The sequence below is a fragment of the Macrobrachium rosenbergii genome, chromosome 1, assembly GCF_040412425.1.
Source record: "Macrobrachium rosenbergii isolate ZJJX-2024 chromosome 1, ASM4041242v1, whole genome shotgun sequence".
NCBI classification, from domain to species: Eukaryota; Metazoa; Arthropoda; class Malacostraca; order Decapoda; family Palaemonidae; genus Macrobrachium; species Macrobrachium rosenbergii.
The window spans coordinates 34782255-34926433 of NC_089741.1; the positions used below are offsets into that span (position 1 = coordinate 34782255).

Genomic DNA, 144179 nt, shown 5'->3' on the forward strand with positions numbered 1-144179 from the left:
TAGAGTGGTTTGTGGTGGTAGGTAAGTTGTGTTTTAACAGATCTTTCACATTACAATTGACCCTGATCCCCTTATCCACTTGCAGCTTTAATATCAAGTAAATGTGCACTCAGTGTCAAACTTCTTAGTTCAAGTCATTACTCCTCCACCGTTAATAACTGATGCTTTCTTCTGTGTTCCATTACAACCTATATTTTATTGCTTTGCACCAGACACCACATATTCTTTAGAGCTTGAACTTCAAATTAAATGGCCTCTATGAGCGTGTTTCTCCATATAGATGTTTATCTTCTGAATAATAAACAGAAGTAAAGTGTGTAACAATGGTAAAATAAATGAAAATATACAAGTATTTTATATGGATATTTAGCTGATAAATAAGACACAATGTAGCGTATTGGTTAAATACCAATTATAAAAAAAAAAAATCCTGTTTAATGTCTCCTGTTTAGGATGCTTACGATCACAAGCTCTGCTGTATTACTGATTATTTCTATGCAATCATGAGACAATGGAAAAACAATAATTTACAGCAACTCTGAATTAAAGCATTAATGAAGGAATAATGAACAGCACTCTAAAACATCTTGTCAGCAAAGCTTTATGCTAAGTGAAGAAAAAACCTAGTCAAAAGGCAGCAGGAGGTCTCATCATGTGTAATCAACCTTGGCTGCTTATGAGTAGGCAGTCAACACTCAATTTTCTGCACATACCAGGCTACACTCCAAAGTAAAATAAGTTTGCATATGTTTTGTGGAAAAAACAGATAATTAAATGATAATAGTTACATTTTTATATCAAACATTAGCATAAACTAAACTGGGCTTATCAGAATATACATACATCCTCATTCTGATAGAAGTGTGACTGGTCATGCTTGCGTAGTCTGTGTTCCCTCAACATGTTTTCAAGGTATTCTTGGGTGAATTCTGAATCATCATTGTCATCATCACTGTCCGAATCAATGAGTACTTCCTTTAACCAGTATCTTTTCTTACGAAGCCCTTCAAAGTTGAAGAGATGGCTTTTGTCATTCTCCCTCTCTGTAAAAGAGAAAAAAACATAAAACTTCAAAGAGAGATTCTAAATTTTGATCATATATGGTTCAAGATAGCCACTCAGAGTAAACCAGCCAAACTCAGAGCCAGCCTTAAGCCCAGATAAATTTGGAGAGTTGGAGACAGGAAGAGTATCCATCTGTAAAATTTTGACCAAAACCAACACTGAAACATTGAATACAGAATCAGCTGGAAAGACTACTAATGTCCACTTGCTGAAATTGTCAGATAAACTTATAAACCACAGCTCACAAGTCTACTTGAGGTACATTCTGAGTGATTTATACCTCAAACATAAACACACACATTTTTGGCCTTGGGTTTTCAGAACCATTAGACACAAATAAAAATCTCAACACTGGCACCTTTACTAACTGCTCTTTATCAATGATACTGATATGCCAAGGGTCTTACATAAACCTCAGTTAAAATCATTTATTTGCATTTCCAAAATTTCACCGATAATTTACCCCCAAAAACAAAAATATCATAATTCAACTTTTAAAGATAACAAATGAATGAGATAACTTTGCCATTCATACAAGTCTAGCCATGTTATAGACAAAATATAATTAAAAATGGATAATAAATAGCATATATCGAAACAGGTTTAGATATAAGAAATACTGCAAAACACCTTTTATTTTTTAGTTTTGATACCATTAATAAAAATTATATTTTCATAATAAAATTAGTTTTCATATAGTACTTTTAAGTAATTACATAACTATAAAGTACTTTTCCATTTAGTATTGGCAGCGTTAATTTTAAAATTGGTAGTGCTCGATTGTTTAGTGTAGTGATGTTCCGTAGCCCGCGGGGAATGTTAGGAAGCGACTTAACAGGCGACCTCATTCTGTTTCTGCCCTTATGTCCATCTGGTGACTCTGTTCTGTAATTACTTGTGCTAAGTATATATGAAACTAGGTACGTATGAAATATCATTTTCATATAAGTAACATAAAGTAACTCTGTAGCTGAATTTACACATTGCAGGAAGTGGGTGCATGGACATCTGTATTCCATTCCAAAACATTGGCTATGTAATGAATCTGGAAATGAACAGATTTTCTTGTTGAAATAATGCGCCCAGACTCCTTATCAGCTAAGAGAGCTATTGCAGGAGAACACTGCCTCTGGTTGGTGCCCATCTTAACTTGTAGTGCGTAGCAGTATAGCTGAAATTGCCTCTGCCAAGTGTGTCGTGCACAGGTTTGTTTCTTCTTGTGTGACATATTATTCATTCCTTCTTCTTACCTGCGTCTTTCTTCTCGTGAGCGTTATGATTCACGTCCACAGCGTCTCTTCCATGATTCAGCAATAGGTTTATTATTTAGAAGGATTTATATGAAATGTAATATATTTATCAGAAGGTGTAATGGAGACAGAAATGGTGTTCTTTACTTTAATGATGAAATTTAATTACATGCACAAGTACAATTACAGTTTACAGTTTACTATCTTGAAAACCACTCTTGCTAGTCGAAGTTCAGTTTGTGTCTGGTTAAGTAGCCCTTCGGTCAGTGGTTAGTAGCTATGCAGAATCTGGTTAAGTAGCCGAGGTCAGAAGTCTGGTTGGGACCACTGAAGCTAGAGAGGAAATGTCATCTTGTAGTGGTGATTAGTGACTCTAGCGTTCTTCTCTGGCTTCATTCTGCTCTGGAACCCTGGTTCTTCTTTCTATCTTCCATCTATCACTTGAAGATACACTCATTGGAAGATTTTATCTGTAGGCCTCCCCCTCGAACAGCTTGATTGGGAAGGACAGTTGTGGGTGTTTTAAAATCTTTCCTTAGAGGATTTGATTGGAAATGACCTCAAGAGGAGAAGTTAGTAACTCCTCCCTTTAATGTCTAATTGGAGAAATGGTGAACTACTTCACTTTGTCCAGCCCTTTTTTCCTGGAATTTCATGTAAACACCTCCTACTGAAGGCGGGGTTATAGATATGGCTGGAACGTTAACTCCTGACAAGGTACTCAGTAATGCTTGGTCAGCTGAATCGCGAGGGCACAGGTTCCAGATTTTATGATCAGTTTTATGGCCCTGGGCGCGATATACTCACTCACTCTTTTGAGTTCGTACGAAGATGGTTTCCTGCGGTTAGCTTACTTGATATTTCTAGCCTCGTAATGCATAACAACCTAGGCTTAATTGTTGTTCTCTCTCTCTCTCCTGTCTTTATTCTTTCTCTCTCTCTCTCTTTATTCTTTTTTTCTCTGTATTTATTCCCCCCCTCTCTCTCTCTCTCTCTATTTAATCTTTTGCTATATCCCTACTCAGTGGCGCTGCAGAAGAAGGAGTACTCATGGCCTGGCAGCATCGTTAAATGCCCTTGCCCTGGGCGTGCCAATAAAAAACAGCCAAACAATTTCACCTACACTGAAAATAAACAACTACCCATCCACTGAAAGTGGTGGATGCTCCAGGTACATTGTAATCCCCCAGGCTCCCCAAAAAATTCAACACTTTACTATAAGGTGAAGAGACAGGAGAAAATTCTCCGCTTCCTCCTTCAGTGCCATGCAAGTGAAGAACTATTACACTTCCAGTGGGCCAATTGCCAAAAGGAAGTGAGTGATATAATGTGCCTGAAAGCTAATGAGGGAGAGGCTATTCTGGCGTCTTAGCTTTCCCTTAACAGGTAGGCAAATTGTTTTCCTGAATCTGTGACTGCATTCCAAAAATAGTGTTCATTGGAGATGAAAGACAATGCGTTCACAGGCAGGGCAAGACAGGATCTTGTCAGGATACCATAGGTATGGATGGCCCTATGATTATAGGGCTTGCTCAGGTAAAACCTGACAGCTCAAACTAAACATTTCACTCACTTTCCCAGAGCCAGGGGTGTCCATCAATTACTTAAGGGAGAGAGCACAGATCCTGTTTCTTTCTTGGCCAGGAAAACGTAGCGTTAAAGCACAGACTGTCTCCATGAGCAGAATCTGCTCACTCATCTATAGTCTGAAGTTCACTAACTCGTTTGGCATTTGCTAGGGCTACAAGGAACAGAGTTTTCTAGTTAAGTTGAGAGACATGGAACGGAGAGGCTTGAAAGATATGGAGTCTACTCTTCTCTACCTTGGAAGTCTCGAAAGACTTAATAGGTCGCTAAGATCTTGGTTAGAAGATAAAAGTAGACCTTTGTGTTTAAATACTAAGCCTAGTATTGCTTTATGCCCCTTGAAGGTGGAAGTTCTGCTTTCTGAGCTAAAGAGGAATTCACAGATGAGATGTTATAACTGTTACACCACCGTCGGAAGACTACCCACTAAGATTGGAATACTTGACAAGAAGACCGACATCTGCATCTTGCAACAGTCTCCGTAGTTGGTCTTGAAAAATTCACTTCTTTCAAGCAAGATCCCAAACAGTCTGTAAATCTGTCCAAGAAAAGAGTGGCCCCCCGCCTTAGTGGTATCTTTGAAGTGAGGTTGTCTGAGTAGATATAGATTGTGTGGAAGGAGTCATGGAGGTGCACAACAACATAGCTGGTGAACCATCATTCATGGTTCAGAACAAGGGCTAGCGTCGTCCGCGTTGATGAGCTGAAAATTCGTTCAGCTTTTCCTTGGCCCAGAGGCTGAATCTGGAAGGCATAAGGTCAGGCTGGACCTAACTTGCAACGGCATAAGTTGCCTTGTAAGAGGGTCTGGAATTAAGAGAAGCAGAAAAGAGGAGAGAGCCCAAAGGTTCCATGAGACAGCAAACCAGGCCAAAATCAGCCTGTCCCATAGATTCTAAAGATTCTGCCAGACCAGGGGATCTAAGGTCCACTTGGCAGGAAGGACATGCTTCTGATGGTTCAGTGCATTGGCCAGAACTAATTAGCTTGCCCTGAAAAAGTTGAGTGACTGGAAAACTCGATCTGATATGCCCATTGTAGGAGCTCTCTGCTGAGAGAGAGTTAGACTCATGCTTCATCTCTTCTCTATGGCTAAGGACTGTGGTCCTTGAAACAAGATTACCACTGTCTAGGTGTGAAATAGGGTTGAGAAGCAATGAAACTGTGAGCAAAAAGCTTTCAGCTATCTGACAGAGATGAGAATACACTTAGGACTGTGGTCTTGTAACAAGATTACCATAGTCTAAGTGTGAAATAGGGTCGGTAAGTGCTGAAGCCGAAAGTGAAAAGCTATCAGCTTTCTGACAGAGATGAGAATATTCTGTTCTTTGAAGGGTCACATCCCCGAAAACTACCCAGTTCCCCAAGCAGGCTCCTGAACCCAGATCCTAGGCATATGAATGAAAAACTAGGTCTGGGCTTGTGGCTGAAGGCCTTCCAAGGTTCGCGTTCGGACAGCCATTATTTAGGTCTGACCTAATTCGGGGCTAAAGGGATAAACAAAAGTGTCCATAAGTCAGTCATCCATGTAAAGACTGATGTTCCCAAACATGAAGTCAAATGCTAGAGGAGTGAGGACTCGAGAGAAGGGTTGCTGTAGGGAAGGTGAAAAGCAGATCCTCGCACTAGAGTACCCTGTCCTGACAAACGGACTTGAGGTGCTCCCAGAGTCCAGCGGGGACATGGAAGGATACTTCCTGCATAACCCACATCTTCATCCAAACACCCTTGGAGAATGGGTGATAGGATTTTTGGTTCATCTCTACTGCATTCTGAACCGTTTTCTATTCTTAGAGAAAAAAGGGGCGTTGTGGGCCATGCAGATTCACTGACAACTATAAGGACTCGCAGACAACCGAGCTGAGGGAACTTGCAGATCCTCGTCCCAACTCGCAGACAACTATGCAGACTAGCTGCCGACACTGCTGACTGGTCAGCGGACACTCCAGACAATCAAAGCAGGCTCGACCATAATGGACTCAGTCACACCACATGCATGCCGATGACATATGTAGAAAACACAGAGTCTGAGGCACGGCCTGCTGGGTCTGTCAAAGTGAGACAATCACTATGGAAACATTCACAATCCTCTCAAGCTGTCTGAGGGAAGAGGTGCTGTAGGCCCAGAGGTAGAAAATATCAGGGCTGAATCGACTGTCACGACTCCCTCAGTAGTAAAAAAGCACCAGAGTTTTCTCTTTTTGCGATTTCAAAGTAAAGAGCAGAAATCTCTAAAAAACATTTCAATCATCCTTACCCACACAGGACAGGACTCAGAGACAAACTGAGGCAATGTCTCTTGACAAAAAACTAGAAGTCCTCTATCTTCTTAGCCAGTGCTCCTGCTGCCTGAGGAGGGAGCTTTCTTCATGAAGCTCAAAAACACTGGACATAAATGTCCTCGTCTGCAAAGGGTATGACTCCTAGACACTAACTGTCATGGATGCTTAGCACCCGTGCGCTCGATGCAAGAATGCTACTGAAGGGTGGTGCAGGTTATCCAGGGACTGGCGCGATCGGCAGAAAAAACTGGAGCAAGGCACTCAATTGGGAACTGGCACTCAGATAAAACCAATTGCATTCTAAAAAAGGTAGTCATCGAGCACTAACAAGCCAAGCACTCGGAATCCAGTGTCCAAGTGCTTGAGGGTGGTAATTGGGCGTGCGAGGACTGGCTCAGGGCACTGGAAGGTTGGTGCAGGCCCTTGGCAGCTAGTGCTGAACTCTCTTGGCAACTGGTGCGGCGTGCATAGCCAGTCCGCGGGCGCTCAGGAGTCGGTGCTGGGCGCTTGGAGACTGTGACTGACGTATGTTGCTCAGGCGAACTACACTGGGCACGTGGCAGCTGGCATCGAAATCTTGGCAACTGGTGCCGAGCGTGCATAGCCAGTCCATGAGCAGTGCAACCTGGTTGAGGATTGAGAGAGGGATCTCTCGTCTGTTTCGACGGAATAGGAGACGGCTTGTTGCCGCTACATCTTTTCAGGGGACAGGACACGCCAAGAAGTGGCCTAGAATGCCTAATGTCAGGGCTCTCCATGTCCAAAGACAACTGGTGGACACTAACTAACAGAGACGCCCTTCCAACAGGAGTCTGAGGGTCTTCCACTTTGTGAACTGTGAGCAACAGGTTCTACTAAGGAGGTGACTGCCATGGACAAGGCCCACCAACCTCCTTTGGACCCTCATTAAATCTTCTCCCTTTCAACTTAGGAGTGTTGAGGGCACTGGGAGTCATGATGCTTGGAAATTGCTGGGCACTTACGAGTGCTGGAAGAGTGTTTTGGCACCAAATACTGGCGCTCTACAACTGGAAGTTCAGGAGACAAGCTCCGTGGACTTCCAAACCAGAATCCGCATCACTAGAGGAGAACTACAGTACATCCTTTTGGACGCCTTTTCAATAGTTGTCCACCGAGGCCTGGGACCAGACAACAGACTCAACTGAGGGGGGAAACTACCTGGGAGCAAACCCCCTTGGACTACCTTGGACCACCAGTATGTCTCCTCCCAGGTTCAGGGGAGCATGACAGGGACTTTAGGTCTAAGAAATCCGGCAGGCGATGGCCACCTCCTCTCCTACACCTCCAGATGCTATTTTCAGTTGCTGTCTGTGGCAACCTGGGAATATAAAATAAGTTGCGTGAGGCAACTACCCGGGGACTTCCCATCAGCCTCCATTGGACTTTCAGTATGTCTCCTCCCAAGTGCAGGGGAGTATGACAGTGACTTAGGTCTAGGAGAACCTACGGGCCGGATAATCACCTCCTCCACTGCACAAAACTTCACTATCACAAGGTTAACTTCTGTTAACCCAGACACAAGACTGGCAAAGGCACAGGAAGGAAGCAAGGGAGCCAGGCGGGGGAGAAGATAAGAGGGCTAGTAGCAGGAAAGTAAAATTATTTTTGGGAGAGTGGGCGCCAATGATCAGGAGCTGGCCCGGGAGCTGAGTACTCCCAGATTGTAGCTGGTGCCAAGCATGCTGGGCACCAGGTGAGCTAGTAGCTCGGGTAGCTAGTGAGCACTCCTGGGCACTGGGGGAGGAAAACATCACTTTGGTTGTAGTAAAAGCCGTTCTACGTGCTGAATCTACTAGGCCAGAGAAGTCCCCTTGGGAGGAGGCAGAAAATCCCAAAGGAGCTTCCCTGGTGGCGTAGAAAGAGTATCTCATCTTCACAAGTTTGTTCGCGGAAAAGCTAATGTTGCTTTGCCTTGTTCTCTCTTGAGCCGGCCAATCATGCACTTCATGGAGAGTCTTCTCGAAGAGGATAACCTCTTATGCAGTGCCTTGGAAGACTTCTTCCTCATAAGAAGTAAACTTGAGAAAGATGGAGCAGGCAGAAATCTGGGAAACTATCCAGGAGAAATCTCAAAAGGGACAAGTAAGCTGAAGAGGGAACCAAATCCTGAACAACTTCCTCTTCCTCTGAAGAAATAGGGGATAAAGACTTGTCTTTAGTCTCAGGAACTGCTGAGGTTTTCTTCAAGAAACCCATAAGTTCCATCAACTGTCACTTGAGCAGAGCTAACGAATGATCCTCCTGAGCTGATGACAACAGCTGTGGAGTAGTGGAAGACATCGGGAGCTCGAAAGAGGGAGCCTGGCATAAGAAGGTTGGCGCCAGGCGCTCAGAGGAAGTTGGGCACTTTGGGCACTTGTGAGTCAAAACATGGCCCTCAGGACTGTTCCCAAAACCAAAGAATGACGAGGGTGAGCTGAAGAAGTGGTCTGATCCACAAAGCTGCAGGAAGGCTGCAGGCTAACCTCCCTGTACCTCTTAACTGCTGGAGGAGTATTCTTCAAGATTTGCATGCCTCTTAAGCAGGCACGACAAAGCAGGACAGCAGTAGGGACGCTTCTTGTCAGGGCTGGAAGCTTCTGACTCTGAAGAAAGCTGATGCACTGAAATGCCTTTCCAATGGTGTTGAGTCGAAGCCTGGGAACGAACAACAGGCTCAACAGAGGGGGGCTGACTGCCTGTGGGCAAATCCCACCAGCCTCCCTTGGACCTCCAGTATGTCTTCTCCCCGGTGTGGGGAAGCAGGACAGTGACCTTTGTCTAGGAGCACTGGTGGGACAGACAGCCACCTCCTCAATATTCACAACACTGTCACTTCTCAATGCAGTATCACTTTGCACATTTTTCTCCAACAGAGTTCTAACTGTGGACCCCATTTCCATAATAGTGATGACTAATGGTGTTCTGATCAGACTTGATTGAGGCTGGTGATACCTAAGAGAGTGGAATCATGGGAACCTGAATCAGGAGTAACTGGTAGAGTAGGAGGGCTAAGGATGGGAGACACAGGAGGAATTGGAGGAGTAATAGCTCTATCATCCACTAGACTAGGAAAAGGAGTAGATTCTGTACTAGCCCTATTCTCAGCCCTAAGGGCTGCCTTCCTCTTTCTATCCCTCTCAAGTTTCTCTAAATGGGATTTTAAAATCTTCCATTTCTTATCCTCCCAATCCTGACACTTTAAGCAAGTATTATCTTTGTTATATTCTTGCCCGCTACATTCTGTACATTTAGTGTGAGAATCGTATGAAAACTTGGTCAACCTAGTTTTACAACCCTCTGAACAGAAGCGAATGCTAGATGAACTGGAATCTGACATGTTAACTAAAGAAAATCCTATAGTTAACCACAAATAAAAAATCAACTAACGATTGAAGGCCAAAGTAGCAGCGGAAAACTCCTGATATTGCTCGGAAGCCGGCCGGAAGCGAATTGAGCTCTCTGCTAAGTTGTTCCTCTCAGTCCCAGATAGTGGGTGGGGCTTGTCACCTACACACAAACAATAGAAGCGCTGCCGCTCGAATTTTGAATTTTTAGGCTGCAGTGGTTAGGAACCCAATAGCTATGTAATTACTTGGTAAGTTATTTATATAAAACAATAAAAATTGATCCTGAAAGCTATAGGCTTGAAGGCTACTCAAAATCAGCGATAATATTTCACCGAAATCCGGTTATCCAACTGGCGAATAATAAACAAAGTTGCTGCAAACACTCGATGTTTCTGAAACACGGCAGAAGAATCAGGTTGTCTGTTAAGTCGTTCACCGTATTTGCGTTATTAAGGTGGACTGGATCACCTACACTAAACAATCGGAGTGCTACCGAAAATTTTAAATTTATGCTACTGCACGAGTAGAAAGTATAGCTATGTAATTACTTGGTAAGTTACTCGTATGAAAATTATATTTGTAACTAAAGATAAACTTTTATCCACACACACACAGATATCTTCTGTTTCCAGTCTCCTATTCCCTGTATACCCATACATGAAGAAGAACCTCATCTCCTTGAGGAGGATATAATAGTTGGCCGGCTTCTCTTCATCACGGCATCATATGAGCGTCCAATAATCGAACAACCATCTTCAAGGAAAAAGTCGCTGTGTAATCATTGTAGCTCGTGTTAGTTTTGTGCTTTTCCAAATTAAATTTCATTTCATGGATACAATGCATTGTATTACCATTACATTTTCTAAAACATCTGCAGCCAAGTTCTTGAGTTTGAGGAGTTCTTGCAATTGTTTTTGGATAATAAGAATAATTATATTTTGTATAACTTCTTTACCTTCACCTTCACTAACAAAATCATTAAGCTTCAAAACCTTTATCTGACTATTTTCATCCTAAAATCATGCAACACACAGAATAATGTAAAACATCATAGAATAGAATAGGCTATAGACTTTTATGCCAAGGCCATTCACTGAGACCTATGAGGTCATTTAGTGCTACCGAAAGGAAATTGGCAGTAAGATGATTTGGAAGAAAGGTGTAACAGGAGGAAAAACTTCTGAGTCGCACTTGGAAAGAATTTTTAGAAAGGGTGGCATGTCAGATGGAAGTAAGAGAATATGAACGGAGTTACAGTAAAAGAAATGAGAGATGTTGCAGCTAGGAGCTGAAGGGATGCTGCAACGACCCTTAAGCAATGCCTACAGTGCACCATGTGAGATCTTTTAGTGGCTACTGCTGTGAGGAGCTTAAAACAATGACCACAGTATATGAAATATGCCAGAAGGTGGGAAGAGATTGGAAATATGAGAGGTCAATGGCTGGGAGTTAGTCAGGTGTGGCAGGAGTAGAAATATGGGAATTAGTTTAAACAGCTATTAGCATCTTCTACACCTGTTCTGCTATTTTTCCTTCCTACGTATAGAATTTTTTATCTGTCAGTATGATATTTGCTCTGTTCCCTACATTGTGGCTTGTTGAAAATCCTCAGTAAATGTGGAAATGCTATATGAAATAGACAAGTACCACAAGGGTGACACAGTTATGAAAAATGAAATATGATGTAAAATTTTGTAAGACAATGACTACTTTTGAAGGGTATGGTCTTGCTAAGTGGACAGAAGGTAGAAGTTACTTAATAGTGATATTTTGGAAGGGACTTTTCACTACAGAGTTATTGTAATTTATTGCCTAACACATAAATCAGAGACCATATTCAGGGGATTGGCATTGAATAATCTCCATAATGACAGAGCAATGATGAATGTTAAGGACACTTACTCATACATTAGAATTTTTTATTTCATCAATCTCAGTCTCTCAGGTTTAATTGATATAGCGTCAACTAAGAACGAAAGCTAGAACTATGGAGAAGGTCTGGAAGAGAAGAGGTGGTTTTGAGGTGGTGCGGTCATGTGGAGAAACTGGAGTACAATAAGAAATTTGATCTTAAACCTTGTCTTTTTCAGGGATCCTCTCTGACACAGTGGTGACCGTCATCTCTTTCGATGTGGCGACAGGAGACGGACTTATGATAGAGAACGGGGTTTTCGACGCCAATGATGTAAGCGATTGTCTTATAGTCACTTGTGGCCATCTGATTAATATCTTCAATATTTATGAACATAAAATACATGAATGTTTGTGTGGAGTCATTCCTCATCATCTTTCTCTTTTATCTGACTTTAGGTTATCAGGATACATCTCTCCAGGGACACAATTCAGGATCCCGGGCTCCACCATCAAGACCACATTCCAAACTGACAGCTCTGTCACCAGAGCTGACAGGTCCACTACTAAAAAGGGGTTCAGGCTGCGCTTTGGCAAAGCCGGTAGCGGCTGTTCTAAGGTGAGTTGCCATTCAAAATATTATATTTAGGCTCCCAATCCTCTTGACTTCCCATCTCTTATACCATGAGATCTAATAGCCTCTGTTTGCAGAGTCCATAAAGTTCTTACTTTGCAGATTGCAAACAGCGGACGCGGCCTTGTGTTCATCCAGTGTATGGGCCTAACTTTTAAATATGTTGCACCTCTTGGAGAGAGTTAGTCATTCTAATCCTTCGAGCAACCAGACTGTTTCTTGAAGTGCTTCTGGACGTATGGGTTTTCTCTTCGCAACTCGAAGAGTTGTTTGGCCATATACTTTCCTCTGTCTTCCTCCTGTTTGGCAATCACTTTCTCCATCACACTTCTTTCCGGTGCATAAGACCAGTTTAAACTGAACCAACCACCGCCATTTACAGTGTGCCGTGGATGGTACACTGTACCATAATATTTACCTCCCAACTAATTTAACTTCACATTGCCCCAGCCCCAGTTTTCTCAATGTATTTAAAGACATGTCCTCAGGGGGCCCATGTTAATTCAAAATGAAACACTGTGGTCTCACTGGCATAATGATAAAGACATGCCTAAAGACACTGAATTTCTCAGTTTTTTTTCACATTAGCAAATTTTTTGCATGTAAAATGAGAGAGAAATTTTGAGCTTGTTCTCTAAGCGTCTCTTCAATTATGTCTCTTTGAGTTGAGTTTCCACCCTCAGTAATGTTTCCTGACGCGTGGCTCTAGTTCAGACTTCTTTTATGTAGCATCAACATTTCAAGAGAGTTGCGAGCATTTCATACTAATGCAACTTACCCGTTGATTCTGAGTGAAACAACTCAAAAAACGTGTTTTTTTTGAGTTATTGATACCATCAGATAGCCCGTTCTTTATTCCATATTGTGGTAAAAACGTCTTACTTGTATTTGTAATACTATTACTAACCGCTAGAGGGCATGAAGTCTCAGTATTAGGCTACACTGGAGGAGTATAGATAGTTTTAAACTTGAAATTGCTTCTGCTGAAAAACAGCAATTTTTGAGTAATGTCACTCTTCTGGTAAATCAGCCGTATGTTTCCGTAACTTTTCCAGTTTGTGTACGTCACTTCGAAGGTGAAAATCAAGAGTCCTCGTTTTTCCAAACCACATCCGGCAAACAAGCAGTGTGAATACAGACTGAAGGTAAGCAATGAGCCTCTTTTCTTGTGCCTTTCGTCTTTCCCTCAGCGTGAGCTTCCAGCGTGGTTTATCCACCTACCTGTTTATCTGTCAGCTACTTCTCTCATTTATTTAGTTGCGACATTTTGCAGACCTACGATTGCCGGCGAGATTATCTGAGATAATTCTAGATGAGCCTCTGAAGTATTTAGAGACGTGGTTGGGTTCCGGACGCAATGATCAGAGCGCAGTTTCGCATTCAGGCGTCAACTAAACGTGCATCTCAGGTGTTCATAAAAAGGGAGAAAGTTAAGAATGTTTCACCATTCAAAGCGGCTTTATGCGTTTACTGTAGTTTTGAAATTTGCTTGGGTATTATTTTTCATTCTTAATTTTAAACTGACAGTAAGCTACGTATCTGAAGCTTTCATTGTAGGCCTTAGCTTAATCTAATTGCAGTAAGTAAAGCATAGGCTATCAAATCCTACTCAGAGATCCAGTTATGTTCTGCTGAGCTGATGCCTCTTATGCTGCAACTTTCAAAGCAGGCCTGCCAGACTTTCCAACATGCCCAGCTTACAGTCTTTTATGCTAAATTTGGCACTGGGCAGAGTGCATCAATTTAACCTCTTTTAGGTGAAGATTCTTTCTAAAATACACGTGATTTCACTTGCATGCCTCCGTATCTCATTCTCACACGCATTCTTCAGCAATTGGTTTTGGGTGAGTTCCCCCACACCCGTGGTCTTAAATGCATTCATCAGCACCTGTAGTTTCAAATGCATTCATCAGTACCTTAGTTTTAGATGCATTCCCCATACCTGCAGTTTCAAATGCATTCCTCAGCACCTGTTGTGTCGAATGCATTCCCCAAATGCATTCAGCAACTTTGGTTTGAAATGCATTCCTCAGTGTCTTAGCTTTAAATGCATTTCCCAGCACCTGTGGTCTCAGATGCATTCCTCAGCACCTGCTCTGTCGAGTGCATTCCTAGCACCTATGGTTTCAAATGCATTCCCAGCCCATTTAGTTTCAAATGCATTCCCCAGTACATTTGGTTTCAAATGCATTCCCAGTACATTTGGTTTCAGATGCATTCCCCAGTACCTATTTGGTTTCAAATGCATCCTCAGCACCTATGGTTTTCAAATGCATCCCTCAGCACCTATGGTTTTCAAATGCATCCTCAGCACCTATGGTTTTCAAATGCATCCCTCAGCACCTATGGTTTCAAATGCATCCCTCAGCATCTGTGGTTTCAAATGCATCCCTCAGCACCTATGGTTTCAAATGCATCCCTCAGCACCTGTGGTTTCAAATGCATCGCTCAGCACCTATGGTTTCAAATGCATCTCTCAGCACTTATGGTTTCAAATGCATCCCTCAGCACCTATGGTTTCAAATGCATCCCTCAGCACCTGTGATTTCAAATGCATCCCTCAGCACCTATGGTTTCAAATGCATCCCTCAGCACCTATGGTTTCAAATGCATCCCTCAGCACCTGTGGTTTCAAATGCATCGCTCAGCACCTATGGTTTCGTAAGCATTCCTCAGCACATTTGGTTTCGAATGCATTCCCGAGCACCAGAGGCTTGTTTATGTGTAGTCACTTTAGTTCACAGTCACTACCATCAGGCCTGCGTGTTTCCTCACCAAGCTATGGGGGTAAAACTAGCACCTAAGTTAAACCCTACCTTTCTTCTATCCTGGTCTTATTCCAGGGTGACCTGATCAAGACATTACAATGACCTCCACTTGGCCTTTGAACTTAATAAAAAAAAAAAAAGTACAGAGGAATTCTGAGAAGCCTTTTGGTGGGCAAATCCCTCAACTACAAACCTCTGTGTTCAGGCACCAGCTGGAAAGCGAATCCACATCCATTTCCGGACATTGAAAACTCCATGCTCCTCGAATTACGTCGCCTTCAATTTAGATCCCTCACGGTTCACGACTCTATACAGAAGGCACAAGCAAAATCTACTGTGGTTGGGGTTACCAGCCGCCCGTATTCTCATCCATCTCCAACAGAATGAATGTGTATTTTCAGGGCAGAGTCCCTCGCATAGGCTTCAAGTTCATTGCCGTTGTAGGGGCATAAAGGTTCAGTTTCTTATGAAGAGGTGCTCTCTAGACATCAGAAAATGTGTTAAACATTCTTATGGTGAGAGAAGAAACTCATTGACGTAAATATCAGGAGTCACAACGGCAGACTGAATTGATAATGCATAATTTTTGTGTGTGCTTTCAATTTTACCTATTTCCAGGACTTGCGGGATGCATGCAATTTATATAAACCCCTAAAAAAGATGTCATTTTAAATCAATAATTTGCAACAAACAATGTTTTTTGCATTATGCTCCTCTAGAACTCCAAAACTAGTGCATTGAAAAAATATACAAGTCCAAGACACTTTTATCTGAAATTTTAAAAACTGAGTTTTTAAAGCATACCCTCAAAGTCAGAGATTGCTTGCACCAGTATAAAGAGGTGTTTATTTTATATCTCTAAGCCACATTGATATATTTGAATGAAACAAAAGGAGAAATGTCGTTTTGAGCAGTTTCCATATCCTTCCAAGGTTTCAGTTTACTTGATAGATGGAGGCTTTGTTTTTTCAACTGCACCTCCTTCGCAAGAAATATTAAATATAATTATTACAAGTGCACTTAGCAGCTTTGGACTGCTACCTGCAGGTAATGTCACTAGACACAATGTTGGCTGGTACAAGAATTTTGTATATGTGTACATGCACATTCTGTATGATTTTATTGTCGTGCACTGTCTTGTACTTTTCTTCATTCTGTATCTCTTATCATTTCTGTAAAACTCATAAGCTGCATGTGTATCAGCGATGGTTTTACACAAAAATATATTTTAAACTAGACAGACAGTCCAGCTCATATTCGTCTGCATTCAGATGATTTTCAAAATGCTTGAGTATCTCGTAAACTTCACGTTTTTCTCCATCTTTCCACACCCACTTTGCTATCCTCATTGTAGATACAGTTAGTAATAAATTGTACTCTTATTACACAATCATTCAATGGAAGGTCTGGCAGTGTTAAAATTTTTCATTCTTTTGAAGAGATTTTTAAGAGAGGGGGGTAATGAAAAATATACAAGTTAGGTAGGGTTAGTACAGTATAATACAAAAATAGTTTTTGTTTAGTAATTGCTTACAAAGGGTATACAGTTCATGCAAAGTTTGTGATCACATTAAAGAAGAATTCTGAATCGAGTATGATACAAAAGGGATTCTAACCTGTCAATACTAAAGGATGTATTTACCAACATACTTGTACGTTTACAAACACACAAAATAAATACATACCAGCTACAACAGTTTGAGGACAACTACATCCACCCACACTGACACCGACCAGAAAATATTTATAAAAGGTGACTATAATTTTGGTTTTGACACCACAACTTGACTAGTTTCACTTTCGAGCTACACACAGTAAAAATGAACGGTCATTCTCTAACTTCACCTTCACAATCGTGGGATTGTATAAAACTTGATTTTCAGGTGAAATCCAGTGAGCCCATAACACACTTTCGTCTACTATACTGATATATAAAGAGGACACTGCTCACAATACCATAAAAAAATGAAAAGGTAAAGAGGATTAACAATTAGAGGCAAAAAAATAATAACGCAGCAGCAGAAGCACAAAAAGCATCACTCGCTAAGTTGACTGACTATAATTTTTCTGATATGATAATGACAATTTCAGAGAAAATACTTTTGGTTTATTTGAAGCCATAAAACATCATTCATGGAACGTAGCACCAAGATAAAACGTCTGTTTAGAAAACAGGGTGACGTAAGAGTGAAACATATCATGATTTGGGAAAATGGCAGTATAAAGTCTTACGCATATCTTACCTGCATGAAGAACACAAATAACAATAATGCAGATATAATGGAAATACAAAATACTTTAGATCTTGGATGAGGTACCAAGCACAATGCTTTCCCTTTGGATGTGCAAAATAATACCCATATGCATAATAGAAAATAGTTGACACTTAATCCTATTTGTGTTTTCACTGTTAATATATAATATGCTGGGACATTTAACAACTACAAAACTCAGCCTACATGCCTCTTTTGCAAGTACAATATACAATGAAGGCATCAATGCTTGAACATTCCCCAACCTGGGAAGTAAGAAATATATAATGAATAACATACAATAGGGACATAATACCATCTTTGATTTCCTGACAAGGTGCACCTGAAACAGTTTCCCTACAACATATGGCACTGACATACTGTGCTGTCTTTACAAATGCTAAATTTCTAGATAACAGCCCCCAACTTACCTAACCCTTTATGTCCAGTCAAAGGCAGTAGACAATAATGAAATACTGTTAAAAATTACCACAGTAATACAAAGAGACAGCAAGAATGAAACCCCCAGTCTCTTCTGTCACTATCATTATAATTTTACAATCTGTCAATGTGTGCCAACTGAAGGGAATGGGATGTGGGCACTGAGTACAAAATAATACTTTGTATCTGGGACACCAGAATTGTACACATTGTTCGATAAGAAGTACAGGTCTATTATTCTTACAACTAGCTAATACCTGATAGGAAGGGTTCTCCAGTTGCAGTTGTCTGACTGCAGATCAAGAAATAAAAGTTGGAATTTGATGCCTTAACTTGGTTTAGATATTTGAATTTCATTTGGACTACAGTAAAAATTTCATTTACCAGGCCAAAAAAAAAAAAAAAAAACTACAGCAATCATGCTCCAAGGTGTCAAGCCTGCCAAAAACTGCGTAAACCTTATCCATTTTAGCTCAAGTCAAGGCACCTGGCTTGGTTACAAGTAGTTTGCAGGAATTTAGTTGTAAGGAAGCAAAGGAAAAGAGCAAGTAAAGAAGTCAACCATGAGCTACCAATTGTGCCAGGTCGTACCACTTAATCCAAGCACGGAGCACTGCTTGATCATCCAACAATATGCAAAACCTTAAGCAACATAAAAGAATTAAAGTTGGAAAGCATCAAGGTCTTAACTCCAAACCACTGATCCAGCAAGACTGTAGTCCTGCTGTTGAGATGTGCTATATACCAAGGGCAAAACTTCTTTTTGAGGTGAAATAATCTGCCTGGGAATTGTCCGGTGTTGTCAATTTGAAATGAAAATTAGATACATCATATATCATGGTCTGATGATAGCAATTAGGAGGTCTGAAGATTTGTGGCTGATGAAAATGGAGTCATCCTTGTCTTTACCAACTTCACTGAAAAGGTAGACAGAAGATTCACAATAGACTGAACAGAATGACAGTACATTAACAAGAGATTCACAACAGGCTGAACAGGATGACAGTAAATTAACAAACTCCAGACGCCAAAAGATATTACAAACATTAGCTTGAAGCCATTTACGTTGTAATTTTGCTTACTTACTCCACAGTTTGAATGACAGGCACGTCAGTTATCTTCAAATTACATGATCCTATGCAACTTTGTAAGTTTAAAGGTTAGTATTTCTATCTTTCCCCCTTTTTTTTTCTATCTTGCTGTTTGCCTTTAAATTTTCTGCTTTACTTTATTATGAACTTCATATTCGTCAAGGCTTTCAGTCTGATTTATCAAAATACAAGCTCATTTATTTTTACAATTTTGTTTCTACTTAAGGATTTCAATGTTCTCTCATTTTTATATTTTTATATTATTTTTATTAATTCATATATATTCCTTCCAAATGTTTACCCTGCTGATAAACTTTTCACCTCCAGAGCTTTCAATGAACTGACATTCGCTTCAGCCTTGGTATTACCAGCACCAAGGTACAGTAACACTGGAAGTACAAATTACTAAAGCAAATATCAGTAACTGGAAAAGAATCATTAAAAATACCATTGCTCTTAGAATATTGAAAATACAGCCAGGTACGAAAAAGAAGTGAGTGAAAATATCCTCAGAATACCAGTAACATTTGCACACCTGTTACTTACACTATACAGAGACCGCAAATAAAAAAATAAAGAAAGGGACCCAGTTTGGTCATAACTAAGAGTACCAAATGCCCAGTGTGTATTGTACCTAAAAGACTTCATATATATTTACAGAGCTTGTTTCAACATAAAGTTGCGTAGACGTTCAATCAAACAGGCTTGTATGAATGTAATATAAAATAATTTTGAGAATCATTACAGCCTCGATTAATTACAGAGTGATGGAAAACTTACATTAGGAAAAATATGTAGAAATAAAAAAATTTACAAATATACACCATAAACATGACATCTAAATCTAATGTTATGTTTGCAAAATTCTCAATACAATTACCAGAAAAAAAACCTTTATGGGAGTCCCATTCACTTTTCCTCACTGTGACCCAACCAAAATTGCAATGACACTCGTTCAGCCTTGAAACACCGATTATTGTAAGGTCTAGTGGTTCCTTAGAGGGAAATGAATTTTCTTGAACTGGACATTACGCTGCAACTCTTGAGTTTTCCAAGATATGTACAGTACATCAAAGTTCCTCCATCTTGTCTGGTGTGAAAGGCATAAAAATTGAATATGTAAAATAAATATTAACCTTTTGTGATTCTGATGATGCTTATACAGTATTCGTCATGCATGTCATCGAAAGATATTTTATCAATAAATTTACCAAAAATTGTAAAAAGGCATCATAACAAAATTTGAATACATTGCATATGAATGCTTATTGTTCCCATGGAGGCTGATATAGATAAATATACATAATTATGATTAATGGCAAATTTAAAAAAAAAAATTACAAAAACCATTATTTCGTTCGCTGCTCAAGTAAAACCATTATTTCCCTGGGTGCTCAAGTATTTTTTATAATTTAATGTGCTTTGAGGTATCACGCTTACCTTATATAGTAATGAATTTCATATAAATAGAAAGGCAATTTATCATACTTGTACAATGTGCAAAGAGAAATTGGAGTATCTCATTTTGCCAATTTATCATTAAAAAATAAAAATAATTTTTTTTTCATTATGTCTAACTTGTACTCATTGAGGTTTGCCTTTTTATTTTCTGGTATTTTTTAACACATCATGATAAAGATCAAATCTTTAGCATTAAAATGGCACCAAATTCAGTAACATACCATGAAGTACGTTACACAGAGTGAGCTGAAGAAAATTATTGTTGGGCATTTTTGCTCAGTCAGTAAAGGATGAGCGTTTTGGTGTAGGCAGATTTTGATCCCCTACCCCACAAACCTCAAAGGGTTAGGAAAGAATTACAGAAACTTACAACATGGAAACGACAGTAAACGAACATAGAATCATGAAAGTAAAATACTTAACTAAACCATAGACCAAATCTGGTATCACACAATTTCAGATTTAAACTTTCACTACATTAAAAACTGTATTTCACATACTCGATACACTTCATACCCAAACTTGACAAATAATGTCTTCTAATGTAACTCAACTTTTGCCTTACTCTCTTATACAGGCAGTCCCCGGTTTACGACGGGTCCGCCTTACGACGTTCCGAGGTTATGACTCTTCAAATATTTTCATCAGAAATTATTTCCCGGTTTACGGCGCATGTTCCGGGGTTACAACGCGTCGTAACGCCAATCCAACGGAAGAAATATGGCTCCAAAACGGCAGAATAATAAAAATTTGGAGGCTTTTTTATTAAAACTCAATAAAAATGCAGTTTACATCATTTTCAATGCACCCAACGCATTAAAAGTAAGGTTTTCTTAGGATTTTTGACGATTTTTCGGTTTACAATGATTTTCGGTTTAAGACGCGGCAAAAAACAGAATCCCCCGTCGTAAACTGGGGACTGCCTGTACTTTCTTTCATTTTAGTAAAGGAGAGTCATCCTGGCTATTTATCCTAACCAAGCAAAATGCTGGCGTGTCAATTCTGAAGCTAACTTTCAAAATTATTTGACTTAAGCCTGTATACATGCAAGCAGTTTCAAGTAAACAAACTTTTTCATATTTGAAAAAAAAAATTTTTTTTATCCATTTCAGCTAACATAAATGACAACAGTGGTCCGGTTCAGTATTAATCAGCATAAAAAAACCCTTCACCCACATACCTGAGTACAGGTTACTTATTTTTCTGCTTCTGATTTTATTTTTCCTAAGAAACTTATATGAATAAGCAAGGTTAACTGGCATTACCATAACCTTTTAGCCCAGATCCAACAACTGTTTTACCTCAAGTTTTTTGCCTTTACAAATTCTGTATTTCTATACCAAACAAGAACAAGAGTCATACTTAAGTGTGTTTAGAAAACACAAGGGACAAAAATATAGAATTGTATGTTCCATTTTAAGTAAATACCTTTAGTTGGGACCACTTACTCAATTAAAATGCTAAAAACTAATCTGAGGCATGCTGACATCAATCAAAAAACAATAACTTCCTTAAATAAGGCCCTCATTTGATAATACAGTATAGGCAAAACAGTTCAAACTACTATTGTACCCTTTCAGACTTTCAAATTATCAGTGAAAGTGCATGTGCTCTCAAGTCCCAAAACAGCAAGTCGTACAGTATTTCTAATTAGTCCGGTTGTAGGAATCTCTATTACAGAAGGCACAAACAGCAATGAACTGAATTACGGACCTGTGTTTACTTTTCATATCTGACAATCAAAAGTAATAAATACCGAAAACTGGGTGAAATATACTCGCACAAATTTTTGATTGGTACAAAATCACATTCAATCTCACCAAATAACCAGAAAGTTTTTCTTAACCCTAAATTATAGAGACAAGTCTTCATACCACTGTCTACAAGTTCATCAAAAACAGTCATCCTGAATCCTTTGGGCTTTATATTCCCCAGACCAAAACTGGTATTACGAGACAACAGTGTTTCCTCCATAGAATGAATCTAAGCCTTGACCAATGTATTAAAAACTGAGTATGTCAAAATTAGTAAAGTCTACCCACATCTAATATATTGTAAAGAAAAGTGCACAGACAGATATACCTGTACTGGAAAGGAATAAATATCCAAAGGGTCAATCAACAAACTTAACTCTTCAACAGGCACAATATAGAAATATACACCAAATGTTGGATATGAACGAAAATACTTACAACTCAAAACGTGAAAAGCACTTTCCACACTTGAAAAAAAAAATGGAAGACACTCTACACTAAATTTCCATTACATTAAATCAATAACAAAAACAAAATCTCAGTAAAAGAAAATATACAGCACCATGTCTGTACAAAATAAATATTAGAAATGGAAGTTATTGTAAATGTCTTAAGCAGAAAAACAAGGAAACAATAAAAAATACAGCTGATCCAAATGTGCTGACTGACCTCATAGGTCCCAGTGCTTGGCCTTTGGCCTAAACTCCATATTCCATTCCAAGTACTGAATGGTGCTGAATACCTAAACACAGTAATTTGATCCGCTGTAATTGCAAACCTTTCTTCAGGGTTCTGGCAAACATTTTAAATGCTCGTCAGTAATATTATTCACAGTTTATCTGTTTTCAACTGTGTTCATTTATGGGTGTGGTGTCCATTTGCATATTAAGCCATGCTTTCTTGTCACATATACAATTAGCAGTGCTGTACTAAATTCTCTGGACATCGTAACCAAGAGATAAAGATAATAAGCACCAGATTTAGATTATCAAGTCTTGTACTTGCATTAACCTGCTCTTCTGCAATAAAACAATATTACGAAATCTAGAGCAGAGAGACCTCCTACGGACGTCAGTTTCTCTTTGTCAGTAATTAAATCTTAGAAGAAGAGCACACAGGGTAAAGGGGAAAACAACTTCCTCGATTTCCTTAGCCAATACTGATCAAACATCACAACTATCGTCAATACTGGTCTTTCCATAAAAAAAAATTAGGAGCAAAAATTTGGCATGAGACTGATTTATATGAGAATACGAAGAAAAATATGAAAAACTTCACTACAGCAATTAACTCATCACTCTAGAGACAACACATCCTACCTTTCACATAATAATAAGGAAACAAAGCACATCCACTTCATGAAAATCACCTTGGGTAAAAATCTCTTTGAGGTTAATTAGACTATATCTTAAAACTCTTTACCGGTATCACAATAGTTCAATGGTAAAGCGATAATGACGAGCACCAAAATAAAAGACGGAAACCATGATCATATCAAATGTTTGTGACACAGCGCATCCTCAGAATGAGGACGGGTGCATAGTAAAATAACGACAGACTCAATAAAAGACAAAAATGGTACCTGTATTCGTGACCTTCTACTTAATCATACCCATTTCCCTCATGTTATCAGTTAAGATCTTTATATTATCATTCTGATGGTTGTCAAGCTTCAAAGTCCTCGATGGATTTTTGGCTGTGCGGGTGTGCCATACCAGGATGTTTGTACAGCCGTCTGCTTTCACCTCGATGTCTTTAACACTTAAGTTTAACGATTTCAGAAAGCCATCTTCTTCATGCCCTGCTATGTAGGGCATTGTTACCTTCTTCTGTAAATATAATAAGAAAAAATGGGTAAATACATTTCCTTTCATATACCCCATCTTCTGGGAATACCACTGCAAAAATTTTATAACATTTTGATGAATAAGTAAGTAAGTTGCAATTAGGGCAAGGATTCTGACTGGATGAGAGGACAGTCAGTGAGTGTTCCATGGCTCAAGTCCTACAAATGGAATTTTGACAAGCAAAATGAACTTACTGACTATACAAACATAATGTTTATAAGGTAATTGTGTTTTTAAGTACCAGTTTCATGTTGTTAAACTTACTTTCGTTTTGATGCTACTTGTGATAGTAATTGGCAGTTTTTGATATTTGAAGTTAATCAGTGTAAGTTTGGCCAAATTTTAAGATTATCAGTGAGTAATCCAAAATATTGGTTGCCTTTTTGTTTAACACACTAATTCTTGATGAGACTTCCTTACCAGGCAATATCACTACTGGAGGCTGTCCATTAAATGTCAGTACAGGCAGTTCCCGGTTATCAGCAGCCTTGGTTACCAGCGATCCGGTTTTACGGCGCTTGTCTAGCGACGACGATAACCAGATTTTCATTGCTGATAACCGGTTATCAGCGCTGATAACCAGTTATCGGCACTGATCGCCTCTTATCAGCGGTGCCGCTAACCGGTTATCCGCGCCACTAACCGGGGATCAGTGCTATTATTGCCGATTTTCGGTTAGCGGCGATTTTCGGTTGTCATCACGCCATCGGGAATGGATCCCCGCCGATAACTGGGGACTGCCTCTATCTGGTTTCTTCTTTGTACTGTACACTGCAAGTGTTTAGATTTAAATATAAGTTCTATAACCATACGGGCATAGTAGGAGCAAGATTTTCTGTTTTATGTGCCTCAGAACTGTTCCTTTTTGTTTATCGTTACATGACGCATTTCAAAGTTACAGACGCTTTACAATTATACCTGTTTTACAAGCGCAAATAAATTGTCACACTGAATTCTTGTAATGCTTAACAAATTTTACTTTTCTATTATTTGAATTTGATAGTACAGTACCATTTGTAACATTTGTCATTAACATATTACTGCAGTAAACTGCTAATAGCATTTTACTAAAAATTATGACTTCATACATTCTTGGGTCTGGTCGTTTCTGAAATTAGTCGATATGATATGAACACTCAGCTACTGCTGAGACAGGGACTTATTTTTATGCCACCAAGTCAATCAAGCATGTATAAAACCTGCTAGACAATAGTTGATGGCCCACCTGATATGTCTGGTATTCACACAAATGGTATGAAAATTTGTCCCTTATCTTCATTTCTATGGCCATGTCTATTCTGGGTACAGTTACAAACGACCTCATGAGAACTGGTTTCTGAACACTTAAGTGTCTACAACCTTCAACTGTATTGTGAGGTACTTGAAATGACATCGAAAAACAACGTACCAAGTTCTAAAGTCACTTAATATGACACGCTGAACTAATCCCTTCGTAAAACCTTTGCAAATTATGCAGATGCTGTAACAATACAATTCCATATCATGTTTACTGTATTGCCCCTTCTTTCTGTGAAACAGTGTAGCACCAAAATAAAATTCTCCTAGGTATTCATTCCTTCATGTGAAATGCAAAAATAATCTCTAAAAAATGACAAATTAAACAGAAATTTGTATTTTTTCTGACATACGAACCCACAACATCATGTGAGTAGGAGTATCCTGAGGCACGCATGCGCAGACGGCTATGACAGACTTGCTTTGAAAAGTAGCACTAGCTACTTAAGGTGTACACAGGACCTGTAACCTCAACTGTGAACGGCCAGAGTGGCACAGTGCCGTACGTTCGCCGAAGGAGGATGTGAGAAAGATCGGGCAAGAGGGGAGGCACAAGGAGGGAAATTAATGTAACATGATGTTGTGGGTTTGTATGTTAGGAAAAACACAAATTTCTGTTTTAATTTGTCATTTGTTCCGATACTAACATCCTGTGACTGGGAGACACATAGAGAGGAATCTTCCCATTGCAATCCTGTTAATGCCACTTCATCCTCAAAGGAAATGAAAGAAATAGAGAGACAATAATGGCACAGTAATACAGAAATAATAATCTTGGTTAAGCACTCACATAGTGTACAGTAAACCCCCGAGTTCGCGTTCTCACAATTCGCGAACTCAGGTATTCACGGATTTCTCTTTGGAACGTACCTCCCCATTATTTGCGGACAATTCTCCCATTCGCAGTATTTTTCACTGAGAACTATTCACTAAATACTATATTTCATCTCTTTCATGACTAAATGCACTTTTTGGATAAAACTATTAAAATATTCAGGTAATGCTCGAGTTATGATAATTCACCTTATGATAATTCAATTTTGCAATGGGGTAAGCAATTAATACCAATACAACAATATTATTTATAAAATATTTTTAAATTTCGCGTGGGTACAGGCAGCAGCGTAATCAGGCAGTGAGAGAGACCAAATTACAATAGGCAACTTTTCCTCCATCTCTTTATCCCATTTTCTAGTTAAAAAAGTAAAAGAAAATTATAAAAAGTATTGTTAGTAACATTATACTCTTGCGTAAATGTGTACAGCCATATACAACCGACCAAGAAATTGTCGTTTTGCTTATATCCGAACTGGATAACAACAGCCATTTACCTGTATTTCAACCATCGTACGGTAATAAATTACCATAGGTTATGGCACAAATGACGTTAAGTAGAATAGGACTGCTATATTTTTACATTATACCCTTATTCGGTATGGATAAAAGATCGTCAAGGAAATATACTGCTAAATTTAAGCTGCAAGTTGTAGCTGAAGCTGAGAAATAACAATGTTCAAGCTGCTAATGACTATACTGTAAATTATCGTGCAACGGCAACATGGGTGAAACTCGATCGTAATTAAAATGGGAGAGAAAGTATTTTAATCAAAACTACTGGCCATGAAAGAACACATTACTGTTATTTTTACGCCGATAGACGATAAATACGTAAAGCTCGTATTATGATGAAACCAAGTGAAAATAGCGAACGGAATCTTGAATTTTTTGTACACAAAACAAACGCCCCCAAATGGCCATCGTCAATCGTCATCTATTAACGAAAATAATAGATAGGTTAATTTCACAACGAGACGTATTTTAGTTATATTTCGACTTGACACTTCATATAACGAAAAATAACCTTGCCCCTTATAAATAAATTATCTAGACCCTAGAGATTCATTTACGCTAACTAGAAGCAAGAAATGCACTCTGAACTGAGTTAAATGCAGCGAAATAAACACCATGTAAACATTTCCACACCAAAACACTGATCGCTAAGAACACATTTTTTAATACAAAAGCAATATAAGAATATATAAAATATTATTGGATACAGTGAATTATGGCATAACATTTTAAAAGATCCATGGAAAAGATGCATATTTGTTTTGTTGATGTTTGTATAATATGATATGAGAATATAGAGAACAGTATAATGTAGGCTACGCTACCGTGTATGTATACAATATACCATAGTGTAGGCTAAGCTAATTCTTGTTTGTTACTCAATTTCTCTTTGTATTGAATTACCGTAAGTCACTTTGCATGAACCTCCAGAATTAGCTGATATTAGTAATTACTATACCATACAGTGCAGGCTAGGCTCCCATATATGTATGCAGTACATGGTACCGAATACCCTAGTGTAAGCTAGGCTATTTTGAGATACGTTTTGGTATTTCTTATGTTTTTCCCAACAAACAATGGTTTTTTGTGGAACCTAACCCAATTGTAAGTACAATAATACCTGTACAAGCATTTTTAGTTTGTTTTGTGTGCGTCTGAACTATCAAAATAGGCATGGGGGGGCCACGCATCCCCTGCAGATACGGGGGGTTTACTGTACACTTACTTTTTTCTCAAGGTAACCAACACTTACTTGTTTCTTAAGGTAACCAACGCCAACTGCAAATCCAGCCATGTCAACCTGGAACTTTCTCCCGGCTGGCCACCCATCATAAAAGCCTACAACTTTCCCCTGAAACAAGCAAAATTTCAAGCTATGTTTTTATCAATGTACATACATCCAAAAGATTCTACAAGATTACAAATACTTCCAGGAATACAAGATATACTAGTACAAATCCTTCATAGACATTATTATTATTATATTATTATTATTACAAAAGGGGAAAATTTGTTACTTGCATTTTTAAAAATGCAAATGCTTCCCTGAGAGCACTTCAGAAAGTTTGTACCTACCTCATTGACAACAGGTGAACTAACTGTGTAATCACCAATCAACCCCACAGGCCACATAGAAACTTTATCTGTTGATCTCATTTCATCAAACAGACGGATATCGACAGCATTGTCATCGTCCAGAAAGAAGAGGACCCCATTATCCTCCCCATGCTCTTTAACCCACTGCAAAGCAGCTCTGCGATTCGACACTCCCCGGGGAACATAGCGCTCTCTGCGATACACATCAGGCATGGGACTCGCTAGGTGAGTGTATGGAAGACCTGCAAAAATCATACCAGATCACAGATCATATAAATGCTTATTGAAAAAATATGACAAGAATAGTTGAGGGCAATGTGCTGCACTTAAAACAAAATTACTTTTAGCAATGACTGAACCAAGAATGATCTTATCAAATTCTTACTCAAAAGATCCAGTTGCTGAACTTCTTACTTCTATTATCTGCTTCTTTTATCTCTCAGTTCAGTGCATTATTTATTACTGACAAAATAAATCCCATTCAACAAATATTTTTAAGTAGACAAGAGAGTTATGATAATTCCAACCAGCTACTATTTCCTTATTTAACGTCATATTCTGGGCAATCGTAGCTGGCTGGAATTATCATAACTCTCTTGTCTGCTTAAAAATACTTGTTCAATGGAATTTTTTTGTCAGTAATAAATAATGCATTGCATTGAGAGATAAAAGATTAATACGCACTTTTCAAAACATCTATAAGAATCAAGTATATACTTGTACTATTCATTTTAAAATAAAGCAGAAAAATGACCTGCTCAAAACATACAAGACGGCAAAACTAACTTTTCTTAAGCGTAACAGAGAAAGTGCCAACCATACCTATCTTTCACATAAAAAGTGACTTAGACTTTGACAAACATAACACACAAGTGCAAGCAAGTTTTACTGTACGTCATTTTAAAATTTTTATGTATATCAGCATATCTCATACGTCCAACACAAAACTCATTTATAAACAAATAAGCAAGGCAAAATAATAATTTGGCCAATAATTTCATGAATGCTACAAGAGTTCATAAGGTCACTGAAATTCTTGGCACAAAAGGGTCAACCCACTGGTTACTGTTAACTAAATATGGCGAATATTTACAGGAGATATGGCATATTCAATTCCTTTTGTATTACAGAATGTATGTTTTACCCTTGGATTACAAGATACAGTAATGCTGTCTCAACAGTTTTACTCTTGCACTGCGGTTATTCTTACTGGAATACAACATTTCATAAGGTATATGATGGGGGTAAAAAAAATTATAACTACAGACACCACCTTACTTACAAACAAGTAACGTTCTGGACGGCCATTTGTATGTTGAATTAAGTTGGTTACTGTACTCTTCATGCCAGTTTAAGTACAGCACGATATAAAATCAATACAATACTGTACGCTTTTTCATCCTAAAACACAATACATGTACTGCATGCGCAAAATAGGCGAGCACTCTGAATACAATTTTAATTTGCGATCCCATTTATTTGTGTCTCTGAATATTTGTAAGTTGAATATTCATAATATGTCCAAACCACCTCACTCTTTTATATTCTAATAACTTCTATATATTCAAAGTCCATGCCTTCTACTCCACAGGTTGCACCACTATCATCACTGGTAGCAAGATGTGGGTTCTGGACTCCTAATAGTGAGCAGCCTTGGATTCAAAAGAACCAGGTGAGTGATACAAGAATTATCAATAATTCAACTCCTTATTTGTTGTTTTGGAATCAGTTGTGTAACGTTTGATAATTTTAACTGCTAAATTTTTACCAATGCATTGTCGTCATTACTACTGGAATAGAACTGGACCTCATATTTATAGTGGAAAGTACAAATTGCAAGTCAGATCTTCCATTTTATACACCTTGCTTGTCATTGGTCATACATAGCAGTACAAGAATATAATGTTACAGCATCATTCCTGTGTGTAAATACTGTACCATAAGCTGCTGATACCAGTGTACAATAAAGCTTTTGTAAACTCATAAAACAATAATGGCATCACCAAATCCTATTCCAGGGGCATTATTAATGCGAAAAGTTAGTGTTTTGAATTTTACAGAACTTTACATCTGTGAATGTTTTTTTTATTTGTGGCAACAGCCATTTCTAACAAAGAACACTTCATGTTTTACAAATTAATAACTTAAATTCCTTACAGCTGCTTTAAATATACTGTACTGCAAATAGTACGCCTTAACAAATCATTACCTAATCTCTGCATGAGAATCGTGATAGCTGCAGTGCAAGTACCACTGTCTTCAGCCACAATCCAGTGTATGCGTTGGACCATCGTCAGCGTCTGACCGAGCCTGGTCAGTTCTGCTATCATTTCAGGTCTTCGATATGTGGGAGTGACAACGTATATTATCGGCATGCCCTCCTCTTCCTACAAAAAAAAAAGAAAAAAAAGAGAAAATTACTGCTAGAACATAATTAAATAAGTTATGGCAACAAAAATCTTAAATTTTGTTCATTATAATGATACTGCATTGCTAAATCCTCAAAAACTGCAGCACAATTATATACATCTAGAGCAGTATGTCCAATAAATCTTAGCAACAATTTTCTGAGTTCAACCATAAATATGTTTTCTTCTTGCATTTCTGCACTCAACAAGGATTTTTGTACCTCACAGTCAATGAACAGTATTGAAGATTAACCTGAATGACACTTGCAAATGGTGTTATGAGCTCTGTTCCCTAGGCCAAGAGAGCAAAATAAAAAAAATTATAAAAAAAGGACCCACTAGAAGCAATTAAACAGAAACTAGCTTCCTCAATGAAAAACTACCATATAGCAGGTGTATGACAGGTGATTTACAATTTACATAAAATAATTTCCCGTACAGTAACTGCTTTCAAAGATTCATTTCCATAAAGCAAATTATCCTGTCTTTCATTTAACAGCTACACGATGTTAAAAATTAGAGTACAACAAACAGTTGAAAATGATGAAGACATACCACAACAGGTCAAACACAAAAAGGATATAAAAAAGCCACAACCCATATCAAGTACAAAATACTTAGTTTTCCAGGGAGAACAGGAATCTGCAAAATCATGATTCCTAAATGTTGCTAAGCCAAAAGAGTTGCTACGTAATACTCAAATGATCAGCAGATTTTAAGAACACCCGGTAAAAAGGAAGACTGTGGAGAAACAACCCTCGTTTCAGCACGGCAGAGGGAAGAAAGACAATCTGGAACAGCAAAGTGGATGGAGAACGGCAGAAAAGATTTGAAAGAAGCAATGGTGCACAAGGTGAATATGGATAAGCTGAAAATATAAAAAAATGCTGCAACAAGATGATTAAGGCAATGTAGTAATTTGAGACTCTGTTAAATGGAGATAAAATGGAAGGTACTGGCATGACCAAGGGACCACTAAAGAATGTGATGTCTGAATAGGTTGGGAGAGTCTTCAAGCTGAAAAAGAGGATGAGGCACCAGGACTATCAAGAAATAATACACAATTTCTTGAAATCATTAGAGAGCTGACAAGAGAACGTGAAGGCAGCCAGAAGATTTTACAAAGGAAAAGATGACACACACACCACAAGACTAAAAGCAAGAGTTATACCATTGGAAAACGTTACAAATATGTGGAAGAGGAGGTGAGTATAAGTTAAAGAAAGTTACCACAGCTGAGTTTTATGTTAAGGTACATATGGAAGTACTTTAGTGCGAAACAAAGAGGATCAGGCTATATGGTGTATTTGTAGCTATTTAAGATGTTTGTACAAAAATCAAGACAAGCAGACAAAAGGAAGAAGCACATATAGATGAAACTGTATCTTCCACTTCCTTACTATTTAGAAATTAGTGAAGTGTATAAAACATGATGCAGTAGCTCATAATAATTACGTATAACCTGCAATAACTTTTTAAAGTACTTCTATAATACCAAAACGTTCCAAAATCAACAACTTTGACAGGAAATCAATGACATTACTTCTAAGATGCAAAAATCATCATTGCATGCATTGCATCCCCACAATACTATATAAGAGTATTTTCATTAAAAAAAAAGGTACTTACAGCAATGCTGACATTTTTCTTTATCGCAGCTGAACAGAACTTCCGAACCTCTGGATGTAAGGGCTCTCCGGGTGCACCAGCAAATACTAGGAAGACCTAAAGAAAACACAACACAATGTCAAGTATTTACAATACCTATAAAGCTGCATGAAGTCATTTAATCTCAAAGAAAAGTAAAGGCTTAAAAAGAAGATAATCCCAGTTGCATAAAAGGCCATCACATTAACAATTACAGCCTCAGGTTAAAGTTGAATGCTACAAACATTCCACTAACCTGTGTGAGGATGATGTATACAAGAGACCTCCTCCTATGACGACTGCCATAACGATCCTTTGTCTCCGAGTCATCCCATCAGACCTTATGCACCGCCAGTGCGTTTTTATGTGCCAACGCCACTGAGGAAGATTGAAAGCAAATGAATACCTTGAATATTACAAGATACATGCTCCTCTCGCCTTTGCTCCCTTGATGGTTCGGGCTTTGAGAAAAGAGCACTTTCTATTCAATTTTTAAAGAGCAGGTATAAAGGGGAAAAAAACTAAAACTTCCAGCACCACCCTTAATACCAATACCCAACATAAAGCAGTGTGCTAAAAAATCACAAAACTGTGCATGTAATTTGTTTATCAGCTGAAGCCACAGGGAAAAACTTGAAAAGAAAAACAGAGTTCCAAGTAGTATTGGGCAATTAAGATATCTTCGAGGCACAAAGATGTGTTAATTGCACGAAAGTACTTGGCACTCTGTCATTTCTCTTCAAGCTTTTCCTGTGGCTTCAGCCAATAATACAGCGTGTACTGTAGTATGAAAACAGGACTGTACTGGCACTCATACTGTGTACCATTAATCAATATTGAACAGAACACAAAGAAATGCACATAATGTGACAAAGACACATCTGTTTTGAAATGAATTTTTAACACCAAAAAGAACTGAGACTGAAGTGGGAATTATCATTAAAACACAACACTAATAAAGGAACCAAGATTAAATCTTATTAAATCTGATACAGTGATACAACGGTTACTTATGTGTCAAGGATTGTATTAAGCACATGTAAACTGCATACAGGTTAGAATGAAAAGGGTTCACAAAAACAATGGAGATTTACTATGGTTGACAGAAAATGCAATATTGTACCATGAAATTAGTATAAGGTTCCTGGGAGGTCCCAGAGACTTGAAATCTAGGGTATCTGTTCCATTTCCCAGGTGTGCAAAAACAGGTCTGCCTCATCTACTCATGCTCTGGTCATTAGCCACCTGGAGAAGATACATACTCTCAAACCAAACCAAAGAGTGGAGTAACAACACCTTTACAATAAAATAATCTTCATTTCCCTTTTGCATTATTAGAGTACACAACATTCAAGATCATTTTTACGTGCCAAAAATAATTCTTAACTGTCCTCTTTGCTATGACAATGATTACGCAAACATAGTTTGCTTGGTACACTTCTGTATCCTGTGGAATCCTTACACTGAGCACACTGCCGCCTTCCCCTCTTATTGCTAGCCTTAATAGGGATTTAAAACGAATCAGCAAGTGGTGTAGGGTGAGTGGGGATAACGCTGGAATCTAGCAAGAGTGAAGCCTTACTGAATAGCTAATCTCATACTGTGCTCACACACCATGATTCATTGTATCCATTGATTCTGAATATTGGACTATAATTGGTGTTACCTTCAACTCTAAGCTAATGCTGCCAAAAAACTTAGTATAGTGTAATGTTGCAAAGCTTCCCACATGCACACATATGTTAGTATTACTTTGACATGCTTTAGATCATTTGTTTTGCCAGCGTTACGGGGAATTAGAAAGACAGAAGTGCCTTAGGACTTAGAAACTAGTTCACCTCAGATGCACCCCAATATACTGCTCTCCCATTGGGGTGCCTGCTGTCCCCATATCTGTCTTCTAGACGTAATTTCTTGGAGATGGTGGTTTCCTTTTATTTTAACAATAGTATTCATGACTCTGACCATTGTTTGACACAAGAGGATGTGATGATACTTTACTTTGAAGTGCCCTGTGTCTTGGCCTTGACATTTTGAACTCTTCTCAACTTCTTACGCATGTAAACTAACTTATCTTTATGTTTATTTTCGTGGTGCTCTTTCTTGTCTTTTCCTTTTTTCTCTTACCAAGGGGCATTCTATTCTTGGAAGCTTGCTCGGCAAGTTAATGCTCTTTTGGCTCGCAACAAAAGAATGCAAGCTTGTGTTGAATACCACAAAATAATAATAATTTATCATACAGGGTTGTTCCAAAGTCAGGATAATAAAATGCAAGCATAAGACTGTCAAAAAACTAGAACAAGACACAGAAAGGAAACAAAAATTTAAGCGCAGTAGCGGTAATAACTAAGTGGATGAATGCCCGAGCAATACATTATGCAATAATAGGCTACATCTCAAAACTATAGAAGGGCAAAGCAGGCGAAGACATTTTAAAGATGGCAGGTGTCCACAATAAATATAAACACCATGCCAGTCCAACCATCTCCTGTTGTTTGGCTACATCAAAGACTGCCAACAGTACTATGATACGTGAAGATATAACCACCAAATTAAAAACAGAAAGTTTTATAAAACTGTAGAAATATACTCATTTGCCTACCTTTTACAAAGTAGTGCGTACACCTTCTTAATACATCAAAGGTTAGCCAGTCCACACAGTTAAAATCTTTGAAGCACATTCATAACAGACATAATTATCAGGAATACTGGAAACCCTAGTAATGTAATCTTGTTAAAGTTATTAATGCAGTAAAAAGAAATAAAACTACCAACATTATAACAATCAGGCCTGAAATAATAAATTTACCTGAACTGAACTGCATCATAGCATATAGATAAAATGTGAGGACTAAGAATTATTGTGATTAACGAAATTGTCAAGTGCGCTGGCATAATCTCTTCATACATGCCATACCTGGCAGAAATTGAACCTCTTGTCTAATTCCCAGCTTATCTTTTAAATTAGCCTCTTATTAACCAAAACCAAAATTGATGCAAAAATAAATTTCTCACCATGAAAAAACTAAATGATATTGCTCATGGACCAATAAGCATAATAAGCATAACCGTACAATTTTTTTTAATGATATACATATGATAACTTGATGATGAAAGATCCAATCTTATTGATAGCTCCCCAACTTCCTAGTCCACTTGCTCAAACACTTCAGACATGCAAGGGATTTTGTACACTGCTGTTCCACCCAAAAAGACGAGGCAATTTTAGCCAATTAGGAGACAGCCAATGAAAATGTCAAATTTTAAGCTGATTTTTCAAAGCATGGCTACTTAAAAACTTCGGTCATAATATTATGCTGTCCCACTTATACCATCTGATAAACAAGTAACTTGCAATTAATTTAATGCACTATCATTAAAAACTGACAAAATTTTATTTTAAAGCTGCCAACAAGGAAGCTTAAATCTGTTCCGCCTCATATTACAGCATTTTGTGAATGTGAGGAAACTCTTCAAAGTTATGAACAATGTGAACCAATTGCTACTTGAGAACAAATTCATTTGGGTATTTAATAATAATCATCAACCATAAAGCACTGTAACTGTTAGTTTGTTTGAACATGACCACGTTACACTTGATGAGAGCTGCGCAGCCATTTCAAGGTTCACGGATGTTAAATACAAGGAAGAGGCTCTGGAGGCCAGCCTACCCCTGACTAGGGCAATGGCACCCGAGATCAAATCAGGTAGGACAGTTCCCTGAGACAGGCTCACCCGAATAAGATCAATCAAAGTGAAACTGAAGACTACCACCGCGCCCCTCTCGTTCGGTAACTACCGGTTCAAATGCAAAATGGGCGCCGTGATTAGCACGAGCCATTTGGGGATGAATGTAAAAACATAAATAAAAGACTGTAAATATCATATACACAAACAAAAGGCATAAACATGAACAAAAACACGAGTTAGATATTACGATCGTCGACTGTCGGGAACCAAGCCGCGGTAGTAGCCTTCACTTTTACCAATTTGCTCAATAGTTATGTTTTCTGTAACCAAATGTTAGAATCCACTAAATAGCTAATTGTAGCTTAGCATTGCCCAGCCTAAATACTTCGCCAAGCTAACTATGGATACTCTTGGGGTTAACCTACGACAGGTAGCACTGCCTGCAGCATCACAGCCAAAGCCAATCCCTGGGCGACAAGACTGGGTTATCGTGAAGGCCTTGCCACAGCACTAATGTATTTTAAGTTATAATTATATGCGAACATGCGGCGAATTAAATATGAGAGTAAATGATAAAGTCACTCAGGGGGTTAGTAGTGTCAGTTGATCCCATCTACACCTACAACAACACAGGCTTTTTGGGTGTCGACAACTCACACTCCGTATACAAATTTACAATTGCATTATTACCAAATTTTATGAAATCATCAACTGTATCTTACGCGGCGCGGTAACCAACGAAAAGCCACGGAGAATTAATTTGTCAGAGACAGTATTCAACGAGCAAAATTTCGTCTGCTGTTGCTGGTGCTGCTGCTGTGGTCGTCGCTTGTCCTTGTGTGTGAACCCACAAACAAACCTCTGAGGGGATGCTGGGATCCTTGCGCTTCTTAATGGATATTTTAGCCTCAAAAAGCTAAATTAACCTATACATAATTATTATAACATTAAATTAACCTTCAGTTCCTATTGTGGATCAAAATTAACCTATATTCGCCTGAAACAACTTTGAAATTGACAAATTGTGGGCGAATGCGGTAGAGTCTGATACCGCCATCTATATTGTTTAAAGTAAAGCATATGGCTTTCGTAGCATAGGGTGCGCCTTGAATTTCATAGAGATGTAAAAACTACGAATAGAAAACAATAAATTGAAGCAGGAAAGAATTTACAAAATTAACAAAAAAGATCAGTTATCACTACAACTAAGTATTAAGGACACCGGCGAAAAATTGAACACGAAAGGCAGACTGAAAATATTAGCTAAGGAATATCTGGGCATTCATAGAGAAATTGGACGAGAAAATGTGAATTAGATTTACCAGTGCGTTATACAACATGACGAGGGGATTGATGAGATGGCCAAATCGTGAGGTCATGAAAGACCGTCGAAATTAATGACATAATTCATGCTTAGACATGGTGTCAATGTTATTAGGGTTAGCTGTATAATTAAAGTAATGAAAAACCCCAAAAATAAAACTGGAAATGCAGACTTATACTGCTTTTGAGATCGAAAAAAATAGCATAGGAAATCCTATCTTTATCGTTACGTAAAAAGAGTAGAAATTAAAGAGTTTAGAACAGAAAAAGGGATTTTCTTATGATAACTCCAGACGGTCCGAGGAGCCAATTTGAAGAAAACAAATAAAGATTGATATATTGACACGTTTAACTGCACGCAATATTGCTGTTATTGAAGTAAAGTCTGTGATCAGGATTTTGAGTATGATTAGACATTGCTGTGCTTGTGTTTGACTGATTGAGTGGAAATAAAGTTACCTGACGTGACAGCTACCAGGGTTACTTACTTGTGCAGTTCACCAACAATATACATACACGTATATACATATGTATACGAACACTATATATATATATATATATATATATATATATATATATATATATATATATATATATATATATATATATATATATATATATATATATATGGTGTATATACAGTATGTGCTGTTTTATCAGTATCAACAAACAGCGATGCATAACACATTAGCATTAACATGGGCAAAGCTGTGAACCAAAATTACGAAACTCGTACACTCAGCAGAACCACAAAAAAGAGTAAAAACATGAATGCAGGAGTTGTCAAGAGAAGATGACTGAAGCCACTCTGTTGTTATACGTTAGGACACGGAAGGAATCTCTTTCTTTTTTTTCCCTCCCTCACGCTCAGTCAAAAGTTATCGTCGCGTTCCTAATAAAATTGATCGCGAATCTGAGCGTATGTTTTGGCAAGTGCACGGTGATCAATGCAACGCTTTCCTATCTACCAATGGCTTGTGTCACGGACCATCGATATTTTTTGTCATTTCGGAAAGAACTCTACAGAGGTTGTGTGTGTGAATGTTTTATCACATCACCGTGACATGTCTATATTCGCAAACTTTAAGCCACCATTGACGTTTAATATCCACTTCGTTCTACCTTGGAAATTATACCGAAAGGGTATTATAAATAAGTGGTTTTTCACCTGGTGGATCGAATTCGCCAATTGACGAGCTCCTCATCAATAATGATTCCCCTTCGGTAATATTTCCGAGGTCGAGCGAATTGGATGTTAAACGATATTGGTAGCTTAAAGTGTGTGTGTGTGTGTGTGTGTGTGTGTGTGTGTGTGTGTGTGTGTGTGTGTGTGTGTGTGTGTGTGTGTGTGTATAGCCTTACTTACGAAGATATTCCTTCAGTGTGCTTCTTAGCGACAGCGAACTTAATGCGTGTGTTCTTCCATTGAATATTCATAACCGACAGCTGTCTCTCTGCCCCGTGCTATATTCACTCACTGCGGACGTTTTACCAAAAAATACTAAATGGAAGAAACAAGGGCTGTGTTTTACAGTTTCTCAAACAGAATATTAAGGGGAAAATAGGATTATAGTCAAATGCAGAATATGAATAATGAGACAAGTCTCATGAAACAATGCCATTGATTTAACTTCCTTTCAAAATTCCTAATCAACCAGCTTTGGAAACAGGCTGAGAAGCTAAAGCGCTTTATTGTAATACAGAAAAACTCCGTGTTATGAATGAACGTTCGTGAGAGAGAGAGAGAGAGAGATCTTGTATAATATGTATGTGTTGGCACGCCTTCTTCTATTCTCGTAACGGAACTAGGGATTGAGATTGATCATTCTGTTACCGAGACTTTATTGTTGTTATTCGGAATGCGATGTTGACACTGATGAAACTGGAGGCGTGACGTCATCGGAAGCCCTTAACCGCTTTTTTTTTTTCTTGGAAACAGTTTTTACTTCACCGATTTGATAAGTTCAGACGATGAACCAGGAAACTGTAGCTCGGTAAAGGTATCGCTAGGCTAATGCAGTGATTTATAATGATAATTGTTCTTCATTTTGCAGAGGCAAGAGGAGAATTCGAGAGATGAGTAATGGACGGACAGAAACTTCCCGTGAACAGAGCAATGCAGTGACTCCTGGCTTTCAGAAATTTTGGAGGTGGTGTCATTATGTAGCCTGAAGGTTAAGAACTAACTGGAACATCGGCAGAAAGATTTGAGCCTAAACGAATCCGAATGATTTTATTTGTCCAGTCAAAAACAGTATCAAAACCAATGTCTTTGTGACGTCAGCTCACTGAGTAAAATCAAATGGTCTAATCGAACGGAACGGCTGATAATTCTTATCTTTCGTTATGCCGTAATGCGCCTTCATTGTGTATTATCCATAGATAATATTTCACAGATAATGTATCACACCTGTCAGGTCACCATATTACTAACTTCTCGTCTCCTTAGCTACTGTTTTGCCTACACAGGCGAGCTGTAGAATTTCAATGGTTATATATGTAGGCCTACCGTTTGTGTCCGGCTTTGTAGGCCCACTTCTGTTTAAAGTACCCATGTAATATTCCTTTTTCCACCAGGAATCAATAATAATAATAATAAAATAATCATCATCATCTTCATCATTGTGACTCATTCGAGAATGACGGGTCGCCATTGATCTAAACGTGTTTGTACTAGTTTGGACAACTCTTACGTCGATGTATTTATGGTTATGGTATTTATATTGTATTTCTGCAGTGGTCGGACTACCAGAATTTCCAGTATATACTGGAGCCAGTCGATTCGAATTTATTTTCGGACTTGGGGCTCTCGTAACACTTCAGCCATTAGATATAACTCAAGTGTTCAGAAAAACTCGAAACTGGTTTTGTAGAAATCACTGACTGGCGATGTAAGTGTTCTCTGCCATGTGTTAATATTAATGGTAAAGATAATGTGGTTGTATAATGTACATGTTGCATAAAATTCCGGCGGAGCTACGAGTGGGCATTAGCATACACTTCTGCAGCAATAATAATAATAATAATAATAATAATAATAATAATAATAATAATAATAAATTTAACTCTTATTATTGAAAGTAGCAGTATTCGTAGGCGCTGACGTCAGCAATAAAACTAAAAGCAAATGATGATTTACATATTCTAGTGATGATTTTTGTAAATAAAGTACTTTAAAGATAGTTTAATAAAATAAGACATGGTTCTATCTAGGCACTTACCTCTCCTTCACGTCGACTTAATATGAAAGAGACATTTGCTCCCAAATTCTTGTACCTTCGTGTGTGTGTGTGTGTGGTTCAAACCAATTACAAGCACAGAAAGGCGGGAACTATACCAAGATCGATGAATCACTTTGGTGTATCCACGTATTTTGAAGCACGAGCAGGACAATTAAAGCTACTCAAAACATGATTGCGACCCTTACTTATGGAACCTTTACACGAAGAGGTAAAAAGATTGGAGGTGGCTCACGCTCATTTTACCCGGACACTAATAGGCCTATAAATATCCCGCTAAAAACGAAGGCAGTTTTTCAAGTTACTCTCCGATGTTGCTCCGCATACTGTAGCTCTTTTACTTTTTTTCAAGATTTTCTGAATGTTTTGTTTTCGATAATGAGTGAGAATGGTACGTAATGGGTCGATAGGAGGGCATCCAAAAATAACCCCCGGAGATGATGATGGCGTCGTAGCTTTCAGGGCAACGTTGAATGGAAATCGATCAGAGCTCTAAGTACATAATCGTAACAACTCCACACGAGGATCCACAGCGAAAGAAATCTATTGGTTATCGAAAAATGGTTGTAGAGTCACACTAACCTTCCCCGCACCCTAAAACCACCCCTCCCCCTCGTCAAATCCGAATTTGCATTGCATTTTATGTCTTGTAAATTTATTAAGAATCTCTTAAATCCGATGGATAGGTTTGGTGCCTTAGTGACTGAAAATCAACGAACGCGCGTGAGAGAGAGAGAGAGAGAGAGAGAGAGCAATAATAACTGTATAAGACAGACCACCAATTGAGAACCCTTGATTTAGCCGTGAATAACCGTACGTAAACGAGAAAGTGCTAGTAGGTCTGCCCCAGTATATCTAACTCCCAGATACTGTATGCCCCTCTTTATTCTCTGCCTACCTTCTAATCTGATCACTGCCCCACCTTATTTTCTTGCCTCGCCCAGGAGGTATCCGGATACCGAATAAAACCAGGAGAAAGTCAAAATAAATTACTGAAATTCAAGACAAATAAAGCGTAAAGTGAAGTCTAAGCAAGGATAAACGTCAGAACGGAAACCACGTGAAACAAAATAAATGATAACGAACAAAAAATGCTTTAAGATAACCGTATAAAAAAACTTCGTAGAAAACAGACATCGAAGAGCAGCCTAACGCCCTAACCTACGGTAGAGTCAAACGAAGACAGTAACGACTTGTGTCCACCACCTACTTCAGTGGGGCCCCAGAGCCACCGATAGATAATAATTGAACGCGCTGGCGTCAGACCGGCTGGGACAAATGGAAAACGAATCCGTATGTATAAGGTGGTCACTGTTTTACTCCGAATGGGGTTAAATGACGCGCCTGGTTAAGCGCCTAATAGCCTGTAATTTTCGTCATCGGCGATCTGGGAGCCTCAGAAAAGTGGCCCCGAGATTATATATCTGTCTTGACGGGTGAGACGTGAGCAGCAGCGCCGCTGATAATGTCATTGTAAACAGCGGATGGCTGACGTTTCCGGGGTATCACGCCTTTAGACTTCGTTCTGCTTGAAATGTCGTGGTATAGAGAGAGAGAGAGAGAGCAAATAAGAACAAATCTCTCGCGAATTATTCTTAATTATATATAGTGTTTCTTTGTAAAGGATGTTACAATTTCTTTAGAGAATCTACTGTAGATAGTTCAATGGTATCATAGTGTTCCATAGCCATCTTATATAAACAATAATATTGTGAGGGTCGAGAGCTTCTTTGTCTGTGAATGAGTCTGTATTTTTTTGAGTTTAGTTTATATATATATATATATATATATATATATATATATATATATATATATTTATATACTGAATATGAAGATTTTTCATCCGGTCTTCACTGGAAAATAATAGCAAATGAAGACGGCTAAAGATCAATCTGACATTTGCAATACATGTGTAACTCTTATATCATATGATTATGGCACAGGGACTTCAGACAATAAATACTTAAAGCTGTACGCCAGTTTGAGTTGACTTACCATCCTCATTCATTACTCTCGCGAGTCTCGGCGAACTTAGAAAACTTTGATTGAGACTATTGGTCTGTGAAACGAAAACGAAGGTCCCAAACTACCGCACGTGTTACCACGACAGTAGACAGAAATCATCTTTACATTCGTATTCAGTAAAAACTACTGAAGAAATGTGTGGAAATTTTGTCAGTTACTCGAGTAGGGTGTTCGCGTACCCAGTACTGAGAGAGTCTTTTGACGAATAATTTTAGTATATTATATATTTATTTTATTATATTATGTATTTTACTAGATTTCCCTGTAGAGTTTTCCTTCCTCTTAAGATGTTATTATCGAGGGAACACGATGTTACGATCTAGATTAATGTCTGACTAGGGTTCCTAGTTCTCGTAAGTTGGTTTTATTAGACTGATATTATTATTTTTAAAAATGTTGAAATCTCTTTGCTGTCATGAAGAGATGAAATGAAAATAAATATTCAGTCTTCTCAGTACCATAAACAACTCTTTCTGCTTAGGTCTAATTTTATTTTGGTTCCAGCTTTCAGGTGAGTGATTTCACTTCTTTTTGAACTATATAATCTACATTGTTATTGAACTTTGTTATTTATCGCAACTGGACAATCAAAATAGTTAATATCTTTTTTGTTTTGCTTCTTTTTATAAATAATTACACACTTCCAATAACAGCAAAGCCTTGGTAACACACATACATACAAATGTTTTATAAGGTTAACCACCTGTCTTAATTTGCTTAGCAAGAGTCGGTGCTGGTATGAGTAGCCTAATCTGACAAAAAGGAAAAATTATGCTTTATCATGTTGTTTGGAAAAGCAAAGTCAGCCAGCACTTTCACAAGGCCTGCTTTATTTAGTAACATTTGCGACAACCAAGTTTCCAAATGAGGATTTTAAATTTCCTCTTGCAATCAGCTTTCGTCGTGTTGTACCGCGTGAGTTTGAAGTAGATTTTGTATTCTTTAACTCAAACTCTATGCTTCAAGTTTAATGTGAAAATAGATCTACATGTGTTTATTTAATTTTGGCGTAATGAAATTTGCAATATAGCAACAAAAATATCCAAAATTACTCCGTGATACCAACGATTGACATAATTAAATGAAGCTATTTTTGTTGAAAGAGAATCACAATCTTTACTGTCAGAGTTCTTACCAAAAGAATGTAGAGCATTTGTGTTTTGTTTACAATGAACACATTATATATAATATATATATATATATATATATATATATATATATATATATATATATATATATATATATATATATATATATATATATATATATATATATATATATATATATATATATATATATAAATTACTCTAGGCATGGAACACATCCTCAGGTAAATAATATTCCCCTGCAGACGCCATCAACGTCCAAAAACTTTACGAAAATCTACGCAAGAAAATCGTCCATTTCCTTCCATTCACGAACCGAACGAAAGAACAATCTCCTTTCCACAATAACACCCCTTATCCAGAAACCCAAATTCAAAATTGGCGGGTGGGTGGGCTTATTTAGACCCCCGGGGAGGAACCCATATGTGACTCAGGGGGAAGGGGGGACCTCGAAAGGTGACAGGGCATTATGGGTAAGTTGGTTATTCGGCCATATTTATGTGCAGAGTCTGCGAGACGATGGCTTATCATTTACTATTTTTCAAGGCAATAAAACCCCGCTGATGCCCCTGAAATCGTGCCCCGTCAGACCCGTGCGTGGATAATGTGACGTGAGATGAGACGGGTGAGTCCCCACGAGTGTCCTTCGCCGAAATATTCGGGTGTAAAGAAGGGGGGGGAGGGCAGCTGCTGTAGCTGCAGCAGCAGCCACGGGAGGAACCAGGAGGACCTCGTCCTCGGCGGACTCGCCCAAAACACAAACAGTTTCTCTCCCCCTGGGCTGCTACTTCTTCTTCTCCTCCTTCCCGAGGGATATTCGCCCCCCCGGAGGATGTGTTTCGGGCGTGGTGGCCTGTGAAGGGCGGGCGAGGCGTGCCGTGGTGTGTGTGTGTGTGTGTGTGGGCGCGGTTGTTCCCCAGGGGCATTGCAATGTGACTTCGAAGTTGGAGGAGGTGGTGTCTTCTGCGGGAGAGGTTTTGACAGGTGTGAGGCTGGCCCTCCGCCCTTCGTGATAAGAGGAGGAGGAGGCGCCCTCTGACAGACTGACTCACTGATTGGCTTACCTGTGACTGTCCGCTCTTGCTTGATAAGGCCTGGGCATTGATTGGGTAGTTTACGTCAGGGTATCGGCCGATGCCCGCGACTTTGAGATTAGCCTAGACAGACATGCCATCTTTTTTGTGGTTTGTTATTTTATCGTATTTATTTTCTAGCGTAGCCCAGGGTATCGTGGTTAGTTTTTGCTCTTTTAGGTCTGGGTATCTATTGGTACCCTGATGGTATGATTTGCTTAGGTCAAACGAGGTCTAATTTCCTCTCCCTCATGGGAGTCAAGTACCCTATATAGGCTAGGCTAGGTTAGTCAGGCTAGCCTATGTTTCCAACTAGCCTAGTTACATCTTACACACAGGATAGTCAAGAGTGAATGCAGAGTAAGGGGTCAGGGGCATTAGGGGCATTTCAGGGGGAATATGACCTAACCAGATTTGACTTTACCTAACCTAACTTTGGACACCATGTCCTGACCTGACCTGATGTGACCTAACCAGACTTGAATTTACCTAACCTAACTTTGGACACCATGTCCTGACCTGACCTGATGTGACCTAACCAGGCTTGAATGTACCAGTCTCGAATTTACCTAACCTAACTTTGGACACTGTGTCCCGACCTGACCTGATGTGACCTAACCAGACTTGAATTTACCTAACCTAACTTTGGACACCATGTCCTGACCTGACTCGATGTGACCTAACCAGACTTGAATTTACCTAACCTAACTTTGGACACCATTTCCTAACCTGACCCGATGTGACCTAACCAGGCTTGAATGTACCAGTCTTGAATTTACCTAACCTAACTTTGGACACCGTGTCCTGACCTGACCTGATGTGACCTAACCAGACTAGAATTTACCTAGACTAACTTTGGACACCATGTCCTAACCTGACCCGATGTGACCTAACCAGGCTTGAATGTACCAGTCTTGAATTTACCTATCCTAACTTTGGACACCATGTCCTGACCTGACCTGATGTGACCTAACCAGACTTGAATTTACCTAACCTAACTTTGGACACCATGTTCTGACCTGACTTGACTTTTTCTATAGTTTTTTGGTTGCTAATTATGAATTTACCTTTAATTTTTGGCGCTCGAGTGTAATTAACCTGTAATTAACCCCTGAGGTCCATCCAACAAGGGATTTCCATACGCGATCTTCACAAGACAGAGCACGGCTACGTCTGTTTCAAACGGTTCATATCCCGTCCAGCAAGTGCAATAACTTGTTAACGTATGGGTACCCCCCTCCCCCCCGGGCCAGTACTAAACACGGCAAAGGGACATTCCATTTGGCCGACAACAAACAGATGCACCGCCAGTATCAGAACCCCTATAAGTGTAGAAAAAACCAGTTTCCAGGGACCCCACTAGGACACCCTATCCTAACCTTGGAATGAGTGGTCTTGATACCTGTGAGGATGCATCCTAACTTAACCTAGGATTGAGTACTAACTGACCAGGCTACCACTGTACCTCTATCAGCCTTTGCTAAAGCTTGCGGCGGATAGTTTGCAGAACGACGAGATCAGGCCTTTCTGATGTCTAGTGTCTCCCCTGGCCTGGTCCGGCCCTGGTCGTTTCGGCTGTAAGTCATTTAGGCCGTAACATCCAAAACAACATAAGACATCATGTTTGTGGGATTAACCATTATGTTTATGGTATGGTATTTACTGTCATTGTACGTTTTGCATACATCCCCAAGGGGCTGGTACTAAACACGGCGCCCATTTTGCATGTAAACGTGCTTACAGCCTAAATGGCTTGCAGCCGCAACGACCCGAACTCACCAGGTCAGGGCATGGTACCCAAATTTTGGTTAGGAGGTAAGGTCTGGTTAGGTCAGGACATGTTAGTATTCTAGGAAAGGTTAGGTTTGTCTTTGTCTGCGGAACCTGTTCCTGTGAGCCGACACTCGCCTTTATTTACCGTAATTTGACCTAACCTCTGTGTCTTACCTGGTTGGGTGGTCTATTTAAGAACCATGTAATGTCCTTTTTACATCATGCTTATGTGAATGTTCATTTTAGGATTTTGTGGGCAGAAAGATTTGAATAAATATGTTGTTCTTTGTATACTACTACCAAGTTTTTCCTGTTGTTTGGTTATATTAGAAATGGCAGCTAAGCAACTCAAAATTCTAGTTCAAAGATAGGTGCAATTTTCTTGAAATATATCATGATTAATTAGGAAGCAATAAAGCCGAGGTTTTTGCATCCAGTTAAGGTAATACGTCAAGCAAAAGAACTGTTAATACAAACATGCATATTAATGAATGTGAGCTAATGGAACTAAAATAATGAACATACAAAACTTCTCCATTGTAACCATTGATGCAGCACGTTCAATGTCTGTTGCAGCAGTCGTATTGAGGACATTTGTGAAGAAAATAGGGAAGTATGTTAAGTATATGGAACTTCTTTGATAAAGCTTCAAACTTTAGGTGGGTGAATTATATGTGCCCGAGAGTTTGGGAAGAGTGTCCTAAAAAGATTCTGGGAGGTGTTGCTTTTGTATGTTCATTGGTTCCTAAATGTTACTGTTGAGTGGCTTGTCATACTCTCTTTATCAGTTGACCTTTGGTGTTTGCAATAAATTAGAATGTCATTATGCCCAGTATTTGTATCAAAAATACTTATCCTATAGGCTTTAATAGGCTAGGGTGCTGTAATATTCTTTTACAGAAAAGCTTTCAAGGCAAGGAGGTATAGAAAATAGTTTTGGTAATTAACCTAGGCTAGACTTATGATTATGGTATATATTTTATGTACGTATTAGCCCAATTTCTAGCCTAAAGTATTTTCTGATAAAAGTTTTCAAGGCTCCTGCACACCACTGATATTAGAATGCAGATGTTTCTCTAGTGCTAATTGTCCTGTTCAGCTCAACTTGATTATCACACTTCTTATCATCCAAGCTTAATTTGGAGGCACTTCTTTGGTCTGTCAGACAGGTTTCATATATATGTTACAGTTTTATTTTGAAAGCACTCCACATGGAAGTATTTTGACTGAACAGTATAGAAAATGGTGAAGTGTGTATGATAATGTGCAGATGAGAAAACATAAAATTTACCTGAATAATGTGAGAAATTTCCATTGTTTTATTTATGTTTTTACATGGAAAAGATCCGCTGGATGCCTTGTTTATTACAAGCCCCTCAGGGATTTATGTAAAAACATAAACAAAAGACTGAATTTCTCACATTATTTCGGTATATTTCTCAAGTTATCTCAACAGTACAACATCGTACACACACTTTTATTTATTGTTCAGTCAGAAAACTTCATTATGAACAATATCTCCGTGAGGGGCTCTTCCCTAGAATTACCGAAGTCCATTCCCCAATATCTGTGTTGCATGTTGGCTTCAGTACTCCCTAATTGCCTAAGCTGTTACATATAGTCGTGCATTCAGTGATGCAGTATGTTGCTGTAGGTCTCCTGGGAAGTAAAATATCCAAGTAAGAATTAGAATAAAAATATAACATGCATGTATGAGAGTTTTATGGGTTCATGCAGTGGGCACCTGGTCATTGACAAAGCAGATGGAGATTTTAAAAAGATGCGACCACAGAATCCTAGGATTTATGTCTTGAGTGCTGTGAGAGATCTAATTATCAGTGGGGAAGCTGTGGGTAGGTGTGATTTACAGCAGCTGAAAGATTGGGTAGAGTGATGGGCTTTGGACATGTGATGAGAAGAGTTGTAAGTAAAAGATAATGTGTCAGAAAGGAGCTGGCCATCTTACTGTGTTGTCCTGTGGCCTAATATACATTCTCCTACACCATTTGGTGGTACAGGACTGACTTTGAATCTGAGTCAGTTGAGGCCCCCACACTGCCGTAGTGTTGGGATTGCCCACAGTGAACCTTGTACAGTCTGTTGTAGACAGCATGAGTATTTCTTTGCAGTAACTGTTTGGCTTCCAGCACCATTACTGCTGGTCACCGAATTTTCATGTTTCTTTTTGCGGCATACCATCAGCCTGTCTAATTTTTCTCCTGGTGACATATTCTAGGTTTCATCTCTCCACTCCCTCAGTTTTCTTGTTTTCTTTGGACTGGGATGATACTGCTATTTGTTGCGTGTCCATAAGCTTTTAGATTGTTATAAAGAAAACATGTTACGTTTACCCCAACTCTGAATCCATTGGAGTTACTGTACATAGTGTAGGCTATATGCTTTCCAGACAGCAGGTTTTCTGTGCTTCCTCTGTTGTTTTATGTATGCTGATTTTCAGTCATGTCTTCCCCATTCAGCTCTCAAAGTCACCCCAAGGGTCAACCTTTTCTGTACTCCAGTGTACCAGCCCTCATTACTTTGATAGATTGTAAAGCATTCGGCCCTGACCCATGAAGAATCAGTAGACCTTTTATTAAGCCATTTCTTGCTAAGTCTTTCTAATAACCTGTGTTCCCTGTAATGTAGAGAAGAAAATCGAGAGTTACCAAACAGCAAATTGAGAATCTACCAATAAAATTAATGCTTTAACAATTGGCATTATAGGTATGTGAGAAAATATTGAGGGACACTTCTATGGAATTTTATTCCTGCCCATGGAGTTCGGATTGTTGGAAATGGGAGAGTGGGCAGGAAGAAAAGGAAATCTTGTATTATCATGAAAAACTCAGTATTATCAATATTCTCCAATGTGTGATTAGGTGACGTAGGCAGATAGCTATTTCCAACAACTCTGTGTTGACCACACATACTTGACTTAATTTCACAATTTTTTTCTTTTAAATTAAAATGGTGCTTGTCAGTGTACTTGAGATAATAGATTGCTAATGGTGAAACACTGTCTGGTGCAGCCCCCCCCCCACTATTTTAAGTTAAAAGTAGAGGTACTGTAGGATAAATGTAAGAGTGATAATTTAGGTTTAGGAAGTGAGTGTACATTTAATATCATTTTGTCAGTTTTTAAGAAGGGACAAGAAACCCAATGGTTCAGCTCTGAATTTTTTTCTGACTCATACTTACATTTGTATTTGCTCCTTAAAATTCTTTCTAGAATTTTGTGATCTACAGTACTAGATTTCCTACCACACATTTTGCTCAGTTATTTCACACTGGTTTGGCACTGAATGGCTTCTCTTGTGTCCTTGCTGTCCACCCATGTAAGCTTTTTCTAAATGAAATTATTCTTAATGGATGTTTCGTAATTCATGTTTTGGACAAGTGCAAAATATGTCAGAGACCAAATTAGATTGACCTTCATAGATAGTGAAAGCAACAGGGACAGCTTGACATAGCCTACTTTGTCAAGATGCAGATATTATACACCTGGGTGAATGTACAGTTGTAATGTTTCTTGTGAACAAAAGTGTTATTCAAGTTTATTGAAGAGGAGATTCTTGGCAGTGGATGTTTGTGAGGAGTAAATCATCCGACCCTTATCAGAGTGGCGTACAATTACATTCTGTTGGGTGTACACTATGCTTAAATATGAATCTAGCTGAAAGGGACCTTTTGTTTATGAAGCCCCTTATAGAAAGGTGAGAATATCTCCCAGTGTTTTATTTATTTATTATTTAATTTTCTTTTGTAGTGATGGAGCAGTTCTTGTATTTATTTATAATTTGTTTATTTTCTTTTGTAGTGATGGAGCCAATCTCGGACAGTGACCGACTGCGGCGCCTCCATGAACTGGAGGCGCAGCTACGGGATCCAAGAGGTGTTCTCAATGTTGACTCGTTATTGGTAAGTTTAGGCAGAATAGGCTATAAACCACTTTATCTGGGACATGATCAGAAATGAAAGTTTGCTTGATTACCAATCGTAGTTCTAGGTATTATTCAAACAGCAGATTTGTTCATGAGACTTACCTGCCAGATATATATATAGCTGTATTCTCCGAAGGTCCGACAGAATTTCAAATTTCGCGGCACACGCAGTGGCCGGTCAGGTGGTTAGTACCCATTCCCGCCGCTGGGAGGCGGGTATCAGAACCATTCCCATTTTCTATTCAGATTTTCTCTGTCGCGGACTGTCAACACCTGTTGTCAGTTCCTCCGCCTTTGGATTTGGAAATTTGTTGTCACTTAAGTATTTTGGTTGTTTTTGGTATTCGACTGGATCTGTGACTTGGCATACGCTCTTTGTGGACCGTTTTTGATTTTGCTTTTGACTTTTCTTATAATTAAGATGTCTTACCTCTAGCTATCGAGTCTGTAGCTTGGGTGAATGTAAGGTGAGGCTATCGAAGACTTTGATAGTTCCTCACCCTTTATGTATGATATGTAAGGGTGTTCAATGCTCTATGATAATCGGTAATGAATGTGTGGAATTGTCTGAGGGTGAGTGGAAGAAATATGAAGCCTATATGCTTAAATTGGAGCGTGATAGGCTGAGGAAATCTTCCTCTAGAGTGCATCCTTAGTTGGACAGTCAGGGTTTTCTCCTACTAGTAACCCTGTAGTAATTTATTACTAACCCTGTAGTTTGTTGCTGCAGAAGGTAATTCCCTGGCTCGTGTGGAGTCAAGGCGTGCTCTTGAAACTAAAGTGAATGCAATTCAAACGCATAGTGTTAGTGCTAGTGCCCCTAGTGTTGTGGAGGGGCGTCAGATCGGCCCTATAATGCCTCTAGGCCTGGACCTCTGTCGAACTCCCAGGACCAGGGAGGGGCATGTCGAAGCCGCATGAGGGTTACGGGGCTTCCCACCGATCTGGCGTCCCTTCGGCAGGTCCTGATGACGCTACCCAGGCTGCCAGGGATCGTGCTCAGGCACGCATCCTGAAGGATTGCTTCTCGTCCTCCGACACGTCCTCCCCGCCACGGGGTTGGAGCTCGGTTGGACTCTCGCCCTCTTAAGAGAAGCTTAGAGGAGAGGACGCCACGTCCTCTTCCTCTAGACGTTTGTACTCTTCCCGAAAGTTGCGTGGATATTCCTCTGCAGAAGAGAATAAAGTGTTTTTCGAATGATCACTCTACTCGACCCCCTGTCGCGCTAAGGCAAGGGCTAGAGCTTCTTCCCCTGTGGAAGGAAGTATATCTCTCGCCCCTTTCCTTCTCTCAGGTTCAGCCCTTCTCCCGAGAGAGTGGCTTCTCCAACGCGTAAGATTTTGTTGGGTTTGCAACAACAGCTGGATGCTCTCATGAACCTTTCAAGATTCGAATCTGCCTGTTAAGAGGTACAGACTTTCACCTTCGTCTCCGCTCGGGAACGATACAGAGCGTCTGTCTTCTAGAGAGAGTGTTTAGTGGCTTCCTATTCGTCTTCCCGAGTTGAGGTGTTGGCCTTTTCTCTTGTCTCGCGCCAGGAGCGCGTCTTGCTCTTCGTGCGCTTCTCACGCTTCACGCGCTCCTCACCTTGACGCCGCGGCGCGCTACAGCCATGACGCGCGCGCCACGCTGTGACTCTCTTCTAGTACTTGCCACGGAGCCTCGCGTCACGCCATGACGCCCGGCGCTCGCCGCCGTATAGCTTCAAGTCTTGTGTTGACACCGCTCCAGTTGTTCATCATGTCGCACAACTACCGCTTCAACTTTTGATGTCCTTCTTAATTTAGCCAGTACTTGCTTCGCAGTACATATACTAATTGGAACGATACAGAGAAGATTAGCATGGCTCTTGCGCAAGGATGACACGCTAATCGTGAAGCGTTCCACATTTTTTATGTTTACTATCGTACTCTAGTTGACGACTTCTTCGTTCGCTGGAGTTCCCGCTTACGTGATCGCGAATCGGAACTACTTTCACCACTCACTCAAGACCCACCAGCTGCGGAAGAACATCCTCTTTCGTCACAGCCTTTGTATGAAGAGAAACTTCTTTCGTCTTCTTCTTCCTCTGATTATCACTCTGGCTTTTTCTTGGGATCTGTTTCCTGAGACTTTTCAACCGTCGGCTCCTCTCTCTCTCCACCCTCGCAGTTGTCTTTGTCTTAAGGGGAGCGTTTGTGAAAAAATCGGAAATAAAATTTTCTGGGATATTTTATATATGGCATCATACATATCCTGACTATCTTCTCAGAAAGTTTTATTTAAAAGTTCGCCACAGTTAGAAGTTATAAACAAAACAGTAACCTATCATAGTCAAATTACATTTTTCATATAATGTAATGATATTGTCAGTATATCGTGGTAATTTCCTTTTAGCTATGAAATAATATCTAATGCGATCTATGGCAACCCTGTGGACATAGTAATGCATCAGCTAAAGACAGGAATGCCGCAGGGCAGTCAGTGGCAGTCAGTCAGTAGCAGCTCAGAGCTTGACTAAGTAAAACGTCGCGCTGGCCAACCTCAGCCGTGTTTTGCCACTCGCTTCATTTAGCTTCATTTAGCGAAGTTATATTACTTTGCAGGTCTATTTTTTGGCTTTTCATTATGTCATAAAACATCAAACTGTGTAACAGCAAGCAAATAAATACACAGAGAAGCAAAAAATATCGTTTTTCTCAAAACTAAAGTTATCGACATTCAAACTGCATCTCCTTCATAACGCTTGCACCGATCTCAGATACAAAAAGTAAACGAAAGCTAAATGTTTGCATAACAAAGGGGCTTCCATGGGAAGCAACACGAGACCCGCACCACGAGAAAGAGTTTTTTCCGAAGGAATGTCACTTCCAAGAGAGGTAGCAAGTGACTCCCTTCATCTCCAGACTCCCTTTGCAACCAGGCTTCATTTTGCACAAGCCTGGAAAGAGTGAGGGGCAGACGTTTGGTCCCTCCTACTGTTAGAGAGAGGTTACTTGATTCCCTTCCTGTCTCCTCTTTTGTTTTTGTTTCCCAACTGCCTTCCTGTCAAACAGAAAATTGTTTGACCTGCTCAACAGATGTTCGAGCGGAGAGCAGTGGAACAGATATTGACTCGGTGTTCCCGGGATTTTACTACAGATTGTTTCTAGTCCCGAAACTTTCAGTAGGCTGGAGACCCGTCTTGGACCTCAACAGGTCGAACAACTTGGTCCGGAAGGAAAAGTTCAAGATGGAGACCTCGCAGTCAATACTAGGAGCCCTTCATCCCGGGGATTGGATGGTATCTTTGGATCTCCAAGATACTTCTCTTCACGCCCCAATTCATCCACGTTCGGTGAAGTATCTCAGGTTGTCTTGGGGGACTAGATGTACCAGTTCAGGGCTCTCTGCTTTGGACTCTGCACAACGGCCATACCACGTTGAAAACACCGCTTCGTCCGATCAGCGAAGTTAAGCAACGTTGGGTCTGGTCAGTACTTGGATGGTTGACCGCCTGGGAACACCAGATGCTGTTGGCGTCACATTTTGCTCCGAGGGTGTTTACCGTCTCATGAAAAACGTTGCGATGCAGTTGCATCTGTCGCACGTCAGGATCTCACTCTACTTGGACGACTGGTTGATTCGGCGTCGTCGGCGAAGGTATCTGGAGGACCTTCAGTTGACTCTGCAACTCGTGAAGTCCCTGGGACTTCTGGTCTGTGGAGAAGTCGCAGCTGATCCCCTCACTGTCCATTGTGTCTGGGAATTCAGATCTATTCAGCGGCTTTTATAGCGTCTCCGCTGCAAGAACGGCAACTTCTATGTACGAAAAGTTTCGGCCTTCTTGGAAAAGGAAACATGCTAGGTGAAGGAAGGAATGAGTCTGCTGGGGACCATTTCCTCGCTGGAGAAGTTTGTTTTCTGGGAGTCTGCATCTCAGGCCTCTTCAGTTCTTTTTGTTGGAGAACTGACAAAGCAAGGAAGACTTGAAAGAGGAATTGAGAATTCTTCCTTATATAAAGAGGATCTGTGGTGGTGGCTCGATCCAACGGAATTGCAGAAAGGGATCTCCCTCAAGCTTCTGAACCCCAACCTAGTGTTGTTTTTCCGACGGGTCTTCAACAGGTTGGGGGGCAACACTAGAGGGAGAGAAAGTGTTAGGAACCTGGAGAGAGGAACAGGTGTCCTGGCACATCGACTTCAAAGATTTGGCGGCTATCTTTTAGCTCGCCAATTCTTGAGGTCCAAGTTTGCAATCGTGTAGTTCTAGCAAACTCGGACAATACTTGTTCCCTGTTCAGCCTTGCAAGAGAGATTATTCTTTGAGCCTATGCTCGCAACATTTCGATTCTCACAAGTTTTGTGGCAGAGGTCGAAAATGTTCGAGCAGACCTGCTCTGTTGGCGCCATCAACTCCTGCCGAAGGAATGGACCCTTCATCAGGAGGTTTGCCAAGATTTTTGGAAATTTTGGGGTCGCCATCTTGTGGATATTTTCACGACCTCAAGAACAGCGAGGCTCCCTCTGTAAAGCTCATCTGTACTCGACCCTGGGGCAGTTGCGATAGTTACTCTTCCCTGGGATTGGACGGGAATAGATGTTTACGCCTTTTTCCCCGTTCTAAATTCTGGGAGAAGTCATACGCAAGTTCGCGGCCTCACAAGGGACGAGGATGACTCTCATCCCCATGTTTTGGCCTTGAACCACTGGTTCTCGGAGTTTTCTCTTCTGGTTGGTAGACGTTCGAGGACCCTTCCTATGAGAGCAGACCTGCTCATACAAACCCACTTCACGAGATATCTTTGATTCTCCCCGCTCTGAACCTGACTGCTTTCAGACTATCGAAACTTGGTCAGAGCGAAGGGGTTTTTCTGGCCAGGTGGCACGGGCCATCGCTAGAGCCAGAAGTTCTTCATCTAAAGGATATATCTAGCGAAGTGAGCAACCTTCAAAGGTTGGTGTAGAAAGAAGGGCTTTTCCTCTTCCTCTATCACTGTGAGCCAGGTTGCGGATTTTCTCCTTTACTTAAGAGAAAAACTCGATATAGCAGTTCCGACTATCAAGTGTTATCGGAGCATGCTTTCGATTGTATTCAGACACAGAGGATTAGCTTTGTCTGACAATAAGGACCTCCACGATCTTCGAGCTCTTTCAAGACGTCCAAGGTTCCTCAGCTGATTTCCCCTGCTTGGAACTTGGGCGTAATGCTCAAGTTTTTGATGTTTAGTCCTTTTGAGCCTCTCCACTCTGCATCTCTTAAGGATGTTACTCGGCATTCCTCGGCGAAGAGAGTGAGAGAAGTTCGAGGTCGTCATGTGGGCTTCAAGGAACACAATGCTGTCTATTCTTTAAGCCCTAAGTTCTTGGCTAAGAATGATAGGTCTTCTAACCCTTGGCCTAGACCCTTTGAAATTAAAGGTTTAGCAGACCTTATTGGACAGGAACCTGAGGGAGTTCTATGTCCAGTTAGAGCTCTCAAGTACTACCTTAAAAGAACACAGGACACTCGTGGTCCATTGGATGTTTTATGGTGTTCTGTGAGGCAACCAGTTAAACCTATGTCGAAGAATGCACTGGCATTCTTCATTAGGGACGTCATTGGGACGCACACTCTAGTTGTGACGACTCCAACTTCAAGTTGTTGAGAGTTAACGCTCACGAGGTGAGGGCAGTTGCTACCTCCATGGCGTTCAAGAAAAATATGGTACTCAGTGACATTTTTAGTGCCACATTTTGGCGAAGTCAATTCGGTGTTTGCCTCACACTCTTGGCAAGATGTTTAGGTAGCATACGAAATTGCTTTTCGCTGGGACCATACATTGCTGCTTCAGCAACCTTGGGGACAAGGGGTAACTCTGATCCTATCCCTTTTTAATTGTGTTTTTGTGGTTGTTGGGTCGACTACTGGAGGCAGTCTTCCCAATCCTTTGCAAACTAACGCTTTAGGTGTTGGTTAGGTGGTTAGTAATGCTCTTTTGTCCTCTTTGTATGGGCTATGATCTAGTCACATTGTGGTCACGCCCCGTTGACAGATCATCTAGAAGTCGCCAGCTATATAGGTCACTACCTCGCTGGGGTCTCTAGTAAAGCAGAAGCAGACTAGAGTGACAGTAACCACTCAGTCAGCTACGCTATCAGATAAGGAACCAAAATAATTTTACCAATAATTGGTTTTTTCCTATTTCTTGGCTGTCTCTACCCCCTCCAAAGGTGGTATTCAGCTATATATATATCTGGCAGGTAAGTCTCATGAACAAAATGATATTTTAATGATAAAATAAAGTTTGTTCATACTTACCTGGCAGATATATATATTTATATTGCCCCCTCCCCTCCCCTCAGGAGACAGTGGCGTTAGAAAATCTGAATAGAAAATGGGAATGGTTCCTGATACCCGCCTCCCAGCGGCGGGAATGGGTACTAACCACCTGACCGGCCACTGCGTGTGCCGCGAAATTTGAAATTCTGTCGGACCTTCGGAGAATACAGCTATATATATATCTGCCAGGTAAGTATGAACAAACTTTATTTTATCATTAAAATATCATTTTTAGTTTTACTAAAAAAACACTGCCTTTCCTTGTTACAGTACTAATAATTTTTTTGTTTTTAGGACTCTGTACAGGCAATGGTCTCTGATTGTGATCATCAGGCCATTAGAAGGAACAAAAATGTTGAGGCATTTGTCAACAGATGTAAGTGATTTTCCCATTCATTTCCTTACCATTGCAAACATTTTTAGTCAAGTGATGTAGAATTACACTGTACAACTTTTCAACTGTTTGAATTTTGATGCTGTCAGGCTACATTGTACAGTTCTCAGATATTTGAATTCTGATGTAAAATTGCCATCTAATTCCGAACAGTTTAGATACCAGTGATGTATAATTACTTCTTACAGTCTTTAACCATCCAGATTCTGCTAATGTAAGGTCACAATACAGCATCTGATTCTCAGTTATTGAAATGAATCGTACATCTCTATTATGATAGCTCTGAAGTCCCACGTGACTGGGAGAACAACAGATTATGAACTCAAAAGATATTTACTTAGATTGTTTAGTTACATTGTCCATTGACCCCTCCAATTAGGGGTGAACCATGGTTCATGCGTGTGTTGTTCTCGGTTTTGTTTCTATCATTGTGGGAAAAGGACTGGTGGACAGTGTTGTCGAATTTGCATTTTGGATCATTTTGGTTTGATGTTGAATGGCTTTGTTTACAATTTAGGATGTCTGCTAAGAGACATTGATAAATCCTACTGAGTTTGGAAGGTAGGTGGGCATAGCACCCGACTTAAATTGCTGAGGTATGATGGCCATGAAGTTTGCAGTATGTGTTGGAGCAAGGATTGTTTATTTGCTGGCTACTGTAGTGTGTTAATTGGGCAGTTAGTTTCATGAACAGTTGCGTGGAACATAGAAGAGGTGAGAAGCTGATAGGGATAGGAAATGTCAGCAAAGGAACTCATCCTAGATAATAAGCGATAGGCGTAAGGGCCTTTTTCATCCCCATGATGTTCTTTCTCATGTCATTCGGGATATGAGGGTTAGAAAGTTGGAATCAGATGTAGCTAGTCTTGAGACTACATTAGAAAAATTTAGGGAATTTACATTAGCCTTGTTAGCTTCATTGCCCTCCCATATTAATCTTGATTTGGGTCTCACCCATGTGGCAGAGATAAAGCCAATGCCGTGGGACTTTTCCCCCATACAGGAGGTACAAGGGAGGAGGGTGTGTTGGGGAGGAAGTAGTTTGTGTGCCTTGGCTTCCTCCTTGGACCAACTTGGCTTGAGGTGTTGGGGTTGCCAGAAGATCCATGGTAGAGTCGAGTGAAGTGCAGGTAGATAGGTTGCAGGTGTAGGCAGATAGCAGCAAGCTTTTTCAAGGTCTGAGTCTTTTCTCGAGGTCTTCCAGGAGGCTACAAACCCCTAGTGATCCATATCCTGGATCTCCGTTCTCTCTGGCTTACTAGCCAGAGAGATGGCGTCGCTGGCGGTGTCGTTTTCCTCTTGGCGCTGATTGCCCTGGCCATTCATGTCAGTCTCCCAGTCATGCTACTTATGCCAACACGTCTTTGTGTCACTTGTCTGACATTTGATAGGTCTTTTGATTGCAGTCACTCTCCTCGGTAGTAGTCTTTCTTCCTGTTCTCCCAGACATTATAGGCACATTCTGTCGCCGCCTACTCTCCTTAGGAGAAGAGATATCAGGTTTCCCGTTTTAGGGCATGGTTGCCTGTGGCACCCCACCAGGTTTCTTGTTCTAGAATGCAGTCACCTTGGGCATTGTGCGATGGTTTGCCACACACTTTGCACCACATTCATTGATCCTGGCCTTTTATCCCAAAATTTTCTGCCATATGGACTAAGTCTAGTTGCACCTTTATTCTTTACTCCACTGACACAACACCCCATCACTAACCCCATAGACCAGCTATTGCCATTTTAATCCCTTTTCCATCCTTATACAGGCAGTCCCCGGTCAACAGCGGGCTCGGTTACCAGCGATTCGGTTTTACAACGCTTGTCTAGCGACGAAAATCGGCAATTTTCGGTGCAGAAAATCGCCGATTTCCGCTTATCGGCGCCAATGATTAGGTATTGGTTCCGATACATACCTAACAGAGGCGCCGATAACTGAAAATCAGCGCTTTTTGGCGCTGATAACCCCCAAAAATCGCAGAAAAAGCGCCAAAATCGCTGATTTTCGGTTAGCCTCGATTTTCGGTTATCATCACACCCTCAGAAACTTCCGGAACCCTGCCAATAACCGGGGACTGCCTGTATACTGTATTATCTTACCTTCTAAATGAAAATGATTTTTTCGCGATTTTTTTTTACATGAATTTTATCTAATTGACAATACATTTTAGAATTGGTAGTGTACTGTATTTTTGAAACCTGTTTTATTTTCCATGAGAAAGTTGAAACACTGCCTTTTTCGTTTCAGATCGTGAGTCCATTATGGACATCGAAATGTTACGCATGCGTGCTGACGATTTCATCAATATAAAAGTCATTGGAAGAGGCGCCTTTGGAGAAGTTCAGCTTGTTCGACATAAATTCACCAAACAGGTAGTGTCTTTGGAGTGTCTGATGCTATGCTTTCTCACACACTGCCTTGCTTGGTGCACTATTGGCAAAGTAGGTACTTTGCACTACCAGTTCATCCTCAGCTGCCTGATGAAGATCTTACTGGGGATTCTTTTCATTTGCTTATAATTCATAAGATAGTTGTGGTATGGTTGAAAGAATAAACTTTTGGAGTGCTCCAAAAATTTTAGGCTGTGACAGTGTAAGACACAGTTATGTGGAATTCTGATTTTTTCTCCTGATAATCATCACCTGAAATGTTTTCGTGTCAGGTTTTCGCTTCATGAGGTTAGACATAAAATAAAATCTTGTCACTCTTCTTTGTCTTTTGCTTTGCCTGCCTATGTCCAGGTCTTCATCTTCTCCCACCCCCCTTTTTTTATTTGATTTGAATGTTTTGGATATGAATTTTAATGCTGATATGTATAGCATATCCCAGATAGTATGGATATCTGGATTTGAAACAATGCAGCTCATTTGGTTTGCTTGTAGTGATATGCCCTGAGTCTGATAACTCATTTATCTTTTCAGGTCTATGCAATGAAACTCTTGAGTAAGGTGGAGATGATAAAACGTTCAGATTCAGCCTTCTTCTGGGAAGAACGAGACATCATGGCCCATGCGAATTCTGAGTGGATAGTGCAGTTACATTTTGCATTTCAAGATCAGAAATTTCTCTACATGGTTATGGATTACATGCCAGGTAGAAATTGAGCGAATGTGTTAATTCAGATGCAGTAGGGATACGGGTCTTTGCAACTAGCAAGTCATAATTTATGAATATGTTTTGCATCTGAATGTAGCCATGGTAGCTTTGATATTGGCTGCTAAGGGTATTACTTAAATGTTGGTTTGAGGCTCCTTATAGGTGATTAATATCTTTATATTAATCTTACCCTTGGTGGATATTGGTATAATTCCTGATTGGAAATTACTCATGTTTTGTGGCATTTACTTTGGACTTACTATTTCAGGAGGGGACTTGGTGAACTTGATGTCCAACTATGATGTACCAGAGAAGTGGGCCAAATTTTACTGTGCTGAGGTAGTTTTGGCATTAGATGCAATTCATTCCATGGGATTTGTTCACAGGTGAGTTGTAGTTTCTTGCTGGTCTTTGGAGTCTTTAGTGTAATTTGCATGACGACTGATCATTGTTAAGTACTTCATTGATAAAGTACTTGGTTGTAATAATTTTCTACCTCATGTCAGGATTGAATCCCAGACCCCTCTAGTGAAAGACAAGGGCAAAACCAATAAGGCCACAGATGTGTAAAGAAAGTGGGGCCCGAGGGGTTACCTGGGGAGGCTGATTTCCAATTTCCTAAATGGCCTCTATGGTATGGTTGGTGGCTGCCTTTTGTCTCACTTGAGTGGGCCTGGATTAGATCTGAAAGTGAGGTATTAACATACATTTATATTTCGCTCGTTAGTGTGTGTTGGTTTCCAGAATTTGGTAGTATTGCTTCTTGCAGTACACAGTAGGCTTGTGATTTATCTTACTCTGAGGTTTTGTAGGTTGATGCACCTTTTTAACTAAGTAAAATCCTACTTAAAGCATGAAATTCTTGCTGCTCTGTATGTGGACCTACTGTCGTTTATTTTGTAAATGTCACCTTGTCCAGGTGTTGAGGTTGTGGACAGATATAAAGAAAGGGGACACATTGCAATGAAAATACTTTTAGAATTCAGGAAAACAGTCTGTCGGTTGCATAACTAGGTTTGCTATTATGAAAAACCTTTTCAACATTGTGCTGAGGAAAATATGCCTCAAGTGATGTAATTCAGAATACAGCATCAAACCAGAGGAGTGCATATGTCTTTTTGTCCATAAATACTAAGGAATAAAATTCTAATTGCAGTAAGAGTTGCAAGTGTTGTCACTTTGCAAGTTGTTTTTAGGTTTTTACTTGAAGCATATTAGAGTAATACTTGCCCTTATATTCATATTAGATGGAAATCTTTGACAGTTAAGAGATAATGCAATTTGTATTTCCAAGGAAGAGTTGAGAAATTATCTGTTGTAATTTGACTTGAAACATTATTCCTTGACAGAGATTTCAAGCCTCAAATGAGAACGGTTTTTAAATTTAACCAAAGGGAAAAACGTATTGTGTCTTTGATTTTCAGTGTAAAACATGTTGGTCAGGTAGTTTTAAAATTCCGTTGTTGTCATTTTGGGTTTTATTCTAGTGGATCATGTTAAGGCCCATGTTGGGTGTAAATTTTACTTGTTGGGGACGTAAGAATGATCCTGTTTAATAATTGTATTATACTTGACAATGGTAATTGTTTTGCTTAGTGTTTGGATGATCATGAATGTGTTTTGTTTATAGAGATAGGAATAAGGATAAGAAATATCACTGTCCTTTCACTTTCTTGTTGCAGTTGGAACTTTTAATGAGACATTTAAGAAACCAGTAATTTTGGCAATTCACCTGTGTCCAGTTTTTATTTTTTCACTTTCCTTTTATATTAGAACTTCATTCAAGCTAGCCCTGTTGTGGTGGGCACCAATATCTTAAATTTCATGTGGATGTTATGCCTTTTAATTTAAAACATCTCAAGTAGTTTCATAGATGATTATTATAATTAAAAGGGTAATGCAATGAGATCAAGTTGCATTGGTAGGCTTCTATAGGTAGGATTTTTTTTTTTTTTTTTTGAAGTACAGCAAATTTTGTATCCCATTAAAACTGAAAAACACCTTGGATAGATGACCATTGGCTTGAAAACTAACAGTCTGTGTCCTTCATTGTTTTCTGTTAACAGACATTCAAAAGCTCCTAGTTTGTGATCATGATTGGCTTCACAAGGTTAACCAAAGCTGATCATCTTTCCTTCTTAATTGTAACAGCATCTTGAAAGCAAAAAGTTGTGCTGCTGTATGAAAGAATAGTATATAAAAGCTTGTTTCAGTAATTGTGTATGAATTATTTCATAAAAGTGCATCACATATATATTTCACATTCATGAGCTTCAAAGGCCCCGTCACAAGTCTTGCATGACAGACAGTAGAGTGGACGAAGTCGTGTGTATGCTTCGTATGGAGACAAGTCGTCCAACAGTTAACTGCCTTATTTTTTTATGTATGTGCAGCATTTTGAGGTGGAGGCATCTCTAAAGGCATCTGAGCCTCCTAACAGGACATTTTTTTGGGCGTTGAAGTCTTCACAATCCTCTTAACTGCTTACTGTCTTTCCTCTGGCATTTGCCTCTTTGAGATGGATCAGCGACCCTCATGTTCTTTAGCTTGGCCACTCTTATTATAGGTTGGAGTTCATGAGGCTCGCATTTTATAGCTTTCTTGCTAGAGAAGACTGATTGTAGGCAGCTCAAAGCAATCTGCTGAACCCTTCATCATTTCCTCATGTTTCTTCTCACATTGAAAACAGAGCACCTACTTTACCAATATAGAGCTTTTCTCCTTTTATCTTCAAAGGATGTAAGACTGGCAAAGGTGCAGCCAGACTATTCCTCTCCGAAGGATGTTCCAGGAAGCACGTATTGAGAAATAAAATTTTACTGGCGCGGATTAGGTATGCTAATTCCTTGTAGCGTTGTGATGCAAGCAAGACATCTTTGGTTCAGTTCCTCAGCCAGGAATTCAGTTTTTTCCACATCTCTATTTTCCACATACAACCTGAATGTCTATACATAAGGTGCCAAACATACTTCACTGTTTTTTACCCTTGGGATGTATTGCAAAAAAGTTTGGACTCATTTGTTATGACCACAAGGCAGGTATTATCTGCATCATGTGGGGCATGAGAATTCTTCTTCCTCTTCTTATCTCATCTCTTTTCTGGTGTCACGAAGGGACAGTTGTGTCTTAATGGCTTTCTTAATGTTTTATTTATGCATTACCTAATACTTGCAGTGCTGGGTCGTTTGGCCTAAAAATTCACAAATCAGATATATGGCATCCGTAGAAAGATGGACCTTTGAAGGTACTTACTGATTGGTCTGGTACATAACAGTAAGTGCCCTATTCTTAATAATAATTAAAATAATCTTTTTTGAAACATTAGAAGGATTAATCATCTACAGACACCTTGTTTTAGTGCTTTGAGTATGGGTGGGTTCTCTACATGTAAATTCCCAGTCCCTCTTTGAGCCTTTGGTTACTTTATAATCCGAACCCATTTTCATCCTATAGTTCACTGTCAGACACTTCTTGAAATCCAGCTGCTCATTCTTTTCCACCCAAATTGAAATTAGTGTTGTATATGATTAGTGGATTTTGTGTTGAGACAAATCCAATGTAAAAAAAAAAAACTTTTTCATAGTAACCGATTGCTCATATAACAAGTTCCCTTCTTTGTAGGCTTGCTGATTTCTCGTGGCTTATGGTCCAAACTAGATGAACAGTGAGGCAATTGTCTGCTTGGAATCTGTGTGTCCAAGAGGCTCATGTGCGGGGCTACTACTGCTCTTTTGTTAGAGACAAAGGACCGCAGTGTTTTGACATATGAAGACTGTGAATGTGGGGCATATATGGGTTGTAGTTTTGTATGAAAAAATTCAGTTAATTGTGGAAAAATTGGATTTTCTGTGACAGATAACAAATTTAGGGATTTCCCCACTACCATCCTAATTGGTTGCTGCAACCTTGTTACATTCTATAAGCAAGGGAGTGAATGAGTTTGTCTCAGTGTGAGCTCACACTGCTGTCAAGGAGCATGCAAGGCATTCTATACTGAAACTGGTCTAGTTGCTGAAACTGATGACCAAAACGAGCGCAAAGTAGGGTGTTTTTTCCGTGTGATTATGTAAAGGTAATTTGTGTAAACTACATATCTTTTTCTTTACTTCTAAACTTATAGCTGGAAATAACTTAGTAAGTACAAATATAGTGTTAATCTTGGAAGTGACAGGGCATGAAGCATAATTTTATTGTTCCATTAAATACCTAACTTGAGTTTGGTTCATTTTGGACCTTAGTAGGGGATTTTTCAAGATCTTAGAGTATTCAACTTGTAACTAGCATGGACTGATGATAGAATGTTTTGGAAACATTTTGTATTGTGAGGCACTTTAGAACTTTAGCAATGTTTTTCAATTTTATCTTTGCAAATAATTTTGTGATTTTGTTTTTTTTTTTCACTATTGATTCCTAGTTTGTTTGTTGTTTTACTCTAGGGATGTTAAACCAGACAACATGTTGCTCGATATTAGTGGTCATCTTAAATTAGCAGATTTTGGTACCTGTATGAAGATGGATAAGGTAAGATTTTTTTCATTATTTTGACAAGGCACTGATCACATTTTTTAATTGAAATGATAACTGCAACATTGGAAATTTCAGTTGTATTTTATGTTGCTCTGAAAGTCACAGTATCATTTGTGTTAAATTAGCCATATGTTTTATATTTTTTAACCTTGTTATTATGTATTTTTAATGAATTTAGATTAATTGAATATGTTATTACATATTTTTAATTAGTTCAAAAAGATCAGATTCATTAGATTTGTTTTAAATTATTTTCTTTTTTCAAGTGTGCTGTGTGCCTGATGACTATTTGTGTCATACAAGTGATAGGTCTTTTATTTTTACTTATGCCTTGATGCCCTTTTAAGAGCATAATGATGTTGAAATGCTTCCTAAACTAGTAAAGCAATAGGTAGTGCAATGATAGAAAAACTAGATCTGCCAGTGTCAAATGTATTCCTCTGAATATCTGTTAGAGATAGAATTGTGCTGTTTTTCTTAATTTTTTAAGAGTAAAATTGTGAGGTTTATATGGAAAAACGTACAGTATTCATATTAGCAGTATAAACAGACGTCTGTATTGTATACATCTCTGGTTTAGAGACTGAATCAAGGAATGGTGGTGTTTTGGCAGGTGAGATGTTCTCTCTCCGCCAAGTTATCAGTGGACAAGACCATTGATAACTTGCTTCCTTAGTGTATGCTGCTGCTTGATACTTGGTTTATCTTTTGTAACTTGATATCAAAGCTTAAGTAAAAATGAAATGTTTGTTTTTGTAGAACTTAGTAAATTACTGTAATTACTGAAAAATTGACAGTTGTACTTGTTTCACTGCATATTTGTAATTTATTTCATTACAGGATGGGCTCGTAAGGTCAGATACTGCGGTTGGAACGCCAGACTACATTTCCCCAGAAGTCCTCAAGTCTCAGGGTGGTGAAGGAGTGTATGGCCGTGAGTGCGATTGGTGGTCTGTTGGAGTTTTCTTATATGAAATGCTGGTCGGAGACACACCGTTCTATGCAGACTCTCTTGTTGGTACATATGGAAAGATCATGGACCATAAGAATTCTCTCAAGTTTCCAGAGGATATAGAGATAACATCAGAGGCTAAAAGTCTCATCTGTGGTTTTCTAACTGACAGGTTGGTAATGCTTGGTATTTAGAGGTGATTCTGTGTACTGTATATATGCTGGCATGTCACCTTTTTGTGTTTTGTGTGTTTTAAGAGGTGGGATCATAAAGAGCTGTTGAACACTCACGGATTAAGACTTAAATTCTACTCTGCAGTGCCATCCTCATTGGTTTTCATGTTGTTGATGATCCTCAATTTCTGTGCATATATATGTCTTTTTATTCTTTTTTTTTTTTTTTCCTTCTGTTTCACCACAATTGTTTACCCTATGTATGGACATTTTTTTTCTTTTGGAAGTTTGCTAAGTAAGCTCTACACTTCATATGGTTTTCTGCATTACTTTGAATATATAATGCTAATAATACTCGTCTTCAAATCTTGTCACAAATGAGTTTTTCATCTTTTGTAGATAAGCATTTTTCTATCCATATACAATTATCCAATGAAATGTTCTTTTACCGAAATAAATTTAGTTTCATAACTTTTCAATGATGTCTCTATTTTTTTTATTTTCAACAGGTTAACAAGATTGGGTGGCAATGGAGTGAATGAAATTAAAAGGCACAAGTTTTTCCTCAATGACCAATGGACATTTGATACCATACGAGATTGTAAGTAGCAGAGAGTCGTTTGTTTATGTTTATTGTTGTGAATGTAGTTATTTGATGTTTATATCGTAGGTCTCGCAAACAGTGGTCAAGTTGAAAGGAATTCATAGCTGGTGAAATTATTGTAAGTACAATAACATAATTTGGAATGTGAATGCATTTTTTGGAAAGTGGTAAGAAGGGACTTGTGAGTTGTTTAGCAAACTTCCACTGAAGAAAATGCCCACTAATGGAAAGTAAGGTGCCTGTATGCAGATGATTTTTTTCCTCCTTATGCAAATGTGAAACAAAGTTGCTGCAAGCCTTAACAGATTAGAACAGATCAGGAAATGTAGTTGTGGTAGACAGCTGAACTCGAGCAAAATGGAGACCTTGTTAATTCTCTGGTCTCTCACTTTTGTCTTAGGAGGATATTTAAGGAAGGATGTGCAGGTAATTCTTTTCTTTGTTGCCCAGAATTCGTGAATAAATCGATCTGTTAAAATAAATAGTTTGACTATATTCACTGTTTTAAGATTTTATTTGATAGACGGGAATAGCATTGTAAACAGAGGTACTAGCAGTTTTATCTGTTGTCATGTAATGCTAATTTCTGTATATGACTGATTATGATGAAAATAGAGCTGAAAGTTATTGTTTTGGCTCTAAAGGTGACAGGTTTCTTTAGGGTCATTGCGTGGGTTGTGATCAAAGGGACAATCTTTTTCTTGCAATTATCTCCTAAGTATTCCCAATCATTTTTCCTACAGATTTATATTTGCTTTTGTATGGTCAGTGATTTGGAAGCCATCCAGATGTTTTGGCATAGGGTTGCAAGCTGGGTGGAATGCAGTCCCTTGAAATGTTTCACCTATTACTATAGGTGAATAATTTTCCCATGAAGATTGGTCATGTTGAATAATTCCAATCATGTACGCAGGGACTGTACAGCATTTTACTGTAAATAAATGGTAAAAATGGGCAAGGTAAAATGTAAGAAGTTGGACAGGTAGGAGGGAAGAAACCAAAAGCAAAAGGAAGACATGAAAATACATCATTTTTTTTTATGGTACAGGTGTACCGCCAGTTGTTCCTGATCTAGATGGTGATGCAGATACAAGCAATTTTGATGAAGTTGAAAATGAAGATTCACCTGAAGAGAGCTTTCCAGTACCAAAGGCCTTTGTGGGAAATCATTTGCCATTTGTTGGTTTCACATACTCTAAAGATTATAGGTAAGAAAACATTTATCATACTGTGCTTGCTGAACTGCCGTTGCAAAAATAAAAAGTAGTGAAAGGGGGGGATGTGACACACTTTGTTAGAAGGAGAAACAGAGATGTAAATTTGAAAACTATTAGAACTCCTTTATCATTAAATGTTTAAACCCTCTTCGTTTTTGTATGCTACTCTTGTATAAACCCTAAATTTCTTGCATTCATTCATAAGGTTAAATAAAAGTACAAGCCTCATTATGAAGTGTAAGACGTTATGTCTTGCTATTTTTTCATACAGAATACTGACTAACTAGTCCGTTGTTTAGTGAAAAGTTGATCTCAGAATACTGCAGATGCAAAAACTCTTCATTATGAAAACAAATAGTCATGAAGCTTCAAACACTTTCCTGCTTTGATCATTACAAGTAGATGTAACTTACAAATTGTGGGCACAAAGTATTGATGGTTTTAAAGAAACACTACCAAAGAACACTTAAGTACTTGAGGAACAAGAAACTATAAGAAAGTAATGTTTTAACTTGAAGGAAAATTGATAATTTACAAATTTTGAGGGTTCTGGTTTTAACTCATTTTTTAAGTCAAATAAGTTTTGGGTGCTGTATTTAGAAAAATTGCAGTGTAAAATTTAAACTAATTACTGGGCTTCAGTGTAAAATTTAAACTTATTACTGGGCTTCAAAATTTTTCTGGTTTTGTAGTAGCTGTACTTTGTATGAAGTCTTAAAATGAGACTTTCCACACACAAGTGATTGTATATGACATGAATCAAAATACAGATGTCAAGGTTCTGTTGCTTTGGAGGGATAAAAATCAAGAGGAATTAATGGTTTAAAGGACTTGATTATGTATTTGTGAATGGGGACGCTTAGTTAGGGGCATTGTACAGGACTAGAGAATAGTAGTGTTCCATGAGTTTGAAGTTAGTTAAAATCATTATTTAATTTGTGTGATGAGCAGACGTCATAAGTGTGTTAATGCTAGGATCTTGGGATGGTGCTAAGCATGGATTGGGAATGCTTTTGGTAAAGAGCTTTTGTTCTTTACAGATTGCTAACCTCTCCAGACAAGCCTGATGGGAAGCGAAATCTGGTAAGCGCATTTTATTTTATTTTATGAATAGATCTTGAATATTTAATTTTCAGTGTTTTTCTCTAGTATGTCATATACCTTTGTAGATTTAAAGGACTTTTAGAAACTCCTCATTACCTTGTATTAAGTGTTCAGTTACTGTAGACTATGCAAGTATACCCTTCACTTGTATTTTTCCATGATATGTTCTGTCTTCCCCTCATATTTTCTCTCTGGTAATTTAGTCAGGTCAGGTTGTTTGGTGAAACATGTAAGGGAAAGCAATTCAGGAACTAAGCTTATGATGTTTTCCTCCTCTTTCTATAAGGAAAACACATAGGATTGTGTAGCAAAGAGAAAAATATCTAAAAGAAGGAAAAGGTATTACATGTATTACATATTGCCTTTTATGAACATTCACCCTATCCTGTCCTACATTCAGCCACAATGTTTAGTTTAGTTAATTTGCTTTAGCACTGTTGAATGGGAAGATTATTGGTACAGCTTTTCAGTGCATTGTGAAAATGGAAATTACCATCTTATCAGAGCCAGTTACTTTGGTACAGTTTTTGGAAGGGTAGACCTATTGTGTATTAAGGGTTTATTCCGGAAAAACAAACTTAAGATTTTAAACAATTGTGTGGTTCTCACTCTGTACCACTTAGTTCTTCTTTTTTACAAGGACCTAATGTAAGGCTACAGAGTGAGAAATTTTTTAGAATGTAATTTTGGGAGCAGGTCAGTGGATATGCACATTCAGGACTCCTGAAATAAGGTCCTTTTGAGAAGTAAATGAAATATATTACTTTAGAATAAAATAATTACTCACAGTTGCTACTCATCATGAGTGCTTATTCTAATACAGATCCTTGAGAGTTCTGGAAATGTGAGATTGAAGGCACACGAGAACCGTAATTTGTCATGTGTGCAATTACTGCTGTTCAGATGGATTGGAGCATTGGCAGGAGGGCTGCCCATGATTTCACCCATCCCTGGATTATAGTTTTTGTCTAATAGTCCCACCTTCTCTTCATCTCCCTTCCCCGTGTGGCCTGTGGATTCATCGTTCCTCTTGTTTTAAATGAGAAGAGAATTATAAATATCTAGCTCTTTAATAATTTTCTGACTTTTTATTGCCTCTCCTCTTGTCATTACCTGTACACACCATCTGTGTATTTAAGATCTCCTGCTTTTGAACGCTACATCTCTCAGAAGCTACATATGTAATGCTATCTTCCCAGTGGTGTGCAGCCCAGATTTGAGGGATTTTGCTCTCACTCCGCCTTAAAGTTTCCACTGGTTAGAAAAATTAGAGGGCTTGTGGTTAGAAGCTTTTGAAACGTAAATTGAAAACAAAAACTTGTAATTGAATCCTTAAGTCTACCCTTTGAAATACTGAGGTAATAGGCCTAGCAAGGCTGTAGAATTTAGATTCAGTCTCCTTTTCAAGCGTGCTTTTTGTACACGAACATAAAGAGACAATTGTTTATGATAATACCCTCTACCTTTGACCATTGGTAAACCATTCAAAGATAGGATGGCAAGGAAAAATGAAGACAACGGATGTTACAGTTTATTAAATACGTGCCATTTCTGTGGTGTATAACAGCTGTGCAAGTATCACTAGCCCCACAGTTGAAATCATGATCCTGACTTGGGTGGGCGAGTAAGAACACTTTTTGGTTATTGAGTAAACTGTGTGATTTAATAGAATGAACATATGTAATTAATATACAAAATATATATATATATATATATATATATATATATATATATATATATATATATATATATATATATATATATATATATATATATATATATATATATACATACATACATAATTAATTGTTTCATTTTGTAATGATGCAGTTTGTGTAAAAATTCAATATAGATTGGTTTGTCAACTCATAAAAGATAATTTAAACAGAACAAGTTAAAAATTTCATGTTGGTTGATAGGGTAATAACTAGTTAACCATTATTAAACCTAAGTTCAGCTTGTCATGATGAGTAGTACGTTCTTTATCTTCTGCACTGAAGTGCTTGAAATCCAAAATTGTTTTTGTCAAGTTTTAAGTAAAATATGTCACTGTCATTTCTTTAACCAGAAATTGAAGAAAAAACTGAAATTGTCGGGTTCAGGTTATGATTCGATAGATTAGGTGTGAAAGAAAGATTTTTATATTTCTTTACTTCTTTCTGTGGTATTTTACCATTAACTTTGGTATTTTACCCAAAACTGTCAAGAATTGTAGGATTACAAAGATTTGGTTTGGAGATTGTAAGCAGTTTTGTAGTAGGTATTTTGATTTTTAAGTGTAAGCCAGAAAGGCATTATAAACATTCATGTTCAGAGTACAGCTTTTGCAACAAGAGATTTGAGATGAGCTGAAGTTTTTTTCCCATGTGCTTATCTTTGAAGGTACTAGGTACTTAGCTTTCCCTGTTTATAGATTTAGATTGCTTTCCCAGTTAGCTATATTGCTATTCCTGGAGATTGCATGTATGTATAGGTGTGGTTTTATTTATACCTGTATTTAATCAAAATTGCTTTCTTTAATGATTTTTGGCAGTTTTTAGATGTACAGTAGTTATTATGTACTCAGGGTTCTGTACATGATTACTCATAATTATGCTTTATGGTGATTTGTGACAGTGGCTGTCCTCAGAGAATAGTTTAGTTTTTAGCTGCAGCTGAATAATAATAATGTTTGGCTGACACATAATATTTGCTTATAACAGTAGTGCTCTTCCTACAGAATACACTGATTTGGGATTGGATAAAGGTATGCATATTATAACTAGTTACCATAAAGTTACTCTCTAAGAATGTTGTGCTGTGATTTGCAAGTTGTTTTATGTTTTTGTAGGTTTTACATTATTTAAGTCTCTTTGCCTGGGAGATTTACTCGCTCCTTATGTATATACCACAAGTTAAGCTTTGATTTTTCTAATAGTTTTGAGTTCTGCATAGTTTGTGGTTATCTTGTATTGTTTTTTGCTACTTCAGTGAGGTAAAGCATGTTTGAAGAAGAAAAAGTGTCTTGACCAAACCAGTGTCAGAAAATTAGTGCACGTATGCTTTTCTTTTAACTGCATTGATGAACCTCACCCTGTTATTATTATTAGATGATATGTTGGGAAAAGGAATTTGCATATTCTCTGCAGGTATAGTTATCAAAATAGTCTTCCGTTTGGCTGATGAGTCCACCATGTGTACCAGCAAACTGCATGGCATATCAGTCTGTGCTATACAGTCCAGAAACTGACAGTCATGCCAGTGGGTCTCATCACTTCCCTGACTTCCTCAGGGATTTTCAATATCCAGGTTGCATTGACTTTTCACTGGGGTTCTTTTATCCACTCCCTTTCAGCCAGTGCTGTTGTTTCACCTCTTCAGCTCATGATTTCCCCTGCTCTGGGAATTCTGTAACCTTCAGTTATAAAGAAACACTGAAAGGGTCTAACTTCTATCAAAGAAAATTGAAAGTGTCTATTTTCCTGTCCAAGGCAATGACTTGCTTAAAAAGAAAGGCTCAGAAGGCAATTTTATCTCTTGAGCAGCATTCCCAGCCTGAGAAGAACCCTAAAAGGGTTCAGAGGTCTGGTTAAACAAATCGTTTATAACTAACCCTTGAACAGCATGCTACAAGTTGTAGCTCCCCCTCTCTCTCTCTCTCTCTCTCTCTCTCTCTCTCTCTCTCTCTCTCTCTCTCTCTCTCTCTCTCTCTCTCTCTCTCTCTCTCTCTCTCATAATGAGACAGACAGTCATGTTATGACATATATTTTCTTGTTCTCATCCCCTAATTTAGCTTATACTTAAGACTGCTACTCATTGCACACCATTGGCTATTAGTGCCCACATATGTTTTTGTGAATGGGACACTCTTAATCATTTACAGGTAGTGCAGCTCTTTTTCCACTTCATCCAGACTACAGTATTGCTACTCGTTTTAGTGTGGTGACCCCTTGATACCAGCTGTATTCCCTAACTAATGGTTTTCCTTCCGTACATCATTTGCAGTCATGTGCGTCATATACCATCTGTTTCTTTGCCCTGACTGGACGTTTTCCTTTTTTTTCTCTTTGGGTTGCCATAAGTGTGGTTTTCTCTGGTTTATTTTTAGTCCTTTTCCTTCTTCTCTTTCAACACTTAAACATCTCTTCTAAGTCATTTTCCTCTTGGTCATATAATAGTTTTATTGTTCAGTTTAACTGATGTGGTATTGCATGTAAAGTATGTAGGCCAGGATTTTTATCTCATAACGTTTCCATTATTCAATTGTAATTTTGTCTGATACAAGGTTTGATTTGCTGTAAGAGCATTTTAACACAAAGGAGAAAGTTTATGGGATCTGTTGGTGCTGTTGATTACTGATCACAATTTTGTATTTTATTAAGATGTCTATCCTACTCAGATAGTGTGCTTCTGCCCTAGTATATGTTCAAAGTGTTTCTGTACTTTGACTAACTTCAAAATGCTACAACTATTCTTTTGTCATTTCTAGTCCAGTGTGTTTTCTACAGTAGATTCAGTCTGCCTGGTGTAAATGCGTTTATTGCAGATATCTCTTTCATGAAGTGTTGGCACGGTAACCATAATGTTTCTTTGAGAATTGAAGGAAAGGAAATATGCATTTAGAGGTATTTTAGTAGTGCAAATTGCAATGTGAAAGTAGTTGCCAATTTGCTAAACTTTGCTTCATGATGTAGAGTTGATATTTTCGCATGGTCAATCTTGAGCGTTTGGTTCTAAATCCTCTAACAGCAGTCATTTCTTTCAGACAAATGACGGGACAGATGCCAGTGAGTTGCCAGGACTAAGAGCACAGTTGGAGCACCAGAGGAACATCATTGACGAGTTGGAAAATAAGCATAAAACGGCAATACTGCAGCTGGAGACAGTTACGAGGAAGGACCAGGAAAAGCAGCAGGAGCGAAGGGATCTTGATCGCAAGCTTGCAATTTTACAACATGACCTTAAGGAAGCTCAAAGGAAGGCAAGTCCTTTGGCCATTCGGTAATCGAGTTTTTTTAACCAGGTGTTTTTTTTATTGATACGTCAGTGTACGTTAGTGATGATTATGCAGTTTGATTTTTGTGACATTAACCCAAGTGTTACGTATTTTCCTTGTTAATGTCCTTGTTTGGGTAATGTTTTTGTGTAATAGGAGAAATAAATAATTAGTTTCAATGGTTTTATTGAAAATTTGGTTGAATATGCATCGCATTTGTCTTTTATCGACAGAGATGAGAATTATGTACCATTATGCATGATGTTCTTTATTATGTTATTTTCTTACTATTTCCTGGGAAATGTGAATGAGAACAACAACTTTAGCTAAAATTCCTGTTAAAAAGGCAGGCTTGTGTTACAAGTAATGCTGGGTATCTTGACAGACAAGAAATTCAGACATTTGAGAAAGTACTTGATCATGTTCTCATTTGAATAATCCGTATTAGGGCAACCCACTTCAGTACATTGAAAGTTTATATTCAAAGAAATAAGAAAGATGGTAACTTATTTGATTTTACTTTATTTATTTTTTCTTTATCAGGCTGATTATGAGGGCGATTGTAGGAGGAAACTTGATGGACTATACCAAGAGCTTAAGAAGAAGTTGGAAGACGAGCAAAACAAACGAACGCGAGATTTGTCGTCAGCCTTACAAACAAATGATAAATTGAACTCTTTGGAAAAGCAGGTGAGTGCTTACAAGTAATACAATATGTGGCACAAAATCGTCACAATCATCATCATTAACACTTATAACATCTTGATGCTCTGTCATGGTATCAGACACAGCATATGTTCTTTTTTATGCATTATGCGGGTAGAAGTTTGTTTCTGATGGGTACCTTTCTGTGTTTGGATTCTTGGAAATAAAACACATTAGGTGGTACGAGCTGATACGGTATCTAAGATAGTAAATATTAAAGCCTTCCACTGTGAAAAGAAAGCAACCTATGTTGTATGCTTTAGGAAAGTGGCATGTCTTGCTCTTACCATGTCTGTAGTATCCAATGTATTTGCAAGATTGATATGGTCGAACCATGGCAATTTTTGTTCCATTTGAATAGGATTGGGCATACATCCATACATTGTATTGTGGGTAATGGTACACCATAGCTTGCTTAGTGTGATGGGGTTGATAAAGGTAAATGATATTATGCCTGCCCCAGATAATATTAGAGTGGTTGTACTCCTTGGTAAATCTGTTAGTGATATTCAGAAGAGACTTTTTTTTTATGGGTTTAGAGTTGATTTGGTAATTACTTTTCAAAAGGTGTAAGTTGCACAAAATGGCTTGCTATCCTATAATGTAGTTTCATGTAAATTGGATACTGTAATGGTATCAATAACTTGAGATTGTCTATACTGTAATGGTATCAATAACTTGAGATTGTCTCCTGTTTTCTATTTTATGTTGTGTAACTGATTTTCACCTAATGGAATCCTTTAATAATTTTGTGATTGATTGGTTTTTTCCTTATAACTTCTCAGATAAAAGAGGTACAAGATAAGCTGAAGAGTGAATCAGACTCCAATACAAGGCTTCGCAAGCAGAATGCCGAGTTGACTGTCGTCAACCAACAAAAAGAGACCTCTTTAGCAGAGTACATGGACAAGTTGGCTGGGATTCAGACATTGCGAGACACCCTTGAGTGTGATTTGGTAAACTTACAAGCACTCCTGGATAAAGAGAGAGCTCAGAAGAATCATCAGACTGATCTTTTTGCTCATGCAGAAAATAAAATTCAGGCTTTGCAAGCTAAGGTAGGTATCGCTGTCTGGTTGGCGCTGTGAAACATAAACTGTAAACTTGAAATGTTCTTGAGATATTGCTTATGAAACTGAGGTCTTTGCATATTTTTATCAATATTTCAAATCACACTGTTCCATGATGGATTTAAAATAACTTTATGGCTTTCAGCTTGAAACTGCTTTCGAGAGAGAAACTTTGGCCCGGAAAGAAGCTGACAAGGTGTCTGATCGTTTAGTTCAATTAGAAAAGGACAAAACATCTCTGGAATTGGAGTTAAGTATGACAAATAGGTATGAGCAGGAGGCAAAAGCCCTGCGGGAGGCCAATTCTGCTGCCCCTACAAACCACCAGACAAGTGCTCAAGCCTTGGCAGGTATTGATTTTTCAGTGAGGTATTACTTGTAAAGTTATGTACTTGTTGGGAAACTACCAAACTCCTTAGTTGTTATGAAATCTGCCTAAGGGTTTTGTTCTGTAGTGAGAGGTGAAAATTGTAGCAAGGTTAAATGAAATAAGTTATGCAGGTAGGTGGTAAGATGAAAAGGAGAAGATAAAGAGAAAGGATAAAAAGCCTATAATTAATTAAGCAGTACCATACATATTCACTGAAACTTCCCTTGAACTCCACGCTTGTAGATTTGTCATGTAGGCTTTCTCCTAATTTCCTGACAACAGTATTTTTATCTTTAAATTAATAAATTGCTATGATTTTTGAGACAAAAATATAAAGGCAGAATAAAAGCAAATCTTCCATCTGATACTATTTGATAATGCAGATCTTTTAGGCAAGCCCAAGGAAGTTGAGAATTTTTACTACACTATGTACTAGAGAGAGAGAGAGAGAGAGAGAGAGAGAGAGAGAGAGAGAGAAGAGAGTGTGTGTGTGTGTGTGTGTGTGTGTGTGTGTGTGTGTGTGTGTGTGTGTGTGTGTGTGTGTGTGTAACATTTCAAAGATAAGTTGCAGAGTGATTTTTAGGACTTATGAGTGGTATACTATGTATTTTTCATTTTATTTACAGCATTGCAGGAGCGCCTGAATGAAGAGAAACAAAAGCGTCAACAAGCGGAAGCATCTAGTCAAGAGAAAGAACGTCAGAATTCTATGTTGAGCGTTGATTACAGGCAGTTGCAACAGCAGCTCAACAAGTTAGAAGGGGAGCACAGGCAGGAGTGTGAAAAGGTTCGTTTACTTGATTTTAATGAGTAGGCCCAAATTTGTACTTTGGCATTGCAACTATTTTATCATAAACTCTTAAAGAACTTTGAGAGGTTATTTTGTAGTTAATTCTCTCCCTTCCTAACCTTTTTTGTCATAAAACAGATATAATTATTTGTGTGATTGAAATTGCTTATAATTATTATCCATGTTGCAGGTGAAAACGCTTCAGAAACAAATTGAAACTGAAAGTGAAAAACGAGCAACAATTGCAAGTGATCTTCAGACCCAGACATCAGAATTGTCTCTCCTGCGCACGAGGGAGAAACAGTTGATGCGGGACCTTGAAGAACTGAAAGAGATGCGATCAATCTGGAGGAAGAGCTGCACAAACTCAAAACTCAGAAGTCTGTTGACGATGTGCAAATGAGGAGCTTCAGGACACTCTAGAAGCTGAACAGTATTTTTCAGTGAGTATTTCGAGTGCCTCATTTTTATTGTCATAGATCGTTGTATGTCAAGCACTTGCGTTCCTCTTCATGGGCACAGCTGCAGATAGTTTGGGGAAATTTCCTTTGTAAAATGAAGTGCTTTGTTTTCTTGAGTAGTTCTCTTTGTCAAAATCTTCTGATTATGTTGATTCTTGAGTCAAAAGCCTGCAAAAAGAGGATTGGTCACTATATATGAAAAAATTACCTTTATGCTTTTAGAAAGAATTAATTAAAAGCCTGAAGTAGGTAACAGCAACCAGTCATATAAAAAAATTTGACATTTTCTATATTTTACAGACACTCTACAAGACTCAAGTTCGCGAACTCCGCGAAGAAGTGGATGAAAAAACACGGCAAGTGATGGAACTCGAAGAAGAGCGAACTAGTTTGACACACCAGTTGCAGTTGGCAGTAGCTAGAGCAGACTCTGAAACATTGGCGCGCTCAATTGCAGAAGAGACTGTGGCAGAGCTGGAGAAAGAAAAAACTGTGAAAGAATTAGAGATCAGGGATTTGTTATCAAAACATGAGTCAGACATGTCAGAGAAAGAAACTGCATATAATGAGGTAAATAGTTGTTTTCTGTGCTATTGTGGTTTCCAGTCTTCACAAGCTGGTTTTGCTTTGAGGGAATTACCATAGCTGTTTTTGCAGTTTCACAAATGGTTTATTCACCTTATGGGTACATAACCTTACATAAAATTTTTTCAATTTCAGGTTAAAGCAAGAGAAGAGGAATTAAGTAAGACCTTTGAGAATATAAAACAAGAAAAGGAGGCATTAAATGCAAGTTCAAAGCCTAGAAGAAGGTGAGCTTAGTTTTTAGCTTAGTTGTGCAGTAAAAGCTTTTCCACAGACTGTAGATACATCTCCTTAGAAGTTGTAAAACTATCCAAAGCACTCTCACATAATATAGACCTATTTCCTTAAGTGGTTGTTGCTTTTGCCAAAATATCATTTATATCTAACCTTGGGTTGGATCATCATACTTAGATGATCACAAAGGTAGGGGTTGGAGAAGCATGTTACAGCAGTAACATTTATTTCCCTTTTATGGCAGGAAGTATTTCACATTGCCTCATGACACCATACATTCGCTTTACTACTTTTCTAGTTTATTGCACCAACTGTCACATTGTCATATGTTCAAACCATTTTAAGTATGGGATAAACAACTTTTCCCCAGATTTTTAAGAATTCACTCTTAGTAAGTTAGTTTTGGTGTACGCTGTATATAGTTTTCTAACAACACTTTATAAATCTTGACATTTTGTAGTTGGGCATCTCCAGAGTCAATATAAATTTTTTAATGGAATATAGTACTACTCCTAATTGTATGTATGGTTAATCTATCTCTTCCAGTGTATCCACAATTGAGTTCATTCCCTTTGCCCTTTTCCTTCTTGAGTTCTAACTTCTGTTTCTACTTTTACCTTTTAATTGACATTTGAAGACTGATTTGTTGAGAATATTGAATAAGTGGCATGGTTCAAATACTCCCTTAACAAATGAATGTGATACTGGAAAATATAGAAACATACAGTAAAGAGGTTCATATATTGAAGATTACATAACATGATGGTTGAAAAGCTTTTGCATGTGCTCAAAATTATACAGTTTTGTAGATATCTAACAGAAAATTTGTTAGATGAATAGACAGAAATATAACATGAAGTTGATTAGATAAATAGACAGAAATACTTTACCTGTGTATTTTTTATTTAGTTACTCATCTTGTTAAATTACTCAGAACAGCAATGCTAGTCTGCCATTATTAATAAGAAAAATTTGGTAAGTTGAACTATTTAATAAGAAAATCAAATTTGAACTATTAAATAAGAAAATCAAGGTAAGACTTTAGTTTAGTTTTTGAGTCATTGTTTGTTTACTCAGAAAACAAGAAAGTCGTAGCAGAACACAAAGACGGCATAGACAAGATCAGCAAACAACTCAAGCAGGAGCAACTCTTGAAAATGCAGGCTGTCAATAAGTTAGCGGAGATCATGGCACGCAAGGAGAACTTGCCTGCCAACCGCAAGCCCAAAGCGTCGGCAAGTGACTTAAGAAGGAAAGAAAAGGAATGCAGAAAGTTGCAGCAAGAATTAACTATGGTAAGCTGTTGTTCATAGTTACTACAGCTTTGTATGGGAATACTGTATTTGTTTGTTTATTGTTAAGCTTGTTCCTTTCTTGAAAGATAGTTCATTTTGAATTATGATGGTAATGCAGTACATTATAAATGGGTTCTTTGTGTTGTATGATGGTTGTATGTATGTGTATGAATAAAGAGGTTGTACTTACTGCAGCCAGGCATGACACATGAGAAACACATACTAATTTACACTCACAAACACACACTCGTGCACCCAAATGTTATATACAGACAAACTTGTTTGTGTGTGCTCTGATAAATTGGTTAGTCAAATTTTTCCTTTGGTTCTGATATTATATTGGATTGTAGGAGTGTTAGAGTTATTAGAATGTACACTGTACTATTTGAAAATAAACATTTCCAGAATTTTCCATCCTTCAGTTGTTAGAGTGCTTCAAAATTTGAAATTTTTAATAATTTTCATCTTGAGTAAGCCATCATTCGGAGACTGTTTGAGAGCAACAAGATGTCTTGACTGAACAAGTTTATTATAGTTTACCTAGAAATGAGTAGACCCTTGATAGATTTTAAATCAGCAAACTTACTAATCCCTTATGAGATAAAGTTTCACCACACCTAAATAACAGCTAGATTCATTATGGTCTTATACTAATTTCATTCAATTTGTTACAGGAACGTGACAAGTTTTCTCAGATGGTAAGCAAGTACCAAAAGGAAGTTCAAGATCTTCAGGCTCTACTATACGAAGAGAATCAGTCCAAAGTTCGACTACAAATGGAGGTTGATTCTAAAGATTCAGAAATTGAGGCACTCACTTGTAAATTAGCCAATGTCAATAGTGAGACGGCATCTCTGAGCAGCGGTGCAGATAATGATCTGGATGAAATGGGTATGTAGATTAAAATGACCTTATATTACTGTATTAAAAATTTTTAATCAAACTGGCAAGTAGCTTTTAAATGTAATACTATTATTATTATTATCATCATTATAATTTTTTCTTCAGAATATCGTCTAGAAGGATGGTTATCTGTACCCAATAAACAAAATATTAAGCGTCATGGTTGGAGAAAGCAGTACGTTGTTGTTTCGTCCAGGAAGATTATTTTTTACAATTCTGAAAATGATAAGCAAAATTCTGATCCCGTCCTTATTCTAGATCTTACGTAAGTACTACTTGTTTTTATCTTTCAGGAGGAAAGTGATTTTTATTGTTGATCTTGTGTCAGCTTTTATGTATACTGTTCGCTGTTGTGCTTCCTCCTCCCCTCCACACATGGAAAATTGTAATTAACAGGTCATCATGTTGCTGTACTTGGTCCTAGAATAAATATAATTATCTTCTTTTGCTAGTTTGTAGATTTAATATCTGGAGTTGTCTTCTTTTCAGTAGTGCCTATATTAATAAGCTACATGGGATGGTTCAGATTTAAAAAAATATATATTTACATTCATTTTGACAGTTTTCTTTTATTTGTAATATTTAGCATTTGAATTATAAACACTTTGCTCCGAATTGTGAATCCATGAAGAATTTACTGAAGTTTCATAGAAAAGTAAATTTCATTAACTCAGTAATTTGGTAAGCATATTGAAAAATATGTACCGTAGGGGGCTAGTGCCATTAGTGCACCTCACGCTGTGCACTGTGGGCATTACTTAGGATCTTTGCAGCGTCCTTTGGTCCCTAGCTGCTACTCACTCCTTTCACTATACCTCCATTCATATTCTCCCACTGTCTTACTTTCCACCCTCTCTGAACGATTGTTTTATAGTGCAACTGAGGTTTTCCACTTGTTACACCTTTACAACCTCCTTTACTGTATTCTCGATTTTCCTTTCAGCGCTGAATGACCTCATAGGTCCCAGTGCTTGGCCTCTGGCCTAAATCTTATATTCCAGTTCCGTATCTTTGATATTTTATGAAATCAGTAAGGTGTAGAATCAATGACTACCTGCATCACTTAACTTTAAGGTTGTAATCTTAGTTATTTTTTATTTTTTTATTTATTTTATTTTTTTCAATTAAATAACATTTTTACTCATAAATATGTAAACCTAACAATTAGTTACTGAAGGACGCAACGAGTGTTATCCATCATTGCACCTGATGTGCTGCCTCTTGTGTGTGGGATGAAAGACAAAAGACCCAGAGGGACAGCCTTCAGCATCAGAAAATTTATGTGGTGATTCTTCTTGGCATTGACCAAATTGTTGCTACAGGAAGGTTCAGTAGGTGCTCTGTCCCGGATGATAGATGCCTGTGAAAAGCAATGCTTTTGGGGGCTTGAGGAACCAGAGGTACTTCCATTCTGAGGTTCTGTGCATCTTGACTCCTTAACAGATATTCCCTGACATTTTCTAAGATAGGAAGTAAAGCAGCACCGACATGTGGCTGCATGTGACCAACATTTTATTTTTAGGAGATAAGATTTCTGTTCAGAGATTGCCAAATCTTTGATAAAGGATTTGGGATACAAAGAAACTAATCGTCAAGCAGTCACCATCTCTGGATCCTGCCCTGTGTTGGCTGAACTAGCACTCATTCTGTATCTATCTCTATCCCAGTGGTGGCAGGTCTACTTCTCCCAGTTGATATGCAGACTCAAGAAGTCCGTGAGTATGTGATATAGCACCTCTAGTAACAATACCACAACTAACCAGTTATCCAAGTATCTTTTCACTTGAGTCTGTTTCTGTGCAGTAGTGCTACAGTTAGAGTGAAGTGCTGTCACCAGGCCAAAGCAGAACTGTAGACTGCATAACCCTACCTGCCAAACAAAATGAAGGTATTTCCTTGAAGATGGATAGATGGGCATCTTGCGGGTTAGTGGATGCTAAAAAGTCCCCTTTGCTGCCTCCAGTTTGGGATAGATCTGAAAGACTTAATAGGATAAATCCTTTTTGGAGTTGGTGGGGAGATGTTGCTGCTGGCTATTCAGATTTGTTTATTGCCTTGGTTGCTGGTGATCCCTGATCCTTCTACTCTGTGTCTGGCACCTAGGTTGAACAAGGCACAGTGGCATTTCCCACCACCCTAGTTCCATAGTCAGGCTTGCTAGAAAACTCCGTGACATGTGTAATGGAGGCAGAATGGAGTCCATTAGGTTGCAGGAAGACAGGATGCGTTCTTCATAATGATGTTGGCAAGAGGATGTAAAATCAAATGTAGGTCGATGACTGACAAGATGATCCAGGTCAAAGGCTGGGTACTTAAAAAGGAGGTTGATGTACGAGTGTGCCACCCTCCATCCTGTGAAACCACCTGACTTGTTGATTTGGGATGAGCAAAGTTGCAGTAGCCATAGATTGGATTTTGTGGTTGAGAATTTTGTCAGCTGCTTCTGCCAGTTAGTGTCAAAGATGATACAGATACATTTTGGGGCACTCGACCAAGCTGTGTAAAGCACTGCAGATCGTGGTAAAGTGAAGCTGTTGGTTGCTGTGAATATTTGGGTTAGATGGCACATTGGTAGTGCTACTGTACCAACCTTCTCTGTTAGAACAGATTGCATGGTCTGGAACATTGAGAGACCATGAATATTGGATTTACAGTATTTGGGTTAAGGGTTTGTTGCGAAACTAAACCACTTTATTAGAGAAACTGTGCAGCTGTGAAACACAGCTGTGGCTAGTACCATTAATTCTCATGAAAAAACTATTAAAATTTTAGTTTATTCTGGATTCCATAAATCAAGTGTAAGTTAAGAACCCACTGTTTATATGATCTAAATAGATTAATTATGATACTTTAGTATATTATTCACCAAAAGCAAATAGATTAATTGTCACTCTTGTTGTTGGGTTAGATCTGACTTTATTGTTTCCATGTAAGCTATAAACATTCTGATGTTTCACAGTCATTTAAGCTAATGATAAACCAGTTGTTTACTTCACTTCATTTTGGTTATCTGCTATCCACAGAAAACTTTTTCATGTGCGTTCTGTGACTCAAGGTGATGTTATAAGAGCAGATGCCGTGATATACCCAGAATATTTCAGGTAAGGATTTACGTTGTCTTTAGTTTTAATAGCCGATATTTTAGTATTTTGATAATCTTCAATAGCTTTGTGGCATTTGTGATAAATTGGACCAAATGATATAGCAGTGAAAACCACCTAACTAGAGGAACTTGTTTAAAACAGAAATTATTTTTGTTGATTTTAATCTTACAATGAAACATAAATTTTCAGTTTACAAAAGTACATAATCGTTTTTCTTTTGCAATTCCTCAATTGCACACAGCTCCTGTATGCTGGTGAAGGGGAGAGTCGTAAACCTGGTGATAACCCTGGTGGTCCACTTGCATTGCATGAGGGTGCAGGTCCAGACAAAGCAGGGACTCTAGTCCACAAAGGCCATGAATTTTTGGCTATAACTTTTCATATGCCCACTAACTGTGAAGTTTGTCAGCGACATTTGTGGCATATGTTTAAGCCTCCTCCAGCCTTGGAATGCAGAAGTAAGTTTTTGCAATCTAATAGTTTATTATGAAACGTTTATTTACCGAAAGTGTGACTGTGTTACATTATAACATTAATGCTATGAAATTCATTGCATAGTCACATGTGGAGTTTCTACCTCATGTTGGGATCAACCCAGGACTTGAGTTACTATAACTGACCCACAAAGGTTATAAAAAGATGTAAGTTCCAGCTTCTTTTACACACTCTTTGTGTCATTGAAATAGAAAATTTGTTGTTAATGCTTACAGATCAAGAAAATTCAATTTTATAGTTATCGTGATATTGCTTGTTCGCTAGTTGGTTTGTTGTTTTTGTGAGCGGTTTTTAAGTGGATCACTGTGAAAATTGCAGGGATCTTAGCTTTGAATACGTTTGTTTAGTTTCTTGATTGGATTATTCATATGGGATCTGCCCTTTCAGGATGTCGCATGAAAATTCATCGAGATCACCTTGAGCGCAAGGAAGAACTTGTCGCCCCATGTAAAATAAGTTATGATCTAAATACTGCAAAGGAGTTGTTGCTTTTGGCTCCATCTGTTGATGAACACAGGTTAGTGAAATGATAAGTTCTGTTGCTTTACTGTATGAAATTGTATGAAGTACTTTATAGATTTTATCTTTTATTTTAAAGCTTATCCTTCAGGCCAGACACAGAAGAACTTTGAAATTTAACTGTATTCTCCCCTGAATCTGAATTTCAGACATTTGCTGTGTAGGAAAATAGTAGGAAAACTCAAGAGTTTGCTATACAGGTACTATACTATAAAATTGCTTTTGTTTTTGCAGAACTGGGTGTTGAGATTATCCAAGAAAATTCAGAAGTCAGGGTACAAAGCCAATAATACAGGTGGTCCTGATGATTGCCAAAGTTTCTCTAGGTAAGTGCTTCCGCGTTTGTTGTATGTTTTTCTTCCTAACAGACTTCTAGTCCAAAAAAACATTTTGTTTTGTAACATGAATTATAGTGGCTGGTAAGACATTGGTTTCAACATTATTGTATTAAAAAATTACTAGTGTTTTCATTTTGATATCCTGACTTCATGGTCAAGGACTTTGCAGTATTTCTCTGTTGTGTTTCATTGCATATATATGTGAGTACAAAGCCCATAAATACACTTGGGAATCACAGGGTTTGCTTCAAGTATGATGATTTTGGGAATTTGGGATTTAGAATTACAAGGGAAAATGATCTTGATAAGTATATAGGGTTATGTAAATTTTGTTTATTGGAGATGTCTTACTCTGGATTGACAGGTTTAGAAAGATATACTTAGCATGTATAGGAATTGATGCTGTTTGACTTTAAATTTAAAAATCTGCAGATGTAATAAGTAGCTTGGGATATGCAGAAGCAAAATCTAGAACAATTCACATATTTATTTTCTTCAAGATTTTATTATATTTTGCCACCTGTCTCAGACACATTTTAGATAACTATACCCAGCTTGAGTAATGTATTAAGATAACTATACCCAGCTTGAGTAATGTTTTATTTAGTAGCAGTTGCTGCATCCATTTTCTGTTTGCATGTACAGAGGTATTCTCTTTAAGTTATCATCAGTGATTGAAGTACTTCTCATGGTATTTAGGAGTATGAATTTAGCCTATGCTGAAATTTTTTGCTGTTTACATTATTTTGAATATTTTGAATAGTGCTTCTGGCTTAATCTGGTAAGGAGTCATGTTTGTATTCACTTGGAAGAGCTGCTTTATTGCTTATGTTTCCTAATGTAATATTAAAACAGCTTTAGTTTTGTTTCATGTAGTACTGAATAGGTTTAATACAGGAAATATGTTGGCCCACCTCACATTTTTTTTTTCTTTATAAATCAATCCTTTATTTTTATTTATCTTTAAAGTTGTATGCTGACAGTTTTTGGTTGTGGTTTTTACAGAATGTAAAAGGCTTTAGGACTAGCAGCCACAACCAGCAAGTAATGCAGGGAGTATTTATAATTACACTTCTAGCTTGCCTGAATTGATCGCTTTTCAACCTAACGCACTGCAAAACATTCTTCATCATTGCATTCACATTCACTTCCGTAGTAACTGTGCCTCGTGCACTATTTAACATAGTCTATATAAACATTACATGTATTGTTTGAACAGCAGATGATCATCTTATAACTCTTGTCTGTCAGTTATATACAAGTGAATATGTGTTCTACTAATAAGTGTTATTGTCATTCCTTGAAAAATAAACTGTTTAATGAATTGAGCTAAGCTATAACAGAACAGTAACAATGAGCACCCTTTCCCATAAGTGATTCATTTTATTCTGGTTGGCTGGTAGACTGCCGCCGGCTTGTTTCGTAGACTTGCTGTCATTAAATCTGCTTCTGTAAAGGGCAGTGACAGCACTGTCTTATTAACATTTCATACCTCCCACCAAAATTGCCAACTAACTAGCCATCCTAAACAGGACAGGAAACCATATGAGGAATGGCTTCAGTGAATAGCAGATGTATGCCAAAAATTGATATGTGTTGGTGTTTAAAAGGTGAAATTTATATTTGACTATATAAAGAGCTGAGAAATGGTAGAGGTCTAAGTGATTGAATGAAAGATGCTGTCACCAAGCACAGTCATGTTATTTCAGCATTTTTTAACACCAGGGAAAGCAGTCCTTTATAGCCTCAATGACTGGAGGCTGTGAAAGCAATTTACCTTGCTGGTTAAAGCAACATGAAAGTGTTTGGTTAAAGTAACATGAAAGCAGTTGGCTGAAATAACATGAGAGCACTCGGTACACATCTTTTAGTCAGTTTCTGTTACTCTCACCATCACACCATTGAGTGACACAGGCGTCAAGCACAGATGCAGTTCACACACGAATGCTTTACCAGTATTAGAAAGAAAATACATGATTCGGAGAAAGTCTCTTGCTGTATTCAAGTCTGGTTTACTTACAGGTCACCTTTCCATTCTTAGATTTCCTTCTCTGTGAGTTTTTAAATGTTATGACTTTTGTCAGTGCCAAGTATGATGTGTCAAGGAAATGCTATCGTATACTGTAATTTGTTAGTAATTACATCATATGTTTGTTCAGGTAAAAGGTTGAGGTTTTCTTTGATTACACAATTTCATGGTTTTAGATATTGCTGCAGGAGATAGTTAGAAAAGGGAGGATTTGCATTATATTTATTTCCTTATATTTAGTATTCAAGATATTGAATTTTATTACATTTTCTATATTTGGTTATTTAGCACATACAAACTTTAAATTTGGTAATTTGTGAAATATCTAATGTGTTGCAACTGACCCTGTATGTAAAAAATTTAATTTTAATGTTCAAATGTTCTTTATACTTTCATCAAATACAACTGCTATCATAGTAGATGGATGCATTCTAATTCAGAAAAATAGCTTTCATTAAGATCCATTTGTTTATTACAGTGGATTTTTGGTTGTTTAATAATTTTTGTAGTAGTTACTGTAGTAATGACCTATGGTACTTTATTCGAAAGAAAGTGTTAGTAATTTTACCAATGAACTGTGGTGCTTTTATTTGGAAGAAAATGTTAGTAATTTTATTAACAGTATTTTAGATGATAATTATCATGTTGAAGATGGTTATTTAAAATTCTTGTAATGTTCATTTGTGCTGTTGATGAGTTTTTTTTATTAGAAAATTAGGTTATTTGAGCCACCGCTGTGCCATGTGTCATTTTTATGTATTTTTGTCATTCATGTTCGCACCACAATCTGAAATTTTGTTTTATATAGACCTAATCTGCCGAGGTAGAGATTACAAGATTTGGTTACATATTCTTAATAAATGATGATTGACATTCATTAAGCTTTATTTTGCACACATTAAATAAATGTAGAGCGCTAACTATAGCACTTTTAACTTGTGAAACACCTATTCTCGGTAGAAAACATTGAACTAGCTTGTGGATGAGTAGGTGAAAAACAGCAGTTGCCTGCCTCTTTCTTTCTTTCTCACACACTTGGTCAGGACATTTATTTTTCTCTGAGTCATCTGGGATTTTGGAGTAGCACATTTTTAAATTGTGCTCAATAAAGGTTTTTTGAAGGAAATATCTTCAGTCAACATTTGCTTCTAAGGGTACAACCCCTTGTCTGGATATGGATACAATTTAGGCACAGCTCGGACCAGTTGAAGCTTGGAAATAGTTTCACAGTTGACAATTTTCCTTGTTCAGGGTTTGTGGGTAATTGCCTGTGCGCACAGTATGTAGGGCATCATTTTCGATCAGTGCTGTGTGTATACACATTACTCATGCTCTCTTTATGGCAGTGTTTGAGACTTCGATTTTTAGTGAATGGTTTCTGCCCTTTGTCTTTGTTGTGTGTATGTTAGGCATGATGGTGAATGTGAATTCTGCATCTCATGACCAACACAAATGCACTGGATGCAATAGATTGTGAGTATGTTTCTTGTGTGCTTCTATCATTAAGCCCACTCCTTGTATTTGGCATCTTTATTTCCCTGGTAGCTACAACTTCTCTCCCTCCATGAGTGGTAGTTTCTCCTGTCCTTCTCCTCACTAGTGAGGAGGAGACATCATTTTAGTGGACAAAGTGTAGTGTTCAGGCATTTGGAAGTGGGAGTTTGTTCCCCGTCTTAGTCTTGCTTCCCACTTCTACCCTGTTGCCTGCTGCTGACAAGAACTACAACCAAATGGAGTTGTGGAGCTTGTGGCCTGAATTGGTCATCTCAGGTAAACTTCCTTTTTATCTTTATTAAACATCTGATGAAAGCCAAACCCTTGAACCTAACAGCAGTGTACCAGAATCAATTGCTATAGCATTTGCTTCACCTTGGGAAGCAGTAACAGAAGATAAACGTACCGTGTTCTTCACTGCTTTCTGTTCTGCCTTTTTCTCCCCTTTCTTTTTCTCATCTTTCTCTATTCCTCCTCAGACTGTAAGAGGAGGAAGGTGTGGAAGACCTCCCTCCACAAGAAGGCTAAGAAGTAACAGTATGTGAAAGTTGGTATTTGAAAGCGAGAAGGGTGATAGAGGAGTAATTCCTTGACATATCACCCAGATCTGGGTGCGTGCATGCTGTGTCTCCATTGGACTGGTCATTCATGATCACCCACTTTTCCTTCCTAAGAGAAGAGATTCAGCCTTGTCCCTACTGTTCTTTTCTTTGGAGGCACGGAAGTAAGAGTCTGCTCTTCCCGGTACCATAGCGACCCTCTGGCGTTTTTACACCAGGACCCAGGACATCCCTACAACCAGTTTTCAAGCGGTTGGGGGTGTTACTATATTCCTCGGGGTAGCCTGGTGTCACTTTACTCAGTAGGTTTGGAATATGCACAGCCCAGGTAACAGGATTACTGAACTAGGTGGAAAACGTGATCCAGTAGATCTGCCAACCTGCTGACCCTTTCACCGAGTCAGCAGAAAGAACTACCTCCAGGAGATAATTGAGGCCTGCCTCTTAAAGGTGGATCTCTTGGTATGTTAGTTGACAAGCAACCTCAGGATGGAGTGACTGCAGGCAGAAGGAGCATTCCTTTTAACTGAATAGAGGTAATTGTGATGGACTTGGCTGTGTCAGTATCTTCACAAGAAGTAAAGGTGAAAGTTACTCTATAAGTAGGGATGGTGTGTTAGGAGCATCTTCACAGAAAAAAAGGCAAAGGTTACTTTGTAAGTAGGGAGGACTCTTTTTAATGTTTCTTTCACACCAGACTGCTAACCTGGGGGCCAACCTGTTTTGCCAGCAGGTCTTAGAGCAGTGTCATTACTAGAGAATTACTTTTCTTAGCAAGTGAGGTACTTGCGAATCACCGAAAAGGCTCCTGAAAACATGTTTTTGGATCATTTATTCACGCATTGATAGGTATTGTTGAAAATATATTCTTTAGATCCTGCTGATCATTGACAATCCACCAGTCACTGCTAATTTCTTTGATATTTTAAAGAAATGGTATCTTTCCTAGCTAAACAAACCTTAGTCTTTATATGGATACACTTTGGGTTCAGCCAAGCCCATAGAAGCTGGGAAACAATTTTGAAACCTTGTTTCCCAGCTTCAATGGGCTTGGCTGAAACCAAAGTGTATCCTATAAAGACTCTGGTTTGTTTAGCTAGAAAAAAATACAATTTCTTTAAAATTTCAAAAAATTAGTAGTGAATTGAATTGTCAATGATCGGCAGGATCTAAAAATATATTTTCAACAATACCTATCAGTGTCTGTGATAAATGATAAAAAAAAAAAAATGTTTTCAGGAACCTTTTGGGTAATCCACAAGTACCTCACTTGCCAAGGAAATTAATTCTCTAGTAACGTTCTTGGATCCTTTCTGTAATTTTATTGTTTCACTCTTTGCTGACTATTGTATTAATTGTATGCCCCATGCTCGACCATTCAGACTGTTTGTACTAGAGGTATTGTACTGGTCTTCATATTAGTGACTTCTTTGCCAATACTCTGTCATTCCTCTCATCTTTCACTGTTATTAACTATTAGTTTTCTATGGTTTACTTGCCCATTCTATTGATTTTCTAACCTTTGTACAATTCTGTAATTAAACTTGACCTTAAACTGCTCTCTGATGGATGGCAGGGATTCCTCAATATCTAGCCTAGCTCTGCTTTCCCTAATGCTGCACCACTGGGTTATTGCTCACTTTCTTCTAGGTAACTCTCACCTTACAGGTATGACTATGGAACATTTTGTCGTTCATTCCACCATCCTCTAAAATTCCATATCTAAGGTTTTCTTGCTGTCTCCTACAAGATGCTTGCTCCTTCCCAGTTGACGTTTACTGTCTCTTTCACTGGAGCATTTATGACAATCTGGAGCCTTTTTGACAATCTGAACTCTGGCTGTTGACTTGTGTACATTATGAGAAATAGACATTTCATTCTACAATCAACTCGGCATCTTCAAGAGTGTCAAGAGATTCTCTGTTCCCTTATAGTCATCATCTTCCCTCTGGCTCTGATGTAGCTTTTTGGGGCTCTCTCTCCAGGCAGTTGACTTCTCATTCAAGATTAGTGCAGACTTCCATAATAATATATCTGTGTTGGAAAGAAAAATAAGGATTGAATGAGTAAAAGCTTAGGATATTTGACAAAAAAATAGATCAATAAAAAATTTTTCTCATAAGTACCTTCATTCTGGGTGAGATTTGAGAACTTCAACTCAAGTGGCCAGGTTACTGTATATAATAATATAGTAATAAATAATGATGATGATAAGAATTTGTAGAAAACAAGCATGGCTCAAGATGCCCACTCTCCAAAACGTTATGTTCCTAGCAGTTCTAGATTCTCATCCTTTGCTGCCGGTCACATAGTAATTATTGTACAGTATTTGGTCACCAATCAGTGGTAATGACATAGGGATTTGGTTACTTGAGCTGAAAGTTTGAAACAACAGGAATACAGTTCTCAAAAGAGTGTTCTTCCTGAAGTTTACACTCATATCCCCAAATCTAGTCACTTTGTTAAGATTTTGCAAAACTTTTTCCATTGCTATATGGCAGTGCTTTACCTAACATGGTCAAGAAAATACATGGAACAGGTTTTGTTCATGTTCAGATGATCGTACTTTTATCGTGTGCCACGTCGGAAACAATTTCTGATTGTAATATCTCATTTGTATCTAAGGGAAAGGATTGTATTTCTTTTCTCAGTGCACTTACTTTCCTTCTACACTTTTTTCATTTAAAATCCACATTCTTTGCTTGTACTGTATATGTAAATGAACTACTGTAATTTTTAGTCACAACCTATTCTCCTCTGTGTTTCATACACCATAATACATTAAGATATCTTGTATTTTGTATAAAGCTACTTTAAAATAATATTATATATATATATATATATATATATATATATATATATATATATATATATATATATATATATATATATATATATATATATATATATAGAGAGAGAGAGAGAGAGAGAGAGAGAGAGAGAGAGAGAGAGAATGAGAACATACATACAGTCTAAAATCATATACTCTTAAGAAAATGAAAAAGAAATAAAAACAAAACTATGAAAATGTCACACATGTAAGGTGAAAGCACTTAGTGCGGGGTAAAAATGGCTAGCAAATAAACAGTAATGTATCCTAGTGTGTGTTCAAGGTAAATGAGAGAGAATGAAGAGCAGAAAGTGGGTTCCTAACTGGTGGAAGCCTCTATCTAATTTTCATTTATTTTAACAATCATCATTACCCCTTGAAGGTCATATTCCAGACTTGGGATTCCACTGACTTTTGTATGTAGAAAATTTTCAGCTAACTTCAACTTATTGCCACCCACAAGCAGTTTATGTGATTTGCAGTATACAAGTAAATAACTTTTTGTGAATATATATTATATATATATATGCTTATAGGTTCTAGGCTAAAATATTATAAAACTTTGCAAAGATCTGGATATTTTCACCAAACTTTCCCTCCCAGCCCCAGTTAGTGTGGATCTTTGGATCTTTGTTATATATATATATATATATATATATATATATATATATATATATATATATATATATATATATATATATATATATATATATATAATGTATGAAATAGTTTTGTAAATAAAATTTTATTAGTATTTTTAAGGTTATGACAAGGGAAAAAAAGTCTTATTGTGGGTATAATATTTTAGTAAATAAAATTTTATTAGTATTTTTAAGGTTATGACAAGGAAAAAAGTCTTATTGTGGGTATATTATTTTAACGTGTCATTCGATTTGTAACTCGGATGCCATTATGGATCAACCTGAAAACATGCCATTCCTAGGAGACCCAAGTACAAAAAAAAAAACTTCATTTCATGAGATTACATATAAGCTTTACCATACTTGCTCCATAAGAGGGTACCACTTTTAGTGGCCTTATCATTACAGATGGTACAGGACATTCTCTCTAGCTTCGACTTGCCTCAGCTGCATTGCTTTCCACTTTTTCTTTTCATTTGCTCCCTTTGATCTCTTCTCACTTAGTTGCAAAACATCTTTGTCTTTACTCTGCTCCAAAATTCACCCCTCTCAAGAAGAAATTTGTATGGGTGAGCTCAATGAGAGTCTAGAAATGGGGTTTGAAGATCTCGGTGAACTACTGTACTTTGAAATGATAATGGTGTTATTCATATTGAAGCTAAAAGGTTAGAATTTGCTTATTGAATGATAGCACACTTTTTCATCTCTATATTTAGAGGCATATTGTATCAGTGCATTATGCCTCGACATACTCAAACAGCATATAACAGATAGCGTGTCACCATCATCATTGATATTTTCATGATTAATTTTCCCAAACTCTCTTACCTTACGTACTTTTGCTTGAATGCATATGTGGCTTAGGTCTTTATCAGTGCTCTATCTTCATGGATTAGTAGGTCTCCTAATTATCTTTATATACTCCCTGATACTGTACACAGCTATTCTGAATAATGGCCCCCATCACTTCTAATTACCTGTCCTAAAAATTTTTATTTTTATGATTTGGACACTACCACTTCACAATTTCTCGTTATTAGTAGCGCATGCATGCTACGATTAAGTTTTTATAATGCAATGCGATTAGGGCAGAATCAATATGCCCTTCTTCCCATCCCTTTACAGTCCAATCTGTTTTCCATTTGCTTTTGAGTAAATACTCACCTGTGCCCACCGGCAATGCTCAGTTGTCAACAGAGTGACACACACCAGTTTGTGTCCAACAGATGGAATGTGACCAGTAGGCTAATTCATATTAAATGTGAAAATATCAGGTCATGGTAAAAAAATTAATGCAGAGATATCTTGGGCGGAAGGTATAACTTATGTCAAGGCTGCAATGGAAACATCACAGTTAGTGAGGTCTATTAAAATTGTTTTGAAAGTTGAGCCACAAGTTTTGAGGTACAGTAACTCCTATCAAGACAAGCACTGGTGTTTTACCAATATATAAAAATTGCAATGTGGAAAAAACATAGCAGGCATTCATGGAAAATCAGAAATACACAGCAAGCATTCATAGAGAATTAAATAAGATTATTCTTCAACAAATTACTGACACCAAATCAAAATAAAAGAAACTGCAAATGTAGAGACTTGTAGTTAAATTTTTAAGTTATAAATTTTCTTTTTCAAGTACCTACTAAGATATTTTTATGAGTACAGTACATCGGAAGCATGTCTTTAACAGAAAATCAGACAGGTGATCTTGAGAAGAAAGTCAAACTTGAAAATTTCAATATACTCATATTGTTATACATAGCGAAACTAGGCCTACATTAAATAACATGGAATGGCAAATCCGGTAAATTGCTGTAGAGTTAGTATGCTTGGTTTAAGTGCTGACGATAGGTATTGGTTTTCTTTAGAAAATACCATAGGGTCTCTCTCTCTCTCTCTCTCTCTCTCTCTCTCTCTCTCTTTTTTTTTTTTTTTTTTTTTTTTTTTTTTTTTAACATTTCATCCAGCCATCTTCAGCCTTGAGGAGGGGTTTCAAAGCCTTCTCCTTACCCAATGAAACGATTGAACTGTTTGCCAGAAGTTACCAAGTTTTTGTTGTGTTATCAAATTACACCCCTTTCCAAATGATAATCCTTCCTTTGAAATTTCTTTGTTTGTGAAATCTATTGTTATGTGAATTCTTAATAGAAAAAAGTATTTTGCACTGGTAAAATTTGGGATTAATTAATATAGCTTTTATACATTTATGGTAAATTTAGACAGAGTGAAACTTGTCAGTAGCAGTCATTCATCTTTGGTCAAATGATGAATTAAAAGTACAAGTAAAAAGTTTGTGCTGTTCTTTTAACTGAAAGTTTTGAATGTTGCAGGGAATCCACAAGATCTGCCTACCGACCCTTTGTTGCCCAGAAGTCCGCCCACCCCTACCACCAAATTCAAACTTGAGTCGAAAATGAGTCAAAGTGGGGTCACAATTCCTAAGTGTGCCAGCAAGCCCTTTGTACTATTTATGTGAATATGATTCTACATAAGGGTACACTGTTGAATGGTTTTACTTTTCAAGATAAATGACAGATGATTTGGAATTTATTTTGCCAATGAGACATTATTATATCAAGGACCAGTGCCTTATCAAGTCTTAGCTAAAAGGACTTGACAGAGATAAAAGATATATAGATATGCTATATCTGTATGTTGTATATTTGTTATATATTAAATTAAACAATTTCCATTTGATGATTCGATAATTGCTGTGTTTATGAGGTGATTCCTCATATACTGACTGCTTTTAGCCCCAAACTACTATCTTTGCATGAGGGTGGCATCATTTTTTTTCCCATTGTGTGAACTTAATTCTTGCTACTAGTGATGTTTCCCAGTGGTAATGCAAATAGAAACATGCAGGTTGACAGACAAGCATTTTAGTAAATTATGCTTTCTAAACATACATGAACACTTTAAAATACCTTAACCTAACAGTCCAACTAATAAAGTAGTCTTTATTATCCAAGATGTAAGTGTCCAGGTTTTTCTTACCTTCCATATTTTTAAGATTGTTTTAATTTATGATTTCTTATGAATGTCAAATGTTACATTGACATACTGTTATAACTGAAAAGTTTCATTCAAGATTTCATGGTGTAAAATAGATTTGTAAATAAATTTACATATTACTTTTTAGCTCCTGTGCACTGGAAAGATTTTACCGTTTGTATTTTTGTAAATATAAGCTATACAAAATATTTTATTTTTAACACCATTCATTACTTCACAGTTACCTGCTTAGAAAACCTAAAATATTGATTGCCATTAACTGCATATTATATCCAGTAAATAGAAAGATCTTGGTCCTAATTACGCTGGATAATGGAGATTCTACAGAAAAATATTTACATATTGATTCATAAAATGTCAAAATCATGTGTAGTGTTATCATCATATAATGCTGTATAAAACTGGAAATTTTTATACAATGTTAGTTATGTTATAGAGTAGCCCTCAAGTTATCAGATGCTTCATGGTATGGTCTTTTGTTAAGTAACAAAGACTATACTTAACATGAGTTGACATTTACAAGATACCCAGTGGCTAACGTTAATTCCATATGGTTTTTCACCCCTAACTAAACAGTGTGTTAGACCTTACATTCAGTGTTTGAGATTTTAAAAATGCTTGAAGTCTCAAAAGGTAGCCTAGCAAAAAACCATTTTAATAATGTAGCTGATAACTGCAGAAAGTCCAATAAGTTGAGGGTTACTGTGTAAGTACCTAAAGCTCCAACATTTTTAAAATGCTTCCAATCTCACTGGCCCTCGTTCATGTTGTTTGTTGTAATTTCCCCAATAATACCATTTCTATAAATACGATCTTGAGAAATCAGCCAAATGTTAAGACAAAATTACAGAAATTTAGTTGTGTATACCTAGCAATAATTTTTATAATAATTTTTTAAATGCCAGTGATCGTAGCCTTCTGTAGTGATACATAATGTGCCCAGTCAGTCAAAATAGTACCTCATAATAGCTTGCAAACTGAATCAGATTAGTATATATCATTGTAAAGTTAATTTTATAACTGAGCACGTTTTGTAAATATCAACATAATGCGAATGCTAATTGAGTGCATGTGTATGTGTAATCGGAAGTTACTTTCATTGCAGTGTATGATCATATGTATGTGTGTGTGTGTGTGTGTGGTTGTGAATCAGAATGCTTGACTGTATAGATAATATTTTGTTTATAAACAATTATCTGAAAGCGGTAAATATGCTGATTAACATGAAGTTCAAATTCCCAGCTCTTCCAGATGGTGTCTGCATCATCATCTGGCCAAAGTCCTAGTGGACAGCTTGTTTAGAGCACAGTTCATATGTCTTGAATTCTTTCTTTAATCATTTCATATTTATATCTCCTGTCTTAGCCAGGCATCCTTATGATACTACATTGGCCATATCTTGCACTTTTACTAATTTATATTTGTGTTACAATTTTGCTTGTTAACTGTAGGTTATGCAGTCTTGACTCACAAAAAGTAACTGTGGAGAGAGAGTACTTTTTCATTCTTCACTCCACATGAGTATTATGTTAGTTTTTTTCTTTAGGCATTGTTGCTGCTGGGCCAAGATAGGAGTAGGCATGACCAATGATTAAGGTGTGTTAATTATGTGTACAGAGTTTCTCATTCCATGGCTTAATATGCAGTGTATGTGTTAACAACTGAATGTTATCCAGTAGCCTAATATCTGGGTGGCTAGATTTTGACTTGCTGTTATTATACTGTTTTCCCCTTATTGCATGGTTGCATTGAAGATTTATTTTATATCAATGTGATATTTACAAGTCATTTGTCCACAAAGTACTAGACTTCAGGAATATTAAATACTGTCTACCATAATTTTGTTTTGAGTTTAGGTGGTACCTTATCTTCCCTAGATACCAAAAACGTTCAGTTTTAAACTTCCTGGTACAATTAATAAATTGCAACATTGTCAGAAACACCTTTATATGTCAATGCCACTGATTTAGCTTAGTAATAATTCTTTTGAGCTGGTATTAACATGTTTCAGACTACAAAATGGAGGATGTAGAGTTATGGGAGAATGATATTAGTGCATTTTTTCCACACCACTCATTGTTGAGCAGTAGACAGTTTTATATTCTTATGACATTAGAGGTAGTTGTTAAATGTATATTTTTTTAAGCAAACAATACAATTAATTGTGATAATAAGATGTGCTTTTACTTAAACCAAGCATAATTAAAGTAATGTGCAGTACTGATACTGTGAGAATTTGTTGTGGAAAATTGCAATAATTATTTGGTGGGCTTCTAATACACACCTAAGTAGGTAGTATGAATGTACCATTTATATTGTTGCATTCAGGTTTTTCACGAAGAAGAATTATGGATGAATAATATTAGAGATAAGGAATGTGAACATAACAGCTGTCCATATATTTATTAGTATAATGTTGAAGTTCCTTTCCGAAATTGTCCTGATTTCATGTTGAAAGGTACCATATATATTAAGCTGGTTCCTATTATTGATTAGAAATGTTTAGTTGTCAGTGGTAGGATGAATTGACCAAATAATCAGGAGATTTTTACAGGAATGTGATAGTATTCATAATTTTCCAAATATGGTTTAATCCTGTCTTGAATTCTAAAGCATTTGTAGCTGTCAAATGTTATGGACATGCATCTGGTAGCTCTTTGAAACAGTCATTCACAATTTTAACAAAGTTAGCAGCATTATCTTATTTAGATTCATATTACTTTAAAATAAAATTCTTTCATTTAGACTGCACGGCTGAACCTCCCTCCAGTTACAGTGGGCTGAGGTTAGTGCATAGTATTGACATAAAAGGTTACTTTCATTGAAGCTCTGTTTGTTTTTTCCTTGTGTGAGGGCCCTCCAACTTGACCCCATTTTTATGCAATACTGTACAGAGGAATGATACATTCTGTGTGTTGTAGCTGAAGGCTAATGAATCTAATGGATTTGTGTGACTGTAATTTAAATTTAAGAGATGTATAATTTGTGATAAGATATTTGTGCCAATATTTTTATTGGCTCTTAAGCCAGATTGAAAGTATGTGCCGTTGAATGAGTCATGTCTGGTTTTAAGTCAGTTTCTCATTATGTTTTGTATAAATATCTTTTAATTATTTGGTACTGTCATCTTCCTTTTTGTTACAGTTACGCAGTTGACTTGCATGATTGGAACTCATGTTGATCATGAGTTGGTTTTTATATAATTTTAGAGGTGAATTTGATCTAGTATGTGTATGAACTGATTTACAGAATACTGTAAATGGAATGTTTTGTATGCAGAAACAAGTGTATCTGTCTGTCTGGACTTTCTGTGCATCTGTACAATGCAAGTACTTATTCCAAGATATACAAACCAGTGAAATTAGCTTTGTCGTCCAGTGAATGTTTTTATTTTTTTTTTTGTACAAACTTACAGTTTGCCACCCAGTTATGTGGGCATCAGACTGTGCATTGGATCGTTCAGTAAATCTCCTGACAATAATACTCGGAAGAATCGTTGCTTTCCGAGGACTAATCGAATGCAACTGTATGGTGGTCTCAGTCTCTTTCCTCTTGTGCTACATGAATAATTTCTTTTTAATTATCTCTTATCGTACTCCACATGAATAAGCTTTGTACATGGCTATTTTAACAATGGTATCGTGTCCCTTCATTGGGTGACACACTCAGTGACTAGCATTTAAAGGAACAAAATCTTTGTCCCAGCCTGCTGCCATAGGGCCCAGTGTATCGTATCAACAACTTTGCCCACCATACTAAATTTCTAGAATAAACCAAACTAATATATTTTTGCTCTCTCAAGGTCTTCACTGTCCATTTAGGAATGATTGTCTTGATTCCTGTCTGTTGGTTGTGTAAAAAATTTGTTGAAAGTAAATGTTTACCAAAACATTGTTTTATTATTTCTCAATTTCTACCAAATTCGTTTGGACTCAACACATAACACCTACTGTAACATAGGTCTCTCCTTTTTCCTCTCTATCTCAGTTGTGGGAAACAAATTTTGAACTATATTGCTTAGTATTTAGCAATACATAGTTTATTATGTACTCCAAGTTACATATTTTTGGACTGGTAGATATTACACTTTCTCTCTCCATACACATAAGAAGATAAACAAACACTGACAGTACTTTAAACCAGCTGGCAAAGAAGATAAACACTGACAGTACTTTATACCAACTGGCAGCAGGCAGGACTTGCTTATTAGTGCCTGAGGTTCACATGTGTGATGAGATTTTCTTTTCAACTTTTAACAGCTCTTCAAGTAATATCACTTGGTAAGTTCCCATGAATAATGATCAAAGTGCCGTGAAACAAGTCATTTTTTTTTTTTTGCCTGAGGTAGTGGTGCTGGATTTCACCAAGTTAATCATACATGCACACTTCCTAATTGAATAAAAGAAAAACCAGTATGTTTTATTCTGACACTGAAGAGTTATATTACTGAGAGCTGTAAATAATTAAATTGAGCTATCCTGGTCCCTTGAAATATCTCTCAGTGTAGTGATGGTTGTTGAGAACTGTTGTGCGAGTCCAATGAGGAAAAGGTTTGTGATTGGTTTTGATACTTGACTGACAAGTTGGTAAGGTTCTTTAGCCCTTTTGTGTTCCTTTAGTATTCTTCCTTTTTCTCTTCAATGTAACCAAATCTTGATCATCACAGGATTGAAGAATTAAATGTGAATTTTGACTGCTTAAACTACAAAGGTAACCTAGCCATTGTTAAGAAAAATTGATATTACAAAGTACAGTGTTATCTTAAGTAATGTAAAGATTTCTTATTTTTCACAACATGCACACAGTTCTCTTCAGAGATGTGTAACATGCAGTAGATGAATTTAAAAAAATAATATAAAATTATCCTGTTTTCACTTTTATCTGAGATCAGAAAAATCAAAGTTTTACTGTTTATCTCGCATTGATATTTTTTCTTAATGTTTTGATTAACTATAACTTGCACATTTGAAGATATAATTTTCCTCCCATTTGTGCCCAGACACCTCTGCTGTAGATTCCTACTCTAGGGTATCAATTTTTAAAGCGGCTGCATAATTACTGATGTGGCTGATACTGAAGGAGAGATTGTTTGTGTGCAATGTTTGCAAGATTATTCATATTTGTACAGAACAGAACTGAAATAAGCCTTCATTCATCACTAGTGGAGGTTTGTTTCATAAAAATACATTTAAAGTACTTCTGTGTAAACTTTGGGAACGAAATGTAATGAGTGTTTCAGGAAGTAAAATTGGGAACATTAGTTTTCAGTACTATCTGGTCTGTGAATAAATCTGAAAGCAATGAATATACCAGGTCACATTGTATTAGTAAAATTGAAGATTACAAATATGCCAGGGAAACGTCTTTGTGAGCAAACAGTTCAATTACTTTCATCTCATTTGTCTGCTTGAACAGTTTGTAAAAATTACCTCAATTTTCAAAGTCTACACAAACCCTCCTTATAGTGAGGAAAGATATGAATCCTATTCCTTGTATGTCAGAAAAAAGACTTGTGTAGCGTGTTCTTGTAATGATTATTTATGGTTATTTTTCCTTGCAGAGTATGTTGAATACTGATTCCAGTGCCTAAATAGCACAGTCATGTCTTAGGTTTTCAAAGTCTAAAGCCTTGACACCTTTCCTTTCCTTTCTGACAAAATATAAATTTTTGGCTTTCTGTTTTCACTTTTCTTCAGTGACAAATCAAGCATTCAGTGTCACGGTTCCTATAATCTGCAATGTCCCTTTCATTGGGTTACTATCTTGCAATCTCTATTCCCTGATAAGACTTTCTGTTCTTCCTGGAAACCTTGTATCAGTTTCATTCAATTTACTGCATGGTTTTTTTAGGTAGAAATGATATCAATGAATATAACTATGAGTTGACTTCTGAACTCGTCATAGTACCAGAGCACCTTGACAGTTTGTACTTGAACCAGTGAGATATAAAGGTGGTCTATATTTCTTTGGGTTTCAAAACTTTGGATTAGCTGACAGTTTGGATTATATTGGCCAGTGTATTTTTAAATTTTTCACCGTGGAATGACCATAATTGTTTAGGTGTGTTCTACTGAAAAATCTTGTTTACTTTTTTAAACCTATCCATAAATCTGTTGTCAGTTATGTTCATCCTAGATATCCTCCACTAATCTAATACCTCCATATTATCTGCCACTGATAAGGGTATCCTTTTTCTTTTATTTACTCCTTTCACTTACAGGGCTTGAAGAAAACCTTTTGTTCAGGTGACTTGTTTTACTATTATTTTAAAAAACTATATTTACTCACAACCTAAAAGTTGCTTGACTCATAATTTTTTCATGTTTAGAGATTTTGTCACAAGATTTCCAACAGTCGTTTAATCGCGTATGTCTTTCTTGAAGTGTGTCTGTTCTTTGACCATAGAGTAACACAATAAACACAGGAGCATGTATAAATTGCAGGCATATTGAATGAAAACATTTTGAGATTCAAGGACACATAATTTGCTGACCTTTACAACATAGAAAACCGAAGCATGACTAACTTTTGATGCTTGAGGATCTCATAATTTTAATGTTCAATGACATTGCCGAGATGGCACAATTCTTCTAAGAAAGTGAATTCGGTGAGTTGTGTAGTCCCAAACTGGGAAATATTCCTTTTACGTTCAAAGGATATTTTCATTATACATAAACTGTTCATGTGTTAACTGTTGTGTTGATTTATTTTTGAGCTAAAGTCAGTTCAGATGCATGACCTTGCCTTTTGATCATTCAAGTGTCTGCAATAAATGTATGCTCAGGGTTGTATTTACAGTACATTAGCGACTATGTGGTCTCATTTTACAAAGGGGACACAGGATGGCTCGGATCGTAGGAATGATTAATTCCAAAACTAAATACTTGAAAACATTTGTACTGTACTGAGGATGTTTTTAGTCAGTACTTTTTGTACCAGGTTTTGTTCCTCTGTGAATATAATCTACCATAATAAAAAAGACAAATGAAATGTTTCTTATTTTTAATTCTTACCCTCTGCAGTTGTGGTATACCCACCATTTTAAGGAAGTTGTAATTTCAACATTAATAACTTAAATAAAATTGATGGGTCCATCAACAGTGGACTGGCAACCTTGCAAGCAGTAGTGTCATTGCTTACAAGCCTAGGGGAGCTTGTGAAGGTGTTTATCAATCTTGAAAGCCCAAACCCCATGCATTCTGATTCCCTTTTTGGTATGATAATCAACTAAGTTTCCTATTGTATCAGGAACAGAAATAGATAACTAGTTTTAATGACAATATTCTTATCTGCTGATCAAGTACCCAAGTGAAAGATGTTATTCTGATATTAAAATAGTCAGCTGCAACTGCCAGTAAAAGCCAGTCTGGGGATATCTGGTGATTAATACAAGAGTAATACTTAGTATACAAGATGTATGTAAAGGTTCACATTACAAACACACACACACAGCTTTAAAATGTCCAATCGCAGTAGTGTTAGCTGTATTATCACATACTCCCCAAGTATTATAAAAAAAATAGTCGTCTACATCACAAAATATTACAAATGTGACTTAGGAAACACTATCAGTAACACTACTCCAAGATTTCTTTCGGCATAAGTTAGACATTAACTTTTGCAGAGTCATAAACAGGTATGATGATGGCTGCTAGTAAATGCTGAGTCCTGCCCATACAGGCATGGAAGTGGAGATATAAGCAGCCAAAAATTCATTAATGGTAATGTTGTACACACGACAGGATTTGTGATGCTATTAAACAGTTGATGACAAAGTAAGCGGACTGATGCATAAACTAGGTTTGTGGTACTTTTAAATAGCAAAGAAATGTAGCGGTGATGCTATCACATTTGAAAACTATAACACCTGTAACTCTCTTGCCAAGTGGCCACCCTTCGTGTCAAGTTCTCATCCACAGAGAATGCAATACAGCAATAAAAATAATAGCTATTTTAATATGAATATCGATTCGGCTGACAACTTATGGCAATTGTTCAAAACAATCCCTTCAAATTTTGTCGAATCCTCAATCTTTCAGTCAATCTAATAAAAAGCATTTCATGAGGGCTATAGCCCAAATTTCAAACATTAATTCACTGAAGTGTTACAAGATTATTTTTATAAAAAAATTCCCAAGTGTAAATAATTATAACTAATTTAAGCACTTCCTTTACATGATGATTTCATAGTACAGTATCACTGAGAGCCAATATAACAGACACATGACAAATGCCATGGAATAATGATTATAAAAACAAAAACACCAAATACATATAAGGCCTATATATATATATATATATATATATATATATATATATATATATATATATATATATATATATATATATATATATATATATGTGTGTGTACATAAATATATATGTATAAAAGGTTCTCCATTATTATCTACCAATACCCAGTTTTCCACACCTTCATGACCCATTATCCTTCACTGAATGCACACGTTATGCTGCAAAATAAATAATCAGAATAAAAGGATGTATTCAGTCTATCTAACCTAAAGCCTAACTCAATGGTATGGTTTTACTTAGATTTTTTCTTGGTAGCCCTCTAGCTGCCAAATTACTACCAGGGTAATGTAACCCAGGGTAAGAACCCCTGCAATGCAGTAATGTTACCTGCATTGCAATATTTGTTAAAACAACAAGGCTATAGACTTGGTGAAATTTTAATTCTGTGTCCACAACACTTCCTTCAAACTGTGTACACTATAGTATTTTGAACCGAAAAATCCCTTAGGTTAGTCTTCATACTTTGGCAATTTTATGTTGTCTGCATCACTCCTGTACAGCAGGCATATTGAAGAAATGTGTCTTGATATTCACAGTTAGTATTCCAATATAAGGGAACAGTCCAGTTGGACTCAGCCAAAACCTCTATGGCAGTATACAGCCGTAAATTCTTGCATCTCTTGTTACATTACTGTCTTGCAAGAAATTGCAAAACATTGCAATTTTGTATTTATATTGTGGTTAGGGCCCAAAAGTGGTACATTATACTCAGAATGAAAAAGTCAGCTGGATCACTATAAACCTCTGTGGCTTTTTTTTTATAACTTGCACCATGTTTATACTGTATAAAGCACAGCATTGAAATTTTTCATTCATATTCGTGATTAGTGGCCCAATATATGTACTCATTTTTACACAGCTGTAGGAGAAGTCCTGTTGTAAAACATAAAATCACTACTGACAATTTACAGCCTTGCTATCTGGAATTTTTGCATTACTTGCAATGTTATTGTTGCACCATGATTATACTGTATAAAGTACAGTATTGAAATTTTCATTCATAATCGTGATTAGTGGCCCAATATATGTACTCATTTTACTCAGTTATAGGAAAAAGTCCTGTTGTACACCATAAAATCACTACGGCAATTTACAGCCTTGCTATCTGGCAATTTTGCATTACTTGCAATGTTACTGTGCTGCAAGACTAACTCCACTGTATTCCAGTGGTGTGTTCACATTTCGTCATTCAAGGCCCAATTGGTGCATTATTCCCAGTTTGAAAGCGCCAGGTGAACCAAAAGTATCACGAAGGACAGAGCACAACTATTCCAACAATGTTGCTGCAACAATATTGAAAGCAAATGATAATACACATAATAATGCATTCTTATTCGGTATCAGCAGACCAAAATACATCAGTACTCATTATACTGTACTAGTATTTGCCTTAAATAAGCAGGGGAGAATTAGCCTTGCTAATGATAACTGTAAAGCTCAATGTTAATGTTTTGTGTGTTTTTATAGTCTGCAGAATAGGGTCTACCAAAATCTTGTTAATCTCTTGTCAGTAATTTTGAAGTTTTCTCAGAGTATCATAATGGAATATATGGAAAATCTTGCATTTATATTATTATGTAGTAAAGCAATTTCAGCATTTATCATCAGAAAACCTTAACGGAAGTTCAAGTATCAACGCCTCCATTTACCGCATTAACTGAAGAAACGTTTGGTGCATTTTGTACGTTCTCCTTAAGAACACGGTTTCAATCTATCACAAAGCAGTTGCTCTAAAACTTAACTGTCCTAAATTATTCTCTCACGACTAGAAACCCTCCCTATTGAAATTTTTTTTTTTATAAAGTCATATTTTTGTGTTATCATTTACGTATATTCCTGCATCTACGTAAGATGTGTGATCCCAAAGCTACGGAACAAAAGCGTCAGCATTTTGTAATTAACAAAGAAAATGTCAAAGAGCAAACGGACGAATACAGTTACGTACTCGAGTCTAACACAGGCCCATCGAGAGACAAGCTCGCTTCTTAATGCTGACAATTAACATCGCAGACAATCAGATGCGGCTCGAATGCAGTTAAGGCCGAAACAAAGGTGACGAAGGCCCAGTAGCCCTCCTTGCGTACACCCTGCAGAGTCATCTTATGGCAGCTGGGGGCTGGGAGATGAACCTTACTTTCACTGATGACCTTACATCATCATAATCTCTCTAGCCAGAGATGGCTGGCTGCTGGGACGAGGGCGTCCGTATTCAGTACTTCCTTTGCCACATTGCTCCAGGTGACCTCTTCAAGTGAAGCATAAATTTGGCAAGAATAACATACGACACTGCAAGTATGTATAATATGTATGTATATATATACTGTGTATATAAATGTATGTTTATTTAATTCTTTACTTGGGGTGTCTTCAAAGAAAGAAAAAAGACAAGCAATCACTGCTGCATTCATATTTAAACTGTTGAATCGTGGATGAACCCACTATACACAAGACTTTCAGACCACTAAGCTGCTTCATACAAATACACAAAAAAAAAAACAAAAAAAAAAAAAAACTCACCACCCAGCTTGCCAATACTTCTCACACACAATGCGCCATTCGGCTCTATCTTGCAATGCCATTTCAACTCCTGGATGGTAAAGGTCCTTCCTTTCTAACACCTCTTTCACCGTCTGTCGACGTACAACTTAAAACGATAAGTGTTCAGGGAATACATTTTCATTTAAGTCAAGACAGTTATGACCAAATCCTCTACGGAATGAAAATATTTTGATGATTCTCTCTCTCTCTCTCTCTCTCTCTCTCTCTCTCTCTCTCTCTCTCTCTCTCTCTCTCTCTCTCTCTCTCTCTCTCTCGTGGCTGTTCGTTCATTTTTAGGCGAAGCGAGTCAGAAGGTACAGTATGGTCTCCTGTAACTGCACATTAATTTTTTTTTTTGTACGTTAACTGACAGCCTCTGTAACAGCTAGGTCCGATGCTGCTGATTTCAGTGTCCGCAATCAGCTGTCAATTCAATTCCCCGACAGACACTGATATCTGACAGATCTTATAATAAAATCCTTCACTGATATGAACATGTGGCTGGGTAGTACGGTGGCCGGCTGTCGATTGCAAGGACAGGGGCATGAGAGAGTCTGACACTGAGGACTGGGACTCGAATGGATGTTGATAAGATACATACGAGAGGAAATGTAAGGTAGTCGATCGTTTAACGATAGCTGGATATTTTGGTAAGAAAGAAAGGGGGTGGGGTGGGGCAAGTGTACATGACCAGCAACGGATGAGAATGCTGCTAAGTGTTATGGCAAAGAGATGGGGTGGGAGGGATGTGCAGATCTTGTCAAAAGATATCTGCTTGGAAAATCTTGACGAGGAAACTTGACTGAAAAGACGCATGCGTCTGTAATGACATACTTCTACAAGGACCAAACATGGAAGAGGCTGGCTCTCAGGCAGACAATAGACGACAAGCCTAAAAGGGGGCTTGTACCTGTGAGCCATCATTCTTACAAAGTCTAAAAGCAGACGCGCATTGCTTTTTATAATGCAGAGAGACGACGTTGTCCCCTGGCAGGGAAGGGCAGGTTACTCCTTTCACAAGCATCGACTAACTACTAGTTCACCTCAGCCAGTTCAACTTTTCCAGCTGTACTGTTTTGATATATTGCCGGCCAATGATAATTTTTTCTTTTACATATTTTACATTTCTACTAGCAACTGCTAGCATTTTATTCATTTTATTAGCGGCGCTTGCGTCCACGCGCATTTTAACATGCCGTGTTGTATCAAGGACTTAAACACATTTTCTGTTGCCCTATCAGGGAAGAGCAATTATGAGAAAAGTATAGCCCAAAATACAGAATAAATTTTCATTGATTTGAGAGAGAGAGAGAGAGAGAGAGAGAGAGAGAGAGAGAGAGAGGGATTTTTTGTGCGGTGTTGCCATTTTCTGAAACTATAATATTCAACGGAATACAGAGCGTGATTGGGTTTCTGCTATCAGCTGATGACAAAACCTTAAATATGTATTCATCCCAAACAAAAATGACTGTACTACAGAAACATATAAAGTCCTTATTTCGTTTCTGTGCTTATTTTGTGTTAGCTTTGATTTTTATTGTAATCATTCTTTATTATACTATTGTTTTAGTTTTCTGTAAAAAAAACAATTGTGTCAGTTTATCTGTCCGTCCACTAATTTTTCTGTCCCGACCTTAAACAATGTGCACATTCGATCTTAAACAGAATGCGGATTCCCGACCTTAAACAGAATGCGCATTCCCGACCTTAAACAAGTGCGCCCTCCCGACCTTAAACAGTGCACATTCCCGACCGTAAACAGAGTACGAATTCCCCGACCTTAAACAGAATGGGGATTCCCGACCTTAAACAGAATGCGCATTCCCGACCTAAACAGAATGCGTATTCCCGACAACAGAATGCGCATTCCCGACCTTAAACAGAGTGCATATAATGACCTTAAACAGTGCGCATTCCCGACCTTAAACAGAGTGCATATACCCGACCTTAAACGAGTGCGCATTCCCGACCTTAAACAAGTGCATATAACCGACCTTAAACAGTGCATTCCCGACCTTAAACAGAGTGCATATACCCGACCTTAAACAGTACGCATTCCCGACCTTAAACAGAGTGCGCATTCCCGTTAAAAGCATCCGCTAATATATAAACTACAGTACATCGTGTGGTTTCCTCTTTATAGTCAGCCAGAGAGAGAGAGAGAGAGAGAGAGAGAGAGAGAGAGAGAAACTCTGACTCTATAGAAACACCCCTGAATGCTGTCACCCCAGCGAGACAAACTTATTGTTTTTGCTTACGTCGCACAAAGCGATGGGACCAGGTAAACAAGTCCTGCCACATCTAGATAATCATATTTGTCTCATTACGCGACCTTGTCAGCTCTCCAGGAAAAGGTCGTCAAAGGTCAAAAAGAAATGCTAGCCGTGGTGGTGGGTTCCCTAGCCTGCGCGTTTGTTGTTCCCGCCCCCAATTTTAACTTTTATTTTCATGCCTTTTCCTTAATTCAGTACCTGTCTATTACTGCTGTACCTCAGCAATCTTTTGTTACCTCTTGATCCTTTTTTTTTTTTTACAAGCTTAATCTTTTGTTACCTCCCTTGATCTTTTTATACACTCAGCAATCTTTTGTTACCTCCTTGATCCTTTTTTTTTTTACCTCCTTGATCCTTTTTTTTTTTTTTTACCTCAGCTTAATCTTTTGTTACCTCGCAATTTTTGTTACCTCGCCAGTCTTTTTTTTTTACTCCTTAATCTTTGTTACTCGCAAAGCAATCTTTTTTACCTTGCTTAATCTTTTGTTACCTCTTACCCTTTTTTTTTACCTCGTTTAATATTTGTTCGCCAGCTAAAATTTTTGTTACCTGCGCCTCTTTTTTACCTAAGCTTAATCTTTTTTACCTACATAATCTTTTGTTACCTAAACACTTTTTTTTTACCTAGCTTAATCTTTTTTACCTCGCTTAATCTTTTGTTACCTAAACTTACTCTTTTTTTACCTAGCTTAATCTTTTTTACCTCCAGCAATCTTTTGTTACTCCGCTTACTCTTTTTTTTACCTAGCTTAATATTTTTTTACCTGCGCTTAATCTTTTGTTACCTCGCTTACTCTTTTTTTACCTAGCTTAATCTTTTTTACCTGCGGCAATCTTTTATTTCATAAACACTCTTTTTTTTTTTACCTAAGCAATCTTTTTTTACCTACGCTTAATCTTTTGTTACCTCGCCTCTTTTTTACCTAGCTTAATCTTTTTTACCTCGCCCAATCTTTTTGTTACTCGCTTACTCTTTTTGCTAAGCAATCTTTTTACCTAAGCTTAATCTTTTGTTACCTAAACACTCTTTTTTAAGCTTAATCTTTTTTTACAAAGCAATCTTTTGTTACCTTTCCTCTTTTTTTACCTAAGCTTAATCTTTTTTACCTCGCTTAATCTTTTGTTACCTCGCTTACTCTTTTTACCTAGCTTAATCTTTTTTTTTTTTTACCTCGCTTAATCTTTGTTACATAAAACACTCTTTTTACCTAATCTTTTTTTTTTTAAATATTAATCTTTTGTTGCCTCACTCTTTTTTTTACCTAGCTTAATCTTTTTTACCTCAAGCAATCTTTTGTTACCTCGCTTACTCTTTTTTACCTAAAATCTTTTTTTACCTCGCAATCTTTTGTTACCTCCCTTACTCTTTTTTACCTAAGCAATCTTTTTTACCTCACTTAATCTTTTGTTACCTCAACCTCTTTTTTTACCTTGCTTAATCTTTACCTCAGCAATCTTTTATTTACCTACTCCTCTTTTTTACCTAGCAATCTTTTGTTACCTCACTTACCTTTTTTTTCGTTTAATCATTTTGTTCCAAGCAATTTTTGTTACCTCGCTTACTCTTTTTTTACCTAGCTTAATCTTTTATTTACCTAAACACCCTTTTTTTTTTTACCTCGTTTAATCTTTTGTTACTTCCTTAATTTTTTTGTTACCTCACTTACTCTTTTACCTAGCTTAATCTTTTTTTACCTCAGCAATCTTTGTTACCTCTAGCTTAATCTTTTTTTACCTTGCTTAATCTTTTGTTACCTCCACCCTTTTTTTTTTTTTTTACCTCGTTTAATCTTTTGTTACTTCACTTAATTTTGTTACCTCGCTTACTCTTTTTTACCTAGCTTAATCTTTTTACTCAGCAATCTTTTGTTCCCTCGCCTCTTCTTTTTTTACTAAGCAATCTTTTACCTCGCAATCTTTTGTCACCTCCTTAGTCTTTTTTACCTCGCCTAATCTTTTGTTACCTCGTTTAATCTTTTGTTGCCTTGCTTGTCTTTTGTAACCTCACTTAATCTTTTTTACCTCGATTAATCTTTTGTTACCTCCTTAATCTTTTTTACCTCGCTTAATATTTTTTTACTTCCTTCATCGTTTATTTACCTGCTTAATCTTTTGTTACCTCCTTGATCTTTTGTTGCCTCACTTAATCTTTCGTTAAGTCACATTCTCCCCCAATTTGATACCCTAAATTGACATAAAGGCCCTTGTACAGATTTACTGACTGTTATCTGATTGATCGAGCCTCTAGCACACTTCCTGAGGAAAAAAAAAAGAGGAATGGAAATGATCCCAGAGTTGTTTGTCTCGAAATTCATCTGCTCGGCAAATTAGCTGCTGCTCTTTTTGAGAGGAAAATGATCACTTCGTATGAAGTCATTTGTTACGATTTATATGCAATTTAGCCGAGGCCAGCGCTGGAAACCATGGTCATTCAACGCTGAAAGGAAACTGAGAGTAAGGTTTCAAAGCTGTAACAGGAGGAAAATCGCCCAGGGAGGAAAGTAAGATAGAAGAACGAATATGAACAGAGGTACAGTAAAGGAATACAAGAGGCTGTAGCTATGGACCGAAGGGACACTGCAAAATACCCCAAATAATGCCTACAGTGCACCGCGTGAGGTGCACTGATTTGCACTATCCCCCTACAGGGCCTTTTCTGTTTAATTTTTTTTTTTAAATCATTACTTGATTATTTTATATACATAAAGATACTGAAATATACAGAAAAATAGTAGAGGCCAAATGTCACTGGCAAGACCCTTGCTGGCATCAAGGCCTGGTTCGCCTAGTTTTTCGTAGCAACGACTAATAGAGATCATATTCCAGTTTCCGTTGACTTTAGCACCATTCTCAAGCACATGGCGGAAATTATGCTACGATAGCTCTTAGTACGATCTGATTTAAAGGAAAAACAAAACGGATCTACTCTGTCAATGAGGTGAGAGAGAGAGAGAGAGAGAGAGAGAGAGAGAGAGAGAGAGAGAGAGAGAGAGAGAGAGAGAGAGAGAGAACAACAACAACTCTGGTTCGGTATCAAACAATACCCAAAGGAAAGTCCGCCACCCCTTTTTCCAAAACAGAACGATACTGACATGAAACATTATGGGCCACGTCCGTAGAGTTATACGTTAGAAGACTTGATTACAACGTCTCTAGTGAAATAAAAACAAAAAATTTCTACCCGTTATGTAACTTCACAAACACAATTTATTGACTTCCATAAGGCTCATTCGCATCTCCATGACATCTTCCATTTTTACATAATTCACAGAAACCTTGAAAATCTCCGCCTGGAGGGTTTATAGCTCATAAATGTCGGTGAAACCGTTACTCAATCCCGCAAGGAAAAGTGATCGTCCATTGTCCTCGGTAGGGGTGATACCGTTTTTATGGGTGCTTCGTTCAAGGTGACTGTTTAATGCTGTTTGATTACAAACAGAGAGAGAGAGAGAGAGAGAGAGAGAGAGAGAGAGAGAGAGAGAGAGAGAGAGAGAGAGAGAGAGTACTCATTGACACTAATGAGAGGGTAACACCAAATGTATAAATATGTATATAGGGTGATATAATATATACATAATATATATATATATATATATATATATACTCTATATATATATATATATATATATATATATATATTTATATGATTTTACACGATATGTAAGATCGAAATAACCTGGAAAAAGTGCAAAGAACTCCATGACACGAGAGTAATAAGATGCCCACTGAAACTTTATTTATTTATTTATGTTTTTGGTCTTCTGAGACATTCGAAATCATGTTTATTATTCTAAAGCGGTAGCTACATCAGTGAAACAGTCAAACTATGACGCACCTGCAAGTGCTTGCATGCACACCCACTCACACTGATAACACTAGAAAGCTTGAATTATCTCGGCTGAGTGTCAATCAGACTTCAGGCATGACTGTTACTGGCTTCTTAAGACACAAATTCAACGGCATGTAAGAGAGAGAGAGAGAGAGAGAGAGAGAGAGAGAGAGAGAGAGAGAGAGAGAGAGAGAGAGAGAGAGAGAATTTAATGAATTACCAAATGAACAGTTTTGGATTGCTTCGTCGAAGCCTTCCCAAATTTTAAATTATGATATGATTTCTTGTACAAAATACTGACAGATTAACCAATCAACCCATACCTTATTTTCCCCTCACAGCGACCCACAACTATCGGCTAATAACCAGGACCTTAATACAAGGTTTAGGATTTATAAAACAAGGTCTTAGACATACTGAATTTGTAAGAAAACGCCACTAACTCGTTCCTTCCCTGTTCTGGGGTCGAAGCTAAAACACTACACGATTAAAATTGACACCTGCCAAGCCTTCTTATTTATAAAAGTCTAATGCATCGTCAACATAAACAACATGATAAAGAAGATGAAATTGACACTTGTCAAGAATTCATTTAAATATTGGGTAAATTTATTCCTGATACAAGCACGACTCGAAAGGTTCTTTTACGTCTGAAATTTTCTTACCCATTTTATGATTGATGTCCGAATTGGCTGACATTCCTCGGAGAGAGAGAGAGAGAGAGAGAGAGAGAGAGAGAGAGAGAGAGAGAGAGATTTCTAATTCAAACAATCAGCACTTACCTGAGATAATTTAGGATAAAGCTTCACTCTTCAACAGTTCTTGACTTTAGAAGAATATATTCATGCTCTGCAAAAAAAGAAAAAAATTAGAATACCAAGAACTTAAGAATTCCTACTAAGAGAGGACAAAAAAATATCATAAATTTAATAAATAATTAGATATATGTGTACACACACACAAACATATATATATATATATATATATATATATATATATATATATATATATATATATATATATATATATATATATATATATATATATATATATATATATATATATATATATATATATATATATATATATATATATATATATATATATATATATATATATAAATTTCTGACATCAGGATCAAACCCAGGTCTTTCAATTGAAAGGCAAGGCGCTGCCCACTAGACATACAAGTCAGAAATTTATGTTTCACATGTGATTGTGTATTGATTATATATATATATATATATATATATATATATATATATATATATATATATATATATATATATATATGTATGTATGTATGTATAGTATAAAGAATTTTGTCCAGCTAATAATTAATACAATCTTCCGATCTAAAAAGTTTAACAACAAACGCAGTCCCAAACAAACAACACAGGTATCATTAACAAAAAATCTTCTATCAGATATCCCTTTTTATGTGACGATAATGAATAATAGAATATTCAACGCCTGTCAAGTGAGCCTCTGTCACTTCCTCCTCGTGACAGGGCTTTAAATAATATAAAGGCGCATGGGCAAAATAATGTTGGCTGACTGCAGGCACTGTTGGGTTTTGCAAGAAGCCTTTTGTTTATGTTTCGCACTCGAAAAAAAAAATCTGATTTGTGTTGCTAAATTTAACTTTCTTGTTCGGCCATTGTTTTCAAAATACACAAAAACAACATTTTCTTATTTAAATTAACGACAAAACGAATTTTAATTTTTGTTGTTGTTCGAATTCATATTCCATTACGCCATTGTCTTGTTGACAGCAGTGGTTTCTCTCGTCAATTTCTTCTGAAAATCTTTTTTATTACTAAGCGATATTGTTTCTGAAAAATCTTTTGTTACCAAGTGATTTTGTACACTTGGCTGTTATCTCTGCACATACCTCAACATTTCATACACACATACATGTAACACTTACACACACACACACACACACAAGCTCCCTTACATTTCAGGAGCCTTCATTACCTGAACACCTGAACAGACGCACCTGAAGCTTAATGAGCGCATCAAACAATGGCATGACCTCGCCTGTACACAGTACAAAGCAATAATGTGAAGGCAGCTCTTACATATGGGACATGAGAGAGAGAGAGAGAGAGAGAGAGAGAGAGAGAGAGAGAGAGAGAGAGAGAGAGAGAGGGAGAGAGAGAATCTATTCGGTCATCCCTTCCAAAATCCCATGAAAAATAGCGTGTACTTTTCGTATTTAAATGAAAAAGCACGGCCTCCATGAATATGAAATCATAAAGATTGGTAATACTAATAAGGCGGAGGTCCTCCCAATTGCCATTCATATATTCAAGAAGATTTCCATTTGGAGGCTCAGGTTTCTTCAACCTTTCGACCTCAGCGCTGTCGAGTCTCCCGGATATATTTGGCGTCCGTTTCGATTTGCCCGGTATTACTTAACTTTCTCGGTGAAGAAAAAGTTAAGTATACCTCAGTTTAACCAGACCACTGAGCTGATTAACAGCTTTCCTAGGCCGGCCCGGGAAGGATTAGATTTATTTTACGTGGCTAAGAACCATGGTTACCAGCAACGGGACCTACAGCTTGTTGTGGAATCCGAACGACATTACAACGAGAAATGAATTTCTATCACCAGAAATAAATTTCTCTAATTCTTCATTGGCCGGTCGGAGAATCGAACGAGGGCCCAGCAGGGTGCTAGCCGAGAACGATACCAACCCGTCCAATGAGGAACTCCTCGGTGAAAGATATTACGCGACATGAAATTACTTTTTCGCCCTTGCGAAAGCTTTAGACCCTTCGAGTACCTGCAAGTCTATTAAGGTTTCACAAAGTCAAAAGAAGAACGTGAATGAAGTAATTTCATATTCTGAAAAAAAAAAAAAACAGGTCTGCTAATAATTATTCCAAGTCAAAATACGCAAATATGGCATCACCGAGATGTTACATATACTTCGCATGGCTACCAACTTTGTAGTAACGGTAATTTGTAAAGAGAGAACACCCTTCTCTAGCCCAGCCCAGGGGCAAACCAAGATAAAATTGAATCAGGAGTAAGGCGAGGCTAAATGAACCGGCAGCCCCGCCTCCTGGAGAAAGGAAGCTTATACTACACCGGAAGAAACGTATGAAATAAACGTAGGAATGTTACGTCAAGCGATTACGTACCTGTATTAAATGTTCAAGAAACTTATGACTTCTCTCTAATGCTACGGATGAGATAAGGAGAGACGGTATTATAGGATGAGAAGTAGAGGTGATTAAATCAAGTAATTACAGGTAGAGCAACGAACGCCCTGCCGACACAGGAAGCATCCTCAGCTGGTAGGGTAGCGGCTTTGAAAGGTGGCTCGAAATGATAGGAGCGAGCTGGTAATCTTTCATTTGTGAAAGATTAAATTATAGGAGAGGGGAGATGAAGCAAGGCTTCATTCATAACCTTGAACGATAGAAAGTTACAAAAATGTATTGCGAAATGCGGGTGTTCGAAATAGTACATGAGATCGAAGTAGAATAACTTCTGTAATAAGTTACGGTTGAGAGATGAGGTAAAATGGGATAAAGTTGATGGTTTCAAAGTTCTTGGAAAGTTTTACGAGTGATGAATAGTTAGTATGGAAATTAAAGCACGAGGTATTAAGTCGAATTTATATATGTACTGTATATATATCATATATATACACAGTATATATAATGAAAATATATTATTTCCGAGGTAGAGCGAATTGGATATTAAAGGACGTTTGTAGCTTTCTGATTGTATATGAATCACGGTGATGTGATAAATAGTCATATATATAATAGTCATGTATATATATATATATATATATATATATATATATATATATATATATATATATATATATATATATATATATATATATATATATATATATATATTTTATACACATATACATATAAACTGGCACGCACATTCATAAAAATATATAAAAAAGCCTATCAAGAGTGAATCATCACTCATGAGCAAGCAGAACAAATCAGAAACTTAACTAACAGGGTGTTGCTGTACTTTTTTTTTTTTTTTTTTATTGAATAAAGGGATTCAATCTTCAGGGGCAGATGCAAAGGAATTTTTTACATTCTAAAAGATATTCGTTATTAAGTCGGCGACCGCAATGCGGAGAGGTCCCATAAAAAGCACTTGACAATTATCTCTCTCTCTCTCTCTCTCTCTCTCTCTCTCTCTCTCTCTCTCTCTCTCTCTCTCTCTAAGAACCTTGAAGTCAATCACAAAAAGGCGAATAATGAAGAAACAAAATAGATAGAAGCTATTTATGTCACTGATGCTGAGGGAAGGAAAGACGATACTAAAGTGGTTTGTCCATCTCTCTCTCTCTCTCTTCTCTCTCTCTCTCTCTCTCTCTCTCTCTCTCAAGGCCAGCAACCTAGAAATCAGAAGATCGTTACTGGGAATGCCAAGTAATTAGGAAAAAATTGTTGTTTTATACAATGAAGTCGTGAGAGAGAGAGAGAGAGAGAGAGAGAGAGAGAGAGAGAGAGAGAGAGAGAGAGAGATGGGATCCCATACAAGAAACCGGTATAATCAAAGACATAATCGCCGCAGTAGACAGAAAAGGGGGAATTGTCGGTTTAAGCGAACACTGTACATGAAAGTTGAGAAGGATTAGAAGACTATCACTGCATGTTTTGATATTCATCTCCATAATGCGGATATTTATCCCTCAATCGACGATGAAATGCATTACTACCCATAATACTATACTCCTTGCATTTTAATACATTTTTATTTATTTATTTATTTATTTTTTTAATAAGAGCGATCTCTTCTTTCTGTATTTTCCCGTACCTCCTCTTACTTCTTCCTAACGAACACCATATTCTTTGGAAGCTTCTTGAATTTCAAGTCAATGGCCCCTTTGGTGGGCTTGTTCCATGTGAATAGGGTTCATCATCATCATCATCATCATCAGAATAATAATAATAATAATAATAATAATAATAATAATAATAATAATAATAATAATAATAATAATAATAATAATAATAATACCATATTCTTTGGAAGCTTGAACTTCAAGTCAATGGTCCCTATGGTGGGCTTGTTCCATATGAATAGGGTTCATCTTCTGCAAAACTATAATAATAATAATAATAATAATAATAATAATAATAATAATAACAACATAGTTCGTCTTAGAAATCTATACCTGGAATTTTTCGATAATTTTGATGAATGTGGATAACTCTGAAGGATGCCCACACTTTATTTTATTACAACGTAAACCGTATTTTCGACGCTCTTCGTCAAATGTTGCCACATTTGCGTTGGCGGATGTGTAGGCCACATCCAAGACCCCTGCATGTGAAAAATGTACCCGAAATTGTGCAAGACGCGTGCATTTTATTTTCGTCAACTCTTCATCTTATCAAATCAACTTCACTCAATATTTGGTGCCGTCTTGCCGTTCAGACATGGACCATTCCTGCCCTATTGGGGATGTACACTCTTCACAAATGCATCGTCTTCAATCCTACAAGATGGCGTCTGGTCATTTCCTGCCACTCCAAATTTGGCGTCCTTTAAAACCTGTTGGTTCTCCTTCTAGTGATAATTGTGGGCCTGTCTGTTCCAGCCCGAGTCCGCAGCCCATCTGACTGTGTTTTTGTAGAAAAAGCCGCAACTTTTAAGTATTTTGTTGCGCTGTTTAATTCGAGTGCTTGTAAAAAAGCAAACAGTTTGTTTATTCACAGTTATATGATCTTTAAAGTATCGTGTTATTCTGTTCGATTCGACTGCGTTTGTTCAAGACCTTTATGTTTGTTTATTCAGTCTTATATTGTGCAGTTTTAAATATTCTATCAATCAAGAAATGCCCCCGGCTTATTTGAGAGATATATTGTGGCGTCTACGCAACATGCCATTTCGTATCACGAGACGAAAACAAAATAGATAAATAATTCAATATGAAATTGAGACTGACCTCCAATTGCGAGGGTTCAGGTTTTAAACCTCTGCAGATGCGCTTCTGGCCGAAGATATTAAAGACTGTGATTATTTTTATCGTGCCTCTGCCGACCCTATGCATTAAATTATGTACTCGACAGCTGGACGACTGCGATGACTACAACCCAGTGTTTAAATATGGCATGGGGCTCGCAGCCTCGTCCCAAAACGACCTCGCTGGAAATCGAAATGCTAATGCTTTCTGGCACCAGCCAAAAAAAAATAAATAAATAAATAAAAAATAAATAAAAAAAAACAATATAGGTATACAAAAATATACGAGTTCGCACACTGTACGATGAGCATGTTTACTTACGACAGCTCAAGCATCTTTTGGCGGTTTGTTAGTTTATGCAAATAAGTCAGGATAATTGTTTGCGTCCATTAACTCGTCTTGTTCGTTACTTGTGGTCTCTCTCTGAATTGCGGTGCCCTGAAGCTGTCCTTGTCCTCCACCCGTGAATTTCGAGATATGGATCCTTGTGGGTAATGCCGCCATTTCTTCAAGCTCATCTCTCTCTCTCTCAACATTACATTATATTACGGTATTTATTGTACCATATTTCCATAGTCTTCATAATCTTCTTTTTTTAAAATCTGTCTCTCTCTCTCTCTCTCTCTCTTAATATTATATTATATTGCGTTATTCATTATCATATTTCCATGATCTTCATAATATTTTTAATACTTGTATTGTCTAACGACCCTACAGTATGTACTCGGATCTGATTTTATATCTATGAAATAATGTATGTACTCTCTGCTACTACCATAAATACGCCATTCAGAAACAGAATAGAAACTGCAGTGATATCGGCTGCGGATATTTACCATCAGCTCAAAATAAAAACTATAAATACATCAGCAGCCGGTAAATATGTGGAGAATTCGGCAAATGTCCTTACACAATTCGAGACGCAAATTTTAAATATTCAGTAAAATTCACTGATGAAAAAATAGATGTAACTGAACACCGATAAGTGAATGAAACCGTTCGATGAAGAGTTAATGTTTTAAATGAAGACGTCCTTTGGCAAAAAAATAAAAAAAAAAAAAAAAAAAAAAAAAGGGGTCGAAGAACAATAGATCCGCAATCTCTACAAGCGGGTACCGTTCTGACATAATTAGCAAACATATGCCCTAACTATGGCGAATGGAAGGGTAGGGATATTAAAGGAACAGTAATTACTAAGCCATCCTTAAAGAGAGGGTATCTCTACCCTACTACACGGGGCCTCTTCTCTTTGCTTAAATTGCGTGCTTGGGCGATTAGACCCTTCGCCGGGGAGATGAGGGGAGGTGTGTCTATACAAATCAGAGGCTTTTACGCACGTCTTAACCCAAGGTCCTCGTCGTTGACGACTGTTTTTTCTTTTTTATTGTTTCGACTGTTTCCTTCCCTCGTTTCCGATGGACCTGACAGCCGCCAGGTGCTCTGCCTATATATATTTCCACTTAGTTCTGTTTTACTGGTTTTGCTCAAGACAGACTGCGTCCAGTCGGCGTTTCTTAGCGTTTCGTGGCTTTATCTGCGTCTGGTGACTCAAGAGTTGCCAAAAACCAAGTCGTTTACTGTCGGAATTTTCCGATAAAAGTAGAAAACTTGCATGTTTGCAAATGGCGAGACGAGGAACTTCATAGAGAATGAATTCCCGCGGCGCCTGTGGAGCATCTAAAAGAGTTATGGACTCGGGCATTGTATTTTCAACACTACAGGCGCGCTTTTTATACTCATGCGTCAATTTATGACTTTGATTGTATGGTGTTAACAAGGTACAAGTGAAGGTGAAAGCCACAACTCCAGTACATTTCCACCTGTCAAGGCTGTGGTGAGGTCTGGCTTATGTGAGATTTAGCTGAAGCATCGGGCCCCATGATCATTGTTGCAACGGTTTTAAGACAAACTTTATTTTCTTTCAATGTACAATCTTTACATTATTTTCATATTTGCATGTTTTCATTATTACCACTTTAACCTTAACGAAAATTGCTGTCAAATTCTACGAATGGCTTTCATATTCATTAGCATTTTCTAAGGAAAACGATTTATTATTAACACGGGAATGTGATGCTGCCTCTTGCTGGGCCGAGCAGCCATATTTATTATAATAATAATAATAAAAGAAAATGTATTTCTAAACATTTGGTTTTAATCTTTATTTAACGACTTAAGCCAAACATACGCCAAGGTCGTAACGGTATAAGCTCCGTAGATGGTGTGATTATCCTAAAATCATGAAACAACGATTTAAGAATCATAAATGGCGTGAAAGAACCGTAATTTTATAAATTTGACTACTACGGTTACCTAATAAAAATGACTCAACGAATTAAGTTTCATATGCTCATATTTTGATTATATAAATGTAAAAATTATTACACGAACTGAGTTCATATGTTCATATTTTGATCACATAAATGTAACAAATGATTCCACGAATTAAGTTTGTGTTCATATTCTGATCACATAAAAATACCAAATGATTCCACGAATTAAGTTTCATGTGTTCATATTTTGATCACATAAAAATACCAAATGATTCCACGAATTAAGTTTCATGTGTTCATATTTTGATCACATAAACATAACAAACGAAGGATTTTTGATAAGCGGCCAAAGCACGGGTTGATGGACGCTCAAGAAAGGAAATCATCAAATATACACAAAGATAAGATAACTTGATAGGTGCATAAAAAAAAGGAATAGAAAATTTTTCAAAAATAATTAATTCCGGAGTGATCTTCCAATATGATACACGAAGAACGCAGATATACAGATACTTGTACATTGTAAAAGGTTTCTCCTTAAATTAAAATTAGAAATTTTTTTTTTAGTACAACAGAAACTTTATGCAGACTTTAATACAGCGGTTCTCGTTGATGGCAGGATGGAAAAGGGAGATTATCCTGTAACTTAAAAGAATGGAAGTATATTCAATATTTGCAAAGGGCAAAGTAAACGAAAGCAAGAGAATTAGCAGCAAATAAAGCATCAAAATAATGACAGAAAACTCAATACTTCAATCTGTTCTAGCTAATAAGGAGGGAATTGAATATGACATCACATGCATTTCAAGAGAGTAGTCTCAAGAGAGTAGTCTTAAAGGATGAGGAGATGGCCTGGGAAATAAAATCCATGATGTGTCCACATGAAAATTTTTCATGGCTTGTAAAAGGACAGGTCAGGCGGCATTCTTTGCGGATGTGGGTAATACGAGGGGCTGTAAAAGATACGTAGGCGTCCATTACCATCAAATCCTACTCGGGAGAATGTCTTTTCCCTTTAGTGAAAAGTGATAGTCATGACCTTATGTATTTAGAATGAACCATAGAGATTCGCCAGTTACGACATGCTGTACATTACCAAAAAAATAAGTTTTTCGTGAACTACCAGATTTTTGACAAAAAGTGTCTTTTGAAATGGAATATCAGAGCCTTGAGTCTTAATGAAGACAATATGCCAGTACTGTTTGGCAGTGAAGACCGCAACTTTGTTAAAATAAGTATGCCTATGAGTGAAATCAAATGTCTAATGGATACAGGACACTAAAAAGAAAATGAAGCATCATTCATATGAGCAAAAGCAGTGAGTTCATACAACCCTCTAGCCTAAGACATGGAGGTGAAGGTTGTAAAAATCATGAGAAGCAGAAACAATTCCAAAGTATGGCAGCAGATGGTAAGAAGAGAAACAGTCACCGAACAGTCCAACCTTTAGAGGACAACTGACTTCTACATCTGATACCGTGTTGCGTTCGCTGCCCCAAGAGAACTGAATGACACAAGTAGGGTCTATTGATTGCAAAGGATTTTTGCCTTGCAAGCAAACTATGCACAAGAAGAAGAAGAAGAAGAAGAAAGAAGAAGAAGGGAAACGGGAGGGGGGGGAGGCGGGGGGGGGGGGGGGAGAAAGACACAGAAATGTGTCCTAAACATTTCATTCAGTCTGCTTGTCTAACTTCCGTCTTCTGCTGCCTCAGCTGATGTCTGTCGGACAAACCCTTCGCAAGTGTTTGCGTGGAATAATGTCTTATTACGATGTCCTCAATATCCTCATGTGTCAGCCCCGTGGGCGAGTGTGAATGACACAAATCAGGTGAAGCGTTCTCAAGGAACATTCAAAAATGGAAGATGATCATGTTGTTTTACTAAATTTCAGCTGATTCATTCAAATGGCGGTCAGGTAAAATGGGAAATGTATGTAAAAGATCTTAGCGAATCAACATATATATATATATATATATATATATATATATATATATATATATATATATAAAATATACTGTATGTATACATTATGTGAATCTACATATTAATAGACAGATCGCATACATGTGTTTAAATGTATGCATGTGTGTACGACAAATGTTGAATATTCAATGAACTGTTGCACCAGGACATGACATGATCTCTCAACCCAACCCCCCCCCTCAGCCCCCCCCCCACATCTCCAACACCCAAACCCCACCCCTTTCTCCATTTCTTTACGGTAACCGCCTGGTCAATATGTTTGAGGGCTCCTGGCATCTCCCATAAATGAGATTTATGCAAAAAGTGGTTTTGGTAAGGAAGCGATGTGCTATGGTGTTGTTTTATCTTTTTTTTTTTTTTTTTTTAGGCCGGAGGTCAAGGTGTCAAGGATGTCGCCCGCCCCGCCACCCGCCCCCAAAAAAAAAAAAAACAAGAGTTGTAGGGAAGAAGAACAATAGACTGACCCTGCCCGCCCATTAATAGCTGAACAGGATACCCATCCTTGCCCAGGGCATTCTTAATATGTTTCCTTTGGCAGTATCGTATCATCATCATCATCATCACCATCATTATCTATTTTCCCTTTTTTTTTTTATAGTAAAAGGATAGAAGAAATTAATTTCTATTTATTTCGTGGTATTGTTTCTTCTTGTTTAGACCTCAGAGTCATTTTTTTTTATATTTTCATCTATTTACCTTTTTTTATCGTGCAGAGGATAGGAGAAATTATTTCTATTTATTTTTTGTTACTGTTTTTCTTGTATACACTCAGTGTCTCTTTTTTTTTTATATTTTTCTCGGGAAGATGTAGGAAAATCGGCGCCAGTTCATTGACATTTTTGCCAAAAGTCTCTCTCTCTCTCTCTCTCTCTCTCTCTCTCTCTCTCTCTCTCTCTCTCTCTCTCTCTCTCTCAACTCTCAACCTGTTAGCGTATATGTGTGGACGGGAGAATATGGATGTTAGCAGCAAAGGAAGTGGAAATGATATCTGAGTTGCAGCAAAAGCAAAAGCAAGAGAAAAAATCTACTAGAAAGAAATACCGGTACATACTGTATATACCCCTTCAAAGAAACAAACTGCACAAACAGAGGACTCACGGTTAAATCCTTATGGTAGTATATAGAGAGAGAAAGGCTTAGTAACCAAACGGATCTCAGAACAGAAGATGCAATGGGGAGATGCTGCCTGCAGATAACGCCGTCCACAGTCCCTGGAGTGGTGCGCATTTTAGAGAGTTCTCGCGGTGGCTGAACGAGAGAGAGAGAGAGAGAGAGAGAGAGAGAGAGAGAGAGAGAGAGAGAGAGAGAGAGAGAGAGAGAGAGAGATTTCAATGCCGGAAGAGGAAGATGATCCCGTGAATCTGGGCACCAATGGGGAACTGACAGATGAGGAAGAATAACGGGCAATTACATGAGGTCGAACAGAACAGAATATAGAATTTAGGCCACAGGCCAAGCGCTGGGACCCTATGAGGCCATTCAGCGCTGGGGAGGAAAACTGAGGGAAATTGACAGCAAGACGGTTTTGAAAGGTGTAACAGGAGGAAAACCTCAAAGCAGTTGCACTATGAATCAACTGTAAGAGAGAGGTGAGAAAGCAAGATGGAAGAAAGAGAATATGAAAGGAGGTATATAAAAGGAACGAAAGGGGTCGCAGCTTAGGGGCTGAAGGCACTCCGCAAGGAACCTTACAATGCCTACAGTGTACCGCACTGAAAATCAGGATGTTCTTGAACAAAAAAGCAAAAGAACGAGAAAAAGGACATCAGAGTTGTGACTGACCCGCGCTTGTCAGATTAAAGCAAGCCGCAAGCAGTTTCGCCGCCGGTACAAGCCGGAAAAAATTTCTCATTTGAATAATGATTTGATTACGGAGTTACTCATCCGTGCTTTGGGCAACATTCCCTCCTCATCATCACTATCAATCGTGAGCGTGAACAGAATGACTGGCAAAAGAAAGTCTCTTTTTAATGCATTCACTGTCACAAAACAATTTTTTCCCCTTCCATTACAAACAAACAAACATATGCAAATTTATGTGTACGTGTGTTCAAGCATAAACGTGTATATGTATATATTTATCATAAATTTATGTTATATACATAAATTATATATATATATATAATGTATATATAGTTTATATATATTATAATGTATGTAAGTTTTCTAAATTTACGGAAGCTAAGAGAGAGAGAGAGAGAGAGAGAGAGAGAGAGAGAGAGAGAGAGAGAGAGAGAGAGAGAGCGCAAAAGGACATCTACTTTGTTTAGGGGTAAAGCCGCAAGGATAAAACTCCACAGTAAACTTTTATAAAGTATATATAAAACAAAAACAAAACGAGTCGAATAATGACATACAGTATCTCGAAGTGAATCCCATCTGTTCACCACCTCAAAAGAGTTTAAACATAACGCTAGACAAGATTTACAGCTTATCCTCATTAAATTCATTCTAATGATGTCCTGGAGTTTGTCTTGACCATATCGTTCAACCTCCTGTAGGCAAATAAAGAAAACAAACAAAAGGGAATGAATAAACGAGAACCATCACCAAATGCGGGAACCTCCAAGGTGGGGCTGCCTCCTGCAGTGTCTAATAAGATTTATTGTACACATTAGACAGAGTCCAAACGTGAAGCACAAGGCCTTATTTTCAATGTCTGGGCTAGGAGTACAATATGAAGAGGTCCAGCCACAAGGCCACCAGAAGATTTTTGACGTTTTAGCAAGACGGGCACCTACCAACCTGAAAAGCCATTTCCTTCTGCGTTGGCTGTAGGAGAAACTGTTCTTAAAATAACACCCAGGTGAGAATGAGAGGGCTTTTGATGCCCCTACAGCAGATCCTCGCTTAGACCCAAGAGCCAATAAAGTCAATCACGACCAGGTCTGCAGGATCCTCCCAAGGTAAGATCCTCCCGAGGGGTACTATACCGTATTCCATATTCAAGGACGGTCTAGCAGCCTGGTTCAAGTGGGTCGTGCGTACAGCCGAATTTCCCTCCGACACTTTTCAAGGTCCGCTGCTCTTAAAACAGACTTGTACGTTATGTGTTGTATCGTAAAAAAACTAAGTATCTCTTGTAGATGTTAACGATAAACCATCTTTCAACCAAGGCTTTTTTCTTAGGATAACTCTGAATCTCACATTCAAGGTGTATATTAACATATCTTTCGTTCTCTATTGATCCCTGATCTCCTTTTACCGAGAGAGCGACAGATTTAAGGAAACCAACACCAATATTCAGTAAATCTGTCCTCGCTGTAGAACTCCCAGGTCCAGAGGTCCTTTATTCCTCACACCGTTGACTGTGGAGCAGGTCCCCTGAATATGTCGTGCACCTGGAACTTCAAGACTTCAAGCGAAGATGCAATACATTAATACCTAATACTATTCTCCTTGCAATTTAATACGTTTTTATCTATTTGTTAATCAATTGATTTAATTTTTTTCCTTTTAATAAGTGAGATCTCTTCTTTCTGTATTTCCTTACCTTCTCTTTTACTTCTTCCTAATGAACACCATCATATTCCTTGAAGCTTGAATTTCAAGTCAATGGCCCCTGTGGTGGGCTTGTCCCATATGGACAGGGTTCATCTTCTGAATAATGACAATAAAAATATCACAGTAATTCAAGAAACTGTTCCAGAATTATGAGTCGATCAGAATAACGGCCTAAAAAGTATAACCAGAATGTTCTAATGATTCTGCTAAATATTTGTTGATAAACAATTCTCCAATCACAAGCTACCTTCCCCACAAAAGAAAAGTTTCCAAGCCGGAATGAAAGTTAGGCGTGCATTCACAAAAATCCTTCCCAGACAAAATTGCCTTCATTACGTTTCTCATCCCGTTACGAACCTTTCCTCTCCAATGGAAGTCATCTTCCGTATTCGATGATGCTCTAACAAAGCGAGACGCTAGGTTAGTGTCTGTCTGTTTTGTAAATCTGTTCCATAGAGTCTGTACCGAATTGTATTTTTTTATTTACTTCTTTATTGTACCTCTACTTCTTTAAACCAATCTTGTATCAGCGATTAAGGTGAAGATGTGCATGGCAGTGAAAAATGGGTAAGCAAACAGGTTGTTAAATGAAAAGCCGTAGTTGAACTTCCCTGTTACTTTGGTAAAGCAAAGCTACATTATTATCGACTTACAGGGAAAAATTACTGTGGGATATAATAAATAAAGAAGCATTCTGATGAAACGTCCTGACGTATAAGACTTTACTGGTCACATTCATTAGACCTGTGGGTTATACAACTTTCCGTTTTTTACTGAAATCCTTTAAAAAATCCGAATGGGAGATTTTTTAGATGAAAAGTTTTCTTGGCGTCATATGCGAATAAAGGATTTATTTTCTTATGAGAAACAAAACGAGATTTGTTACGCAACGGCATACAGTTTTAGAAGGAAAAATAACATAAAATGATGAGATTTATATGTGATGATAGGTTACTTCAAATGCCTGCATGACAGTGGAACAACATGCAAAGCAAAAACAACATAAACATAAGATTTATATGTGATAAGTTACCCAAAAGCCTGCATGACAATGGAACAACATGCAGAACAAAAAAACACAATCGTGAGATTTATGTGCTGGACCCAGTTACCCAAAAGCCTGCATGACAGCAGAACACAACATGCAAAACAAAACAACATAAATACAGATTTATATGTGACAACAAGTTACCCAAAAGCCTGCATGACAGCGGAACAGCATGCAAAACAAAACAATATAAAGAAGACAGTGGAACAACATGCAAAACAAAAAAACATAAAGAAGACAGCGGAACAACATGCAAAACAAAAACACATACACATGAGATTTATATGAGATGACACGTTTCCCATAAGCCTGCATGACAGCGGAACAACATGCAAAAAAAAAAAACATACACATGAGATTTACATGTCAGACAAGTTAGCCAAAGCCTGCATGACAGTGGAACAACATGCAAAACAAAGTCTTAAAAGTGAAAACAGTTATAAGTCTCTGTAGCCACAGACCCTCACTCCAGTGCCCCTCGATGCACTGTCATCGAAGATTCCTTTGAATTTCTTAGGCTTCGCTTTTTTTTTATCTTTTTCTTTTCTTTTTTTGCTGGAAATGACAGGACATTCATTACTATCGAAGGATAATGCGGTAGTGGCAGGATAATAATGAGGAGGCGTGAGAATATCCTTTGAAATTACAAAATGAACATTGCCACACACACACACACACACAGAGAGAGAGAGAGAGAGAGAGAGAGAGAGAGAGAGAGAGAGAGAGAGACGAGAAGAAAAATTACAATTAAGCTGCTATAAGAGAGAGAGAGAGAGAGAGAGAGAGAGAGAGAGAGAATTGGGTGAAACAGAAAAATACAATAAGCGGCAATAGTAACAGAGAGAGAGAGAGAGAGAGAGATTAGATGAAACGAAAAATACAATAAAGCCGCAATAATAACAGAGAGAGAGAGAGAGAGAGAGAGAGAGAGAGAAAACAAAAATACAATAAAGCCGCAATAATAACAGAGAGAGAGAGAGAGAGAGAGAGAGAGAGAGAGAGAGAGATGAAACTAAAAATACAATAAAGCAGCAGTAACACCAGATTTGGAATTTTAGGAACGCGCAAAACTCACGCAACCCAATGGTCGCTGAACGCCATAGAGTGAAAACTGACAACGGTCATAGTTCGCCATGACGCATGAACGAGGACCGGGCGAATGTCAGCCTTGTTTGTCTAAGAGTACATAAAAATTCGCTCGAAGAATAGAGCATTAAATAAAAATTCCGCTCGAAGAATAGAGCATTGGAAACGAAAAGAATATTAGATATCTTTTTTTTTTTTTTTATCTTTCGATCGTTCTCCCCTGAAGCATTATAATGAAGAAACTGGATGTCTGATGACAAATCTGTCTAAAATTAATATTTATGAGGACGCCGTTACATCCTCACCAAGTAGAAATAATGATCTGAGGAGGAGGAGGAGGAGGAGGAGGAGGAGGAGGAGGAGGATGATAAAAATTTCTTCCAAAAGAAGAAGGAGCGTCCTGTTAAGTTCCCCATGGTGGGAGAAGGTCAATTTCGTAAGAGAAGGAAGCTGTGTCCATCTGACCAAAACTGCAGAATCAGAGAGAGAGAGAGAGAGAGAGAGAGAGAGAGAGAGAGAGAGAGAGAGAATACAAAATGATTTAATTTTCACGCGTGTGACACTGGTAGAGTTGGCTGAGCTAATGAGATCTCTGACGAATTACTTTGTCTCATGCTGAACTTACGCGTGTTCCTTTAAATGAAAAATTAACATTTCTTCGTTAGTGGTCTCTTCCTTTTTCGTTAGGGCCATTTTTTTCATGTCTTTACATTGGCGATTTTTGTACGTCGCGGGAAGTTAAAAGTTTCTATTGATATTCGCTTGGATGCAAAGTTTGTTAATGTCAAGCGCCGCCGAAAAGTGTATAACCAGTTAAGAAGGTACGTAGGCTATCATAAAAACATATACTCGTACATCTGTAAAAGTGACCAGCAGTTTCTCCTCTCGCTCTATCTCTCTCTGTCTCTCTCTCACACGTTCGCCTTCTAACAGCTGAACAACCAAGGATGAACCCCTGGTGCACAGACTGACACAGTAAGTGAAATTCATCACAATGACTAAGAATCACTACTCTACTCATCTCTAACGTAGGCAATATATTCACATCTATCTTAGATGCAGGCCCATGCTCTTCAAATTAAAGCCCTTCATTCCAACACCTGTCTCACACCATTCTGATAGTCAGTTCTTTCGTTTCCCTCTCCGGCAAAGCTAGCAGATAACGCGTACTTAGTGCCAACCCTTACCACTAATCAACTCTGCGCAAGCCAAAGCCCCATTTCTCTCTGCTCCACAGCAAGATCATACAAGTCGGGTTTTAACCTCTGCACCAATCGTCTGCCATTACTCATCCGAGTTCAGGTAACCGTGGATTGTTATCCTCTCCAGTCCTCGTACCGAGAACAGAACCTTATTTGACCTAGAGGGTCTAACAACCAAGAGAGGTTCCGTCCAAAAAAAACATGTTTCTCAGAGACGAGGTCAAGGAGCTCCTGCGAAGGCAGATGGATGCTCCTTTCCCCGCTGACGTGGCGTTTCGACTGCTGGCCTTCAATATGCGTAAGGAATCCGCTGAATACTACTTTTCTTCGTTCACACTCCATTCATGATTGCTCCTGCAAGGCATCATTGCTTGCTTAGTGTGTGCGGGGTGAGGAGGACTGTAAACAAATATTTATGGTGAAAAGCATAAGCGCAGGTGTAGAAAGTTCTGCTTTGAGATGGTATGGCCATGTGGAGAGAATGGGGAGAATAGGGGATCTAAATGATAGCTAGACAGATAGAGTTGAAGAAGTCCCGGAATGCAAGAGCCTATAAGCCCAAGATGCAGATGAATGACGCACCACGTCTGAGGGGTTCAACTTCCTATTGGTGTACCAGAGGCTCATCCTAGATTTAGATATTAGTTATAGAATGCTACAATGTCTTGTCTTTTTCCCATACACCACCCTATCAAGGGAACGACTTAAATGTTGAATATATATTTGATATTCATATATATATATACCGTATATATATACATTATACATATACGTATGTGAATATGTATATACAGTACATAAAAACACATTATATATATACACACACACATGAATTCGACCATATCATCAGCGCGAACATAAAACTTTCCAAGACTCGATGACCAAACAGAGAGACGAAATGAAAATAAAGAAAAACAAAAAGGGTTAAAAATGACGCCGAGGGGAGAAAACGCAAAATAAACAAAATATCATAATGCAGCCAACGTCATCGTGGGCTGGCGTATAGTCCTTCACCCTGGCATATACAAATCGATTTTCACTCAGAGATAATTTCTCCCAAGGCCGTCGTTTTGAACGCGCTTGAAAACTGTGCAGGAAACGCTTTGCGTATCCGTACGCCATTCCCATTCTGCTTACGTTCTTGCAATGTCATCTTCTTTCATATTGTACAGACCTCAAAACTATCTTCCGAAAGTAAATTTGTTTTTGGTCTGACCTCCTCTGGGGCATAAGGAGACGCGGTATCGAAATGCCCATTGTATAAATTCACTTGAATTAGTCGTGGAACTGGTATATATATTCGTATGTTCAGCACAGCCATGCACAGTTACACACATACATACAGACATACATATACACACATATATGTATATATATACTGTATATACATTCATACATACATATATTTAAGTATTATTCCATAAAACAAAATTATAATGGGAGAGACATACTTTATGTTTCACCTGTTGCCCAGTCCAGAAAACAGGTAAAATGTGGAGAAATGGGAGAAGCAAATAAAAGCTGTGAGTTCAGTATTACAACTTTGGTGTGTCTAGAACGGCAGTTAACTTTCTGGCGCTGTTAAGACAGACGAACATTCATTCCCGCACTGAGATTAACTCAAGCAAGACAAATATTTAACACCTGGACCCACACACACGTGTATTATAATAAGGTATAGTGGTAGGATGATACCTCTGCTATAAAGACTGTCACTTATACTGAAGAAATGTATTGAATAGAATAGAATATAGGATTTGGGCCCAAGGCCAAGCGGTGGAGCTACAGGTCACTAATCGCTGAACAGAGAATGACAGTAAAAAGGTTTGAAAGGTGTAACGGGAGGGAAAACCTCGCATTGGCAGTATGGAGATCAATTGTTAGGAGGTGGAAAGGAAGGTGGAAGAGAATATGAACGGAGGTTCAGTAAAATGAATGAAAGGGGTTGCAGCTATGAAGAAAACGCATTAGAAAATTTCCATAAATTCTCACACTGGGAGGGCCATTAGCCCTAAATTAAGGTTAGGAAATATAATTAAATATACCTCTGTGAGGCTTCAAAGACCGCTTCCTTATTTATTTCTTACTTGATCCGACGAATCAGAGAGAGAATATCGACAGAACTTATCATCTACTGCAAAAATAGTCTCCTTGAAATATTACATCGACAGCAAAAAAAAAAAAAAAAAAAAGTGAATGAGGAAAAAACCACCTTTGATTTTAGAATGAAGGATAACATTACCCCTAGGTTGTCAAGGTACCCGCATACTCAGCTGCGAGGCTGCTTGGTATTTGAAGGTTACTATGGTACAGTTTTTTTTTCTTTAACCCATATGGGAAGATTAAAAGCTTATTCAGACCAGCGGTTTATAGGCACGCCATTCCCAGATATTTTCAAATCTTCGATCATGCCTTTGAAAAGGACATATTATCAAATATACAACAAATGTGGCTTAATATATTCATCAGTTTTTTTCTTTTTAGCATTTCTTAAACACATACAGTAATTCATAATTTTGTACAACCTTTCACTGATGAATACTTATTAAAGGAATTTTTCTTTTTTTACGACAGAGATTCAGCGTGGCTCGATATATTTCGATAACACATACAGTACAGCAAGTCATAATTTTCTACAACCTTTCACTGATGAATACTTATAAAAGGAATTTTTCATTTTACGATAGAGACTCGGCGTGGCTCGATAAATTTTGATGCTCAGTTACTTAACTGCTTTCATCCTTTCAGAGATTCATAATTCATGATCACTGATATCATCTGATCGATGCACAGCTGCAGAACAAGACGTTTACAAGTTGTACAGCACACGCAGGTGAGCACAATTCTGCGTTCAGTGATTTGTTTTACATCCTTGTACAAGACGCATAAATTCACGATTTTTTTTTCTCGTTGCCTAATCAATGCATATAATAATAAACAAGAAATACTACCAAGGCTAATTTTTTTTCTTCACAATTACTGTAGTTATCCTTTGAATCTTTAATAATATTCTTGTTTTCGATTTCGAGGACCTTGTGCCACCAAGGACCCTCACTCAAGGGCGGAACCTGATTATGGTACGATGTTACGAGGTCAAATGAGGCATAGTGTGGACCCTGAACTCAACCCAGCCATTAGAGGGGAGGCTTACTACAGACATACAATGAAGTAGTGTTTAGAGGCACATTTAACATTACTTGACCCCTAGCTTTAAATCTGTACTTGACGGTTATTCGACGACGATGGATCGCAATCGTGGCAGAGAGGACTGAAAGGGATGGGGCTAGCAATCTCATCCCAAGTGGCTTAATGAAAACCTGAGAGCTAGCTCCTACCTGAGACACAATTTCTAAAAGGTAACAAACTATCATACAAAAATAATCTAGTGGTAAATATATTGTATTTTAAAAATAATACCAGTAATTATTATTACCCATAAAACACGTTTCTCGGATAATCCATCTCACGGCATTGCAAATAGTAACTCAAGACACTACAAGTTATTTTAAAATTTCCTTTTTACTTTAAATTTCTAAACACAAAATATCACCTTTATAGAGAGATGTTTCATTATCGTCAATGATGCAGTTTTGTATCAGGGATTCTTGTCTCGACATATATATATATATAATATATGTGATTCTTGTGTTTTTTTACTCTCATATATATATACATATATATATATGTATATGTATATATATATATATATATATATATATATATATATATATATATATATATATATATATATATATATATATATGCACGTATGCTATAAGTCTGTTTATTTCTATATATAAAATAATATACTATCAATCATAAGTCTTCTGACTACCGCCACGGCTCAGGGTTATACCACCCGCGACAATACTGCATTAAATACCCGTCAAAAATTAGCTTCGGTTTTCATCTCACTCGTCAGCCGAGGCGAGATTCCTTGACCGCAGATACAAGCAAAGTTTTTTCAAATTGACGCAGACTTGAGAAGACGAAGACACTTCAGAATTCCTCAAATGCACACTTTCACCGCCACTCATGAGGCATGCAGACGGAATGCGCAGAAGTACGAAAGAGTTGGGCGAAAGTTTTGTCAACTGTGAATAAAAATTGCGCTTGTGCAAATGAACGGTCCGAGTACTAATCCTAGAAGACATGCACAATAGATTGTTCGTGTAAACAATGAATGCCAGTGTGCATACGCTTGAATAACCTTACAACAAATAAATTAATAAATAAATAAATAAAAGACCGCGCCTGCGTGCATGGAACAAGACTTGAAGTCGCTTGCTCGGACACAAACATACACAAACACAAACATACATAAACACAAACATACACTAACATACTCACGCATACAATGTAAGCGCGCTGACTCGCAGATAAGAAAGCATGTTTATATTATGGTAAGTCTTTCGACATTCTGCTTTAGACTGAACTGCGTTCCATGTTTTTCATAAATGGAAAGGTTGTTTTTGAGCAAAATTCATAAGAGAAGGAACTTTTTGAGATGATTTTAAGACTATATATACAGTATTAGTATTATGTATATATATATATATATATATATATATATATATATATATATATATATATATATATATATATATATATATATATATATATACATATATTACACTGTTTTACATTTGTTGCTGAATAATTTCAGTAGTATATTATTCTGCATACATTATTTTTCCATACTGGTATAGTGTATCCCTAAAATCATCTCAAAAGGTTCCTTCTCCATGAATCCTTCCTTTAAAACAACTTTTTTTATATGCGAAAAAGTATACAACACAGTTCATTCTAAAACAGAATATATTTTTCCTCTGAGTACTGTGCAGGCGAGATTTCCTCCGAGTACTGTGTAGACAAGAGTTCCTCTGAGTAGTGTGTAGGCAAGATTTCCTCTGAGGGCTGTGTGTGAAAACGTCTTCATTCAAAGTTCACAGCCTCACTGACATCGAGTGCCAAGAGGTCAGAGTACTAGCGCGTATTATCATGAGCTGTGTTTACTAATACAGGTAAAACCTGCACCATTCTTAAGAGATCAAAATCGACAATCTTTACGCAAGACGTCAAGAGGCCTTCACGATTTAAAGCCTGGAGTTGGTCGACTTTGCAGATTTTCTCCTCCTCCTCCTTCTTCTTCTTCTTCTTCTTCTTCTTCTTCTTCTTCTTCTTCTTCTGCATTTTAACGCATCTTTTTTCACAGCAAAACACCTGACGTGATGGATTAATGATGATAATAAGGGCAACGTAAAGACCGCGGATTAAAGCACGGAAAGCCATGAAAGGAGATAGCGAATCTTGGAAGACAGTGAAATGAAGGACGCTTATGAAAATTCTCTCTCTCTCTCTCTCTCTCTCTCTCTCTCTCTCTCTCTCTCTCTCTCTCTCTCTCTCTCTCTCTGTCTCAAAGTCAACGATTTAATCACTTCTCTCGATTACGATGACGAATTGGCCGTACCTTGTTATTTCCTCAACTGCATCCGGTCATGAACAGCGGCAAAAACCGTCCATTTCGTATTGTCATCCTCGAGATGCAGCATTATAATCGTAGGTGGTTCCTATCACTTACAAGGACCCCCAGAAGATTCCGAATAGGTAAGTTCATTCTCCAATCTTCGACTTAGGAAAACGAAAATGACAAATGGTGAAATCTGACGCTGGTGGATCTCTCCGAGGCAATTAAATTATTCAAAAGAAATTATTATATATATATATATATATATATATATATATATATATATATATATATATATATATATATATATGTCCTTATGTCTGTCTGCTTCGCTATGAGCTTCGACGTACAAGCAATTTCACTTTCGTTTTTCATTCTCTGACAAGCCATATAACCTGTATGAGTCACAGCTGATTCCAGTCACATGGACTACGTGACTCAAGATTTTATTTAATCCACGTAAGCTATGTGACTCACAGTTTATTTCAGCCACTTATCTGATGACTCATACTTATTTCAGTTATGTCAAGTACAGAAAAGTTAAGTATACCTTAGTTTAACCAGACCACTGAGCTGATTAACAGCTCTCCTAGGGCTGGCCCGAAGGATTAGACTTATTTTACGTGGCTAAGAACCAGTTGGTTGCCTGGCAATGGGACCTACAGCTTATTGTGGAATCCGAACCACATTATAGCGGGTGAATTTCTATCACCAGAAATAAATTCCTCTAATGCTTCATTGGCCGGCCGGAGATTCGAACTCGGGCTCTGCAGTGTGCTAGCCGAGAACGGTACCGACCAGCCCAACGAAGAACTTTGTCAAGTATTAGAACTCTTATTTTTTTGTGTTGTGACTAAAATAATGAGCCTTGTAATTCACGTGACTTGAAGTATGAATTATATATTTCACGACTGGAAAAAAAGTCAAGTATAGAACTCTTATTTTTTCAGTCATGTGAAATATATAATTCATACCTCAAGTCACGTGAATTACAAGGCTCATTATTTCAGTCACCTAAACCACGTGACTCAGAACTATTCCTCAAGTGACTAATTTTTTTTTTTTTTTTTGGGGGTTCCTTATGCCCACAGGATGAGATGTGGTCTTAAATAACCTAACCTCTTACGAATAAGCTTTTTTTTTTTATTTTGGCCTCCTTGAAGTTGATATGACGTTGTCATTCAATTATTCATTTATCTTGCGTTCTATATAATCAGTGCATTTATTTTTATCTGTATCTCCTAAAACACCTATTTCTTATTTAATAAGTGAGATCTCTCCTTTCTGTACTTCCCTTTATCTTCTGTTACTTCTTCCTAATGAACACCATCATATTCTTTGGAAGCTTCTTGAATTTCAAGTCAATGGCCTTCCTTTGGTGTGCTTGCTCTATATGAATAGGGGGGGTTGATCTTTTGAATAATAATAATAATAATAATAATAATAATAATAATAATAATAATAATAATAATAATAATAATAATAATTCTCCTCTTCACTGTCTTCCTAATAATTTATTTCCTGTACATATTTACATCATTCTTAGTCCCAAGTTCACCTTTATATTAACACTAACAGATATAGACTATGCTAACGTTTGACTCTTACTTATCCCGAAGGTCATTCGCGGCCTTTAAAATAAAAGGTCAAAAAAAAAAAAAAAAAAAAAAAAAAAAAGGTCAAACAAGGGGGGTGTCAGCTATGGGAGTCGACGCGGCCTTGGTTAGATAATGAAGTTGAATCCAGGTTTTTTGCGAAAAAAGACGCTTGATTGCGTTTCCTTAAGGTCGACAACAATGTCTAAATCCTTTTTTACTACTTGTGCCAAGTGACTTTTAACTGTCAGTGGATTCTGACAGTGAGGCTTTCATTACAAAAAAAGATAGAAATATGGAATGAAATTGAGAGTGGAAGGTTTGAAAGGTGTAACAGGAGGAAAACTCGCAGTTGCACTATGAAACAACTGATAGGAGAGGGTTGAGGAAAGTAAGATGGAAGAAAGAGAATATGAACGGAGGTACAGTGAAAGGACACACTCGACAATTTTACGATGACAGAAGGCAGCCTTTTCCTTTCTGTGGAATTCGAATTCTATAAATTGCTCAGCAATATCAAATGATAATATGATTCTGGCTAAATATTAGGCGCAAATCAAGCGGAAATGAAAATGTCACAATGCAGTGACCTTGAAAAAAACAAGATACTTTACAGCAACCATAAGTTTTACCTGACCAAAACAAAGAATCATCCGGTAACGTTAGATCTAATATTGATAAGCAATATATACACATTTTCAATCAACTGGAAAATGAGCTGCGATGCCATAGCCCATCCGAATATTACCTCTGGGCACCATAAAATGGGCATTCATTTTCCTAGCACATTATTACTTCACTCAGGTGTGTGTGTGTTTTTTTAAACACTGCGTAGGGTCCGCAGAGAACATGGCATTTATGTACGGAATTTAATGAGCATATATGAGGCATAATGTCACGTTGGCAAATACCTCTATTGTTAGGTATGGAAATTTATGGCCAAGATCTCTCAGCTTTTACGAGAGGCTGGTACAACATTAATGTAAAACAGACTTTTTTTTTTTTTCTCACAAAGGGCGAGAGAAGATGGAAGGTTGCGTTTCAACGCTGACAGATCTGCGAGGTGGTTTGCAACGCTCGGAGAATCGAAAGTAATTTGCGTGGCTTCTAAAAAAAAAAAAAAAAAAAAAACTTTTCTTCTTGTTAATGATTTAGCGCTTAAGTCAAAGCTAAGTCTGCCTGACTTGTCCGCTTCGTCAGTTATCCACGATAGACTTTGTATATTTGCTTGAGCAAATATATATATATATATATATATATATATATATATATATATATATATATATATATATATATATATATATATATATAATCTCAAAGTAAGTTCCATGGAGTTCAATTTTTTTTCATAGTTAGATATCGGGCACTCCTTACCCCAATTAAAACTTTTACCCCCTAACGAGTTACACAGATACTTTTCCTTCAAAATGTCTTTTTTCATCGTCAGATCTGAGGCCTCGTAAGGTCGCAGTGCCCCCAGTCCACCTCACTCGATGCACTGTAGGCATTACTTTAGGTATTCTATGGAGTCCCTCCGGCCATTTGCTGAACCCACTTTTAACCTTGTGCTTTACATCCATTTTCCTTCTTTTCTTCAACTTTTGCTATCCAGCCTCTCTAACTACAACTTCCTAGTGAAAAATACAGGGTTTTCTCTCAGCTCAACCCCAATTTTCAGTCTTAAGCGCTGAATGGCCGAAAGCGCCCACCCAGTGCTTGGACTGACAGACTATAAGTCGCGGAGCTTGAAGACTTTCAAAAGAACAGCTGGAAGAATAACCTCTGAGGTGAGAAAGCTGCTGTTGTGGCCTTTCGTGGGCGCAACCTTCGCGTCACTTATCAAATGTCCCACGAGATCCGCGTACCTGACATTCTGCTTTCCGAACTCCACGGGCAAAACAGTACTTATTCCACGTATTTCTCGTACCTTTATTCCACGGCCCGATTTATGAGTCAAGTTCAAGCGAAGGGGCAATGCATTGGTACCCTGATGCCATTCTTCCGTTTTGAACATTTTTATGTATTTATTTACTGTATAATTTATTTTTAAATTCTTAATTAGGAGATCTCCTCTTTCTTCATGTCCCTTTACCTTCTCTGATTTCCTAATAAGCACCATATTCTTTGGAAGTTTGAACTTCAAATCAATGGGCCTGTAATGGGTTTGTTCAATGAATAGGTTCATCTTCTAAAATAATAATAATAATAATAATAATAATAATAATAATAATAATAATAATAATAATACCATATTCTTTGGAAGCTTGAATTTCAAATCAATGGCCCCTGTAATGGGCTTGTTCCATATGAATAGGGTTCATCTTCTGAATAATAATAATAATAATAATAATAATAATAATAATAATAATAATAATAATAATAATAATTGTTTCCACATGAATAAGGGTTCCACTTCTGAATAATAATAATAATAATAATAATAATAATAATAATAATAATAATAATAATAATAATAATAATAATAATAATAATAATAATAATAATAACTGTTCCATATGAATAGGGTTCAACTTAATAATAATAATAATAATAACAATAATAATAATAATAATGTATATCCCAGGCTTACCGTAAGTTTTTAAGATCAAGGCCAACAGGACAACTAACTTTCCTTTTTTATCTCAGGCCTTTTTAAATACCAAAATGAAAAAAGTGGTTAAGTGGCTTCACCTTGAAAGAAGAAAGTTTACAAATCAAGAAAACACAGAAACAGGAAGTGAAATCCAGAGCTTGGAAAAGGAAGGATAGAAGTGGCCTCTGACGCGGGGTAATCCTGCACGCACCAAGCTCTAAACACGCAAGCACACGCATGCAAAGCGAGCGCGCGCGCGTGTAAATATTGATACGTTTGAAACTTATACACGCGTGTACGCAAAGTCTCACACAAATAACCGTAAGCTTTACAAATATTTAGTGTAATTATTATTATTATTATTATTGTTATTATTATTATTATTATTATTATACGTTCAGAAGATTTGAAAGAAAGAAACGACATTATATGATTCACAAACTACCACTCGTCATTTCTAGCCCAGTTAATTATACAATATACAAGCAGATTAACTGGTTGATCGACTGACTGACATTCTACAAGTGTTCTTTCAGAGAGAGAGAGAGAGAGAGAGAGAGAGACTATCCATTTTGTTTTAATAATCATATCCTGATAAGGTTTTGGGATTTAAAAAAAAAGGTAAAGGCATGAAACTGAATAACTTATACATTAATAAAATGATAAAGCAGGAAAAATACGAAAAATAAGGTAAATCTCTCTCTTTCTCTCTCTCTCGTCACAAAACGCTAATCGGAAATGACGCTAATGATAATTATTCCCTACAATTTACCAGAAAAGAAACGCCTAATGAGGGTCACAAAATTTATGCATCGACACCCTGATCCCGGCAAATGATCTTAGCAGTGATGTAGTAGTGGTAGTATTAGTAGTAGTAGTAGTAGTAGTAGTAGTAAACAGAGAGAAATGCCTTTGCAACGGCTCCGACTATTTTTAGCATTCGCGTCACGCGCGCCGCCGCGGCCCTGCGAAGGTGTCATATGCTAATGGGATGATTATAGCTGACCCGCTCGTTAGCATACGTTTATTGCGTATCGTGGCGTGAAGAAGAGAGAGTGATTTGTCCATTTCAACTGACTGGGCGTAACGGAACGCTGCCTAATTTTTATTTTTTTATGGGTTCAGTAATTCTGCCCTCCGGGGAGACGTCGCCGTGACTAAACTGAATTCATTCTTTAGAGGATTACGCGATTGTGAATATCTCTTTTATACCGTTCTCTTTCCTTCACGGTCAAGCGTTCGCTTGAATAATTGATGAGAGAGAGAGAGAGAGAGAGAGAGAGAGAGAGAGAGAGAGAGAGAGAGAGAGAGAGAGACTTTCCGAAGATTGTGGCCAAAGAATTCTGATCAAATCCCCACACGATCTACTGTATACAGGCTAAAATGCAAAACGCTGACTATTTAAAACAAAGGAAACAAAAACTGGAATGGGAATATAGTTGTACATGAAAGCGGAACTGTTTGTAGCCGAAAATAAACAAACAAACAAAAATATTGGAATGAAAACATAGTTGTACTTGAAAGTAGCACAAGTGTTGATGAATGCTTTCTCACGAAGAGTATACTTTTGTACAACTAAATGTGCACAATAAAGTAATGGAATCGCAGAGGGATGCTTTTCCAAACTGAAACAGTTATTTAAAAAATCCAAGACAATCTGTGTGAGAGAGAGAGAGAGAGAGAGAGAGAGAGAGAGAGAGAGAGAGAGAGAGAGAGAGAGAGAGAGAGAGAGAATGCTTTTCCAAAATGAAAGTCATTCTAACAATATAAGAAATAATCTGTGAGAGAGAGAGAGAGAGAGAGAGAGAGAGAGAGAGAGAGAGAATGTCGCACCCAAACCAAGGAACATCTCGTAATCATTCGCTCTCACGACGAATCTTCCCTTGAAAAGGGATGACGACGCCTTTCAAAGGTTTTCTCCACGGGGGGATAAAGAAAAAAAAAATGGTTACCTGTATAGGAGAAGGGGCAAGGCCAGGAGACGAGGCTGTTTAATAGGCATAAGAAAAGGATTTACAACTTTGTCGCCTAAATCGTTCTCCTCACAGCAGCTGCGGTCACCCTTACGAACCAGTCACGAGATACGCTGGTTTTGCTGGCCTACAACTTTCAATTTGAGTTCCCGGAAGGAAAATGAAGAATTAAGAGAATAAAAAAGGGAATTTAAAAAAAATTTGGCGTCTCGAATGACGTTATAGAACTGATTAAATGTTTCTTATCAGTTCCCGCAAAGATAATGAAGAGGTTAAGAAAAACAGGTTAAATAGGCGCCGAAGTTTCTTCGGCGCAATCCAGATTTCTGTACAGCGTATAATCAAGGCCACCGAAAACATCTATCTTTCGGTGGTCTCGGTATAATGCTGTATGAGCCGCGGGCCGTGAAACTTTCACCACGGCCCGGTGGTAGCCTGTCCTATATCGTTGCCAAACGCACGGTTATGGTTAACTTTAATCTTAAATAAAATAAAAACTACTGAGGCTAGAGGGCTGCAATTTGGTATGTTTGATGCCTGGAGGGTGGATGATTAACATACCAATTTGCAGCCCTCTAGCCTCTTTAGTTTTTGAGATATGAGGGCGGACAGACAAAGTGAGGACAGAATAAAGTGCGGACGGACAGACAAAACCGGAACAATATTTTTTTTAAAGAAAACTGAAAAGGAAATGGTTAAAAAATATGGCGCCTCGAATGATGTTCTAGAACTGATCAAATATTATTTTCTTGCGTTATCAAATTGAAAGGATGGAGGAAATACAGTAAAAATCAGCTGCTTTCATCTTTTATACAAACAAAACCAGCTTTACACAGACGCCTTAGAAAAACTTAAATGGATAAGTACGTGTTAACATTAACTATGTAAACACGGACTTATTCATTTAAGGTTATCTAAGGCGTCTGTTCTTTCATTTAACCATTTCCTTTTTAGTTTTCTATAAAGAAAACTATTGTGCCGCTTTGTCTGTCCGTCCGCAGTTTTATTCTGTCCGCACTTTTTCTGTCGCCCTCAGATCTCAAAACTACTGAGGTTAGAGAGATGCAAATTGGTATGTTGATCATTCACCCTCAATCATCAAGCATACCAAATTGCAGCCCTCTAGCCTCAGTAGTTTTTATTTTATTCAAGGTTAAAGTTAGCCATAATCGTGCGTCTGGTAACGATATAGGATAGAAGACGTTAAAATGCTGATCATTATTTTTTCTTAATATAAATACAACTAGCTTTGGAAATACTCTCCGCATAAAAATCAGAATTTGGTAAAGTATGCCGACCACAACTCTGCAATGGAATAACAGCCGCAAAAAATGAGTAAAAATAACTGTCTTTATACCACCTCTTTAAATAATATTCGATACTTCTTAGTAAAAAAAGTTATAAAAAAAAATAAAAAAATAAAAAAGACGTTAGCGTCTGCGCATTCATATGGAACTGGACGCCATGGAGTGGCTATGACTTGAGTGAAGACTCACGTCCTTTGGTGACTCTCGGAAGGATGGAGAGAGAGAGAGAGAGAGAGAGAGAGAGAGAGAGGCGAGCTCCGCCTCCTCATGATGATGATGGTGGTGATGGTGATGTAAAATCCTTGAGGACGAAGATGATGTTCGGGGATTACTTTCTCTCCTGATCGAGGGAGCGATAACGTAATTGAAGCTTTTCGTCGTGTCGCCATAGAAGGACCCACGGGAAGTGAAGTTTTGGGAGGAAGTTGTTGTTTCTTTGTACCTGGGAGGCCTGGATGAAGTTAGCAAATGAAGTTGAGTCACTGGAGTTTACTGTTTCGTGTTCCAAGAAGGACCTCGAGAATTTAGCATTTTAGTAACTGAATTTTAGTGTTTTGCATATTTCCACAGGAAATAGATTTTTTTACTGTAAATTTTAGTTTTTCCCAAGAAGGCCCATGGGGAAGTAGTCAAGCTTATCGTCGCAATCATCTGAATTTAATTTTGGGGAGCTCCAACGAGCCACAAAACATAAAACCTTCTAAAGTAGGAAGACCACTCACAAAATTCTGCCACGGAATATTTCATAAAATGGTGGGCTTTCTTTTGAAAAGTCCTTCAGAAAAACTTCAGAAAACCTGTATATTTTCCGGCAACCCACAAAATCATTGCCTTTAAGAGCATCAGGACTGAAACTGAACTCCGCACAATGATGAGTAAAATAAAACAACACACTCGAGGACTTTTACAGAACTCTCAGTCAGCCTCTCTCGCTGTTTTTATTCTCACTTATGGTTTTGCCCCTTAATGCATGGACAAGGGTACAGAAAAGCATGTTGAATTTGGTCTTTCTATTTTTACCTACGACATAAGGGTTCCCCATCTTTTAATATGTCAAGATTCTTAATCTGTACAAAGTGTCAGGCTAAGTAATGTCAATATTCACTATCTGCACAAGGTTTTTAGGCTAAGTAATGTTAACATTCACTATCTGTACAAACTTTTAGCTAAGTAATGTCATGATTCATTATCTGTACATAGTGTTGGGCTAAGTAATGTCACTATTCAATATCTGCACAAGGTATGAGGCTTAGTAATGTCAAGATTCTCTATCTGTACAAAGTGTTAGCCTAAGTAATGTCAATGTTCAGTAACTGCAGAAGGTGTTAGGCTAAGTAATGTCAAGATTCAATATCTACAAAGTATCACGCTAAGTAATGTAAAGCCACTATTCGTACGAAGCTTTAGGCTAAGTAATAGTCAAGATTCACTCTCTGCACAAAGTGTCCGGCTAAGCAATGTAAAGATTCACTATCTGTACCAAGTACCAGGCTAAGTACTAGACTAAGCAATGTCAAAACAGAAAGTCGTGAGCGCAGGATTAAAAAAAAGATGGCGGGTTTGGGGATGACTTGCAGGACCTCGGAAAGAAAACGATTTAGCCAAAGGATATATTTCAGGAGCAGGAATCCTTAACGACACCCATCTCTCGATAATTCCCCTGTAATAATGACGGCGTCCCAATGTCTTTTATAGCCTTCAACATCGTGGGCGGTGTTCAGTAGCTTAAACATAACAGCATTACTGTCCTGCTTAGAGTGCTGGATTCATTTTCATACATTTTTGCTTTTGCAAGTTAATGAGGGCAGTCAGGAAGACCACCCATAACACACAGGAAGAAGAAGAAGAAGAAGAAGAAGAAGAAGAAAGAAGAAGAAGAAGAAGAAAGAAGAAGAAGAAGAAGATATATCTGTGAAATATTTTCTGTTAAACAAAATTCCACCTAATAAAGAGCCCATAAAAATGCCAAAGGGGAGTGACGTAACGGCTGCCCTCTGGACCTGCTTTTCTGCAACTCTTGTTTCATTCATTACCTGCCTGTAGAGGAGGCAGTTGATCTCGAAATACAGTATATAGCATTGACTTACTACCTTCTGGCGTTTTTCAGGCCTCCTATTATTATTATTATTATTATTATTATTATTATTATTATTATTATTATTATTATTATTATTTATTATTTATTATTATATATGTATGTATGTATATATATATATGTGTGTGTATATGCATTATATATATATATATATATATATATATATATATATATATATATATATATATAAATAAATTTGGGTGTGTGAGCACGCGCCATTATGTGTCTAAAATGTGTAAACAGAATGCTATACAGTACATTGCAATGTAAATAAAAACACT

The 144179-nt window shown here is 37.6% G+C and overlaps 3 protein-coding genes, 1 long non-coding RNA gene, 1 other non-coding gene and 2 pseudogenes across 6 annotated transcripts in view; 4 read left to right on the plus strand and 3 right to left on the minus strand.

Annotated features, from left to right (window-relative positions):
• Window positions 1-828: 828 nt before the first annotated feature.
• LOC136840168 (chromatin-remodeling ATPase INO80-like) lies at window positions 829-9081 on the minus strand. The gene is made up of 2 exons (XM_067106632.1): window positions 8901-9081; window positions 829-1043 (listed from the first exon to the last, which is right to left on the minus strand). The coding sequence occupies exons 1-2, from the start codon at window positions 9079-9081 to the stop codon at window positions 829-831; spliced, it is 396 nt and encodes a 131-aa protein (XP_066962733.1).
• A 2442-nt stretch (window positions 9082-11523) lies between these two features.
• LOC136848918 (uncharacterized) lies at window positions 11524-41931 on the plus strand. 2 transcript variants are annotated; one of them, XM_067121843.1, is made up of 5 exons: window positions 11524-11719; window positions 11845-12004; window positions 13075-13164; window positions 29467-29547; window positions 38998-41931. In XM_067121843.1, the coding sequence occupies exons 1-5, from the start codon at window positions 11715-11717 to the stop codon at window positions 39025-39027; spliced, it is 366 nt and encodes a 121-aa protein (XP_066977944.1). In that variant the 5' UTR covers window positions 11524-11714; the 3' UTR covers window positions 39028-41931. The 2 variants fall into 2 exon arrangements, with proteins under 2 accessions (XP_066977944.1, XP_066977868.1); XM_067121767.1 differs by lacking the exons at window positions 29467-29547; window positions 38998-41931 and adding an exon at window positions 14993-22277 and having other exon boundaries at window positions 11534-11719.
• LOC136848847 (galactosylgalactosylxylosylprotein 3-beta-glucuronosyltransferase S-like) lies at window positions 16270-36467 on the minus strand (annotated as a pseudogene).
• A 1812-nt stretch (window positions 41932-43743) lies between the features above and the next one.
• Window positions 43744-94270, plus strand: LOC136849040 (rho-associated protein kinase 2-like). Its single transcript, XM_067121967.1, is given in 33 exon segments — window positions 43744-43786; window positions 49977-50077; window positions 56676-56757; window positions 59015-59139; window positions 59689-59860; window positions 60132-60249; window positions 64300-64384; window positions 65231-65514; window positions 66025-66116; window positions 67168-67327; window positions 68377-68419; window positions 71160-71186; window positions 73185-73400; window positions 73959-74105; window positions 74906-75178; window positions 75336-75540; window positions 76187-76347; window positions 76541-76691; window positions 76694-76750; window positions 76753-76793; window positions 77112-77381; window positions 77532-77599; window positions 77601-77623; window positions 78708-78925; window positions 79600-79816; window positions 79934-80093; window positions 82852-82901; window positions 82904-82929; window positions 83174-83390; window positions 83815-83948; window positions 84181-84272; window positions 94169-94217; window positions 94220-94270. Coding segments are annotated over 33 exon segments (4104 nt in total). The 5' UTR covers window positions 43744-43782; the 3' UTR covers window positions 94256-94270.
• On the plus strand, window positions 51892-51994 carry LOC136841950 (U6 spliceosomal RNA). The gene has a single exon (XR_010854129.1). It is a non-coding gene; the product is annotated as a U6 spliceosomal RNA (small nuclear RNA).
• On the plus strand, window positions 53485-53601 carry LOC136841922 (5S ribosomal RNA; annotated as a pseudogene).
• Window positions 94271-112585: 18315 nt separating the features above from the next.
• Window positions 112586-144179, minus strand: part of LOC136849233 (uncharacterized) — a 192967-nt gene continuing 161373 nt past the window's right edge. The window contains exon 4 of the long non-coding RNA XR_010856279.1: window positions 112586-112655. This is a non-coding gene — a long non-coding RNA (uncharacterized lncRNA). The remainder of the gene's footprint in view (window positions 112656-144179) is intronic.

What these genes read in the sequence shown, in the direction of transcription:
- LOC136840168 (XM_067106632.1), bottom strand. Translation starts at nt 9,081, where the DNA reads ATGGGGTCCACAGTTAGAACTCTGTTGGAGAAAAATGTGCAAAGTGAT. An exon ending in TGGAGGTCCAAGGGAGGCTG is followed by an intron (nt 1,044 to 8,900) that starts GTGGGATTTGCC and finishes TCTCTTTTACAG; the next exon opens with AGAGGGAGAATGACAAAAGC.
- LOC136848918 (XM_067121767.1), top strand. An exon ending in CCGGTAGCGGCTGTTCTAAG is followed by an intron (nt 12,005 to 13,074) that starts GTGAGTTGCCAT and finishes TAACTTTTCCAG; the next exon opens with TTTGTGTACGTCACTTCGAA. An exon ending in AGTGTGAATACAGACTGAAG is followed by an intron (nt 13,165 to 14,992) that starts GTAAGCAATGAG and finishes CTCTGTGTTCAG; the next exon opens with GCACCAGCTGGAAAGCGAAT.